This window comes from Pseudonaja textilis, chromosome Z, assembly GCF_049901715.1.
Source record: "Pseudonaja textilis isolate UNSWEBS1 chromosome Z, rPseTex1.2, whole genome shotgun sequence".
In the NCBI taxonomy this organism is placed as follows: domain Eukaryota; kingdom Metazoa; phylum Chordata; class Lepidosauria; order Squamata; family Elapidae; genus Pseudonaja; species Pseudonaja textilis.
The window spans coordinates 53,090,934-53,235,112 of NC_142008.1; the positions used below are offsets into that span (position 1 = coordinate 53,090,934).

The 144,179-nt window shown below is 38.8% G+C and overlaps 2 protein-coding genes and 1 long non-coding RNA gene across 15 annotated transcripts in view; 2 read left to right on the top strand and 1 right to left on the bottom strand.

Moving 5' to 3' along the window:
• Positions 1–772: 772 nt before the first annotated feature.
• Positions 773–74,154, bottom strand: PIK3R4 (phosphoinositide-3-kinase regulatory subunit 4). 2 transcript variants are annotated; one of them, XM_087916857.1, is made up of 21 exons: positions 74,018–74,154; positions 72,988–73,095; positions 66,338–67,100; positions 60,817–60,950; positions 60,121–60,703; positions 57,834–57,968; positions 55,638–55,859; positions 53,955–54,128; positions 50,306–50,451; positions 49,514–49,717; positions 48,436–48,637; positions 47,183–47,382; positions 46,126–46,336; positions 11,355–11,520; positions 8,516–8,680; positions 7,534–7,745; positions 6,662–6,793; positions 5,245–5,345; positions 4,684–4,772; positions 2,747–2,855; positions 773–1,397 (listed from the first exon to the last, which is right to left on the bottom strand). In XM_087916857.1, exons 3-21 carry the CDS (start codon positions 67,065–67,067, stop codon positions 1,227–1,229), a joined length of 4,086 nt encoding a protein of 1,361 aa, XP_087772983.1. In that variant the 5' UTR covers positions 67,068–67,100; positions 72,988–73,095; positions 74,018–74,154; the 3' UTR covers positions 773–1,226. The 2 variants fall into 2 exon arrangements, with proteins under 2 accessions (XP_087772983.1, XP_087772984.1); XM_087916858.1 differs by lacking the exons at positions 2,747–2,855; positions 72,988–73,095; positions 74,018–74,154 and having other exon boundaries at positions 66,338–67,067.
• LOC148124011 (uncharacterized) lies at positions 33,117–35,447 on the top strand. Its single transcript, XR_015740193.1, has 3 exons — positions 33,117–33,492; positions 33,897–33,961; positions 34,390–35,447. It is a non-coding gene; the product is annotated as an uncharacterized LOC148124011 (long non-coding RNA).
• A 44,713-nt stretch (positions 74,155–118,867) lies between the features above and the next one.
• Positions 118,868–144,179, top strand: part of ATP2C1 (ATPase secretory pathway Ca2+ transporting 1) — a 99,912-nt gene continuing 74,600 nt past the window's right edge. For 2 of the 12 annotated variants that reach the window (XM_087916684.1, XM_087916693.1), the window contains exons 1-4: positions 118,868–119,042; positions 119,188–119,272; positions 119,618–119,804; positions 141,862–141,972. In XM_087916684.1, coding sequence (XP_087772810.1) covers positions 119,799–119,804; positions 141,862–141,972 — 117 coding nt within the window. In that variant the 5' untranslated portion in view covers positions 118,868–119,042; positions 119,188–119,272; positions 119,618–119,798. Of the gene's footprint in view, positions 119,047–119,187; positions 119,273–119,617; positions 119,805–141,861; positions 141,973–144,179 lie in introns of all 12 variants that reach the window. The other 10 variants (XM_087916682.1, XM_087916692.1, XM_087916685.1 and 7 more) reach the window with 7 other exon arrangements.

Below are 144,179 nucleotides of genomic sequence, written 5' to 3' on the forward strand. Positions count from 1 at the left end.
TTGAACACATATGGTCTAAAACATACTGCATTTGAACTGCCAAATTACAGGCAACTGGCGGCCAGCAGAAGTAGTCTACAGTACTGAACTCTAACCACTGTGCCACCATGGCTCAAATACAAAATGCAGTGACCCACGTTTTTATGCTGGTGTAGATGCACGTGTGATTTATCTTGTGGGAGCTGCACTGGCTGCATCCAGCTCCAAAATTCATGATGCTGGTTATCTTTAAAGCCCTACATGGCATGGGACTAGGTTATTTGAAGGATTGTCTTTTCCCAGTCATATCTATCAAACCCACCAGAATGTGTAGATGGGGAATTCTATGTGTCCCATCTCTTAAAAAGTACATCTAGTGGAATCAAGGAGGAGGGCATTCTTCATTGTTGCTCCCTCCCTATGGAATATCATTGCTGCAGATATAAGACTGGCCTCCAATTTGAGACTCTTTCACAAGTCCCCGAACACCTGCTTTTGCAATAAGAATGCAGAGTGAGATGGTAAGCCTATCAAATAACTTATTTGATTGACTGTTCTTGTCTGGGTGGGTGAGGTGTTACTGCTGTTTGTATTTTATATTGTATTATCTGTAAGATGCCCAGAGTCACTGACTTGAAAGGCCATGTAAATTTTGTAATGTTTATATAAAAAAAATATGGTGCAATGTGCAAAAAAAAAAAACCTGAATAGAGTTTGGAACTGATACTTTCATTCAAATTCTCATCCTTGTCTATAGAACAGTATTCATATTAAACTTTATTTTGACACAGAAAAGTGATCCGAACACTTTATTTTCAACATTACACATACAGAGTTTGAATATACAGAAACAAAAGTGCAATAATTTTATGTTATCACTCTCTTACTTGGCTTTGTTGAAAAAAGTCAGCTTACATATTGTTGATGTAGCTTAATGCATTTTTTTCATGTGTATAAACAAATTTCTAAAGTCTTTCAAAGAATAGGATGGTTAAGAAGTTAAATAAAATTTCTTCAATTTCTTTTGTTTGGCAGTTTGATAAAATGCTATATTAATCATTCTATGTAAATATAATGGCAGGTTCCAAGAGGGCTACTAGTATTAGTGATCACTGTTGACAAGAGAGTCACTAGTTACTTTCATGAACACCATTGTCCCCTGTGCTATAGAAACAATTATTCAAAGAAAACTAATCCTATGCTAATTCCTTATTACAATTATTTACATACATAAATCAGTGTAAACGTTACTTCCACACTTTGACAATACCATCTCGTGATGCAGTAACTATAAATCCTTGAGTTGTCTGGAAAGTAGCAATGTCTGTGATGATGTCATGGTGACCAACTGGTAAAGATTCAGGACCCCTTCGAGGAGTTTCATCTGTAGGTCCCATCTTGTGCTTATTTTGAATTTCCTGAAGACAGAAAATAGAATCAGTTTGTTAATTCTCTATTTTAAAACTAGAAAATTTGTTTCATATCCTTTACCACTAAATGTGTTTATTTGTTACAGATTTGGTGAAGTCCTTGATGCTCTCTGAGTTTAGCTGTTGATAAAAGCAGCTAAAGTATGCAATGAAATGTCTGCAAGAAGACAAACAAGCTCAGAGAGAACAAAGGACAGCACAGTTCAACTCTGATCTACAAATATTCTATTCCATTATTACAGGATAATTAATTGTCTTCTTTAAAAAAAAAGCACATATGCTAATGCTTTAATGAGATGCTTTATCAAAACATTGCAACATTACTTTATTGTAAAGTAAAATTTACAATTATTAAATTCTTTTTAATTTAATTCAAGGAGTTGGTTGTCATCTTTAAAGTCCATCATGGCTTGGGATCAGATTATTTGAATGACCACCTTTTTCCAATTAGATGTGTTTGAAATAACAGAGTGGGGAGGCAGGGAATTCTTCAGTTCCCCTCTCTTAAGAACACCTATCTGGTAGAATCAAAAGAAGGGCCTTCTCCATTCTAGCTTCTTCCCTGTGGAATATCATTTTTACAAAGATGTTTTCCACTTTGACACTCTTTTGCAAGGCCCCGAAAATGTGGTTCTGCCAATCTGCCTGAGGATTCCAGAATGATATGTAGCCCATCAAGTGGCTTGTTTGGTTATTGTTGCTTGCGGCATGGCAGATTATTGATTTTATAATTGTTTTTTATTGAGATGTTATGCTTGTAAGCCACTCAGAATCACTGACTGTGAGTTGGGCAGTCATATACATTTTCTTAAATGTATATTTATAGCATTTTATAAATGCTATACCTTTATAGCATTTTATACCCAGCTTTCTCACCACCAATCTGGGATAATATGAATACCTCTCCCATCCCTCAATACAGTAGCCTTACTAAATAGTTATATTCAAGAAAAGTGGCTGATGCAAAAACACCATTAACTTTCATGAGAAGAGAGAGTTACAGCTAACAATGTAATATAGGACTTTTTTTGGCCGGCTGAAGTGGCAGCTATTTAATTTAAAATATCATGAGATGATATGGATATGATGAATGAATGGATATGATTTCTGGCCAAGGGATTTTCTGACTACAAAAGCATGCTGAAATTAAGACTTTGAAGGCTGAATAAAGCATGAAGTTGCTTGAGCATGGTGGTGAATGTGAGAATTGGGGATAGTGAGTACTCCATCTGGAAGCACCTTTTAAGTTCTATGCTAGAGAAATTAAATGAATCTTACAAATAAATCTAGCAATGTGTAGAAATTGGATGAGTTGGGTAAAAACCATAACTAATTACCTGAACAACTTCTGTGCCTTCAATTATCTTTCTATAATATGATACTGATGCAGAGCTAGAACTTCCAGCAACAATATATGATCTGTCAGGGTAAGCTAAGTCCCAGAATCTGCAGTAAACAAACAAAAGAAAAAAAAAGAAAAAACACCTCAAAAGCAATAATTTGAATAAGCGGCTAAGTTCTGCATCTAGTATCTACTTATTACTTCATGTTTAACTGTTACTAGTAATCAAATCCCAGTATTTAAAAGAATGTATATTGTGAATGATATTTAATTATGCATATATTTCCAAGACCAGCAGTTCGATCCTAACCATGTTTACTCAAAAGCAAAATATATGTTCAAAAAATTACATAATCAAATAAGGTTGGTGCATCACGCCCAATAATTATTTCTATCCCTCTCTGAGACTCTTATTATTACCCAGCTTTACACTTTTTTAAATTACCAAAATATGTAAATCTGTTTCAAAAGAAACATATTGTTTTTTTGTTTATTTTGCAAATATAATTTAAAAAACTGATTTTTAAAAATACTACAAAGAACTAGATAAAAACTGGCTAATTAGTGAAGGTATAGTCAACTGATAAAGATATGGTTTTTCATGAAAATATTATTTTAAGCAGATAGAGAAATACTGCATCCATATCTGTCATATGAATATATGTCTAATGCTTCCAAGAATAATGATTAAGATGAAATTGCCACCATTTTTGTTCTTTACTTCCACAATAATTAATGTTCAGTTTTCTCAATATATGAGAGCTTACAGATATAACACTGCTGTCCGATCTGTGTATCTGCCATTCTTCAATGGAAAAAAGTGGGGGGAGTTGGATTTGATACATTTAATTCTTTTCCTCTCTATGCATCCTAAATATCCTATTTTTAACATTGGCTTTGTATAACCTTTTACACAATTTATAACCGTTGCCTGGTGCCCCAGATGCCTGGAAAATTGCAGCACCAGAAGGTAACTCCTGGGAAGCTTTCCTTATCTGCTTTCTCAGAGACAGTGGGATAATAACATGTTCACACCTGCAGATTGGTGGAATCCACATCGAACTGCAGGGAGTGGTTCTAATTCCCTTTACCTTAGTTGCATGCCCTGAGGGACCCCAGACTTGTCTCTAAATTTTCACCTGCTTTACCCCTCTTTAATAAAAATATTCCTTTTGAAATACAAAGTTTTCAAGGGTTCATACTTATATTTTGAAGGGGGTGGGGGGGAAAAGGCTGGTCCTTACAATGGCATAACTTGAAAAGGAAAACGAAAGCTGGAAATGCTCCCAGCCTAGCTACAGAACAGCAATTTAAAGAAGGGCAAGAGTAAAATACAGACAACCAATATCAGTTGCTGTATAAAATGCATTTGTGTATCCTACAAACACATATGCCAATGAAAAACTATCAGAGTACAGAACTTGGAAAATGTTGAAAGAGTATTTGTCACTAGAAAGTAGTTACAAATTAATAGTATGTTTGTCAGTGCATTTGAGAAGCACACAATCCATGAAGAATGACAGAATTGTTCATTTAATTCAAATTTTAATCTATGCTTGCACCACTTTTCAGCAATGCGGCTGAGCAAGATAATGGTGGGACTGTATAATTATTCTTTAATTTGCCAGGCTACCAGAATTGTCAATTATCCATGCAATCTCTCTTTAAACCAGAATCCCCAGAAATAGTTAAATTGAATCCATTTAATGTTGAAGTGCATCTGCTAAAAGCTTCTTATCAGGTATTGTGTTACATATTAACAATTACCACATTGGATAAAAAATTTCACAACACGTGTGACAAAGATTCAGAGATGCGGAATGGATAAAAATGTTGCTTCATATTGGATGACATTTCTCTGTACTTTGTAAGATGGATTTTAAATTTCCCCTGCAATTTATGCATTTATCTTATCTTTAATGAATAATTTACCTTATCTTCATGTCTGAACCTGCAGTCAATAATATAGGATTTCCATCTGCTGGACTACAGTATATTCCATGAACACTATGAGATGAAGGCTAATAGACAGAAACATATATTAAACATGGCCTTGGGGTTAAAATATTGAAAGAAAGATTTTCAAAATAGTTTAAATAGTATTGCATGATTAACTCATTGCAAATACCCATTTGCAGCAGCATCTAATTATGTGTTAATTAAAAATCATATTTTAGATTTGATTATGTAACATTTTTAAAAATGCATTACCAATATTGAAAGAGTTTCTCCAGATGATTTCAAATCACCTTTTTACACTAGATGGTACTCTTTTTACTCACTTTATGGTACTTTTTCTCTCAAGCTAGTTGGGTTTTATAGGTAAACATGAGCATTTTGAATTACACCAGAAAATGCATAGGCACCCAATGAAAGAAATGGTGAATGTGTTTTATATGCTTCTTCATTATTAAAAGCATTAGTATCGGTCTAGCTCTTTTAAAACCAGTAATCTACACTATGAAATGTTTTACCCCAAGTTCAGAAGCAAACCTGTAATTCTGAAAGAGGAGGAGCACTGCTAGCCCACAATGTGAACCGTCGATCACCTGTTTCCATATCCCACATGGAGACTTCATTATTGCCTTGAACAGCTATATTAACAATAACAAATAGCAGTTATAACTTGACAGCATGGCCTGATTACCCACTGACATTTTTGGTTTCTTCCTACATTCCACTATTGCCACCTGTTCTGTTACCTTCCTACATTCTACTATTGCCATTTATAGATGTTTAGTGAGGCAGTATGCCTCCTATTAATCCTCTTTTCTTATTGTGATCCCAGATTCAAGGAGAATTTTTGCCGTTTACCTGAATTCTATTCTGAATACTATTGTTAAACTTGCAGATGATATAACAGTGGTGGGACTCATCTCCGGGGAAGTCGGGGGGTGAGTCTGCCTATCAGGATCAGGTGGACCAGTTGCTTTCATGGTGTGGAGACAATAACTTGGTCCTCAACACCAATAAGACCAAGGAGCTTATAGTGGACTATAGAAGGAACAGATCAGACATCCAGCTCTTGCTTATCAATTGAAACTGTGTGGATCAAGTGTCCAGTTTTAAGTTTCTGGGTGTTACCATAAAAGAGGACTTGACCTGGGATGCTCACCTTGCAGCACTGGTCAAAAGGGCCCAGCAGAGATTATACTACCTGGAGACTTCTCAGAAAACAACAACTGAATGAAAAACTTCTGCTGATCTTCTATCGCTACACCATAGAGAGTATTTTAACTTACTGAACATCTGTATGGTTTGCCAATTACACAGTGGCAGATAAGAAAGCACTCCAGAGGGTTAACGTCATTGCCCAGAAGATCATTGGTTGCCCTCTCTCCTCTTTGAAAGAGCTTTATAGTTTCTGCTGCCTTAAGAAAGTTCAAAACATTTTCAAAGAGCCATCTCATCCTGGGAACCCTTTTTTTGAACTATTACCATCTGGCAGACAGTACAGAATAATAAAAACAAGGAAAATAGGCTGAAAAACAACTTCTATCCCAGGGCAGTAGCTCTTTTGAATTCTGCTGTATAGTGCAGTATTGGTGTGGTGTCGGGGGTTTTCGGTTCAATGTGTGGAGGGTGAAGGATGTGTGTGTGTGTGTTTATTTTCATTGTCATGGTCATGATGTGCACTGAAGATGGTGTTTGACTTCGCTGTACGAGGCGCATTGACAATAAAGTAAGCTAACTAATTCCAGCCCGTCTCATCTAAAATAAATGCTCTCTGTAAACCCATGACCTATCATCCTCAGCAATTTGTCTATGTTGTTATGTTATATCGCAATGTACTATACTGTAATGCTGTATTATATTTTATGTTATGTTATGCTATGTTATGCTATTCCAGTAACTTAAAGTAATAATAAAATCTGAAAGCATTTGGATGTTTAAAAATGATTAACTGTACCTGCAATCACCCATGACTGGGAAAGAGGATGCATAAGTAGCCGCCTGATCCGTGCTCTAGAAGGATGGGAATGGCTGGAAATTGGTAATTGAAATCTCATATCCCAACATGCCATGGTCCCACTGCTTGTACCTTGAAAGAAAAATATAAACAGATCAGTAACATAATGCATTTTAAGCAATGGCTTCCAATTTCTAGCACTGATGTCCATATGATTTTTAAAGATACATTTTCTTTTTATTATTTATGTATAGCTATTTATGTCAGTTGCAAAGAAATTTAGATTACAAGTAGTCCTCGACTTACAATCACAATTTGGATAGAAATTTCAGCCATTAATCATGGTGGTTTTAAGTTGAGGCACCCATGTGATTAGACGTGATTTTATACTCATTTTTATGGCAGTTATTAAACAAATTATGTGGTCGTAATTCCAAATCATTGTTTTTCTTTATTGGAGAAAAGCAAAATAGTAAAGAATGTCAAAAATCACTGTCAACAATTATAAACAGTCATAAATGTAAGCTGACTGACAAGCACCCAAAAAGCAATCATGTGATTACAGGTGGTTGATGGTGGACATTTTATGACAGCTTTACTGGCTGTAAATCACTTTTTCCAAGGCTGTCATAACTCTGGACAGTTGTAAAATGACAAGTTGTAAGATGAGGATTGTTTATTTAATTTGCTCTTGTAATATTTCTTGCACTAGAAGTAGTGGGAGTTGAACCCAGATCAATTCAATTACCAGGAACCAATCTAAATTGGCCATTATATGTGGGTTATCATCTGTACTCAGCACATGTGGTAAAGAGCAATTTTATTTACACATTAATAATATAATTATTTCATTAAAAGAAAACAACACTTACCAATACAGAGCCAGCACTGATGTATATCAACAGCAAATGAGGTTATAAGTCCCAAGCGTAAATCATGTTTTAATGTCCAGGCATTATTACAGGATCTCAGATCCCACCCCACTAAGGAACCATTCACAGTGGCATATGCCAGCACTGACTGGGCTCCTGAATTGAAATGATGCATGTCTACCACACAGCCATCATCTTTTTGATCTAAAAACCTAGATAAAATAAAAAGAACTAGACATTATTCATTGAAATTTATCATGATTAACACCCTTGAAAAATATTTCCTACAGCTTTTATTAATATAGGTAGTCCTTGATCTATGATTGTAATGAAGCCTTTCCATTATAGTCACAAATGGTGATGATTGTTAAACAAGACAACATTGCTTGATGACTTCCATACCCTATTTTATCTAACGCAGTTGTTAAATGAATGTGTGCATCATTAAGTGGAGCACAGGGTACCTTGGGGATGAGGGAGACCTAGTGCTAGTCAAGCCTGTCTGTTTTGGGCTTCTCAAGGCCTCCCCACATGTCCTGAAATACCCTTACTAGTTTTGGAGTAGCAGACAGTTTGTAGCTCTAATTCTGGATTTATTATCTTTAGTAAATATTAGTTTAGCTCATTCTGAAAATAAGCAGAGAAAGCAACCTCAGTAAGTCGCTGGACAAAAGCAATATATTCTCTTAAAGCATAAAGTAACTAATTTTTTCCCCAGGCACAATAACATTAATACGTGTACCGGAATTTAGTTTTAACATTTGTATATATTTTAAATGAAATATCTCCCCAAAGTCCTATTACAGTTTCCCCCAATCTAGACATCCTCTCGAAAATGTTAGCTCCACAGCTCTTGCTGAAATATGCTGAGTAGTGAAATCCATAATAACCCATCTTGTATTCTTACTGCTAACTTTAGGAGTAAGCATAGCAGATAATCAATAGGAAATAAATAAAAACTGTACATAAACACTACACATACCTGTTTTGTATTGGATGAATCTTAGGTGATTTGGGGAGTTTTGAAGCTTCAATCCCAAAAAGTTGGATGGACCCATTATCTGAAGCTATAGCCAAATAGTGAGAACCCTGGCAAAAAGTAAGTGTTGTTACACGTCCCCCAATCCGAGAATATGTTAAAATTGATCTGTTATAAGTCATAGAAAAAAATCCAAAATTACAATGAAGTTCCTGATGCTCCATGCTACACAGATAAAGAACATGGTGAGCTACATACAATTCATTTATTATGAGGTCTGGCATAAAATTCTGGGAAGATGCCCTTCTGTGAGGATAATAAGGGTCCTCTGTTAAGAGATCATTATTTCTATCATAAAGCTATTACTCCCAGAATTTCCAGGCAAAAAAACCCAACAAATTGTAACATGTATTTAATTTATGTATGCACAGTAGTTCTTTGACAGAGATAAGGGCAACCTTGCCTGGAAAATGAGGGTTAATGGGTTTTAATTTTTAATTGATTGAAGAGATAGGCATGTAAAATAAAATTGCTTATATAATATCAGAGCAATAGGTACATCATTATTATTCACAACTGAACTCTACTTCCTGCTATAATGGTTGGTGCTGCTTTAAAAGAAAAGCTGACTTCAAAGATTTGAAACTAAAGTTACATACACCTACTGGTCACAACTCTGGAAAAAAATTAGCATATTTTACATACCTTTGCAGCACTTCTCAAAAGCATTGAGCTAAGTGTGAAAGCTTAGAAAAGAACATTCCCACTCAGGAGGAAGAACTTTTTGGACAGGTTGTTCAATACTGAGCCTTTCAATTGTTTTCGATACTTTCTTAAACAAAACTGAATGATAATTGAAATCAAATAGATTTCAATGAATTTATATTATATGCATGATTTAATCAAGGGTTTTATCCTAGGCAATTAATAGTGAGATTGATACCAAACAATCGAAGAAAATAACACTAGCTCTATTCAGGTATTACAAAACCTAAAATGCTCAATGTGTAAGCAATAGTAAGAAGTCCTGCTCCCTATAACATTATGCATGTGTTATTGTTTAAAGATAAGTATCTGCATGCACAGCCTAGATGTTTGCACTGAGGTCTCTATGAAACCATCTGTGAATTGATTGACCAATCAATTTGAAACCCATGTTGGTGCAACTGTAAGCATAAAGGTCTCCACAGTCCTATATAAGCATTCAAGATATAGGGAAAAGCCATTCCTTAAATGATATACAAGAATTTCTCAACATATTATTGTAATTGAGAATGGAATTATGATAGTTAAGTTATACTGGCTTTTAAAATGGACCGTTTTTGCCAGAAATTGGAAGCAGATGTTGGTTTCTGTCAAAAAACTCAAACTGTGATGATGAGAACAAAGGGTGCAGTATATGTATGCTGGTTGCCAAGTGTTTAAAATGCATTCACATGATCAGGCATCACAACTTGAAATCTGGGTCTTAAGAAACTTTTGGGAGATTCACTGTAATTTAGAATGGTTGCTAAGCAACTTGTCATTAAGTGAACACTACCTCTAATGATAAGATGATTTGGCCAGAGTTATGTGTGATATTAAGTATTATCAGGTTAGGGGAAAGAGTTAAAGGCGTCATACTCTAATTAGTGTACAGGAGAGGTTTTGTTTAAAGAGAAAAAATGAATGGATAGTTGAGAACAGACAATGTTAAGTATTATGACTTGAACTGAGATGAGTAGAATAAAATTAAGAGAGTTAAAAAAAGGAAGAAGCTATATAGAAAATGGAAAACGGTAATAAGATATGGAATGATATATAAAAGGAACATGATTTTTGAAGAGGTGTCTGTATGATGAGTTTTAACCCGGGATCAAGCAACTTTCAGAAAAGATGTTTATGTTTTTACGTTTTATGTCTTGTTTTTTTTTTTTATTGGAAGAGAATAATGAAAATGTATAAGACAGATGGATATAAAAAATGTATACAATCTAAAGTTAAAGAGATATAATTTGAATAAATAGAAGGAAAAGAAGTAATAAAGAGAAGTTTGGGATAAGATATGAAGATGAACAGATAAGGTAAATATATATATCAAATTGTGCTTGTTTGGAAATGTGATAATTTGGAATAATTCTGTCTTTAAATAAGTTGTTGTATTGGCTTTTTAAGGAAAAAAAAATTCCTATGTCATTATATTTTATGTTTTGTTTGTCTGTGTATTGTTTTGGAAAATCAATAAAATTTGTTTAAAAAAAAAAAAGATGATTTGGCCAGAGGTGAGCACTTTTTTTTGCAGAAACTCCATTTAAATGACATCTGTATTTTCACTATTAATATAAGCTTTAAACAATATTAATGTTCCAGAGTATCAGAACACTGAGGCAGCTATTATTGTAATTGGAACACACGGAGATACTAATATTAGTGTTTATTATATCATTAGGCTCACTATTCTTTCATACTTATTTATAATTATTGTATTTTTGCATTGTATTATTATATTTCCTTGTTTGTAAGCCCCTTAGAATTAAACTGAAGTGGCAAAAAGTCTTCATAAAAAAACCAATATTTGAATTTTTATCTCTAATTATCTATAAGGTAGAAAACTGCAGTACCTCAAACTGACCCAATGAAGTAGGACTATGTACTGTACACTATCCTAATATTAAAAAATTAAAATGTTTTAGTCCCATGTATGAAAAAAGACAAAGGATTCTCAAATATTGTAAGCACGCTTCTTTCTCCCTGCTGATCCCTAACCATATTTTCTAATCATTTTTCTATGCTTTTTAATTTCATAAACTATATGGTAGATACTCCTAGAATTAAATCTGCATCTCTAAATATTATAAATTACCTAGTGGTTGTTGTTTTGCCTTCCATTTTATGACTGTCCCAAATTTTCACTGTTCCATCATTTGAGCATGTAGCAAAAATTGAATGTTCATCAGAGACTCTAATACGATTCACTGCAGACTTGTGTTCATGCAGATGAGCAACCAGAAGCCCTTTGGGATGCCAACCTAAAGGCAAAGTAAAATGTATTTTTCATTTATTCAACAAAAGCATGAAGGATTCTTGCTTGCTTGCTTGCTTTTCCCCAATGTCATGCAGGTATTATAAAATACAAAACTAGGTAGATAACATAAAATGCAAATATTAGTAAGCACACACATAGCTAGCTGTGTATTTCTTAATCCTTTCTCTCTGACACTGAAACTTATTAGGCAGAGAATCACCAACCCATATAGTTCTTATAAGCAAATACTGAAATAATACAGTGGAATTATTGATAATGTCACAAGACAAACCAATTTCCTTCTCTTTTACCCTTTCCCCGTTCCATTTAATCTGAATATGGCAATACAGTAGTGGCCAAAATTGTAGAAACCTTTTGGAAAAATGTATTTTTGAGGTTTGATGGCTAATAACACCATTTTTTTTGGAGTAACATAAAATTATATATCAATGGAAAGATAATTTAATCAAGACTGTAATGCAATAATTTTTATGAAGGATTTGCTATTAGAATAGCAGTTATAAAGAAGTAAAACTCATAAAAAAAATGATATATATGACTGAGGCCAGAGCTGGCGTCGCAGTGGTTGGACGGGCGATCTTGATCCTCCAAGATCGCTGTCGATATCTCAGCTGCTGGTTGATCCCAACGGACCTAAATCATCCCATAGAGACGGTGATTGACAAGGGCACATTCTGTTGATTCCAGGGACATCACAAAGTCCCTGGTTGATCCAGGGAAAGCCCTTTTTGCCAGTGGTGGAGAGGCAGCCTTCCAAGCTGCTGAAGCTGCGACAGCTCCAGAACGGAAGAGATTGGAAGAAAGTGTGTCAGTTTGGTGAGATGAACTTTTACTTATTATTTCTTGGAGAGGACACCCTGAAAAAATTAAAGTGGACTAACAGTGAAAAGAGTTTAAGCGGCGTGATTAATTGTTAAAGTGAAAGCTTTTTTTCTTTTTTTCCCTTTTTATTGGAATTTTGAACTTGGCAAAGCTGTTTAACTTTAAGCTGGACTGGTACTTGCTAATCTTTTTATTTCTGTTTGAATTTATTTCTCCTTTTTTTTAACAATCCTTTTGAAAATTCTTTTTTGATTAACACTCTTCTGCTTGATTTAAGATTTATTTTTCTCCCTTTAAAAAAAGGGGGGAAATATTTTACTTTTTTTTCTTTTAGTTCCTGGCTGTAGATTGAGGGGGAAGTGAAAGTGAAGGAAAGTAAGTAGCGCTGCCGCCCAGAGGCTTGGATACATTGTTTCTTTTTTCTTTCACTAGTTTGTGTTACAATCAAGGACTCTGACCTGTGTATTGGAAAAGATAGAGATGAGTATGGCAGTTTGTTTATTCAAGTGCTCATTTGTGAACAGATAGCTGGAGTCTGGAGTTGAAGTTGAAAGAAAGAAGATTGAAGTGACCTTGAAAAACTCTGAGCTGATTTATCAAAGACCCTTGGATATTTGGTGGCAGAGGCTTGTTTTATATTAGAATTGCTTTTTACCCTTTGCCTCCCTTTCTACCCCTCCCCCTCGGTTGGGCTTTTTTTTTCTCTTTAATTGGATTTGGACTAAAACCAGGAACCAGAATGTAAATCTTTTATTTTTGTTTTCTTTTTGTTTATTAAGAGGAACATATAGAATATTTCTCTTTCTCTTTTTCCCTTTTTTTATCGTTGATTTTTTACTTTTTACATTTACCATTGTATCTAACTGGATTAAGAATACAAATGCCAGACAGAAGACTTTCTTTTTCCTTTTTTCCTTTGGAATGGCAACTGTTTGCCTTTGTCTTTTTTTTTCTTTTTCCCTCTTTTTTCTCTCTCTCTTTCTTTACAGATAAGCATTATAAGATGAGTAGAAAGACAACAGCTCCAGCTTCTTCGATACCAGTCCCCTCACCATCTGGAGGACAACGATCTATACAGACAATATTACAACAGGAAAAAGAGAAAGAGAAGGAAGTGACATTTCAGATGATTATGCAAGGAATCCAGAAGATTGAGCAAAAAATTGAAAAGACAGATGAGAAAGTGGAAAATATTCAACAGATGATGATGAAATATGACGACAGATTTTAAAAAATTGAAGATATACAAAGAGATAAGAAAATTGGAAAAATTGATATTCGACTGAGCCATGTCGAGAAGGGCAGATGTGAACCATTAGGATGGGAAATAGATAAATCAGAATTTTATCTAAGATTTCAAAATATAGAAGAAGGAAAAGCTGAAAACCTTACTGAAATAATGGCAGAAATATTGGCAGAAGCACTGGAAATAACCAAAGAAGAGATAATGGATGGGATGGATGAAGTATTTCGTGTCAATACAAGATATGCAACAAGGTATAGACTACCAAGAGAAGTTCACATTAGATTTACTAAGAAGATTATTAAGACACAGATACTCCAGGTGGTGAGAGAGAAAACACTAAAATATAAAGAAAGAAATTGTGGTGCTGAAACAGATACCAAGAAGAGTAAGAGAGATGAGAAGAGAATATTTATTCTTGACTAAAGAGTTACTTAAAAGAGGAGTAAACTACAGATGGTTGATGCCAGAAGGCCTCTTGTTCACTTGGCAAGAACAAAGACACAGAATTGACACAGTTGAAAAAGCTGAGCTATTCTACTTAGAATACTTTAGAGGAAAGGAGGAAGAAGAAAGAAAACAAGAGTCACTAATTGAATTTCAAGAGGAGTGTATAGCAGTAATTGAAAAAGAAGAAGATGCAGTAGGCGGTGAACCCGCCTACTGAATTGAGATCTACTAGAGCAATAAAACCCTCTTATAAAGCTTAACATGGATGAAAGAAAATTGATTTCGATTAACATAAATGGACTTAATTTGACTACTAAAAGAAGGAAAGTATTTCACAAATTAGAAAAATTAAAATTTAACATAATCTGCTTACAAGAAGTACATATTAAAAAAACAACATGAAACAAGGAAAACTAGGGAAATTATTTACGTCATTGGCACAAAAAAAAGAGGTGTGGTATTATATATTAAAGAAATAATTTTGGCAGAACTAATCTACACAGATGATGATGGAAGGATTCTGATGGTGGAAATAATGGATAACAGTGTTAAAACACTTTTAATTGCAATTTATGCCCCGAATGATAAACAAGAAGAATTCTACAGAAAATTACATACGAAAATAATTGAATTGGACTATGTTAATATCTGTATGATGGGAGATTTTAATGGAATAATTAATGACCAGTTGGATTATAAAACACAGAAAACAACAAAGAAAGTTAGAAAGATATTACCAAAATCCTTCCTTCGAATAATAGAAGAATTTAACTTAAAAGATGCATGGAGAGAGAGAAATGTGGAAAGTAAGCAATTTACTTTTTATTCAAACAGGCATACATCCTGGTCTAGAACAGATATGATATGGATGTCAGCAGAATTATTGACTAATGTACGACAGATTGAAATAGAAACAAGCACTTGGGCAGATCATAATCCAGTGTCAGTTATTTGGAAAGGATACAAGAGGAGATCTAGATGGACTTTAAATAATATGATATTAAAAGAAAAAGACTTTAAACAGAAAATAGAGAAAGAACTTGTTTTCTTCTTCAAAGAAAATAGAAAAGAGGATACGTCGTTACAGAATCTCTGGGACACGATGAAACAAAATGATTACACTAGGAGAAGAAACAGAAAACAGAAAAAGACATTTAAGACATCAGAGGATGACTATAAAAGATTGGAAAAAGATTTACAGAAGTCCCCACAAAAAAAAGATATTAAAAATAAAATGGATATAATTAAACATAAAATGGGACTAATGGAAAAAGAGGAATTAGCACAAAAAATTAAAAATGCCAAACAGAATTACTTTGAAGATGCAAACAAATGGCTAGTTTATAAACTGAGAAAGGAAAGAGAAGCAAGAAGGATTAGTCAATAAAGGACAGGTTTGCTATGGAAATGAGAAGAAAAAAATTATACAAGACTACTACAGAAAACTTCAAGAAGAATATTCAAGAAGAAAAAATTAAGCAATATCTACAGAAAGCGAACCTACCTCAGATACCTAAAAATATTGAAACAATGTTAGAAGGAAATATAACAATGATGGAATTAACAGAAGCCTTAAAAAACAGAATGTTGGGAAAGCACCAGGTCCAGAGGGTTTGCCAGAGGAATTTTACAAGGCATTTCAGGAAATATTGAATCTTCATCTGTTAGAAGTTATGAATGAAGCTATGTTGAAGAAAAGAATACCAAAAACATGGTCAGAAGCATACATTACACTTATACCGAAGGAAGGTACAGACCTGCAGCAAGTTAAAAATTATGCCTATATATTATTACCTATATCTCTACTGAACTCAAGACTATAAAATATTTGCTTCAATTTTGGCAGAAATACTAAAAAAATACTTAAATAATTTTATTCATACTGATCAAAATGGATTTCTGCCAAAGAGACAAATCAAAGACAATGTGAGAATTATTGTGGATACTCTGGAATATTATGAAGCACATCCTGAAAAGCAAATGGCCTTGGTGTTTCTAGATGCACAAAAAGCCTTTGACAATGTGAGTTGGCAATTTATTTTACTGCAATTGATACAAATGACTTTGGTAAAAAATTTATCCAAGCCATTAAAACAATATACCATGAACAAACTGCAAAGGTGATGGTGAATGGAGAATTAACAGAATCCATAGATATAAGAAAGGGACAAGGCAAGGCTGTCTATTGTCGCCTCTGCTGTTTGTGTTAACATTGGAGGTGTTGAACAGGAATATTAGAGAAGAAAGAGAAATAAAAGGAATGAAAATTAAAAAGGAGGAATATAAATTGCAAGCTTTTGCAGACAACCTGGTATTTATATTAGAAGACCCATTGGAAACAGCACCCAAATAGAAAAAATAGAAGAATATGGAAAAGTAGCAGGTTTGAGAATAAATAAAGACAAAACAAAGATATTAATAAAGAATATGTTAGCAAGACAAAAGAAAGAGTTGGAAGAAAATTTTAAAATACAGGTCACAAACAAGGTTAAATATTTAGGGGATACATATTACATCAAGATGTAGCACACTGAAGGAAGATAACTACAGTATGTTAAACTCAAACAGCAGATTGCGACAGATTTGATAAAATGGGAAAAACTGCAACTATCATTGATTGGGAGATTATCTACAATTAAGATGAATATATTAACTAGAGTTTTATAATTATTCCAGACAATTCCTATTCGACTAGGGAAATAATTTTTTGAAGATTTAAATAGAATTGTGTTGAAATATATTTGGCAGGGTAAAAAAGCAAGAATAAAATTAAAGCTGTTACAAGATGCAAGAATAAGAGGAGGGTTTTCCTTGCCCAAATGGAAGCTGCATTACCAGGTGACAAGTTTGATGTGGGTAAAGGAATGGATAACACTAAGGAACAGTAGATTATTGACTTTAGAACAGTGGCCCCCAACCTTTTTTGTGACCGGTACTGGCATCACAAAATGATCCGCGGCCCTGTACCGGCATCAACATGCATGACAAGGCAAGGCGAGCCGAGCGACCGGCCAGCCATCCATCCCCCGCTTCTCCACGCCACCTTCAACTCCTCCTTTGTACCTTTGTCAACGGGCTTCGCTTCAGGACGGCTTCGGGTCAGTCGCTCGGCTTGCCTTGCCTTGGGTGCTGAAAGAATCCTCGTGCCTTAGTTTCGTTCGAAGCCCCCCCTTTCGATGAAACTATGGTGCGAGGATTCCTTCAGGACCCAAACGCCGCTTTCCAACCAGAAAAGCTCACCCGGAAGCACTTTCTTGTTAAACAAGATGGCGGCGCCCAGCAAACCGGCGGCCCGGTAGGAAATGTTCCACGGACCAGTACCAGTCCGCGGCCTGGTGGTTGGGGACCCCTGCTTTAGAAGGCCATGACTTGCTGTTGGGATGGCATGCCTTTCTCTGGTATAAGAGAACTAAAACAAAGGGGTATTTTAGAAGACATATACAGAGGCATTGTTTTTGAACTGGGAGAACATAAAAAGACAATATTACTTAAAAATTCCAACATGGATATCAACTATTGAAACTTTTTCTTATCCAATAATATATAAAAAGGAACAAAGTTAGATATGGTGAGATATTGAATGAAAAGGGTGAACTTAAATCTATGCAAGCGTTGGAAGAACAAGGTGTAAAAATGAATTTGTTTTCATATTTGCAAATACAACCTAGGTTTGATAAAGACTCTAAAGCAGAAGGTATTTATAATGTTGCATGATTTAGATAAAATTTTGATGGGCACTGATGAAAAGGTAATTAAAAAACTGTTATGGACATCCATTAGAATTTAAATTGGAGGAGGAACAAGTTAAAGAAACGATAATGGTTGGGGGGGGAAATTTTGGATATGGGATTGATTTAGAAAAATGGCAAAAATTGTGGTCTCAAAATTATAAAATGACAATGTCAACTGCATATAAAGAACATTTGTATAAGATGTTTTACAGGTGGCACCTACCCCCGACGAGACTTGTGAAAATGTTTAAGAATAAATCAGATAAATGCTGGAAATGTCATCAGGTACCTGGTTCATATTACCATATGTAGTGGACACGTTTGGACACAAAGAAATATTGGACTAAAATCCACACACAGTTGGAAAAAATGATAAAACAACACATAGCCAGAGATCTTTTTATTGGGAGTCATACCGGACATATACAATAAACAATTGAAATATTTGATTGTAAATGTTTTAACAGCAGCTAGAATTTTATTTGTGAAGAACTGGAAAAATGACAAATACCTATGCAGGAGGAAGTTATTAAAAAAAATTATGGACTGTGCTGAAATGAGTAAACTGACATTTGAAATTAGAGAACAAGAAGACAAGCAACTTTATATAATATGGGATTTGTTTTATCAATGGTTGGATAAAAAGACATGGTAAGGTAACAGAATAGATAATTTTGTTATAGAAGTTTAATAGACTGATACAAAATATAATGTAGACATATATAACCATTGGATGATAGCATAATATAATATTGATGGAATAAATAGCAGGATAATTAGTAATTGATAAATAGATAAGCATATTTTACTTTGACAATGTGAGATTGATATAAATTGTGACCAATGATTATGAAAGGATCGCACAAAGGATTCTAAACCCACTGACACACTGTATGTACAAAATGGAAGATGGTTTTATGTTTTTTTTTATGTATTGTCTGTGTATGTTTGACGTAAAATAAAAAAAAATATTAAAAAAAGGAAAAATGAGACGTACAAAAATTTTCACCATGTCAGTTAATACTTAGCTAGGTAGCCTTTAGCATGAATTACGGCCTTACAACGTCTTCTCGTGGAGTGAACCAAGTCTTAGTTTTGCAACTGTTATAATGTGAAACCAAGACTGAATGATTGCTTCTATTAACTGGGTTTTATTGCTGGGTCACTTCTGACTAACAAGTTTCTTTAGTCAGCTTGCTTCTATTAACTGGGTTTTATTGCTGGGTCACTTCTGACTAGCAAGTTTCTTTAGTCAGCTCCACAGATTTACAATTGGGTTAAGGTCTGGGCTATTCCCAGGCCATTCCAGCAGTGGAATGTGATTATCTTGAAACCACTTTTTTCACACAGCAGCAACATAACATGGAGCTGTTGAAATATAAATGCTTCATTGTCTTGGAAAAGATCATGTGCAGAAAGCTTTAGTTTGGGCTCAAGTATTTCATTAATGGATTTTTGGCCATTTATATTCCCATTAATCACACAAATTCTGCCCACATCTTTTGATGTCATACAACCCCAGATCATAACACTGACTGGGTGTTTCATCGTACATGTAATGCAATCAGGATGCAAATTTTCTCCTATTTTTCTCCTTACGTATTTTATGTCATCACTTCCAAACAGGGACATCTTGGTCTCATCACTCCAAACAACACTGTCCCATTGTTCCTCTATCCAGGTAACATGGGTTTTAGCCCAGTTTAATCTTTTCAATCTTTGTTTGAGAGATAAATGTGGCTTTTTTTGTGGAATTCCAGATTTTAGGCCAAATTCCTGAAGTCTGCGCCGAACAGTCCTTGCACTCAACTTCACATTGCATTGCACCTTTTCATCTTGTATACACCCAGATGATTTTCTTCTGTCACGTAGGCACGTAGGCACAGTCTGTTAATTCTTCTATCATCACTTGCTGTTGCGCACCTTTTTCTGCCTTTCAGTGTGATTTTGTAATGACTGCATCTTCTTATACCTCTGCCACCTTTGGTTAAGTTTCCACTAATTTTTCTTCTTATAGCTGTAGCCTTGTTCACTTAATACTACTATTTTACATCATTTTCTGGGCAACCAGACAAGTCTTTGCATCATTACTTTAAATTTATTACGTTTTACAAGCTCACTAAATGAATGAACACAAAAAAACCCCCACCAACTTGATAACAATCACATTTACGCTGACAAATAGCCTCCTCTCGGCTTCAATACATGACATCAATAACTGAATCCTACTGTGATCTGATTGGTTAATTTATTTGTTTATTTTATTTATTTAGTTTAGTTTGTCAATCATGTATGAGAAAACAAGTATAAGTATGAACATAATATATAAACATATAAGTATAAACAGATATAAGTATATATACATAATAAATGAGTACAAATGGGAACAGTAGCACAGGGATGTTAAGCACACTGGTGCGCTTATGCACGCCCCCTTATAGACCTTTTAGGAGTGGAGTGAGGTCCACGGTAGACAGTTTAAGGTTAAAATTTTGGGGGTTTGAGGATGTAACAACTGTTTTGTTCTCGGAAACAAAACACACCACAAAATGAGGCAAGGCAGCTGGCTTGGTTGCTCAGGTTTTATTTAAGCTTCGTGCTCTAATAACACAGATTAAGCTCAGCCGTGAGGCAACAGCTGTTGGCCTGTTTGACGGCTCCTTTTATACTGAGCTGTCAAACTGGTAGCCAATCAGGTCTCAATCTTTTCTTTGACATCTTAGGCACCAATCTTTTGATAGTGCTCCAAGATACCAGAGATAGGGAAGATCCTGTGTCAACCTCCTTTTGACAGTTTTGCCCTTCTATTTTTACTGTTAGAAAAATTTTCCTTTTAACTGACAAATTTGTTTGCCCAATTCTAGGATTTATAGGGTAATTATCCCTTTGGATTCTGAAACTCCCCTAGCTTAGGAAATCTCCTGGGGGTTCTCTTGGTAGGTACTGGTCTTCTCTGGACCCTATCATCAGGCTGGATAGCTCTGCACAGGATGCCTCTTTTGCTACAGTGCTGACAGTTTGCGGTTTTAAATCTGCATGCTGCTCATGGATGGTTACCTCCACAGCCAAAGCATGTTTGTGACTGAAGGGTTTTGTTAATTGGCCATTTATTACTTGACGCCATCTTAAGCCGATGGATGTCATCATTGCCTGTCAGTTCAATGTCCTCGTCAATGGATTCTTGATGGACAGCTAAGGCTTTTCTTCCTGCAACAGGGTTGGTGGCACCGTATATTTCAACCGTAGATTCATTTGACAACTCAGTAGCGCATGCTTCATCTAGGGCTGATTGAATGTCAGGTCTGGTTTGGATAGTCATCTGCACTGGATGTGAAGATCCTTTTTTTATATATATAGTTTATTAATTTTTACAATTAAAACCAATCACAATACATACACAAATAAGCAAAAGAAAAAAAAGAAGAAAGGAGAGGAAGAGAGGGAAAGAATTTTGAGAAAAGAAAGAAAAAGAAAGGGGGAAGAAAGAAAGAGATTACAAAGTAAAAAGTATTCTTATTTTAACAGTTTGCAAGATCTTCTTTCATTTTCATAACCTTAATTTGTGTCATATAACCACACCTGTTTTTAACTTATATCGCTACCTTGTTATTATAGGTTGATACTTTTCTTTCATGCCTTATGATATATAATTTATCTTTGATCAATCCAATTATACCAACAATTCCAGCTATCGTAGTATACTGAAGTGTCTTTGTTTTTTAGCGCCAAAGTCAATTTATCCATTTCTGCACATTTTGAGATTTTTTCAATAATCATTTCTTCTGATGGAATTTGATGTTGTTTCCACTGTTGAGCGAAGGCTAATCTGGCTGCTGTTAAAATGTGTATTGTTATGTATTTGGCTTTTTTGGAGATTTGCTTATCAAAAATCCCTAGTAGGAAGGACTCTGGTTTGTATTCGATCTGCTCTTTAGTGATTTCTTCCAACCAAGTTTTAATTTTCTTCCAATACTTTTGGGTTTCTGCACAAGACCACCACATATGGAAAAAGGTTCCTTCTTTTTTCCTACATTTCCAGCAATGCGGACTCATGTTGGGGTGCATCTTCGCTAATCTTGAAGGGGGGAGATGCCATCTATAAAACATTTTATAAAGATTTTCCTTGTATGTTGCCGATTTGGTAATCTTATTGTTTCTACCCCAAACTTTCTCCCATTCCGCTAATGTGATGCTGTGCCCTACGTTCTTACTCCAAGCAATCATATTTCCTTTTACAATTTCTTCTTCTAGTTCTGTTTCTAATAAGTAGTTATAAAATTTTGTTGTTTTTTTTTATTGGCTCCTAATAAAATTTTATCTAATTGTTGCAGTTTGTTATTAATTCCGAATTCTTTTTTGTCTTGTTTGTATCTGCTTTGAATCTGGAGGTAAACCCATTGATCAATTTTGTGTCCTTGCTCCTGAAGATCCGGCCTCGGTTTCAAATTTCCTTGTGGGTCTAATAAGTCTTTGTATTTAATCATTTTGGTAAGCTCCAAATTGTTTGGGTGAATCATTGCCCCCATTGTTGAAATCCATACTGGTACTTTTGTATAATGTTTTTTCCTTATTTTCCTCCTAATTGTTAATAGTGCATCTCTAATTAAATGTCTATGGATATATTTTTGATTGGTTTTCCCTACGCCCCATAGAAAGGCGTGCCACCCCCTTTGTAAATCGTGGCCTTCTGGAAATAGTATTCTTTTATTGGTTAAATTCACCCAATCCTTCAACCAAACTAACGAGGTGGCCATATGGTATAACTCCCAGTTTGGAAATGCTAACCCACCCCTGGTCTTCATATCCTGCATTGCTTTTACATTTATTTTGGGTTCTTTCCCTTGCCAAATAAATTTCAGGGTTATTCTATTGAGTTCTTCAAAAAACTTTTTATGTAATTTAATTGGGATCGTTTGGAATAGGTACAAGAATTTGGGGAGAATATTCATTTTAATAGTAGCAATTCGGCCTAGTAGTGAGATTTGAAGTTTCCCCCACGATTCTAAATCTTTCTTTACCTGGTGTATCAGTTTATCATAACTGTTTTCTTTAAGTGTCTTATAGTGTGGTCTTAGCCAAATTCCTAAGTATTTCACTTTCTTGTCACTTGTATATGCATTATTTCTTCTAGTTCTATTTCCTGTTTTTTTGTTAGGTTTTTGGTCATTAATTTGGTTTTTTTTAAATTTATTTTAAGTCCAGCCACTGCTCCAAATTTCTCTAATTCACTCATCAATTTTGGTCCCCTAACTTTTGGTTCTTCAATGAAGAAAATCATGTCATCTGCAAATGCTTGCAATTTATATTCCTCTTTCTTCACTGTTAATCCCTTTATATCTGAGTTCCGCCTAATTCATGTTAATAATGTCTCTAATGCTAATATGAAGAGCAGGGGAGAGAGTGGACAACCCTGTCTCACTCCTTTTTCTATCTTTATTGGGCGAGTGCATTCTCCATTCACTATTATATTAGCTTGTTGTGTATCATATATAGTTGTTATAATATTTTCAAATTTGGTGCCCAAATTCAAATTATAAATTTTTTGAATTAAAAATTGCCAATTTAGATTGTCGAAAGCCTTCTCTGCGTCTAGGAACATAAGTGCTACTTGTTTCTCGGGGTGGGCTTCGTAAAATTCTAGTACGTCTAATACTATTCTTAAATTGTTCTTTATTTGCCTAGTTGGGAGAAATCCGTTTTGGTCTACATGTATATACAAGTTTAAGATCCTTTTTAATCTGTTTGCTATAATAAATGTGAATATTTTGTAATCAGTATTTAAAACTGAAATCGGCCTGTAATTATTTATATATCTGAGATCTGTACCTTCCTTCGGGATCAGCGAGATCAACGCCCCCTTCCATAAGTCCGGCATCCTGGCTGCCAGTAAAACGTCATTGAAGACTTCAACCATAAGTGGACCGATTTGATCTGCTATTGCCTTGTACAGCTTCCCTGAGATCCCGTCTGGGCCCGGGGTTTTGTTATTTTTCTGGCTCTCTATTGCTGATTTCAATTCCGATTCAGTAATGTCTTTATTTAATAGTTCAGCCATTTTTTCCCCAATTGCCTTCATCTAGATAATTCCTTATTCTATCTTCACTGACGTCCTCCCTTTTGTATAAATCTTCAAAGTATTTATGAACGATTTCTTTTTTCTGTTCTATTTCCTGGTATGTATCTCCTTTGCTATCTATTAACTGGTATATCAATCTCTTCTCTTTCTTTTCTTTTAATTTATAAGATAGCCATCTTCCTGGCTTGTTGGCATGTTCAAAATAGGTTTGTCTGGTTAAGTTCAAATTCATAGTCATTTTCTCTTGATCAATTAAATTCAGTTTGTGTTTGGCTATACTTATCTGATTTTGCAGTTTGGGTTCTTTTGGGTTATTTTGTAGAAGGGTTTATAGCTCCTTAATTCTTTGTTGTAATTTGTTTTGTTGGGAATATTTTTCCTTGTTTCTCTCGGCGTTATAAGAGATTGTTATGCCTCTTATAACTGCCTTCATCATATCCCAAACATTTTGTTTCGTGGTTTCTCCATTATCATTTTCTTTTATAAAAAAATTCAATTCCTCCTTTAATTTATTAATGTATTCTTTCTCTCTTATTAATTGAGTGTTTAGGGTCCATCTTTTCTTTGGTTTTGCCCTGCCCTTCCATATTACCTGTATTGGATTATGGTCTGCCCATTCATTAGGCAAAATTTCCACTTCTTTTGTCTCGTTTGCTATTTCCCCACTTATCTATGCCATATCAATCCGTATCCATGTTTGGTGGGGATTTGAATAAAATGTAAATTGTCTTTTTTCAGGATGTAATCTTCTCCATATATCTGTCAGATTTAGCTCTTTCATCATTTCCCTACAAATCTTGGGGAGCTCTCTCTTCCCCTTTTTATTTTTCCCGGCATTACTGTGATCATTTTGGAAATCAGCAATGGAGTTGAAGTCCCCTACTATGCAGATATTTCTTTTTTGCAATTCAACCAATTTTCTATATAGGTGTTTAAAGAACTCTTTTTGGTCTCCATTTGGGGCATATATTACTACTAAAAGAATTGGAATATCATTAATCCAAATCTGCAAACCCAGAGTCCTTCCTTCTAAGTCCAACCATATTAGTTCAGATTTCAAATCCTCTTTCACATATACTGCAATTCCCTTCTTTTTCTCCTCATCTGCTGGTGTGGTAAATAACTTTCCTAATTTTGGGCATTCTAAATATTTTTCATCCTTCTTCTTTATATGGGTTTCTTGCAGGCACGTTATATCTGCATTATGTTTGATTAATTTAGATAATATCCTTTTTCTCTTAATTGTCGAATTTATTGATAGTAATTTTTTTCTTCTCCCATCTATTTAGTTTTGTTTCGCTCTTTGTCGTGTAACAGTTCCTCTCTCTTCTTGCGCTTGTGTTAATGTGGTTCCTTCTGTCTTTTGTTGTGGATAGATGTTCTTTTGGTTTCCTACCGTTCCAGTTCTATTTTTATGTCCACCGTATTCTTCTTGAAAATTTGTGTCCAATTCCTCCCTACTACTTTGCTCCTGTGGACCCACCATCCGTTCGTAAAAATCCTGGGCTTTTTCCATAGTGTCTATTTTAATTTTCCTCTCTTTCCACGACACTAACTGTTGGGTATATGGATACACCAACTGGTTTGGGTGAATGAATATATAAAACCTAGGTTTATGTGTTTGCAACTTTAAGCTCCAAACTGCAATGTCATTGCATAATTATGGGTGCGGTTGCAGGCTGCAATATTAGGCAGTGAGAGAGACGTAACACTTCCTGGTTTCGAGCTCCTGGTCTGATTCCTGGTTCCTGGTGTTACTGGTCTCTGGTCTGTTTGCTGTCTGTCTGCCTACTACTGTTTACTCCTGTATGAGATGTCTACTGTGCAAGATACTTCTCTCTACTGAACACAAGGACTGTTTGCTTGGTGAGCTGTGGATTCAGCATTGTCTTTGAGAGAAAGGTATCAGAAGAAGAAAGATTTACAAGCAGATAAAGACATTGTATTTACTGTTTAAAAGACTAGGTAACTGGATAGATATACTGGATACTGACATATGGACTGAATGACTCTTCTTAATCTCTGTGTGAATTAAATACCTATTTAAAATCACAAACAGTGTTTTTGTCTCAAGTGTGTGTATACTCATAGGCCCAGCCTCACTCTCATTTGGCTGCCTGGCTTGACTGCTGCTGTGCATTCTGCTCGGGGGTTTGTCCCCAAACACTAACATTGGTTATGGGCCCAGCAGTGTGCACAGTTTAGCTAACCAGGATATACCAGTGAGAGTTTTGGTCAAGAGTTACACATTGCTGTAAAGACAAACTGTTTGTTGAATAGTTATTTTTCAGCAGAGCAATGGCACAAGTAAATTTGCCAAGTCTGTCCATGATATCCAGGTTAGATGGAACAAACTATGTTTCATGGTCAATGAAGTGTAGTTTACTGCTACGAAGAGAAGGTTTGTGGGACATAATTACAAACCCACCAGATGTATCCAACTTAGATCCTACTGTTGAAGAGGATGCCAGAAAGATACAGGACTATAAGCAAAAGAATGAACAAGCTTTGTGCATCATAGGACTGACTCTCTCAGACCAGCAACTGATACATATCCGTGGAGAGGAAAGTGCTGCCAATTGCTGGGATAATCTCAAGAGGGTTTATGTTCGAGACAGTGTAGGAGCTCATATAAATCTTACACGGAAGCTGTTTAGAACACATCTTGAGAGCAATGGAGACATGTTAACTCATTTAAACTGTATGAAAAGCATTTTTCAAGAATTACAAGAAAAAGAGCTTATATTTAATGAGTTGCAACAAGTAAACATTATACTGTCTTCTTTGGATCGAAGCTATGATGATTTTGTGACTGCTTTAGAGGTATTGCCTAAAGACAGTTTATCAGTAACTGAGATAACCGGCAGGCTATTAGAAGAAGCCACAAGGAGGAGTGAACGTGACCAGCTGAGAGCAGATAAGCCTAATGAAGAGAAATTATCTTCAAAGCCTGAAAGAAACCAGCTATGTAAGCTGAAGCACCCGGAGGAAGAGAAGTTATCTTCAACGGCATACACAATTAAAAAGTGTTTTAATTGTGGAGGCAGAGGACATTTGGCAAGATTCTGCAGAAAAGGAAAACGCCAGAATTTAAAGAAGCCAAAGAAATCCTTTGAACTGGCCACGTTTAGCAACTGTGAAGAGAAGAATGATATATGGGTGGTGGACAGTGGAGCATCCCACTGCATCACGAGAGATAAGACAAAGTTTATAAAAATGTCTACAAGCTCTCAGCATATATCACTCGCAAATGGTTGGCATCTCAAGGCCAAGGGTGAAGGTATTGCATATTGTCCATGTTTAAACCAGAATATAAAAATGTTATATGTACCACAGTTAAAGATGAATTTACTTTCTGTGAGAGAATTGGATAAACTAGGATATGTGGTTACATTTAAGAACAATAATTGCATACTGGAAAGAGATGGCAAAAAGGTAACTGCAGCTTTAAATGGAACATTGTATGTCTTACATGATAGTAAGAAAGGGGAGGCACAGACTGTATTTAACAATACCAAGCCTCATGATGAATGTATCCATTTATTGCATAGGCGTTTGGGGCATGTAAATTTTAAAATGCTAAAACGTACATAGAGTTATCTGAAGGAATAAGGTTAAAACCCTGTGATAAGTATTTGCGTTGTAATGTCTGTTGTGAAGATAAGAGTAAAATATTGCCTGCAAATAGGCTAAATGGTTTCAAAACTAAAGAACCTTTAGAAGTAGTATTTGCAGACATTATAGGTCCAAAGAAACCCAGCATGGGGGGTGCTCGATATATACTGAGCATTATGGACCATTACTCTAGATATGGGTTTTGCTACCTAATGAAAAGCAAAACTGAAACATATCAACATTTCTTCAACTGGTTAAAGTTTGCAGAAAGAAAGGCCAAACGGCAACTGATAACCTTGGTGACAGATAATGGTACGGAATTTGTTAACAGCAAATTCCAGAATAGATTAAAGGCAGCTGGAATAGAGCATAAGAAATCTGCACCATACAGACCACAACACAACGCATTTATAGAAAGAAGAGGCCAAACACTACAGGCAATGGTTAGAACAATGTTAACTGATTCTGGATTACCTGATACTTTGTGGGGGGAGGCTGCAATGTGTGCTAATAATTTATTGAACAACGTGGTTAACTCAACTACTGGTGAAATACCATTCACCATGTGGCATGGCAGGAAGCCTGATCTGAGTTACCTGCACACATTTGGTGCACCAGCATGGGTGCATATCCCTACACAACTCAGGCGTAAAGGGCAACACAGAGCTAAACAATTTTTCTTCGTTGGTTACCAAGCTAACCTTCTTCTTCTTCTTCTTCTTTTTCTTCAGCGTTTGTCTCGCGCTCGGGCGAGGTCCGCTAATGTCCTTGAGTACTGCTTCCACACCTCTCTGTCTGCCACGTGTGTCGGGTCTGCCTTCGCGATCTCTAGATCGGCCTTGATCGTGTCCATCCAGCGTTGTTTAGGTCTACCACGCGGTCTCGCTCCTCCGACAGTCACCTTCATTACAGATTTGATGATGGATTCTTCCTTGGCGCGGCTCACGTGGCCGAACCATCGTAGCCGGGACTGCCTCATGACCGTGGGGATGGGCACGACGTTGAACCGTCTACGCACTTCTTCGTTCCTGACGCGATCGAGTAGGGTGAGGCCTACCGACCATCGGAGCATTCGCATCTCCATTATCTGGAGTCTGCTTTCGACTTCTTTGGTCGTCGGCCAGCACTCTGCGCCGTATATGGCCACGGGCGCACCACAGAGTTATAGATTTTCGCCTTCAGGCGCATCGGCATCTTCTTGTCACAGAGGACGCCCGTGACGGACTTCCATTTGCCCCACGCTACATTGATCCTGGCTGCCACCTCAGTTTGTAGTAGGCCTTCTTCCCCAAGAGTAGTTCCCAGGTACTTGAAGGTGGAGCGCGCGGTAGCTCCTGCCCGTTCACGTGGATGGAGCCTGTCATTTCCTTGTCAGTGGTCAGGTATTCGGACTTCTTTAGGTTCAGCCGGAGCCCGAACTGCTCGAGGCGGTCGTGCCACTGTTGGACTCGGTGCTCTAGTTCAGCCTTGCACAGGTTGGCCAGGAACACATCATCGGCGTGAGAGCAGCGTCCATGGGGCGGGCGTGTACAGGTCGTGTGTAATTGTGTCCATCACCAGAATGAACAGCAGTGGTGAGAGAGCAGAGCCCTGGTGTACGCCGACGGTAATATTAAACTCCTCTGATATCCCAGCTGCCGCTTTTACACGGCTTTTGTGACATCTGTATAGGAGTTGGACCCATTGTACGAGCAGCTCAGGCACGCCGTGGTCTCGCAGTGCGTACCAGATGAGATCGTGCGGGACTCGGTCGAAGGCCTTTTCCAAGTCTAGGAAGGCGGTGTGGAGCGGGATTTTTCTTCTCTCTGTGAGCCTCCATCAGCATCCGCACACCGAAGATGGCGTCGGTGGTGCCGCAGTTCTTGATGAATCCAGCCTGGTTGGACGCTGATGTCGACGATGTCCCGAATGCGCTTATCAAGGACGCGTTCAAAGATCTTCATAGTGTGTGACAGTAACCTGACCGGTCTGTAGTTGGAGCAGTCCGCTGGGCTGCCCTTTCTCTTCCAGATCGGAACAGTGGTGCTGCGGTACCAGTCGTGTGGCACTTTTCCCGTGGAGACGATGTTGTTGAACAGCTCGCACAGCCACAATGCCGAGCCCGGTAGTGCCTTTTTCCAGAAGTCGGCAGGGATGTCGTCTGGTCCTGTTGCCTTACCGTTTTCATGGCCTTGATGGCGTCGGCGACCTCGCTGGCATAAATGCCTGAGACTGGGCCTTCAACTGGGTCACCTCGCGGGGTTCGTGGGTGTGGGAACTCCTCGGTGGAGATCTTCTCGAAGTATTGCCGCCACCTCTCCGCAGCGTCTCTGGGGTTGACGATCAAATTTCCCCTTTCGTCGTTGATCCCATGAAACTGGTCAATGTCCAGGGTCTTCCTGTGTCTGCTTTTGGCTAGGCGGTAGATCTCATTCTCGCCTTCTCGCGTGTTCAGCTTCTCGTAGATGTCATCGTAGTGGAAGCTTCTGGCTGTCGCTACTGCTTTCTTGGCTGCCTTTTTGGCCGCCTTGTATTCGCAGAGCTTCTCGCTGGTCTTGTCCTGAAGAAAGGCCTTGTAGAGCCGTTTCTTCAGGTGTACGGCATCTTGTACTTCCGGTGTCCAGAGCCATGTATCTCGTTCGATGCGTCTCCGTCCTGGCTTGGTGCAACCAAGCTGTTGGCAGCCGGCAGTGTGAACAGTGCTCTTCAGCATGGACCACGCTTCCTGTGGCCCGTCGACCATCTGCAGGAACTGCTCCGGTTTGATGAGGGGTCCCGCCATCTTCTTCTGGTTCCACCACTTGATTCGTGGCTGGTCTGCATTCCTTTTGTCAATCCTGGTCTTGGGCTTGCTGATCCTGATCTTCGCCATCAGCGGCCTGTGCTGACTGCTCGATTCGATGCGGGTACGCCTTGGCGTTGAGCACGTTTTAGCGGCTCTTCGTAAATGCGATGATGTAGTCGATCTGTGTGTGGTGGCTCCCGTTTCTGCTATGGTAGGTGAGGAGTTGAGATTCTCGCCTAATGAAGCAGGTATTCGTGATGGTCATATCATGGGAGTCGGCAAAGTCCAGGATCCTCTGGCCATTCCATTCCATACCAAGCTAACCATAGGGCATATAGATTTTGGGAGAAAGGCACATCTAAGATGTTATGTAGTGCTAATGCCCAATTTCTAGAGCACGTAGGATGGGATAAGTTAGAGCAGGATAACAATAAAGAGGTGGTTATTGAATCCTACAGAAATCCCATTAAGTATCCCTGTAACTTTAAAAATAAAGTAAAGAGTGAAGTACAGGAAGAGGTAGTGCCCATAGAAGAAGAAATAAAGGAAGAAATAGCTCAGCAAGATGAGGAAAAGGACCAAGTAGTAACTCAAGAAAGTCCTCATACAAGCCCTGTAATTCCCAGAAGGACTACACGTATATCTAGACCGCCTGATAGATACCAGGCTAACACAGTGTGCCAGGTAAATAGAGTTCCATCTACTGTGGATGAGATAAAAAGGTATCTTTTTAAAGAGAAAGAAAGTTGGAATGCAGCAATGAATAAGGAATTGAAATCCTTGAAGGATATGAAAGTATATGAAAATGTGAGATTACCTGCAGATATAAAACCCATTGGCTGCAAATGGATTTTTAAGATAAAAACTGATAAGGATGGAAATATAATCCATAAGGCAAGATTAGTAGCCCAAGGTTTTAGACAAAGTGCAAATGACTATGATGAAGTATTTGCACCTAGTCTTAAAGCAGCAACTTTAAGGGCAGCCTTAGTGTGGGCAGCAAGCAAGAAATATATAGTTAACCATTTAGATGTGGAAACTGCTTACTTGCATGCTCCACTAAGACATACTGTATATATGAAAAAGCCTAGTGGATTGAAAGGTGATAATAATAATGATTGTTGGTTATTAAAGAAGAGCCTATATGGTCTTAAACAATCGGGCTATGAATGGAACCAGTATATTGTAAAGGAACTGAACAATATAGGATTTAAAGCTGGTTTAGCCGACCCATGTCTATTTAAGAGAGAAAAGAATGGGAAGATATCATTATTATTGTTGTTTACTGATGATATTGCTCTGATAACTAAGACTAATGATGAAGCAAATGAAATAATATCATCATTAGCCAAGAAAATAAAAATCAAGCAATTAGGTGAAATAAAGAGATATCTAGGTTTGAATATACTGAGAACACAGAAAGGGTTTAAGATATCTCAGGAAGATAAGATATCTAAATTGCTAATAGATTATAAGATGGAACTTTGTAAGCCAGCAAAGACTCCAATGAGTCAGGATATTTGCAAAATGGATACACAAAGTCCCAAATGTGATAAGGAACTGTATCAATCTTTCATTGGTAGCTTATCATATATTAGCAATTGGTCAAGGCCAGATATTGCTTTTAGTATTAATCAGCTGGCACGGCACAATAATGACCCACTTCAATGTCACTGGAATGCATTGAAAAGAATCTTAAGATATCTTAAAGGAACATTACACCATGCACTGTATTTAGAACCAGAAGGTGATCTCATATTGAGTGCTTATGCAGATGCTAGTTTTGCAGCAGAAAGAGATACTAGAAAGTCGACTTCAGGAACAGCCATAATGCTGGGTAAGACATTAATTGGTTGGAAGTCAATTAGACAACAGCATATAAGTTTGTCTACTATGGAGGCAGAATTCTCCTGTTTATCTTTATTGTGTACTGAATTGATTATGTACAAACAAATGTTGAAGGATATGGGTATAACTGTAAATTACCCTATAATTGTACATGAAGATAATCAGGCAGCAATTCAAATGGCTACAAGTATTGCAGTAAAAACTAGGAGCAAGCATACAGATTTGAGATATCTGAATGTAAGGCAATCTGTAAATAGTAAAATAATACAGCTAGAGTACTGTATGTCGGAGGACAATATAGCTGATAATTTTACTAAAGCCCAAGGTGTTAACAAGCACCTAGAGAGTTGTGAAAAATATGGGTTCAGATTGTAAAGGCATTATATATTCATGTCACCCAAAAGGGGAGTATGTTGGGTATATGGATACACCAACTGGTTTGGGTGAATGAATATATAAAACCTAGGTTTATGTGTTTGCAACTTTAAGCTCCAAACTGCAATGTCATTGCATAATTATGGGTGCGGTTGCAGGCTGCAATATTAGGCAGTGAGAGAGACGTAACACTTCCTGGTTTCGAGCTCCTGGTCTGATTCCTGGTTCCTGGTGTTACTGGTCTCTGGTCTGTTTGCTGTCTGTCTGCCTACTACTGTTTACTCCTGTATGAGATGTCTACTGTGCAAGATACTTCTCTCTACTGAACACAAGGACTGTTTGCTTGGTGAGCTGTGGATTCAGCATTGTCTTTGAGAGAAAGGTATCAGAAGAAGAAAGATTTACAAGCAGATAAAGACATTGTATTTACTGTTTAAAAGACTAGGTAACTGGATAGATATACTGGATACTGACATATGGACTGAATGACTCTTCTTAATCTCTGTGTGAATTAAATACCTATTTAAAATCACAAACAGTGTTTTTGTCTCAAGTGTGTGTATACTCATAGGCCCAGCCTCACTCTCATTTGGCTGCCTGGCTTGACTGCTGCTGTGCATTCTGCTCGGGGGTTTGTCCCCAAACACTAACACTAACATTCCTTCTGGAATAAGCCATTTAAATGTAATTCTTTTTTTTATTTAAATATGCTGCCAGAAATTTATAGTCACGCCTTTGTTCCCTTATTCTCCTTGGTATCTGTTTAAGAATCACAATTTCTTTCTCTTTGTAGGTTATTGTTTTATCTCTTGAGGTTCTATATATCATGTCTCGAACACATCTTCTAGTGAATCGTATGTGTACTTCCCTGGAACATTTGTGGCGTCTTGCATAGTTTGTATTAACCGGTAGACTTCATCAAACTCTTTTTGAATTTCATCTTTATCCATCTTCAATAAACCGGCCAGTATTTCTGCCATCAAGTATTCCAGGTCTTCTTCTTTTGATTCTGCCACATTTTGGAATCTTAGGTAAGTTGCTGCCTTGTCCATTTCTAGGAGGACGAGGGAGTCCTCCATTTCTTTGCTCATGCTTTTGAGATCTTCATCCACCCTTTCTGATTCCCTTTCCGTTCGTTCGGTTCTTTTCTCTGCTTCTTTTATTATAACTTCGTTTTTCTCCAAGGCCTGCTGCAACACCCCCACTTTATCCTCTACTTTGGAAATGTCCGCTTTCATTTCTGTCTTTAGTTTCCCCATTTCTTCCTTCAATTCATTGATATCTGCCCTTGTTTCACTATGGTTTTTAATCATTGTTTCTTGCAATCTTGTCAATGAGTCCTGTAAGGTTAGGAACATTGCTTGAATATTCGCATTCGAGATGCTAGTTGACTTCTCTGTTGGTAGTGTTTCCTCTATTGTTTTTTGTGCCATAGGTGAAGATGTTGCCAAAGTGGTCGATATTGTGGGATTAACCTTCCTACCAGATTTCAGAGCAGTGGTAGTTGTAGTAGTCATTTCCTTTAAAATTTGTTTTTGTTGTTGTACAATGCTAAATATATTATTCCAAATTGGCATTCAATATTTTTAGTTCTGTAACTAAAATTGACCAGGATCTATCAATCTATTAAGTAGCTATATTCTTAACTAATTAGTAAAGTGTATATATATTTCTCTAGTTTAACTTCAATATAAAGTAACCTTAACTACACAATATATTACATTCACAGATACACCTACACAATGAAATGTAATATTGGTCTAGAGAGCTCTAAGATTGTTAAATAACTAATGCTTAATATTCTTAGGGTCTCCCCTATATTCCCCTTCAAATTATAACAATCTCTATTAATAATAACTTAACTAAATTAATTAATCCAATGTTTTAACACTCTAATAGTTCTTTACTAAATGTACATATTTATCAAGAGGAGATCAGAGAAAAAAAGCAAGCATATTTCCACATAGCATACCATCAACAAGTAGGAAAGAAGAGAGGCTATTTTAGTAAGTATGTACACACAGAAAGGGGTAGAGGAAAAGAAAATTCCAAAAACAAGAGTTTTTGTTTCCGCTTTTCACTTTGGAAGCTTCCACTTCGTGCACACCGGAAATGGCAAATGAAGATTTGCTGAGTAACAGCTGCCAGTAAGCAATGTTCCCACTCGCTTAGAGACTTCCTCTTTTACTTATATTTTAGTGTTCTTTAAATCAATTGATCTGATCTCCTTCAAATAGAGAAAGGAACTGTCTCCTCTGCTAGGACTGGTTCTCAATTTTCCCAGAGTTTATAGATTAGATTGTGTCCCTTCAAAAAGTTAGATCTGTTACTTTGTTGTAGCCACTTCAGCATTCTGGATGCCGCCTATGATGTCACTCTGTCTTTTCCCCCGATCGGCTTCGTTCTGCTTCTGGCTCCGATTTAATAGCTTCAATCCAAATGTTAGTGATAATAGAGTCTTTTTACTTGCCCCCCCGTGCTGGTCTTCAGACTTCCAAAATTCTCTTTACTTCTTTTTTATTCCCAACTCTCTCTTCTGCCTGCCAAGCTCCTTCACTTTCACTAGACCAATTCTTTTGTAGCCGCTTTCTCTTAGAGCTCACAGCAGGCATTCACACAGTATTTAACAGCCTGAAATCAGTCTATTGTCAGTCAAATATCTTCTCTGCCACTGTCTTTAACCACAACTCTCTTTCCCCTCGAGCTTGCAAACTTTCACTTACTCTTCCCTTCCCATCGGTGGCAGTCCGGACTTCGGAGCCTCCATTAACAGGAGGCTTTCCTTGATCGTTGGGCTCTGGAGGGCTTCCTCTTCGTTGCAGGGGGGTTGCTTTCCCCACACTGCAGCCCAAGGTTCCCCCACACCGGCACGGGTCTCTCCAAGACTCGAGCACCCCGAAAGATCGCACCAAACTCAAGAAAAGGATGGCTAGAATCACGAGCGGATTTCTGCCCCTCTGACTGTCCTTGCCTTGCCACCGGAAGTCCTGCGCTGGATGTGAAGATCTTTAAGCCCACATACCAACCGATCCAGTAGGACGTCATCCAGCTCCTTAAAGTCACAGTGCAGGGCAGCCATCCTGCTACATACTGATTAACTGACTCTCCTTCGGCTTGATCAAGACAGTGGAATGCATGTCTTCAGACAATTTGGGATGGTGTTGGGACATAGTGGTTCTTCAGCTTAGCCATCAGCTCGTCCCAGGAAACTATGGAAAAAGGCTGAGTAGATAAAAGAGCTCTGGCAGTGTCAAACATTTGTTTGCCACAGAAGTTTAAAAAGAGCACTCTCCGCTTGCTGCTTGTTAGCTCTACCAGATCATTTGCCTCAAGGAAACAGTTAAATCTCTCTATGTATGGTTCCCAGGTTTCTGTGGCAGCACCAAATGGCACAAACGAATTTAACACTGTCATTCTTAGTGATGGCTTCAGAGAACCTCTGATTCCTTGAGGCTGGGTGACAGGTAGAATTTAGCTCTCAAGCCCCTCAGAGTGATTCATTAATGTGCCTCAAACAGAGATCTTCTAACTCACTTGTCCACCCTTAGTGACTTGCTCTTTCAGCTCACCTTCTGCCTCAAGGATAGGAAAGGCATCCCACATTCATTGCCAGTGTTTTGTTCTTGGAAATAAACACACTACAAAATGAGGTGAGGCAGTTGGCTTGGTTGTTCAGGTTTTATTTAAGCTTTGCTCACTAACACCACAGATTAAGCTCAGCCATGAGGCAACAGCTGTTGGCGTGTTTGACAGCTCCTTTTATACAGCTTTTATACAGTCAATCAGGTTGCGGCTGGGCGCCCCCTGCTGGATCGGACCAGAGGGAGAACTTAAAAACACAGCAACAACAAAGTCAGGTAGTGCGTTCCAAGCATTGATCACTGTTGCTGAAGTCGTATTTTCTGCAACCAAGTTTGGAGCGGTTTATTTTGAGTTTGTATCTATTGTTTGCCTATGTGTTATTGTGATTGAAGCTGAAGTAGTCATTGACAGGTAGGACATTGTAGCAGACAATTTTGTGTACTAAACTTAGGTCAGACCATAGGTGGCGTAGTTCTAAGTTGTCTAGATTCAAAATTTCAAGCCTGGTGGCATAAGGTAATCTATTACAACCTGAGGAGTAGAGTACTCTTCTCTGAAATACCTCCAGACTAGTTCAATTGTATTTTTTCTTTCTTTCTATTGTATGATGATATTCTCCATTTTCATCTTGTAGTTGATAGATGATTCTTTTTTCTTTCTCTTTAAGCTTGTAAGAGAACCACCTTCCTGGTTTATTAGCTTGTTCAAAGGATGTTTGTCTAGCTATTTTTAGATTTTTCATCATTTCTTCTTGATCTACTAGATTAAGTTTATGTTTAGTTAAAGTCATTTTTTCTTTTAATTTAATGTTTTGTGGAGCATTTTATAATTTAGTCTCTAATTTCTTAATTGTTTCCTGCAACTTATTTAGTTGAGCAAATTTTTCTTTGAACCTTTTTGCTATATATATTGTGATCCCCCGAGTAACTGCTTTCATGGTATCCCATAAATTCTGTGTTGACATGTGTTGTCTATTATTTTCCTTAAAGAAATATGTTAATTCTTTTCTCAGTTTCTGAACCAATTTAGTATCTTTTAATATTTCAGTGTTTAGAGTCCACCCACGTCTTGTTTTCTTTCTACCTCTCCAGCTTATTTTAAGTGGGTTGTGGTCAGCACAACAATTTGGTAAAATTTCAATGTCTTCCACTTTCTCCTCCCATCCAGGCCATATCAATGCGTGACCATGATTGGTGTGGATTAGAATAAAAAGTAAAAAAAAATTTCTGGGTTTAGTTTTCTCCAAACATCCATCAAATTAAGTTCTGTAAACATTTCAAGACATGCTTTTAGTAGTTCTCTTTTCTTTCCTTTTTTCTTTTCACCTTTATAGTCTTTTTTATGGTCTACTATTGCATTATAGTCTCCTATGATACAGATATTTCTTTGTTCTAATTCAATAATTTTCTTATGTAATATTTTGTAAAAATTTTGTTGGTTTTCATTGGGTGCATAGATTACTACTAATAATACTGATTTTAGAGCTATCCACACTTTCATCATCAAAATTCTTCCATTGGGATCTGCAAAAATTAATTTCGCTTTTATCTCCTCTTTAATATATACAGCTATTCCCTTCGTTTTCCCTTATCTGCTGGCACAGTGTATAATTTCCCTAATTTGGCATTCTAGATATTTTTCATCCATTTTTTGAATATGTATCTCTTGTAAACATATTATATCTACTTTCTGTTTATTTCGTTTTGCTAATGTTTGTTTCCTCTTTATTGCCAAATTTAAACCATTTATATTAATTGATAGTAGATTCATTTCTTCTTCATTCTCTTAATTGTACCTAATTCCTTGTCTTCTGCTTGCCTGTATCTCTCTTTGTGTTCTAGTTCTTCTAGTCTTCTTGTTCCTGTTGATGATCTGTCTTTCCCACTCTTTGTTCTTCCTCTTTATTCTCTTATTGCTGATGTTCCTCTTGGGTATTTGATTCAAGTTCCTCCTTGCTGCTCTGATCTTCCGGACCGACTAGTTGGTCACAGAAATCCTGTGCCTTCTCTGGAGTGTCAATTTTAATTCTCTTCCCACGCAATAGTATCCCTTCAGGAATCAGCCACCAAAGAGAATGTCCTTTTGTTCAATTGCACAGCCAGAAATCTATAGCCCCGTCTGTTCCCTTACCCTTCTCGGGACCTGTTTCAATATCTGAATCTCCTTTCCCTTGAGGACAACAGGTTCATCTCTCATTATTCTATATATAATGTCTTGTACCTTTCTTCTTGTAAGCCTTATGCGTACTTCTTCTGGGAGTTTATGTCGCCTGGCATAACTCGTGCTTACCCTATACACATTGTCCAATTTGTTCAGTATTTCATTTTTGTCTCTTCCTAATGTATCTGCTAAGATTTCACCCATCACCTTTTCCAGATCTTCTTACTTGGTTTCCACAACATTTTGAAATCTAAGATACAATGATGTCCAATCCATCTCAAGGTGGATCAAGGAGTCTTCCATTTCTTTATTATTTTCATTTGTTGATCAATCCTTTCTAATCTTTTTTCATTTTGTTCTGTTCGTTTTTTGGCTTCTTTTATTGTGTGTTCATTCTTTTCTAGGGCTTGTTGAATTGAGCCAACTTTCCCATCAAGATTAGTTATGTCCGATTTCATTTCATTTTTTAGTTTTCCCATTTCTTCTTTGATTACATTTATATCCGCTCTCATTTCTGTATGATCATGGTTTCCTGAAGCTTTAGCATCATTTCCTGTAATGTAAATAATGTAGTTTGTATACTGAAGTTAGAAGCAATGTTCTGTTTTTCTGCCATTAGCATCTCATCAATTGTTTTTTGTGTTGAGGGTGAAGCTACTATCGTTGAAGTTGTTGCGACTGGTGTAGGTTTTTTCCCAGTCTTCAACATTGTAGTAGTAATGCTTGTCATTTCTTTTAATACTTCAGTCTGCTTTCCTAAAATACTATACACGTTATCCCAAATTGGCATTAACTAATATGGATTGTTAAAATTATTATTAAAGTTTATGAAGTTACCAATGTAATTCTCCCAATTCTCAGATGCTTATTCGAATAATTATAAATTTTCCAGTTCTTTCACAATCAACAACCCTCTATTAATATCTTAAATACACAATTTATCTTGCCCATATAAATATATATAACTATCTAAATATATCAGTGTATAGATATATAAAAAAATATACAGATAATATATCAACTGTAAGTATAATAAATATAATAGGTATACAACAATCCCCCCTTAAGTAAAAAGTTAATTTATCTGTTCAAATATGTATTTGTTCTGTTCAAATGTATATGTCTATAAGTATTAATTATAGCTCTACTAAATAGGAGTACAGTCGCTTAAGTGTTAATAAATTTGCTATATTGACTATAATTAAGTAAATATAATCTAAATTAATATAGGGATTTATATACAAGTCTAATCAAGTCTTACTAAATTTATCTATTCTTAATTTCTCTAGAATAACTTGTAAAAACTACTCTGCTAGCAGTTTGTGTAAATATGAACACTTATCTCCTAGTTTTTTGTAATCAAAAGAAGAAAAACAGAAAAAGAGAAATGACAGCCTCTTGCTGGGCTTGAAGGTTTCCTCTTTGTCACAAGGGTGCTCGCCCTCCGCAGCTTCACTCCTAGAGTATCCCCCCACTATCATGATTCTCTTCAGGATTCATGTTCCCCACAGGATCATTCCAGCACCAAAGAAAGGGGGTGAAGAAACCAGCCTGTTCTTCATCTCCTCTCTTTGTCCCGACGTCACCCCCAGAAGTTTCAATTGTATTAATGTCCATTATTCAGTGTGGATTCCAGGCAGATGAGCTATATTCAAGAATTGGTCTGGCGAAGTGTGACTTGGTTTGCAGTTCAATGTTACCAGAGATTAAATGTTACTAGAGATGCATACAGAAGAGTCATTGCAAAAACAAGATGACACCTTCTCTAAACACTCATGCTTTTGGGTTGCAATCAGATGAAGGAAAGCTACCTGATATCAACCTAAGCAAGTTGTGCTTCCTTTTTCTGGTTATTTGGCTATAATGTTTCATAGAATACAGATAATTGAACAAACTTTGTTGCATTACTGTACATTCTTGATTAAATTATCTTTCCATTGATATATAATTTTATGGTACTACTCCAAAAAAAGTGGTGTTATTAGCCATCAAAAAATACACTTTTACCAAAAGGTTTCCACAATTTTGGCCACTACTGTACATCAAAATAACATGAAAAACTGCAACAATGTTAAGTACATAAAGTAACTGGATAAGGAGAGAGGTATTCTGTGTTAAAATAAAATATTTCTATATTGCATATGGAGTACCTGATTTAGAATTAAACTAAAATTTTCTGCAGCTCTAATAGGACCATGTAATGCAGCAGGACTTTATTGATAAACTATTTATTCAGAATTCATTGTTTATGGCGTACAATGGTAGATTTTTACAGTGGTAGGAGAAAGTTGTGAACTCTTCAGAATATCTGTAACTCTATAATATAGGTAGTCCTCATTTAATAACTGCCCCAGAACCAACTATTCTCAGTTATGAGGATGAAATATAATTCTGCAATCAATGCCCACAAGTTGCCTTGTGCCTGACCCATTTTTTCCTCTCTCCTCCTCGCCAAGTGAAGAGATTGCTTAAATAAGCTATGCCTTCCTGAGCAGCTTTTCTCCATAGTGCAGCACATCCGTAAAAAGTGCTAAAAACAAAGTCTGTGACTTTATAATCATTCAGAACCCTCTAATGAGCTCACATTTGCTGTTTCAAGATAAACAAGACCCTAATCAATTTCATATTAAAGGCTTTTGTTTGTCTTCCAAACAGCTTACAACCCTGCTAGGCAAGCAGCTGGCACTAGCACATTCTTTTTAGTGTGTACTCTCCCATTGTGTACCTGCTAGATCACTTATTACAGTCTCTTCCTGTCCAATGAATGTAAATCAAATATCAATTCTCTTGTTAATTATCCCACCATCATTCCAAATGGTGAGGGAGTAGGCAAAAAGTTTGCCCTTTTATCTGGCTTCCTTGCAACAAAGTTTGCCTATTCCACAAACTTTCCCTATTGTTTAAATTTTGGGGCTATTGGGGGTCATTTCCTTTTGATACTGTAAAACAAAGAAAAGCTGCAGAAAATTATAAGCACAGCTGCACTCATATGATTTTCATTTAGCAACTGCTTTGTTTAACAACCACATTGCCAGTCCCAATTGTGGTCACTAAATGACGGCTAGCTGTTTTGTGCCATGTAATTTAATCTAAATTTCACCCAAGTCCTGTTCATATATAAACCAACAACACACATTATATATGAATTATAGTTCAATTAGAGCTATAATTGAGTCAAATTTCATTGTTCAATTATATTCATTGTTGGAGTAAATATATGTAGTAACACCTTTTTTTTAGCAACAATGATTTTTAGCCAAACATTTTCTGTAACTGTTGATCAATCTCTTACACTAGCTTGGAGATATTTTGGTTCATTCCTTTTTAAAACTGTTTCAACTCATTGACATTTTGGTGTTATCTTGCAGGAACTAATTTCTTTACATGTCTCAAGCTTCAGTTCAAAACTCAAAATCTGAATTCAGCCACTTCTTTTTGGCTATTTTATTGCACTCTTCTAAATTCTTATTGTACCCTTCTCTTTGGCTATTTTATTGTAGACATTTGTATTTTTAAGATTGTTCTTGTGTTGCACTAGCCACAGTTTTTAAAATTTCACCTCACGGACAGATATCCCAATATTATCCTGTAAAATTTCCTGGTGCAATCAAAACTCTTATCCCTCAAAGAATGTGAGCCAGCTGAGCCCTGAGACTACAAACTAACCCCAGTCCATTATATTTCTACCACAACTTCATAGTAGCAATGAAGTTCTTTTTGTGTAATTCAGTGTTTTTTCTCAAATAACATTTTTTAATGCCAGAATGTTCCACTTTCATCTATCTATAGGACATTGTTGCAGTGGCTTACCAAATCATGAGAAACCTGAAACAGCAGCATATAATTTCTCAAGAATGATGGTTTGCTTCTTGTATTCTCCCATGCCCAATAATCTTATGACAGTTTCACAGACACTGACATAAAACACCTGCAAGCACTTTTTCATAGACCTGACTTCTTTTGAAACCTTCTGAAGACTGCATATCTTGTCTTTGGAATAATTTTTGTTGGATAACCATTAGAAAGAATAATAACGATACTGCATTTTCTTTATTTGTACACTTTCTGTCCTTTGGTAAATTGGTGAAGGCCTAAGTCTGTGGCAAAAGTTTTACTGCCCTTCCTAGTTGTAGGAGCCTTGGAAATTGTTTTTCTGCATTGCCCTGTGTTATCACTTCAATTCACTTTTACAACCCTGTGCGCAGACTCTCATGGCCGCAATCAACATGTCTATTTTAGTAGGGCAGAATTTCTAAAAGTTATGGTTGTTATCTCATTAACTAAAACATCTGATTTAACTGACACTCTTGAAAGCTGAATAACTTAAGGCTTCATGTAATTTTTCTAACAAGGTAGTGAATGTGTTCATTAAAGATATGATGCAGTCTATTGTTCAGAATGTGATTCGCTTAACTAGAATAACTTTAATAAGACTCATTATGTCAGTGTATGTCAAATACTGCAGGGCATGGATAAAAATTCACAAACTTTCTCACCACCATAGGTTCATTATCTTCCTGTATTCTATAAGTTTCTTCTAGAGGCTTCAAACTTACAAAGGTATTCTCAAATTTCATGTTGACAATGTAGCACATATGGAGGGCAAACTATAGCAATTTTATCTTTTCAAAAATGATTCTATGCAGAACAGCTCCTGCATCAACAAAAGCAGCTTGTTAGGAATAACAAGATTACCTAACGTAGTTTGGGTAAAATAATATATATAAACTATGATTGTAAGTTTAAGTGTGTGTCACTTTAAACTGCAAAGCATGTAATTTTGGGTGCCGTGTGAAACCGCCATAAGAGAAGCTGACGATTTCTGACTGGATTGCATGGATTGATGGTTTGTTAACTGCGTGTTTCCCTACTGCTGAGTTGCTGATTGCTGAAGGAAGAAAGGAGGTTTGACTTCTTCATATCTCTACTGCGAGGAGATGACTGGACTGGACTGATATTTGTAAGTTTACTGACCTCTTTTTTTGACACTGGAATTTGCAACTGAATAATCCCTGGACGGACTGAATTAGTGAATGATATATGGACTGTTTGACTATGCTATAACTCTTACTGGAATAAACTATTTAACTAGCACAGTGTATCTGTTTTACTGAGTGTAAGCTACAAAAACGTTTATCTCACATATTTTGCCTGCCTGCCTGACTGCCGTGCAGATTCTGCTAGGCTAGCTTACACATTTTAAACTAGCATGAAATAAGAATTATACATTTCTGATACATGCCGCTTTTGAAAAACTGTTATAATAATATATGAAATAATTAAAAAATATTTTATAATTCAAAATAATTTAGTCAATAATTGTCACAATTTATGCTGGGTATCTTTAATTTTCTAAGACCATTTATGCACATGGTTTTCTTCTTGGAATATCAGAAGTTTCATATGGATTAATATGTGCTTAAGATACTATTTTTCAGTTGCAAAATATAAATATAAATATGTCTTTGGCTGTTTTTTATCACCAATGAAAATCAGTCCACATAGATATAGCAATAGCAATAGCACTTAGACTTATAAAATGCTTTATAGTGCTTTATAGCCCTAAGTGGTTTACAGAGTCAGCATATTGCCCCCAACAATTTGGGTCCTCATTTTACCCACCTCAGAAGGATGGAAGGCTGAGTCAACCTTGAGCCTGGTGGGATTTGAACTACCAAATTGTAGGCAGCTGGCTGCAGAAGCAGCTTGCAATACTGCACTCTAACCACTACGCCAGAGGCTCTTATGTTGAATGTTGAAATCATTACTGAGTGAAGAAAACTATTTCACTCAGTGAACTAAAGACTATTTCTATGAATACTTTTTAATACAAGGAACTCATTTAACTAGTCGCAAAATGGCAATTAAGAAAAAATTATATCACCTAGACTTTGGTTTTTTTTATAGCTGGCAATCATTTTCATAATTTTTTGAGATTTTATTGTAGATTATTTTAATCCTATAATATACTTTGAAGTTTTCTTATGATAAAATTTCAGACAATATTAAGCCAATGTTTTTATGTAGAAAATTTAATAAGTAATTCAAAAATATCCACATAAATGCCAATTGTAATTATCAGGAAGTCAGTACTCTGTCATACCTTTTAATACTTAAGATTACATAATATAGAGATAATATAAAATTAGATAATATAGAAAGGTACTGTTACTGTGTTTCCCTGAAAATGAGACCTAACCAGAAAATAAGCTCCAGGCTGATCGTTAGTGTGCTCCTAATATAAACCCTACCCCCAAAATAAGCTCCAGTTAAGGTTGTCATCAGCCAGGGGGTGTGTGGGCGACTGTGGCAGCATCGGAGTCAGCGAGGGCGATGATGTCCAGTAGCAGCTGCAGCCTGCACAATGCAGGTGAGCTGATTGCCTGTCCAAGCAGCAGGCAGAGACAGAGGCAGGGGAAGGCAGGTGATCCAAACACACTGTGCAGGCTGCAAGCAAGCTGAGAGATGGTGGGACAAAGTGGGTGGACAGCAGGAGGCTTTAGGCTTGCCTGTGACCTGTGCAATGCATCTGGATCGCCTGTCTCTGTGCCTCTGCCTCTGTCTGCTGCTTAGAGAGGTAATCAACTCACTAGTGCTGTGCACAGCCCCAGAGTGTGCCGATCAAGGGGCCGGGGGGCTGTGGCTGCTGCTAAACACCGTCAGACCCTGTGCACTTGTTGCCTTTTATGCACGCATTGGGGGTGGGACTAGGGCACCCAGCCAGGCTGATCACCCGGATTTTGTGTTTCCCCCAAAATAAGCCCTAACCCTTATTTTGGAGCCCCCCAAAATATAAGACCAGATCTTATTTTGGGGGAAACACAATCTATTACAAAACATATCCTTGTTCAAAAACTTCAGATCTTGATCTAAAAAGAAAGGAAAAGGTAACAGGACTTCAGAAATATGGACATCAGAAATATGAAAATATGGCTATTATTTTAGTTCAGAAGAAGCCACCTATTTTTGACCTAAAATAATAGTCATATTTTCATATTTCAAAAACATAACTAAATACAGCACAGTACTAACTTGATATATTAAAGCCTGATGGATAAGATTAGATAATCTGAGAATCTCATAACTTTTAGGCAAATGCTTATTACATTCACAAAACATAAGTTACAGCTAGAACAAGGAAGTGATATTTTATCACTTTAGACTTTATTGGAAAGAACATAAGAAGCAGAATTTCTCTTTTCCAAAATTTGCTGTTATCTCAGCAGAACTAAAATCAGTGGTGGGATTCAAAATTTTTTACTACCGGTTCTGTGGGCGTGGCTAGGTGGGCATGACCATGTGATTGCATAGGCATGGGGTTTTTTTGGCAGTCCCCCTCCCCCCATTTTGGAGGCCTTCCTTGCCTCAGGGGGCTCTGGGGGCTGGTTTTTGCTCCCAGAAGGCTCCCCAGGGGCTCAGGAAGAAAAAAAATGGAGCTTAGGAGGGGCACACAGCACCCTTCCATGCTCAGTTTTGAGGCCTTTTCTGGCAGCACCCCCCCCACCCCATTTTGGGGGCCTTCCTGCTGAGCTGCTCCCCCTCCCTCCATTTTTTGCCTTGGGCCTCAAGGAAGCCTCCTGGATGAAGCAGTGAGAAGCGAGGGGAATCCCGGCACAGCTGATTGTAGGAACAGCTGATTGTCAGGAGGTTAAAAAAAAAAAGAAATACCTTAAGGAGTTACTGGGCGGGTGAGCATCGGGCTGACGCATTGGATGGACGGGGCAAGCGAGTGAGTAGCGACCGCGCAACCGGGTTGGGGGCATGGCCAGCCAGAAGTTACTACCGGTTCAGCGACCCATGCCAAATCCTTGCTATCGATTCACTTGAACCGAGGCGAACCGGCTGAATACCACCACTGACTAAAATCCTATGTTGTGTTACCTTGATAGATTTTCTAATGTTTAAAAGTACACTGGAATTACCTGGGGGTGGTGGCTTTGTCTCCCATTCTGCATTCTCCATCATCTGTTTTGCAATTCTTTCTGCATTGCATTGTTCACGCTTCTGCTGTATTAGTTGTTGAAGTTCAGTTTTACAAGTAGTAATGCGCAGTTGATATGTAGAGGGTGAAACTACACTGCTTATAACTTGTATAGTTGGTTTTCTGACTTGGATAGCTTGTCCATTTGCTGTCTGAAAGCCATACATAAATCATGCTGGATGATATATAATAAAAAATGGAGCTAGCTTCTAAGCTTTTGCATTAGAAATTTGATTATTCCTGACTTCAATTTGGCTTCACCTGCTAGTGCATTATTTTTGTATAACAGGAAAACAAATGCATCAAGTATCTAGGTTCATTAATTACAATGACTGATATGAAGATCCAAACAAAAGCAATCAAGAATGAGCATCAAGGCCTTTCTTTGCATGAAGCAATTCAATGACATTTAGAAATGTATTTGTTAATATTCTATGAATACTGGCAAGTTTTCTGAAAAAAATATCTTTCATCACAGTAACTGAGAAAATGTGCTCTGATGTTCACCAAGTAGGCAAGAAAAAATATTTTATTGATGAAAGGCCTAAGTTATATGTTACATATGTAAAATACCTAGATTTGTTTGTATGTGTGTATATATGTATACGTACATACATACACACACACACACACTTATACATACACACACACACACTTATACATACACACACACACACACATATGCACATATATATTTATTATTAGCGAAAGGCCAAGGTTATATGTTATGTTATACAACTGCACTTTGTACTGTTTTGAAAGATCAATGGCTAAGTTCTTCTGTGAAACTCTAAACTACATCAATCAGGGACTCAGAATCTAGTTTATTGATCATAAGATGACATTGGAAAAGCATAATAGATCCTTCTAATGGCTCTTGATTCTTCAGTTCAATATCTGATTCATAATTAACCAGAATTTGGCATTTACCCTCTTTATACTTTATCAAAGATATTAAGGCTGAAACAAAAAAATAATTAAAATATTTCCTCAAATACCTGTGGAGAAGATGATAAAGGCATACAAATGCCAGCAGAGGATTCTGATCGGAGAGGTTTTCCAGTTTGGATAGCTTCCTGGTCAGAGGTTTGGACATAGCCTTTGGTAAGGGGATGCTGTATACTAGAGGGTTCCAAAGAGCCAAACATACTCTTCCATTCTTCATTTACATTTGAATCTTGTTTTACATGTTTTCTAGCTAAAATCAGCAAGTCCCAAAAGAAGGATTATCATGAGACTGAACATGACGTATAGCAAAAAATCCAGAATGGTTGGGATCATTGCAGAATAAACATATACGGATTTACCCACCCTGATTTAAATAAATCAGTGACCAAGTAAGAATTTGGACAAAGGTTTCAGCCTAACATTAAATAACTCTGAAACATTCAACTTAATTCCCAAAGGTGCTCCATGTTTATAAAGCAGTTAAACCATATAGACATCAGATTATTTAATTTGTATTCAAAATAGACTTAGCTTAACCATAATGGTATATTATTTCCTACAAAGCCACATATTGTTAGTTTGAAATTTGATTTCATTTCCAACAAGATATTAAAACACCAGCTATGTGCTCAATGTCCTGAACTGCAAGGGGTGGAGAATCATTCATTATTAATTATTGCTTTTCACTTCATGAGACACATCTAGAAGAAGAATATTACAGATAGTTCTCGACTTACAACAGTTCATTTAGTGACCATTCAAGGTTAAATAGCACTGAAAAAAGTGACTTATATCCATTTTTCACTTATAACCACCGAAGTAGCCCATGGTCATATGATCAGAATTCATACTGACTCATATTTATAACAGCTGCTGTGTCCCAGGGCTCATATGAACACCTTTTGCAATCTTCTTACAGGCAAAGTCAGATTCACTTAACAACCATGTTGCTATCTTAACAAGAAAAATCATAAAATGAGGGAAACCTTGCTTAACAAATGCTTCATTTAGCAACATAAATTTTGGGCTCAATTATGATCATAAGTCGAGGACTACCTATATATGCCAAGGTAGTATTACCTTGAAAAGACAAGGTAAGGCAAGCCATGGCAGAGATGCTCATTCAACACAATCCCCCTGTCCTTTGAGTAATATTTTCAGGAAATAATATAAATGATATAAATAATATAAATTGGTAGTCCAATTATGCATGACTAAATCTGAATCCTAGGTGCACTAATGATTAAGAAATATTCCCACATACAAATTAGTAAAAAGATGTGAATCATGAAACTATACTAACCACGTTTATCATCGGATTCCTGCTTAGTTTTAATTAGATCAACTTGTCTCCCAATAATTCCCAAAGCTGCCAAGTCGATTACGTCTTTTTGAATGCTGTCATGGAGGTGGCTCTGATCCACTACATTGGCCTTGGCTTTATTGGACTTTAACATGAAATCTCGTAAGGCAAGCAGCTTGTCTTCTTCTTCCTCAGTCATTCCCTATTGCCAAAACGCAGTATTTAAATTATCATAACTGGCGAAAAACAGGTGAGAATTCCAAGTTATACATAATGTGTAGCAAATAGAATCAAAGTGAATTAATCTTAATGTGTTTTAGAAATCAAGAACTAAATTATGTTTTTATTTATATGTTTTATATTTTATTATGTATTAATAAATCATTTGCTAAATACAAAAGCAAAGTGAAAAATAAAAATAAGTTGCCTTTTAGTAATCAAAATAATTTAGGACACGGATTGCCCTGCTCAGCCACATAGCCAATTATTATTTTGGTAATCTAACATATCCAACAGATCTGTCAAAAAGATTATAATTTTTAAAGTATGATAGGTTTAATAAAATATTTTTTATTCATTAATGGAAACTAATAGTATTATATTTTATTTATACAGGTCAGTTATTTAAAGTATTTAATATTTCCACACAATTGACACAAGGATTTTCTACACATATCACTTTTAAGAAAATTATCAACCACACAAGTTTAATCACTGATTGAACCTTAAGCTTATAAGAATTCCAATTAATAAAGAGCAATACTTAAATATAAAAACACATTTCAGGGCAGTCTGGATGTGTTCTTCCTCTATAAGTAAAGTTTCTAACCTAGATTTCTTTTTTCCTGAGAGCAATTTCTATTATTTAATACAGGTATGCTATTTTAGAGGTCATTACTGAAGTACTGGAAAAATGACTAGTGGTATGTCACAACATAAATTCAAGGGAGCTTTTGTGAAAAGAGTGACAAGTGCCACCCATCTATCTGAATGTTGCATAGCTACTGCCATGATTCATATCCTTGTGTGACCACAGATTCTGCCTTGCTTTACTATTATTATACTCGAAAATATTTACTTGAGAAAGTAGCTTCTTTAAGAGTTGTGCAATTGCAGGATCTTCAGGAGGTGGACAGTCAGAAAGAATCTCACTTCTTTTTTTCTGACGAAGCTGTAGAGTTCTGAAAAGGCTTCCTATATCCTTAGACCTTAGAGCATAATCAAATATAGATCGGCTTACAGGTTCCTTCAGAACACTCAGGAGAACAATTTCTTTATCTATCTGCAGTTGAGAGAAAACAAGGAAGACATCCAGTTCCATTGGAAACAAAACATAAGGATTTCAGTTTTTAAAGAAAGTTTTCTTCTTCCAGAGATCTAGTACAATGGCAGACTTTTGAAAGAGGAAGTGTAAAAATTAACTTTGAGTGAAATGGTTTCAAATGTTTTAGATTAGTTGTTGGCTTCCATTTGTTACTTTTACAATACTCTTTCTATTTAAAATGCCATAGAATTGTTGCTTCCTTTGAAAAGTCTTGTGAATCATAATCAACTGTTGGTTTCATTTTAAAAAGAGAAAGTGAAAAAATTGGCTGCATGTGGTCACAATTTTTATTATCAGATTCTAATACTTCTATCTCCCCCCAAAAAATATTAGTAATACAGAAATGGAGAAATTTAATAAGTTGCAACAACAGCTGGTACTACTGTCATTGAAGAAAAGTTATGCAAGATTCATTGCAGCTATACGAGCTGTGACCACTCATTCTTGTCTAAACAGATTTCACAAAATGAAATGTAAAGCAAATTTTAAGATCTCTTATATAATGCACTGCTGTGAATGATAATAATATGCCACTTGGTTTATTACCTGTATTATTGGCTGGGTGATGAAGGAGTGCAAGTAAGGCATTAGTTTGCAATAAACATCAGCAATATTCAAATACTGTGCTACAACAGTGATAAATCCTACTGCTCCATAACAAATCCAGAGATTAGGATGGCACAAAAAAGGAGCTAAAAAGAAATGTTAATTTTAATTAATTAATAAGATAGGATGAAAAACATAATTCAAATTCTAGAGGAAAAACTTATACTATTTCTTACACACATGCACGTAATAATTCTTACTCAAACTTCAAATAAATGAATCCAGAGGAAGAATGTTCCTATTTATTCATCTATCATCCCTTTGTAATTATAATTTTAGCATGTGGCAGAATATTCCATTAAGAATTTAATTCTTTTCTGCTTTGTAATATTTCTGATTTTATTCCAAACTGTTCATAATACCCACAAACCTATAATTCAGGGGTCCTCAAACTTTTTAAACAGGGCCAATTCACAGTCCCACAGACTGTTGGGGGGTCCAGACTAGTTTGATTTGCCTTATGAGGTCATGTGACTGGGTGGGCATGGCCAATTTAGCAGTCCATTTTGTCAATTTAAAAATTCATTAACAATACAACGCAGCACCCTTTTCTTTTTAATATTGCATTAAATTTTTGCTCTAGGTTGTTTTTTAACCAGTGTGTAGAGGTTGGCAATGCTTGGGGAAGGAAATACATTCTTTCCACGGGTCTCATGGCTATATTTAAAGGCCAGCTAATGTCATTGGTATTGGGAGATTCATTGGTGAGGTGATAGTGACTGGATGTGCAATGTTCACTAGAGCAGTAATTTGAGTTGGTATATTGACAGGTGTGGTGAGTGTTAATGGACAAGTCATGGACAAAGGGCTGGTTATAGTAACAGGGTGGCCTAAGCGCATTGGTTGGAGTTGTTAACCACACTCAAAACATTGTTTGGGTTTCTCATATTCATTGCAGTAGCCACAGTGCAAGGCACTGATCCTTTGGTACTCTCCCCCCTCCAATTGTCAGCCATTGCACCACTTCTTCTGGGAAGCAGCTGTGTCCTGAGCACATCCTTTTGCAGCAGGGGGGACAGGGCACCACTTCACAGGTCCCTTGCTTGTTCTGCATCACAGGCTGCCCCCTGCTCTGCCTCACCCACCTCCAGGACTTGCGCCAGAGTGGCCAGGCCTATCATGCTGGTGGCACCGAAGATGGCGATTTTCTTGCAGTCCTCCGGTCCTGCAGCTTCCCTTCATGCCGTTCCCTCCTCGCCACTCCAGCCCAGTGCCAAAGCAAGCCTTTCCTCCTGGAGCTCCGCCCGGGGAAGCAAGGTCAGCAGAAGGCAGCGCCTCGCCACTTCAATTCCCCTGGCGGACAGAGCACCCGTGTGCCATAGTTGAGGCCAGTCTCTTGGGGTTGCAGCAGAACAAGCAGCCAAAGCCCATCTCCTCTGCCAGTGTGCCTGCCTCCCCTCCCCTGGCTCTCAGAAAAGCTGCTCGCCAGCCCTGGGTGCCCAAGGGAAGCACCAAGTCGCTCCTGCCTGCTGTTGCAGAACTGCCCGAGCATCTCTCTAGATGGGCTTGGACTGCCAGATCGTGTACTACAGGGCTGCTGAGCAGGAGAAAGGAAGGCCACTGCTCCTGGAAAGTACTCTTTGCAGTGGGCACGGTGGCTGTGAGAGGGGAGCATTCTGGCTTTCGGGGAGGGGCTGAGCGATGCTCCTGAATTGGCTTCTCAGCTTACAGCTCCAAGTTCAAGGTGGTGGGAGGTGCCTTGGCAGCACCAGCTGGCACCAATGTATTGCAATGAAGGCAGAATGCTATTGCTGCGCAAAGGCTCCCACACACTAAGGCTCCGGGCATCGCCACCACTGCTTCAGCCTGCATGTGTTACCCTTTCCTTGCCTCAACAGCACCATTACCTCACTCTAGCCAGTGAAGACTGCACTAGTCGTTGCAGGTTACACCATTTTTTGTACCACTCTATGGTAAAGATCTCCAGCCCCGCCACCAGCTGCCCGTCCGGTCCCATATTCCAGAGCTCTAGTCACAGGACTGGCCCATTGGAGTAGCTCCTCCACCTGGGTGCACTGACACTTGTGCACCCTCCAGCCAGACTGGCCTGGAGGCGGTGCATTCCCTGGATGAGGGTGGGCGAGTGAACGACAGGCTCTTGGAGGTCCCGCAGAGGCCAAGAGGCAGGCCCAAAAGGTGGCTAAGCCTCACTGTTACCCCCTCAAGGCAGCTCTTTGGCTGAGCATGGCAGACCAGGGCGGATTTCCCTCCCCTGCTGTTGGCCTTACCTTCCAGTTCCAGCCAACAGGGCTTGTGCCACTCTGCTCACTGCAGCTGCCTACGAAGGTAAGGCCTGTGCTCGACCAAAGGGCGTGGGCTAGCAGGTGGGCAGGACAGTGTGGGTGGCACTGCCTCATGGCCTGGATTAATTGCTTCTGTGGGCTGGATACATCCTCGGGACCATAGTTTGAGGACCCCTGCTATCATTCATTGCAAAAGTCATAACTTAATATTCTACCGGATACTTCAATTACTTTCAATCAGGGAAATAGAAAGGATTTTCTGGCTACATCTACTGATGATGGATTTGGGGATGATTCCAAATGGATGGTTCTTAGCACTACCATGAAAAAACATGATGCAGTTTTTTGCCTTTTTCTATACTATTGGTAAGTAAAGAGGTGGAAACAATAGGATTGTGCAGGAACGTTTTAATTTTATGAATGTAAAATGCTATCAATGACTAATCAAAGTTATTTTGAAAGAATTCCATTACATTTGAATGAGTAGGATAATTTAATAAATTATGTCAACTGATAATTAGATAAAGCCATTTTAATCTAGTACGGTGATGGTTAACCTTTTTAGTGCCAAGTACCCAAAGTGAGCAAACAAATGTACACATGCATGCCCCAATCCCCAAAATGCAACGCAAGCACCTCGGTGCATGTGACCCCTCACACATGCGCCCTGACCCCAGCTCCCATTTTGGCTTCCAGGTTGGTGCACAAGGCTTTTCAGGCCCAAATGGGGCAGAAAATAATGGTTCCTCCTTCACCTCAACGCCCAGGCTTTCTCCTCTGTTCCTGCCTTCCGCAATCGCTGCAGTTTCTCCCTGCCTGCCCAGGCTTTCTCCTCCGTTCCTGCCACAGAGAGGCACCTGCGGAGGGTGGAACCAATGGAGATCAGGGAAGGAATGGGTGGCAGAAATTCAGGAGAAAGCAATGGCACGCTGGGAGGAGAAAGGTACAGGGCACTGACGGGGAAACTGCTGAGATCGGTTACTGCGCCATCCTCGCACATGCGTGGCAGAGACCCAAAGAACAGCTGGCCAGTGGGAGGCGCGCGCATGCACGGTGGAATTGGGCTGGGCAATGGCTGGCGTGCCCGCAGAGAAGGCTCTGTGTGCTACGTGTGGCACGCATGCCATAGGTTCGCCATCACTGATCTAGTAGAATCTTTCCTAACTTGATACTATCTAGATGTGTTCAGACAACAATTGTAAGAATTCTAGCCAAAAACCATGAAGATTGCATTTTCTGGGAACCACATGGGTAATATTAAATTAGGGAAAATGACTATATACTAGTGATTAAACATGCCATACAAAGATTTTTGAAACTGGAGGGGGGAGAGGGAGCTGACTTACCAATATCACACACAAACTCATATATATGAGGTTTCTGAAGAAGCCCTAATTGGCACATACAGGTAAGGGCATTGAGAGCTTTATATATTACAAATTCTTCAATATCACTGAGTCCTTGCTGAAGCAAAGGTTTTAGAATGGAAGAGCTTTGCCAGCCAACATAAGCAGCCACACCTAAAATCCAGGTAGATTTAAAAAAATACAAATTATAACTCCTAAAAACTAAATAATTTTATAAACTAAATTCAACATGTATTGCAAAACAACTTACCCGATTTTGAAAAAGAATGAAACTGAATGCCATTTTAAGAACAGGAGCTGTTTTCTGTAGATTTCTCATCATCTTTTTCAGAATTGGTTAACGCTGTTTTAGTGCTTAATGGAAAACATCAGGAATGGGAAGCCCATGACCATTCACATCTAACTGAGTTTCAATTCTCAGCATCCTTCATTACTGGCTAGGACTATGAATGTAATTTAGCAACATCTGAAGGAATATGGCTTCCCTAACAATGGCATTAACTTTAAGGATAAGATGAAGGACTAATCATTAATACTAAATATGCAACAATAATATATTTCTGATTATCATATGCTGAAGGCAAACAACATGGAATAAATCATAGCTATATGTTTACATCATTCCTGATTTCTCAACTTAAGATTGTTTGTTCAATGACCAAAATTATAAATGACACTTTGATGTTAGGTTTAACTGCTAACTCTCTTTGCAGTAAATAAGATGATAGGTCAAATTACTTGAGTAAATAGAGCTGTCCAATTTTATAAATTGTAAATATATTTTGCAAGGGGAGGAAACTATTATTGTTGAAATATTCATCAGTATTCAACTGGGGGGACAATTTATGTTTTTTTTCTTTTATGCACATTTTTTTGTTTTTGTCTTTAGTTATTTTGCTTTGTTTTTATTTCCTTCTTTAAGTCTGTATTTTAACTTTGGAATAAAATAAAAAAATATTTTAAAAAATTACAATGGCACCAAATAATTTGCAACTATAAAATTATAGCTATCAAAGTATCCCTGATGTTGTACGATCATGTTCCAAGTGTTTGGCTCATGATTTTGACACCGTGGTAAGCCATAGTCATATGATCACCATTTGAGACCTTCCCAACTAAATTCCCATAAGATGGGAAAGGGAAGGTTGAAAATCACTTTTATAGGTTGCCCCTGTTCTTTTTCTTCCTAGGTGCTTTGGTACAGAGTACCAAGATCTTGCAGTACTCCCCTCTATAGCATATTGTCATGCCTCTCTGACTGACTCATGGCACCCCCATATTCCTTTTCAGGATAGTCACCTCTTGCTGCTTAATGATTTAATGACTCAAGGGGTTGTGATGTTTTGACAGTCATTGCTAAGTGATATGGTCACACTATGTTCTGCTTCATGACTGCATTGCTTAGTGGAGCAATCCCAGTTCCAACTAACATTGTAACCTGAGTACTACCTGTACAATATTCAGGGTGCATCTGATTGGTCATCTTGTGAGAGAGCTTATTGACTATTGATACGTAAATACAAGTTGATTCACCTGACTTAAGTCTGTATCTGTTCACATTAAAGGGATTTATTTATATATAAAATTGTTTAATTAGTCAGTTAATAAAACCATTCCTCCTATAATATAGTGGAAGTATTATTTTTGTTACTAAGTACTTACCCACAATGCTGTCAAAAAATGCTCCCCGTAAATGCCAGTCATTCTTATCATTAAGAAAAGTGATCATATGAGAGAGAAGTACATCATTGGCTTTTTGTCGTCCAAAAAAAACACAAAGACGAGTGATCCCATTCTCCATTAAAGTCTGTTTAACAATATTTTCTGGATCACTTAATAAAGTGACCACTTTTTGCTGAACCATTTCATGCAAGGCCTGAAGCTCTGTAAGAGTAACACAGAAACAGATAAAATGAATATAAGTTTGTCATCATTCAATGAAATATATTTTTATTCAGTAATTTCTTTTTTTATCTTTGCTGAATTGTTAATATTTATGAAAACATAATTATGTATTTCAGTAAATTATGGCACGACACTATGAATGATAAATGCAACATACTAGATTTTAAGAGAAAAAATGTAGTAGAGTCAAATCTACAACCCATCTCTCTTAAAACTGTATCATATGATAAATCGAACAGGGAACGGAACTTCAAAGCTAAGGGGAAATTTGAATATGAAATGGGTTCAAAAACACATTTTGAACTTGAGCTATAGTAATACTTCATAACATTTGGCTATCAGGACATTAAAAACCCAAGATCAAGTCACTTGATTATTTTGCTCTCAGCACAGTCTGAGCTGCAACATACACAGTTCCTACACTGCTGTCACCTTAAAATAATTTGATTACAGAAGAGATAGGAAACTTCTAAAAGGTTGGACGTTACGGTTCAGCTTTTCAACCTTTGAAGAGTCTCAGAAAAACATGTTATTAGTTGGGACATAGTTAAAACTTATCAGCTCATTTGGGGGCATTCTAAGAATATCTGGAAAGCAACTATTTACATCTTCTGGAAATCATGAAAAAGTGCCCAAAATCATACCCTGGAATTCAAGGAGTCAGTCTCCAAAGAATCTATAGCCGTGTTGGCGAACCTATGCCCTGTGTGCCAGAAGTGGCATGAAGAGCCATTCCCCCCGGCACGCAAGAAGTCACCTGGAAGAACCCCACTGTGCATGCATGCGTGCCGCTGCCTGACAGTTGAATGAATATCAGGTATCTGGTGCACATGCGCAGGGGGCGGAGGGGGTGTGCAGGAGACGTGCACTCCTGCACATGGATATGCTATGCATGAGGGGATCGCACACGTATGTGCAGATGTGCTGCATGTGAGGGAGAAAAGTACGCACATATGCAGATGGGAGGGAGTCATGCACACATGCAGACATGCAGCACACATGGGGAATCCTACACGCATGCGCAGATGCATGGTGCATGAAGGGGAATCACATTCACATGCGCAGATGCACAGTGCACGAGGGGGTGGTCATGCAGAAGGGGCGTGGGGGGGCAGCACATATTGCCTTCTGGGTGCTGGGACACGTGTGCGCAAGTGAGCGTGCGTGCAATTATTGGCACGGGAGCCGAAAAAGGTTAGCCACCACTGATCTATAGGGTATCAGGTGAGGAAAGGTGAATAATGGAAAGTAGTTTAAAAAGAACTTTAAGAGAGAAACTTGAGAGAGCAATTACCCTCCAACCAGTGAAGTAACTTCCATTCAATTCAGAAACCCTTCCAAGTTAGCAGTCATGTTTTATCTTGCATTAGATAATAATATCAATTATGTAGGCTTACAGTTTAAAAGGCTGTAAGCTTGTTCAAAATTGTCAGTAGCGTACTTCATTATTAAAATAACTGCATATTAATTTCTTTTGCATATAATATGACATGCAGAAAGTCTTGCTTGTGTATATAAATCCATATACTGTACATGAGATTCATGTAGAATTTGAAAATTTATAAGCAGAAGGTTGACGAATTTAAGATAGGGGTATTTATTTTCTGAGATAAACTGTGATTTCACAAAGGAACATTAAAATGCAATCCTACTGAATGGATTATTAATAACACTACCTCATTATTACTCTGTTACTTAAATGCTGTAGATTATGAAAAAATAGCATAATTTCCAAAAAATGGGAAGTCTTAGTATCTTTTTGGAATCAGAAATATTCTGCCAGATATAGGGAACTCCAATTTCCATAGTTCCAAGCCAGCGTATCTTGAAAGTTTTAGGATGGGAAAAGTTATGTTCAAAGAACATGAAAAACAGAAATCCTTTTCTATAGATGTTTATCTGGAAATGTCATCAGGTTCATTGTATACATCACACTCTTAAGAAATAAATTACCAGTATCATAATTTTCACTAGTATGTGGTGTATCATCTGTTTCTTCACTGTTTGGTTCATTTTCCATGTTCAGAGTTTTCAACTGGACTAGCTCCAAAAATCTCAGAGCAGTTTCAGCCAACAATGCTATGTTTTCTAAAAAGATTAAAAGAAAAAGCAAAGTGTCACAGAATAAATATAACTGAAACTATATTAATCTTACTCATAGAAGTCTCACCAAAGCTTTCCAAACATTCTACAGCTGTATGAAAAAGTCCTGCATGCTTTACAGTTGACAGTTTATGACATTTATTTTATAATACGCAAATATTGTTATATTTAAATAAATACTGGTGGTTTTTAAGTGAAAAGCATAAGTTTTTTTGCAATTTGGTGCTGTTTGGATGGGAGTTGTGAATTTTCTTGCATACTTACAATGCATGCTTACAATGACTATGAAAACAGATTAACTAATGCATACCCAGTGGCATACGTGTTGCAATTACTAAGGCCAATCCTATTTTTAGCTTCAGCATAGACTGTAAAAGCCTTTGCATGTGATCTTTGGTGACAATGTGATGCCAGGCTGCAATAATGGATTCAATCAGCTTCTGCCTAGTCTTTGGATACTTCTTGCTTATTTCATAACCAATCTTGGCCCACAAGTTCTCAATTGGGTTCAAATCCCGGCTTTGAGGTGGCCAATCCAGGAGTCGAACACCATGCTTCTTCATCCATTGCTGGATGGACTTGGCTCAATGACAAGGAGCGTTGTCATCCTGGAAGTAAAAGTCCTTCCCTACAAGTTGCTAAGCTGAAAGAAGCATGGTCTTTTCCAGGACTTCAACATACCGCTTGGAATTCATGATTCCCTGCATGATTTGTATCCGACCAATAGCAGAAGCAGCGATACAGTGATCATCACGTGCAATGGATGCTTCACAGATAGATTCAGGCAGTACGGCCTAAATTCTTCAGCTGGAAATCTTCTTATTGCACTCCCAGTCAAGTAGAAATTGCTCTTGTCACTGAAGATGACCTTGGCCCACTGTTTGTTGGTCCACTTGGTATACTGTACAGTCTATGTCAAAGCGATGCCGCTTGGTAATAAGCAATAAGGGCTGGCCAATTTCATATTAGTAACCATGTTTGGTTACCTAAACGGTCCTTTTCAGGGCCACAAACAATAAAAACACTAGCATCGGCCTTAGTAATTGCAGTACATATGCCACTGGGTATGCATCAGTTAATCTGTTTTCATAGCCATTATAAGCATGCAAGAAAATTCACAATCCCCATCCAAACAGCACCAAATTACAAAAAGCTTATGCTTTTCACTTAAAAACTACCAGTATTTATTTAAATATAACAATATTTGCATAGCAGTTAGCATAAAATATCATAAAATCAATGGCCTATCCAAAAAATGTCATAAACCATAAAGTGTGCAGGACTTTTTCACATAACTGTAAAATAACTTTCATTCAAAATGTATATTTTTAAGGTAACTTGCAAAAATGCTTCTCTTTAAATGTATATAATTCGGCTTATTCACCTAAAAACTGAATGATTATTGGTTGACCACCCAGAGAAAACTGAAGAATGAACTAAACATTTTTGTCAATCATGCAAACATGACAATCTATACTTCAGGAAAAAGTTAGTAGTGCACTGAATATGGACACCAATATTTCCACAGGTAATTTTAATTATCCAGACTCCCTCTCCAGGCTACAAGAAAAAGGCTAATTTGTAGTATCATATTTATTATTAAGAGTGTCCCTTGTCCCAGATAAGCATTCTTAAGGAATATAAATAGCTTATTTGTTTTGTCTAAAAAATTAGCTGCTAATGGAAATATACTACTGGGCAATATAGGTAGCAGAGAGCCTTCTTATACAAACCCTATTGTAAATAGGGTTTGAGACTAACCACAACTAGGGAGGAATTGTATGACTCCATACATATCCTTGAGAGACATTCTGAATGAGAGCATGGAACTTTATCGTAATGTTTTAGTGCATCCACCAACTTGATTATATAGATACCTATATAAATGGTATTGAATATTACATAAAATCAAGAAACATTCTTGCTATGAAAGTTGTGTCCAATTATCAATATTAATTTTTAATAACAATATCTGATATAAAGAAATAAAATTCAGTATCTAAGTTACACTTACATATAATTAGCTGCCATCTTATTATGGCAGCCGCCATTATTTTACAGGAAAAACAAATAACAGATGAATAAATGAGTCATCCTAATTTTTCATCTTATCTCCCAGCCCGCACTCACTTCTTACCAGCATAAGCTAGTCTGACAATAGTTGCTTCATCTTGGGCCAGGTGAGCAATACCTGGCAAGATGTACTCTGGATAGATATTGGTATCATTCCGTGGAACTTCTTTAACCAAAGTCAGAACTTTAGTGAGAGTCCTAACAGCTTCTGCCCTCACTCTGGGCACAGTGTCATTGCTGAAATGCAAGAGATAAGGGGTGATACGATCCAGTAGGATTTCTACACTTAACTTAGGTGTCAACTGAAGAACCAACTCCAAGGCAGCCAATTTTGAATCACAGTATTTCAAGGTTTGCAGGCATGAAGTTATTACTGAAACCAAGATGACTAATCCATTTTCCTTTATCTCTCTCTCAGCCTTTACTGTTTGATCATGCCCACAGAGATTGTGGATTATATTGTCCAGGTCTTTACGGATAACAAGGATGCGCTCATCAGCAGATACAAAAGTTTCCTTGGCAAATTGTGCCATATATGGCTGAAGGAAAGTGTAGAATATTTCAGGAAATGCATTGTTACGTTGTTGCTTCAAGTAATCTTCAGCTGCTAAACGCTTTTCAGGCTCACACTGGATCATTTGAATAACCTTCAGAAAAAAAGGCAAGATTGCAGAATGAAGGGGGAGGATTCAGAAAGAATGCTGTTAAATAAGTAGAAAAAACTGCAGTAAGCTACCATAAAGGGAGTAGAATTATTTACCAATTCTCTAATACTTTGATCTTCAATTTTACTCAAGACCTGTTCAGGGGAAAAGAGACCATTTCTATATGCCAAAAGCTGTGACAAATCAAAGAGAGGTACACCTTCTGTAAACAGCTCAGCTATTACACAACCTGGGGGGGGGAAAAGAAAATAAGGACCAGACAATTATGAATTATTTATTTATTTATACTTAACATTAATAAAGTGCATGTATTGGCTTCCAGGATCATAACTAAATCAGTTATGTTTTCTAACTACTAGATCTTGTATATCTACAATATACTATATTAGCACTCTTTAACCCTATAAATATGCAAATTTTTTATTTTTTATTTTTTATTCCAGGCTTATCTAAAATCATCTGCTTTGGAAATATCTACTCTAGATTGCTAATAAAAATATCACATACTTGGCTATTGTTTAACATAAAAAAACATTCCATATTTGCATGTCAAGATCCTGATTGGATGAAACCCATATGCTCTATTAATTTGTGTTCATTTGTTAAAAATATGAGAGAACTCTCAAAGCATGCTTACTCCTTCACATACATAACATAGCTGCAATGAGATCACACTGATCTACCCATCAAAAGGATGAGGAGGCAGTGAGGTTTATGGAAAATTAAACTTGAATTCAGTTTCTACTAATCCTAAAGCAACATAGCCAATAGCAAGATAGATAGTGGAGTTTTGTCCAAAACACCTAGAAACTATCAAGGTGACTTGATTGTAATTGTAATTTAAAAATTGTAATTTTTAAAAGAAACAGACCTTATCTTGTTGAAGTGAGAAAAAAAGTATTAGTCATATTGGGGTTTTTTTTTCTGGCATCCTAAGAAATCCAGACAAAAATCACCAGAACAAACAAAAATTGTTTTGCTTCTCTTTCTATGGCTATTAAAAGTGGTGGCTCAAAACAAATTACAAGATTTGGCTTTTCAACTTGATAGACAAGTACATGCAGCCTCTGATAATAGATTTCTCAATAGCTGGTTGCAGCAAGATAATTTAAAAATATTTGGAATCTCACTTTAAAGCTAGATTGGACCTTGAATATATGGGCAAGGTATGTAACATTCAGAAGTGTTGTTGCTAAGCATCAGAAGTACAATGATCAAATACTTGCCATGATTATTTTACAATTAAAAACAGGTACACTACACTTCCAATCCTGTCTCAATTATTCTTGGAGCATCATTTTGATAAACTATATACATGAAAACATCATATTCCTGCATTAAAATAATTTCCAATCCCTGCTTTACATTTAGTCAACTGATGATATCAGGAGCATAGATGAACCCATCTCCTTCACTGGAAATATTTTTCACCAACTGAAAAAAGAGTAATCAAATATAATAACAGAAAATGATTAATTATACAATTTGGCTTGTTCAAAACCTAAAGATATTGCTTTTACATCTTTTTATTTGACATAGGATTTTGCAACTACATACAACAATTATTTTAAGTACAAGTAAGCAAAGATTTACTTTGCACAAAGTACAAAGCAAAGACTTACTTACAAGTAATGTAAAAAGCTCCTTAGCCTTTTGTGATGCCACACTGAATCTTGAAAGTTGCAAACTAATTCATACAGATAAACAAACTGAACAAGCTATCTAATATAAAATCTGATGAAAATATAATAGAAAAATATCCTTTAAATGTTCTGTTTTATTATTATAGTATTCTATTTCATCAAAATGATTTTTAAATTTATTTCTCATCTACTTAGGGTTAGTTAGAATATCAATCTTCCACATAAGATTGAAATCCACACAAAGACAAGTAGTCTTCATATATATAGTAAGCAGAGCAATATTGTGCAATATTGAAGGTTCAATTTGAAACACCATCTACAACTTTTTAAAACAGTCATTGTTTCTCTTGGAACCATGGAGCAATTGCAAAGGGAAGCTGTATGATCTCAGGAAATGAATTAAGTGAATTTATTACTTTTTAAAAAAATATTATATTTACTGCTTTCTGGGGTTATCCATGCCTTGATCATCTCCCATCTGTATTACTGCCACATGCTATACATGGTGCTGCTCTTAAAGACCATCTGGAAACTTCATCAAGTCTGGAATGCAGTGATGCACATAATAATGGGGGTCCTAGGTTTGCCCATATAACACTCCTGTTGTGCCAGCTGCACTGACTTCCATTTTCTTTCTGAGTGTAATTCAAGATGCTGGTTATCACCTTTAAAGCCCTACATGGCACAAGGCCAGGCTACCTGAGGACCACTTTTCCTTAAGGAGAGCTATCTGTCCTACCAGGTCAGACAAGTAGGCACACTCTTGGTTCTTTTCCCCAAATATTATCATCCAATAAAAGTTAGGAAGTGTGCTTTTTTCCATAGCAGCCCCTACCCTATGGAACACTGTGCCCTTAAAGTTTGACAGCTTTTCATCCTTTTAGCTTTAAGGCCTTGAAGATTTGAATTTTCTCTTAAGTGTTGGGAGATTAGATGATGCTACATTAACAAGGGTTAATTCCAGGTTTCTCTTCTTTTAAATGTTTTATATTTTAACTGGTTGTATTTCAGTTTTTAAAATGATTTTATATGTTTTTAAATCTCTTAAATCTTTCAGAGTTGGCTAAAAGGTGGGCAGCTATATAAATGTTTTAAATAATAGAAATACTTCAGTCATTTACAATAAAAATAAAATATAAAATAAGCAATGTTTAAACAAAAATCAAACTAAAAAATGGGGACCATGAATTACAAGTGCCCCAAATGTGTTATAATAGGGGACTTCCAAATTTTGAGAAAAAGCTTTCTACAGCCAAGGAACTTCACCACAAAGATGACAAGCAACTACTCTGATAAGCAATTACTAAATGGCACTAAGCAAGTTTCAATATATAGCAGAACCTCCTATCATGTTGTTACATATTTATCTCTATAATGATAAAGGCATGTTGACACATATTTTGCCCTATTTATTTAGAGGTTGATATGTTAGAATACTAACTCAGAACTTGGCCTCAATTGACAGTCAATGCTGTCATCAAAAGTCTAATACATGAACCACCAGTTACCTTTCTCTGTAACCAGGCTGCTGAAGTCTGAATGTCCTGCAAATTCAGGACCAACTATAAAGCAAGCCCCACTTGTATTTGTCAAAAAATATTATGTTTGAATTGCCATTCATCTGAAGCATCTTTTTCTATTTTCTTAGCATGCAATTATACAGACACTAGTTTTATTCAGCATATTTTACAACTCTACAGGAATAAGCTTCCCTGAGACAGTATGATTTCAAAACACAGATGGCCACAAATCCACAACTATTTGCCACCCCTCTGTGTTAAAACTGACTGCTTGCCGAATATTAGAATTATGGAGAAAGCAAGGCTTGTTATTTCATATTTAACTGCTTTCTATGTGTAGCACTTTTTAAAACACAGCTAAGAACTTCCAGGTATTCTTCTGTGTATATTTTGAAGTATTCACCCCAAAAAACCAAACCTAGCTTTATTATTCCTAAGGAAGCTTTAAGAAAATGAACTAAATACATTTTTGCAGGATCCAATCTGGGTACGTAGCCACGATCAGCGGTTTAGTCTTTCAAGCTTTCAGACTCGTGCTGGAGCCTATCCTCACGGAACTCTCTTCCAAAATGTGTGTTTTTGGCTATTCTATGCACAGTATTTACGTGGTGTCTTGTTGTTGTGTGGCTTTTTATTTGTTGATCGGGTTGTTAACAGCCAGCTATTAAGTTATTGGCTATTGTTCTGTTGTGCAGCAAAGTCAGCTCCTAAGTATCTAATAAGCTGGTGGTAAATCCTGTTGACTGACAAGGGGCACTTTTTCCAGGCTTCAATCTTTTCCCTGATTATCTTTGTACCTACTCAGCCAACAATTTTAGTAACTGAAATTGAATGTATATCCTTGTTCACTGCAATGTGAGGCTACCAATGAGTTCAGGGCTTAACTGACCACTCACTTGTGTTCTTGCAATCTGATGGTTATCCTACGTAGTCATAGGACAATCCATGCTCGGGATTCAGTAGTTACATTAGAAGTTTCTCCACCTCCAAGCGGTCTTTGCAATGCATGATTTATCCTCATATAGTAGTCTCTGGGCAATGTGCAATGTCTACTTGCAGATTTCAGAACCTACATTCTATTACTTCCGAAATGTTTTTGATGTATGACAGGATGTGTTATATAGTTAGTCTTGTATCTTCTTTCTTCTTTTTTCTCCCTTGCATGCTGTACAGGCATCTTCTAATAAATATATTAATTATTTCGGAAGCAGTAGAGTGAAGCTTCTGAGATCTGCAAGTCAATCAACAAGAGTGCTGATTTATCACCAGCTTATCAAGTCCTTAGGAGACAAGGACTTGGCAGCACAAAGAAACAATAGCCAACAACTTAATAGTCAGCTACCAACAACCAAAATCAACAAATAAAAATTCACCCACAACCAGGCACTACATAAATACTACACCTAGAATAGCCCAAAGCACACATTCTGCTAGAGTCCCAAAGGTGCTCTTTTTTAAAAAGAGGCAACTGGACATTCCAGTTTTTCTTTGAAGACGTTTTGCTTCTCATCCAAGAAACTTTTTCAGCTCTGACTGGATGGTGGGGAAAGGAAGGATGACTTGAGAATCTATATAGAAAACTCTTCTAGAGAGAAGTTGCCTGAGGATGGGCTCCAGCACAAGAATGAAAGCTAAAAGACTAAACCTCTAGTCTTGTTAATTGACCCAGACTGGATCCTACAACATTATTCTGGGACATGCATATTTGACATTATTTGTGAAATAAATTGTATTAATCACAGGATGGACAGGAGTGTTTCTCAAGCTTCACAACTTTAAGATACATGGACTTCAGTTCTCACAATTCCACCGCCAGCATGGGTTCAAGCTGCCAGGATTGAGAAACATTGCTTTAGTGCAGGGGTGTCAAACTCAATTTCATTGAGGGCTGAATCAAGGTTTTTTGACCTTGCGGGGGGCAGGGGAGTATAGTCAGGGTGGACGTGACCAGCTCAACATCACTTATTGAGGCTCCATTTTCGGCTGCAACAGCCAGCTGTGGCGGCCTCCTGCAGCCCTCTGCCAGTGAAAATGGAGCTCAGGGAGGCCACATGCAGTCTGTCTGAGTTTCATTTTCCCTGGCAGATGGTTACAGAAAGCTGTTGTGTCCAAAAATGGAACCCGGGAGGGCCGTGCTGACAGAGACACCATAGGCAGTTCTTCGCTGTTTCCAGGTTTGGCACCCCTGCTTTAGAGAACAGATCCCCCAAATTCTGGTATTGTGTGCTGGGTCTTCTGGGAGTTGAAGTCCATACATCTTAAAGTTACCAAGTTTGAGAAACACTGATTTAGGGTAACAGTTGAATCCAAATTTGCACAGAAGCTTACCAGGCTTCTTCCAGAAATCAGAGCATACTTTTCAATACTAATTTTCAAAATTGAAGTGTTTACTAGTCATTGCCTATGAAAGCAAAGCACAGATTATCTTTAACTATTTGATCAGTTTGAAATACCTGCGGAAAATATATCCATTGCACGTCTCAATTCCCCTCTGCTGTGTTGATTACTGTTGACCAAATCAACCAAGGGAGTGGAAGGATCTCGTATATTCTCCAATTCTGTGGCAAACATACTGCCATCAACAAAACGCTCTGGAGCAATGTAACATGTTCTTCTTCTTGAAGTATCAAAGAAATAATTGAAATCAGCAGGATTGTCTTCAGGGAGGTAGGTTGGTTTAAAGCTTGCAAAATCTGTTAAAAGGACCCAGTTCCAGCTAGTCACCATCACATTTTCAGTTTTGATGTCTCCATGCCGGACTCCAGACCTGTGTGCTTGATCTACTGCAGTCAAGATCTGGAAAGCAATCCATCTCTTTTCAATGTTGTTTAGGAATGGTCTGGTACTAATTCGATCGTAAAGATTATCTCTCACATACTGCCTGAACAACATGGCTGCTTTTTCGGATAATGTCGCTTTCTGAAAAGGGAGACAATTTTGGGCAGAATGCAACCGTATTTTCAGTTCCTCCAACTCCTGCTTGTAACTAGTTAATGGTAAAGTTGGATCCTGAATGGCAAACACCTTGACAACCACTAAGCCTTCTCGATGCTTAGCTCGGGCAACTTTAAAAAAACGAGTGCTGCCCAATCTTTTGTCATATTCAAAATCATGGATGTCTGAGAAATAGCTGTCAACAGAAAGTATCTGAGAGGGGGCAATGCCAGCCAGCTGATTCCCCATTGCAACTTCTTCACTTTAATATTACTGTGCCACCTAAAAAAGACAGTTACATTTATCACTTTGACTGATATTGTCAAATATCAGATCTAGGATATTTATGCACTGCTTCCATCCAAATTACTGACATAAATAGATGCTTGTATTGTTTATAATAAAAATAAATTTAGTATTTTTTTCATTTATGTGATTAATTTAACACTTATAATTCTTTAAAACTATCGATTAAAATGTTTGGATACAAAGTGTTTTTTTACCCCTCAAAATTCAAAACAGTTGCTTAGTAGCCATTTTTTTCACAAAAAGAATTCATTTTATTTATATTTTTTGTGGTCCATTATACTAATTTCTGTCATTGCAGTTTTTCTTTCTTGATATCTTATAGACTATAAATCAATGGTAACAAGAAAAGCCCAATTTATTTAATACACATAACATTTTTGAATAATGGTAATTATTAAAAATATTCCAAGAAGCAAACAAAACCATACTATAATTTATTAAAAATAATTTCAGCATTAGTAGTAAAACAATGGATGGATTTTTTATGGGCCAGATTATATTATTGTCTGGTAAGATATAATATACATACAGCAATTAAAGTTATCAAATTTAAAAGATGTATTATTGTAATAAAGCTTGAGGACTGGTCATAAGGTAACTTTTTCAGTGCTGTCATAACATTGAATGGTCACCAATCAGGCCAGTCATTAATAGAGAACTAACTGTATATTTATTCTCCTTCTTCTGATGTAGTGAAAATATTTCCTAATCTTAGAATAGTCAACCTCAGAAACTATCATACAGGTGAAACTCGAAAAATTAGAATATCGTGCAAAAGTTAATTTATTTCAGTAATGCAACTTAAAAGGTGAAACTAATATGTGAGATAGACTCATTACATGCAAGCAAGATAGTTCAAGCCATGATGTGTCATAATTGAGATGATTATGGCTTACAGCTCATGAAAACCCCAAATCCACAATCTCAGAAAATTAGAATATTGTGAAAAGGTTCAATATTCTAGGCTCAAAGTGACCCACTCTAATCAGCTAATTAAGCCATAACACCTGCAAAGGGTCCCTGAGCCTTTAAATGGTCTCTCAGTCAGGTTCAGTAGGAATCACCATCATGAGAAAGACTGCTGACCTGACAGTTGTACAGAAAACCATCATTGACACCCTCCATAAGGAGAGAAAGCCTCAAAAGGTAATTGCAAAAGAAGTTGGGTGTTCCCAAAATGCTGTATCAAAGTACATTACTAGAAACTTATGTAGAAGGGAAAAGTGTGGAAGAAAAAGATGCACAAGCAGCAGGGATGACCACAGCCTGGAGAGGATTGTCAGGAAAAGGCCATTCAAAAATGTTGGGGACTTTCACAAGGAGTGGACTGAGACTGGAGTCAGTGCATCCAGAGCCACCACATACAGATGGATCCTGGACATGTCGTATTCCTCTTGTCAAGCTGCTCCTGAACAACAAACAACGTCAGAAGCGTCTTACCTAGGCTAAAGAAAAACAGAACTGGTCTGTTGCTCAGTGGTCCAAAGTCCTCTTTTCTGATGAGAGCAACTTTTGCATCTCATTTGGAAACCAAGGACCCAGAGTCTGGAGGAAGAATGGAGAGGCACACACTGCAAGATGCTTGAAGTCCAGTCTGTGTTAATTTGGGGAGCCATGTCATCTGCTGGTGTTGGTCCACTGTGCTTCATTAAGTCCACGGTCAACGCAGCCGTCTACCAGGAGATTTTGGAGCACTTCATGCTTCCTTCCGCAGACGAGCTTTATGGGGATGCTGACTTCATTTTCCAGCAGGACTTGGCACCTACGCACGCTGCCAAAAGCACCAAAACCTGGTTCAATGACCGTGGGATTACTGTGCTTGTTTGGTCAGCAAACTCGCCTGACCTGAACCCCATAGAAAATCTATGGGGCATTGCCAAGAGAAAGATGAGAGACATGAGACCAAACACTGCAGAAGAGCTGAAGGCCACTATTGAAGCATCCTGGTCTTCCATAACACCTCAGCAGTGCCACAGGCTGATAGCTTCCATGCCATGCCGCACTGAGGCAGTAACTGCTGCAAAAGGGGCCTAAACCAAGTACTGAATACATATGCATGCTTATACTTTTCAGAGGTCCGATATTGTTCTATGTACAATCCTTGTTTTATTGATTGCATATAATATTCTAATTTTCTGAGATTGTGGATTTGGGGTTTTCATGAGCTGTAAGCCATAATCATCACAATTATGACAAATCATGGCTTGAAATATCTTGCTTTGCATGTAATGAGGGTGTCTCATATATTAGTTTCACCTTTTAAGTTGCATTGCTGAAATGAACTTTTGAACGATATTCTAATTTTTCGGGTTTCACCTGTAGTAGAGATGGAGCAAGTATGACCTTATATCAGTTGAATCCAGAGCATCTTATCTGCCAGTGGCCCTGAGAATAGTTGTGCCTTTATATTAAACTGGTGTTACTACTTCTTTTTTGCTGAACCAAAAAGGAAAGAGAAAACAAAGCATAACAAACAGAAAATAAAATGTTTCCCATTTCTCCAAGTCCAATTTTACTTGGTGTAGTAGCCTTCTACAGTTATATTTTTTTATCGTTGCACATCTTGCTTTTAAGTGTATTCCCAAGTATTTAACTTTCTTGACTATCTGAAGGTCCGTCTTTTTTGTCAGTTCATTTTTTTTTTGTAGCTTTTTTAACTCTTATTTTGGTTTTTTCTTTGTTTACTTTCAATCCTACTACTTCCCCATACTATTCTTGTCATTAATTTGGGGCGGTTTCCAATGGTTCTTCTAGGATAAATATCAAATCATCCACAAATGCTTGTAATTTATATTTTTCTTTCTTTTTTTTATTTCCATACCTTGTCTAATATTCCTGTTTAACACTTCCAATGTTAATATAAATGGGGATAATGGTCATCCTTCTCTTGTGCCTTTTTTATACTAAAATTCTCTATAAAGTCCCCATTGATTAAGGCTGTTTGCTATTGCTACTCTTGCTGTTTATCTATAGCCATGATGGCAAACCTATGGCATGTGTGCAGAAGTGGCATGCAAATCTCTCTGGGCACACCAGCCATCGTCTGTTGCTCTTCCGGGTTCCAGCACATGCATGCACACCGGCCAACTGGGTCCACGCGTGCATGTGCACCAGCCAACTGATCTTCGCATGCGTGTGGGAGTGCCAGAAACTAGAAGAGCAGCTCCCTGCCATGCATGTGCGCATGGACCAGATGGTCTTTGTGCACACATGCGTGTTAGAAACTGGAAGATCAGGTGGTCAGTGCACATGCATGCACCGGGAAGCTGCTTTTCCAGTTTCTGGTGCAAGCGCATGCACGCATTCTCATTTCGGCACTCAGTGCCAAAAAGGTTCACCACCACTGGTCTACAGTATATTGTCTTGATCATGTTTATAAATTTCTCTCTAAAGTCCATAAAATCTAGTTGTTGCATCATAAATTGCCAATTGGAGAAATGGAAAAATCTGCAATTATCAATGGCAGGAAGAATAGATTATAAAAATGAATATTCTACTGAAATTACTTTTTCTGTTTCAAACAATTCCTATGAATTTAGAGAAAAAATATTTTTGAGCTAAATACAACAATTTTGAAAGAAACTGGAAAGGAAAGAAAATTAGAATAAGACTGAAAATGTTGCAAGAATAAAAAATGGAGGATTTAGGCTACCAGATTGGGAGTTATATTACTAATCATGGGTGAAAGAATGGATAACTCTTAGACATAGAAAATTACTGTATTTAGAAGGTCATGATCCCCAGCTAGGAGGGCACGCTTTTTTATGGTATGGTAAAAACAAAATTCATAGCTACTTCCAAAGACATCACATAAGGAATGCTCTGTTTTTAATATGGGAAAAGGTGAAAGCAAAAAATCTATATGAAAATACCAGGATGGCTTTCAAAAATGGAACCATTTGTTCACCCAAATCTAGTAAGCTTGGAGAAAATATTAAAAATATATTAAATGTGGAAGGGAAACTATAAACTAAAGAAGACTTGCAAAAACAGGCTGTTATGGTGACCACAAATGCAAATGCAAGTGAGATAGACTTATGGTTTTTATACAAAACAAACAACATTTGATCAAATATTGTTAATGGTGGATAAGTTAATTAAGACATTATATAATTTTCTATTAAGCCTAAAAATGGAAGATGAACACGTAAAAGAAACACAGATTTAAGACTTGTGGACTTCAGCTCCAGTCATGTTGGCTCAGGAATTCTGGGAGTCCACAAGTCTTAAACTTGCCAAGTTTGAAGACCCTTGATATAGATTATAAATCAGAATTATTGTTGTTAGGCATATTACCAGAGAAATACAACAGAGGAAATGTATATTTAATATTACATATTTTGACTGCAGCAAGAATTATATTTGCACAACACTGGAAAAATGAGGAAACACAGAATATTTTTGAACTTGGGATCTATTTTATCAATGGTTGGACAATAGAGATAGAAATTAGGAGTTTAATAATATCATGTAAACAAATAGACTCAGACAGTACGCTATTTACTAAGCACTTATTGTATACGAAGAGAAAATATATAAGTAAAATTTAAAAAATAAAAATAAAATTTTAAATCTTGCTTCTCAGAAACCTATTCTCCTATCAAAAGGCTTTGCAAAAAGTAAATTGAAATGAACTGACAAAATAATCATACAATAAATTTCAATTTAATTCAATTAACTTTTTACAGATCTAACCCAATGTTTTCTAAACTGCTCTTCCTGTTATATTTAATGTACAATATTTGTGTATATGTTGGTTACTATTCAGAAATACACAATTATATTGCATACATACATACAATTTTTTAAAAATAAAATTATGCAACTGGTTATTATATTTAACTATTATTTTTATGTACTAAATATCCTTTCTGCAATTAAAAAAGAGCAGTCATGTTGACTTTAAATAACAATTCGTGATATAGTTTTATTTATTTACATATAATCTTCAACTTATAACCATTCATTTAGTAATCATTCAAAGTTACGGCACTAAAAAAAGTTACTTATGCCCGTTTTTCACAGTTTAAGAGCATTGTAGGATCTCCAATGGTTACGAGCTTGGCAGCTAGCTTATATTTATGATGGGTTGCAAATCATAACCCGGGGTGATGTAATCATCTTTTGTGACCTTCTGACAAGCAAAGTCTATGGGAAAGCCAGATTCACTTACAACCATATTACCAACATAACAAATGTAGAGATTCCCTCAACTAATTTGACAAGCAGTTATAAAATGGAGCAAAACTCACTTAACTACTGTCTTGGTGAACAACATATATTTTGGGCTCAATTGTGGACATAAGTCGAGGACTTTTTGTATTATATTTATATCTTGCCTTTATTTTTATATCTCAATGTAGCATACATATTGTTCCTATCTATTTCTCAAATAATGTTATATCAACAATAAATATTATTGTTAATATAAACCATAGCCAATGACCTTAACAATTGCCACAAAATAGTTTATGCTTACTATAGCTAAGAAGCTATGTTCTATGTCTTATTTTCTATGTATTGTTTTAGTTTTTTTGACTTTCAGTAATTCAAGTTGCAAGTCCATTCAGAGTCATTGGTAGTCAGGCAGCCTATAAAAGATATAAATAAGGCTGAGAAACTATCTTTCTTCCAAATTTATATTTCTGCTAATTTTTTTTAAAAAAGTTACTTTATGCTTTGGTTCTTGGTTATATTCTTTTCAGTCATTGTCCCTAATAATATTTATATGCACATATTTTTGCACAATCTGTATACTTGCTTAGTATTATAATGAATTATTTTTATTTTCCACTGATTTTAGAAAACATTTATGAAATTGCAGAAAATGCTAGTCAATGATCATAATAGTATACTTAACTGAGAAAGAAGATTTTCTGAAGCGGTAACACCAAAATAACTGCTTCTCTCTCCTCCAGTATTATCTTTTGGGCCAGGATGGTAATGTACAATTCTATCCAGCTTCTTTCTGAAATTTATTGTCAAACAGAAACTTAACATCTTACTGCCCATATTAGGTTTCCCATATTAGGTCTTTTCATATACCGAATTACATTCTTCAGGAAGAATGAACAGAGAAATATTCTGTACTTTTAAGCTCCTATTCCCATAATAGCACTACACCACTAAAGTATGGAAAGGGTTGATATGAAGTGTCTTATCTGGGTCTGAATAACTGTCAACCCAGCTGTTTTTGAGGATGATGATTAAACAAATCATGATTATACATGTGACAAGTTGAAACTACTTGGCTTGTCAAAGTCAATGTGTTCGCTTTTCTGTTCATTTCTACAAAAATTCACTGCCTATCACCGTCACCCCCACCCCGAAATCAGATGATTCAGATTGCTGACTTTCTTTCCTTCAGGACACAGATCCCTGGCCTTTAACAGTTCCTTATTGCCCTCAAAAAACAACTCCCCGAGGAAGCTTGACTGAGATCTATCGCTTTTACTGGCTCCTCGATAGGCTTCAGTAGATAAGGGCAGACTTGAGCTTGGACTTTCCAGGTATAGGCCCAAGCCTTTTACTCGCCACATCCTACTCGCTTGTAGTGGGAGTTCAAACAACAAGTGGGGAGGGGGGACGCAAGAATCTTCCAAAATCTTCCGAATTAAAGGCATTCGTCCGGAGAAAGCATGTGGAAAGCCCCAAGAAGAGGATTTCTTTTTCTCCAGACGGCCGCCTGATGCCATAGGACTGCTAGCCCGCATGGCCAGGGGCGCCCGGTTTGCTTTGCTGGCTGTCGAAGGCGCGCGACAGTAATCCGAATCACCTTTTGCCAAACTAACCCCACAAGCGGGTATCCATAGATGAACCAAGCCCGCAGCAAGGGAGCAAGCGAACTCTCTTGCCCGTATTTTTCAGCCGCCCCTCCTCTCATGACTCACCCTCTTTCTCGCCAAAACTAGAGGGGGGCCCACCTGGACAACACAGGCCAGAGGGCCCAGAGCGATTTTCAGTTTCTTTGCTTATAGGGAACCGGTAAGCATTACACAAAAGGAAGGAGGAGGTGGCGTCGTGAGCTCACATCCTGAGGAGGGGAGGAGACGTAACCCGGGAGGTTGGCCGGTTCTTTGAAGGCCGGCCTCGGCTCCGGGGACTGGGTTAAGAAAGCCAGCGAAGAAGCCGTGCGGAGAAGGGAGGATAACTTAGGGAACTAAGATAGGGAGAAGTTGGAAGAAGAGTTACTAGAGCACAGAAATGCCCGCGTTTTACTCTTACAACAACCCTGGGTGGGAGGAACGCCTGCGAGGCTGTGACTGGTTCGCTGTCCTCGGAAGGAACTTCCTATCAATTTGGGGTTCAATCCTTGCTCTGAGAGATAGATTAACTCATGGATTCGTCGTGTTTATTCACCTATCTTTATACTCAGTGCTGTGAACCTATTTAGTCCGCTTTTGCCAACTGCTTTTCCCACAACCTACATTTTGGGGTCTTCGTTGCTCAAAAGAGGACGAACTTCCACTACTAACAGCAACTGTGCGGGACTCCAGGTTTCGTACTTGTTTATTTATTTATTTTTAAACGAACTTTATTTGCAAAAGATTAAAAAGATACAATGTACTTAAGTTTATTAATAAGGTCAATAGTCGATAACAAAATCACTAATGAACCATATTAACTATATTATCCGAATACAATTAGGGTAGAATTTAAAATTTAAGGCAAAGGAGTTTTGAATCACAAATACTTTATGAAAAAGCTAGATGTAATGATTTTCCAAAATGTTAAAAAGTGGTGGTGAGAATTGAAAGGGTTCATACTGAAAAAGCTTGCTTTGAGGAGGCGAGGATCAAAGTATTAATTCTTAAACCAATTCCGTAAAGTGGACATTCTTTTCAGAACAGACAATAAAATGCTAATAATAAGACCATTCCACTCAGGAATGGGAGAGTTGAAGGTCCACACATATTGAAAGCCCTTTGGGCCTGGAAATTTGCATTATATAATTTGCAGCTATTAAATATCATATACCGTAATTATACAAGCATACATTATTTTCATTTGCAATATTCATACTTAATTAACCACATATAAGTGAAGCAAAATCTGTTGTTAGAAGAAATATGCAGATCCAGTTCCAAGCTGGGAGAAAGGCACTGGAGAAAAACAGGCTGGAGGCTGATTGGAAAGAGAGTCCATTATTGATGAAGCACCAAGCATGTGTGATTCTGGGCATTTAACCACATGGAGTTGAGAGTGGAGGGTATTCAGACCCTCTTTAAAGTGAGCTGTCTCCTCTTAGGGAAGGAGGAGATAGAGGTCCACCTGAAGGGGCGCGCTGAGGAATTTGCAGATTTTCTGGAAGACAAAATCTCTTGACTTTGTTCCGAGTTAGATGCCGGCGTGGTTGCTGATCCAGTGGAAACTTCTGTGGCAAGTTCTTGCCCTGTTACCTGGGAACGGTTTGACCCTGTTGCTCCTGAGGAAGTGGACAAGATCCTAGGGAGTATGTGCACGAGCACCTATATTTTAGACCCATGTCCCTCCTGGCTTGTGAAAGCTTCCCAGGAGGTGACAGGCGGGTGGGGTGTACTCTGGCAGTGATTAATGCTTCTCTACAGGAGGGGGCGGTGCCCCAGGAATTTAAGGAGGCTGTGGTCCACCCTCTTCTTAAGAAGCCATCACTGGACTCCACCCGGTTGGATAATTTCCAACCTATCTCCAATCTTCCTTTTTGGGGGAAGGTTGTTGAGAAGGTGGCCGTGCAGCAGCTCCAGAGGTTTCTGGATGAAACTGATTATCTCAACCCCTACCAGCCAGGATCCAGGCCTGGATTTGGGACAGAAACAGCATTGGTTGCACTCTGGTGGGAGCAGGATGGAGTAGTGCATCCATCCTTGCTCTACTTGACCTCTCAGCAGCTTTTGATACCATTGATCAAGGGATTCTCCTGAGACGGCTTCAGGGGATGGGAGTGGGAGGCCTTGTGCTGTCTTGGTTCACTTCCTTCCTCTGCGGCTGCTCTCAGTCAGTGTTGATAGGAGGGGAGAGATCCAACCCTCTCCCACTGCTTTACGGGGTTCTGCAGGGTTCGGTACTCTGTCCGCTCCTGTTCAACATTTATATGAAGCCACTGGGTGAGATCATCCGTCACCATGGACTGAGGTATCACCAATATGCTGATGATACTCAGCTGTATGTCTTGTCCCACGGTGAGTTAAGTGTTGCTGTGTCCTCCCTCTTGCAATGCCTGGAGGCTGTTAGGGGCTAGATGGGGAGCAACAGGTTGAAACTAAACCCATGTAAGACCGAGTGGCTCTGGGTCTGGGGTTCGTTGGTTCAGGGAGAATTACCACTTTTAGTCTTGTATGGGGTGGCACTACCCCAAACAGACCCTGTGCATAATCTGGGGGTTCTCCTGGACTCAAGATTCCTGTTCGAAGAGCAGGTGGCAGTCGTGGCCGGGAGGGCCTTTGCGCAACTGCGGGTTGTGCACCAGTTACACCCTTTTCTGGATCAGCAGTCACTCATGCCCTGGTCACTTCCTGTCTTGATTATTGCAACACGCTCTACATGGGGCTGCCCTTGAAGAGCGTCCAGAAGCTCCAGTTGCTGCAAAATGCAGCAGTGTGTGCACATGTATCACCTCTCCTGCAGGAGCTGCATTGTCTGCCAATTTGCTTCCGTGTGCAATTCAAGGTACTGGTTGTCACCTTTAAAGCCCTTCATGGCTTGGGTCTGGGCTATCTGAGGAAACATCTCTTGCCAATGACATCTACCCGATCTATTAGAACGAGGAGGCAGGGAATGCTGCAGGTTCCACCCCTGAGGAAAATACACCTGGTGGGACCTAGAAGAAGGGCCTTCTCTGTGGTGGCTGCATCTCTCTGGAACATCATTCCCCCAGAGATTAGAATGGCCCCATCATTAATACTATTCCGAAAGGCACTGAAGAACTGGTTTTGCCAGCGGGCCTGGGGAACCCAGAGAGGGATGGAACCCATCAAATGGCTAGTGTGACCCGCTGTCATTGGGGTGGGGGTGGGAGTTGGGTTTTGTTTTTTGTTTTGTTTTTGTTTGTTTTTTTCTCAAATTTTGTTCTATTGTACTTTACTAATTTATTTGATTCTTTTTGTTAGTTCTTATTGTTTTTATTTTTTGTTTTAAATATGATTTTACATTGTGCAAGCCGCCTTGAGTCACCATGGGTGAATAGGTGGCAATAAAAATCAAATAAATAAATAAATAAATAATTTATATCACCTCTTGGATTTTGCACTTGAACTTCCTACGTATATTGTTTTTACAGAATTGTAAGAAGACATACTAACCTGTAAAGAAAATGCATTGTATATGTTTCTAATCTCATGAGCTAGGCTGAAGCTTGAGAATTGTATGTTGGAGCTAGGATCAGAGGTGTCTACTATGTTAGAAACCGACCTTAATCAGAATTTACTGATCTGATAGTTATTCTAGAGACAACCCCTAGAAACTAGAACCATAAAAGGTAATTTGGAAATAAGAGCAAGGAGAGATAGAATTAAAGTAGTGGGACATGTAATGGGACAGAGATAATGTATTAATTTCAGACACTTCAGATATGTAGTGACATTATTATCAAGCCAATGAAAAAAAGGTAGGAGATAAATTTGTAATGGCAATAGAGAATATAAGGCTAATGTATTGATGATTTATGGTGTCTCCACAGTACCTACATGTGAGTGGTCCACACTTTCTGCAAAGTGAATAATAATATTACCATTATTTTCTCTTGGAAGTTTTGGCTGGTGATTGTTTATTTCAAAACCAGACAATGAGCCCTACTTTGTGAATGGTTGGTGAGTCCTGTGTGCTTGTGAAATCTGATACAGAGGTTAAGAGAAAACAATTATAAACAATCATAATCCTGGGGATTATAACAGTGGGCACTGAAGCACTGCAACCAGGCACAGACCAAGTGTGCACAGACCAAGGTAAGAAAAGTGGACTTAAGTATTGCCTTGGCTTAGTTAGGCACTGTGTTGTTTTGAGATCAGGTTGACGGGACGTGTGGGACATACTTTGAGTACAAAGTAGGTGCAGAGCCAAAAGGGCAAAGCAGGTGGTTTGGTTAAATGGAGGAAAGATGGTGATCTCTAGTATGGGAAACAGGGCAGTTAACATGCCATAGCAAGAAAATGGGACCTTCTGGTGGGAAGGGAAGGAGAAATTCTCTTGGAGAGGAGATGGGATCCTCTGAACATTCACAGACCAGCGGTCACCAACCGGTGGGCGCGGCCCACCGGGTGGGCCATGAGAAAATTTTGGTGGGCCGCAGAGATATCTTACCCCCAGAGCACCCCCACAAAGCAATTAATCCAGGCTACACAGAAACACAAGGCGCTGCCACCCACATGGCCCGCAGGAACCCTCCCCACCCACCCACTTCTTACCAGACAAACTTGCCTGCTAAATTGCTATTTTTCCTTTTTCCGACCATCATCTGTTCTGCTATGCGGGGAGATTTAGATTAGCTAGAAAGCAGGAAATGGTTGAATTTCTTGCTTTCTAGCTAATCTTCAGACTTCGGCTCTGCTTTTAAGCATAGCTGAACCTCCCTTAGGACTGAAGTTTCTATTATTCAGTGCAGACTCACAGCAAGCAAATTTTATGTGAAAGACTCAAGTAGCCGATGGCAAATAGATAGATCACTGAATGATTCTGTGAGCAACTCAATCTGCCTTCCTGCTTTGTCTGATTTTGGGTAAAAGTTGCTCTTTTTTAATAAAAATTTCAATATTTACATACATGGTGTGTTGTGAATTAATTTTGTGAGTTTGCTTGCTAGCAAATTTTATGTGGCAGAGTGAGCTTGCAGATGGCAGATAAATCTCTGAATGAATCTGTGATTCTGTGAGCAACTCAATCTGCCTGCCTGCTTTGCCTGATCATGGGTAAAAGTTGCTCTTTTTTAATAAAAAATTCAATATTTACATACATGGTGTGTTGTGAATTAATTTTGTGAGTTTGCTTGGTAGCAAATTTTATGAGTGTGCTTGCAAGCAAATTTTATGTGACAGACTGAGCTAGCCAATGGCAGATAGATCTCTGAATGAATCTGTGATTCTGTGAGCAACTCAATCTGCCTGCCTGTTTTGCCTGATTTTGGATAAAAATTGCTCTTTTTTATAAAAAAAATCAATATTTATATAAATATTTATAATATTTACATACAAGCCATGCCCAGCCAGTCACATGACCACCAAGCCATTAGCCATGCCCAGCCAGTCACATGACCACCACAAATTAGGCCACACCCACAGAACTGGTTAGTGGTCCCTGGGATTTAAAATTGTGAGTTTGGTGGTCCCTGAGGTCCAAAAAGGTTGGTGACCCCCGTACCAGACAGTCCATGGGGTGCAATGTTGAAGTATTAGAAGTATGCCAGTAAAACCAAGGTTAACAGTAATGAAGAAACGGTTTATCGTTCTTCCCACTCAGGGTTTAGCAGGTAATAAGTAAAGGGTAAAGCCTGTCTAAATGGGAAGATTCAGATAATTTGATTTGACCAATTTGATTTCTGTTGAAAATTCTTTGATATGCCTCTATAATAATTGCATGCAGAATTGAATGGAATTGAATTTTTTTGGGTCGGGGGTTCTTTACCTGTATATAGCCGTAATTGGGCAGCTGCACTCAGCTCAAAACAAAACAAAATTGTGACATGTTTGGCTAGCCAGAGAATTAAGTGGGCTTCTCAGCTTGAGCTTAGAGCTGTGGGAAACTGATAAACAGTGGTTAGCGCCTATAATCACATTTTTGATTGAAACCACTCCTTGAGTTTTCCACTATTTGGAAAACAAACCACAGATTGCCCAGGGAAAGAAAAAGTGGAGATTTAAACGGACAAAATCTCCACAGGCCTGGAAATGTTGTTTAATGATATATGTGTATATGTGTCTGTGTGCAGTCTGTGGTGGGATTCAAATAATGTAACTACCAGTTCTCTGCCCTACTGACACATTGGGTAGGTGTAGCTGTATGGTCATTTGATTTGGAAGGCGTGGCCAATTCAATATTACTCATGTCAAGGGGCACTTCCCCTCATCCGGCCTCTCGTGATCATGGGGATGCTGCAACAGTCGTAAGTGAAAAACAATCATGTCATTTTTTTTCAGTGCCATTGTAACTTTGAATGGTCACTAAATGAACTGTTGTAAGTCAAGGATTACCTGTACAAAAATACAAAAAGCTTTGTTTGCAAAAAGCTGCCCTAAATACCAATCATTAGATTAGATAGCGGGAATATCAATGACAGTCACAGCCATCATGGAAACCTAAATAATTCTGTCCAAATACCTTCCTTTTCATCAGCAATACCTGCAACCCAGAGTTACAATTCAGGCAAGGTGCCAGAGCACCTTGAGGAATTGAAATAGTTAAAATACAATCAACTCTTGTTCAAAAAGTGAAACCCTTTAGAAGAGAGGTCATTTAAATTCTCCAGAAAGTGGGTGGACATACTTGGGTTACAAAATGCCAAGCTAAAGAGACAAATTAACGAAGTATATAGGGAACCCAGGTTCAAGTCTCTGCCCTCCCAAGCTTGTCAAGATCACAATACAATTAATACATGCCACAGATATCTAAATAAACTTAAAGCCTGTGTTGGAAGAAATATCCATCTGGTTCAATTCCAAGCTGGAGAAAGACACTGGAAACATGGGGGCTGATTGGAAAGCTGGTTTGATGATGAACCACATGGATGGTTCTGCTGCAGCTGACCAAATGGAGTTGAGAGTGAAATACCTTCTCTTGGGCTTTGAACTTAAACTTCCTGTTCGTGTGCAAGAACATATATTCTATTGGCTGTTGTCAGACTCCCAAGGGGCCATGTAACTGGCTCTGTAGGTTGTCTGAGAAGTTTGATTGAAGTTTGGAATCTCTGAGATGACGTAATTAAGAGGCTTGTGTCCTGAAAGGGCATTGAGCAATTCCTATTGTGTCTTAATGTCTTTCCTCCTGTTTAGGATCTTAAGTGAGTGCTAATTCCATTCTGCCATTCAGACCTTGCTGCATGGATTTTTTGCCTATGAATAGAGCTATCTATCTCTTTATCTATTAAGTGCTAACATCTGCTATGGGCTATTAAAGAAGATGGTGCTGCTTTCTGCCTCTGAGAAAATATGTTTCTCCATTTCTCATCCAGGGAAATGTATTCTTCCTTTTTAATATTTCTCAAAAAAATTCATTCATGGGTGGGTGCTAACTTTCTACAGATAGTGCCTTGTTACTAAGCCTTATTATCATGAGAGAAAAATAAAACAAATTGGAAAGAGGCTCCATCAGTGAGCAATCAGGTGCCTTGGCCACTCCAAAGCAATGCAAGGTCATGGTTGTCCCAAAGGTGCTTTTTCAAGAGGCAAGTGGACTTTCTGGAAACCAAGAGAGCCCATTTGCCCCTTGAAAAAAAGCATTTTTGGGACAACCATGACCTGGATGACTGAAGAATCCCCATAGACAAGAGACTCCTGTGCTCAGTGAACTGACAAAAGCACCCTTTCCCACCCAGGATAAGCAATTCTTAGATCCATTTGCACTTAAAGATAAGAGCTGGCCTCACTCACCTCACCAGATATCCTAAGGAAATCATCCAGATTTAAGGAAAGATCACATGCCCCCAGAAAGGCAGTAAAAAAAAATCAAACAGTCCAAGCTTGCATCCTGCCTCTCAGCTATTTCTTCTATGGCTATGCCAACCCTTATGTAAATAGCTCTTAATCCAACCAGTCCCTCCTTCCAAGCCCCAGAATAAAACTATGAGCAAAGGGGGAGAAAAAACCTTCAGAGAAGCCACTCAAGGTATAGAAAGTCTAGGTTTACTGCCAAGAATTATTAATCATTACAATGTAACAAGGCTTAACCCAGAGGCAGTTTCAGAAAACACTTAAGCAGGGTAATAATAAAGATAAGGATTAGGCTAGAAACAACACACACCAGCACACCAGAACACCCCCTTCCTGCCTTTATGACAGAATTAACCCCATAAGGAGGGAAAAACAAAAGGCTGCTCAGAAAGATAGCTGCTACCAGTTTGCCCAAACTAGTATGAACCGGCTGAATGCATTGTATGCAGTCATTTCCAACACCTGGAGAGAGGATGAGACCCTCTAATAACAGTACAAGTTATTTTAAAGGTTTGGAAAATGGAGCCCATTGGCTTGTGAAAAGCTCCATGAAATAATTATAATGATGAGTTTGCCTGGAGAAAGCATGAAATGAAATTTGTGTATATGAAATTGTTTAGGCAAGCGGTCTGATTGCAGTACAAATGTGTATGTTGATGGTAAAAAAAGTTGTGTTAATGCTGTGTGTTAACCCCACTGCTGACTGAAAGAGGCTAGTATTTTGATTCCCTTTCTTACAAAGAAACAGTACGTTTTGTTTAACGCAGGTTTTGTTACTGTTGTGAAGTGGAAAAGCAATAGCAAGTGTTTGCAAGGAAAAGAAATAATAAAGGTCCCATGGAGGATGTGGGAGAGAAATTCATGAAAAAATGTGTGTGGTTTACTGAAAGGAGAGAGAGAGAGAAGCAGGAAAGGGGGCTGCAATTTTTCTGTTCACGTTAACCATTTTTCCTCCTCTGCTTGAAATAGCTCAATGAAACATTGAGCTATTGCAAAATGTTCGGTGTTGGGTGGTCTCAGGCCCAGGAATGGTTTGTGGTCTGTCACTAATTCAAACCGTCTGCCATAGAGGTATTTGTGGAATGGCTTTACGCCAGCAACTGCAGCCAGTACCTCTTTGTTCAGCAGCCGACAATGTTCTCAAATAAAAAGAAATTGGTGCCTTGACTCCATTTGACATTTGGTGGATGAGAAAGCTCCAGCACCAAATGGGGATGCATTGCTTGTGAGGATTACTGGGTGAGTTTCACTGAATTGTATTAAAACACTTTCAGATGACAGCAGGTCCTTTATGATATAAATGCAGCAGCTTCCTCCTGACCCTAAGTCCATGATGCCTTTTTATCCAGAAGCTGGTACAGTGGTTTGGCCACTGTTGCCTTCTGTGGTAGAAAAATGCTATAAAACTTTAATAGCCCCCAAAATGCCTGTAGCTCCATTTTATTTCTGGGAGTAGGAGCTTCTTGTATGGCTCTGACTTTTTCCTTAGTGAGGTGCAACCCTGAGGTGTCAATAAGGTAACCCAAGAATTCAATTCATGGTACCACTATTTGGCATTTTTCTTTTTTAACTTTTATTTTTTTAATAAACTTTATTCAATTTTCAAAAATTTTAAAATAATTAAAAAAATATTTTATAATTTTATAAAATAAAATTATATACACAGTTATATCAATGTCAAGACATCATTTACATTTCCTAATCTTATTTCTATACATAATATCTTATTACATTACCATTACATTACCATTACATATTCTTTTCCTTATTCTTATATTCCATATTTACATCATATATTTTCATCATATATTCCATTTATTCTACATTCAATATATATAGTTTCCTATTCTTTACTTAATTACAACATTATTTTTCTTCTGTCCTATTCTTAAGCCATGCATACCAGACGTCCCAGACTGTATAGTATATCGATTAGTTTTAGTGTCAGCCTGTCCATTTCTGCACACTCTAGTATTTTCTTTATGACTGCTGCCTCTGATGGTACATTTCCCTGCTTCCAAGATTGTGCATATGAGATCCTAGCAGCAATTATTATGTGCAGCATTATATATATCTAATTTATACTATATTTCCCTTTTATTATACCTAATAAAAATAATTCTGATTGAAATTCAATCTTTTGTTTTATTATTTCTTCTAGCCATAATTGAATTTTATTCCAATATTTTTTAACTTCTGGGCAGGTCCACCAGATATGAAAGTATGTGCCTCTTTCTTTCTTATGCTTCCAGTATTCTGGGTTTTGATTTGTGAACATTTTTGCTAACCTTGCAGGGGGTAGGTGCCATCTGTAAAATATCTTGTACATGTTTTCTCTATACGCTGTAGACCAGGGGACGCCAACCTTTAGGACCTCAGGGACCACCAAACTCATGATTTTAAATCCCAGGGACCACTAACTGGTTCTGTGGGCATGGCCTAATTTGTGGGTGTGGCTGGCTGGGCATAGCTTGTATGTAAATATTATAAATATTTATATAAATATTGAATTTTTTATAAAAAAGAGCAACTTTTACCCAAAATCAGGCAAAGTAGGCAGGCAGATTGAATTGCTCACATAATCACAGATTCATTCAGAGATCTATCTATCTGCCATCGGCTAGCTCAGTCTGTCACATAAAATTTGCTTGCAAGCAAACTCATAAAATTTGCAAGCAAGCAAGCTCACAAAATTAATTCACAACATACCATGTATGTAAATATTGATTATTTTTTATTAAAAAAGAACAACTTTTACCCAAAATCAGACAAAGCAGGAAGGCAGATTGAGTTGCTCACAGAACCATTCAGTGATCTATCTATCTGCCACTGGCTACCTGAGTCTGTCACATAAAATTTACTTGCCGTGAGTCTGCACTGAATAATAGAAACTTCAGTCCTAAGGGAGGTTCAGCTATGCTTAAAAGCAGAGCCGAAGTCTGAAGATTAGCTAGAAAGCAAGAAATTCAACCATTTCCTGCTTTCTAGCTAACCTAAATCTCCCCGCATAGCAGAACAGATGATGGTCGGAAAAAGGAAAAATAGCAATTTAGCAGGCAAGTTTGTCTGGTAAGAAGTGAGTGGGTGGGGAGAGTTCCTGCGGGCCATGTGGGTTGGCAGCGCCTTGTGTTTCTGCGCAGCCTGGATTAATTGCTTTGTGGAGGTGCTCTGGGGGTAAGATTTCTCTGCGGCCCACCAAAATTTTCTCATGGCCCACCAGTGGCCCACTGCTTGGGGACCGCTGCTGTAGACAATGTTAATTTATAATTTATCCCCCACATTCTCTCCCAGTTTTCAAATTCTATATTATGCCCCACATTTTTTGCCCATGCTACCAATGTTTCCTTAACTACGTCTTCTTCCATTTTAAGATTTAAAAGAAAGTTGTATAATATAGATATCATCTTTTTTTCTGTTCCTTGTAGGATTTTGTCCAATTGTTGCTTATCCAAATAAAATCCATATTCATCTTTATCTTGTTTATACCTTGCCTGTACTTGCATATATGGCAACCAGTCTATAACTATATTTTGTTGTTGTAACTCCTGTATAGTTTTTAATCTTCCTTGTTCATCTAGTAGATCTTTTTAGTTCCTCATTTTTGCCAATTCCATTGCTTTCGGATAAATTAATCCCTCCATTGTTGACAGCCAGCATGGTATTTTAACATAGTGATTTTTCTTGATTTTATTCCATATTTGAATTAATGCGTCTCTAATTTGGTGCCTCTGTAAGCATGTTGTTTATTTTTTCCATTCCATAGAAAACTATGCCACCTTCTTTGCAAATCATGTCCTTCTATTAATAAGATTCTTTTATTTTCTAAGTTAATCCAATTTTTTATCTATACCATGGCTGCTGCCTGGTAGTACATTTCCCAATCTGGGAGTCCAAAGCTACCCCTTTCTCTCCTGACCTGCAACAGTTTCATTTTAATTCTAGCTTTTTTTCTCAGCCCAGACAAATTTAGTTATTGTTTTATCCAATTCCCCCAAAAATTTTTATCTAATTTTACGGGTATGGTTTGGAATAGATATAGCATTTTTGGTAATACAGACATTTTGACTGCCACAATTCTTCCCATTAATGACATTTGAAGTTTCCTCCATATTTCCAATTCTTCCTTTATTTGTGTTATTAATTTATTGTAATTATTTTCTTTAATTGATGAACACCTTGAACACCAGGTATTTTACTTTTTTAACAATTTGCATTCCCAATTTCCTTCTGATTCCTTTTTTTTTTTGCTTATCCATCATATTCTTAATTAATACCTTCATTTTATTTTTATTTATTTTAAATCCCACAACATTACTGAGTTCTTCAATTTCTCTTATTAGGGTCATTCCCATTTCCTCCGGTTCCTCTAAAAAAATACTATATCATCAGTGAATGCTTGTACTTTACATTCTTCTTTTCTAATTGTAACCCCTTTAATTTCTTTATTTATTCTAATGTTCATCAATAAATTTTCTAATGTGAGAATAAAGAGCAGGGGTGGCAATGGACATTCTTGTTTAACTTCTTTATTTATCTTAAATATTTCTGTTTTACCTCGATTTAAAAACACACTGGCGTTCTGAGTCAAATAGATTGCTGAAATCATCCTAGTAAATTTATCACCAAAATCCAGGTCTTTTAGTTGTTTTATAATAAACTGCCAATTAACATTATTGAACGCTTTTTGCGCGTCCAGGAACACCAGTACCTCTTGCTTTCCAAGGTGTGTCTCGTAATATTCTAATACATTTATTACCATTTTAGTATTGTTTTTTATTTGTCTATTCAGCAGAAATCCATTCTGATCAGTATGTATAATTTTGTTCAATATTCCTTTAAGCCTTTCTGCCATTATTGTCATAAGTAGTCAACATTCAGTAATGATATGGGCCTATAATTTTGAATTTGCTGGTGGTCTGAATCTTCTTTTAGGATTTATGTTATATATGTTTCTTCCCACGATTTGGGTAGTTTTACTGTCACTAAGGCTTCATTGTATAGTTCTAACATGTGTTTCTGACATTTCTTGAAGTGTTTTATATAACTCTTCCGGGAGACCGTTTGGTCCTGGTGTCTTATTATTTTTCTGTTTCTGGATTGCCTCCTGCAGTTCCCTTAACGTTATTTCCTTATTCATCATTTCCTTACTTTTTTCTGGGCTTGTAGCTAGCCCTTTCCCTTTTACATACTGTTGGATGTTCTCTTCTATTATATCCTCCCACCTATATAGTTCCTCAAAGAAAGTTTTGACAATATGTTTTTTCTTTTCCATCTGATGTAGTAATATACCAGCAGCATCTTTCAATTGCTGGATTTATCTTCTCTTTTTTTCTTTCTTTAATTTGTAGGCTAACCACCTTCCCAGCTTGTTCACATGCTCAAAGTGATTTTGTTTCATCTTTCTCATATTTTGTATCCATTCTTCCTGCATCAGTATATTCAATTTATGTCTAGTCATAACTCTTTCTTCATTTGCTACTTTTTGTGTGGTTCTTTTTGTAGTACTTTTTTCTAGTTCCATGAGTGTATTTTGGAGTCCAGTTTTTTTTCTTTTCTTTATATCTTCGTGCTGTGTATGAAATTGTCCAACCTCTTATGTATGCCTTTGTAGTGTCCCATAGGTTCTGAATGGACGTTTGCTGTTCTTTATTTTCTCTTTAAAAAATCTAATTCCCTTTCCATCATCTTAACATATTCTTTTTCTTTTAGGATTTCCTGATTCAATATCCATCTTTTTTTCTTTTTTAATCCTTTCCAACTTACTTTAATGGGATTGTCGTCTGCCCATGTATTTATTTTTATTTCTACTTCCTTTATATTTTGCTCTATTTCCACATCCGTCCATATCATATTGGTATTTAATAATCTTAGTAGTTGGTCTTTGTACTTATTCCAAAGTCTCAACATTTATCATGCCCCTGTTGGAGTCTGAATCGAGGACGAAGATGAACAGTTGATAGGGAGTGTGAGTGTGGCTCCATTGGCTGTGGAAGAAACTGGGGAAAGGCAAAGTATGGCTAGGCAGAGCAGGGGAGACATAGAACACAAGAGAGGGAGTTCAGAGGAAGACCCAGGCCCACCCCCTCTTCAACCTAGAGAATTCAGGGAGGAACTGGGAAGAGAGCAACATGGGTTGCATGGCTTATGGGGGAGGAAAGGGCCCTGATTCCCTTCATTAGCCACACCTAGGAATGAGAGTTTAAAAGAGATACAAACTAGGTGCCGTGTCTGCTGGGAACAAACATGAGCTGACTTTGTGCTGACTTTAGTTATCTGTGTTTCTGGCATCCTCCCAACCATGTTGAATTACTGCCATTCCTTCATGTCTGGAATTCCTTCTCTTGCCCTGCCAGACTAATGACTCATTTTCCCTTGATTAGACTTATAGTTAGAGTTTTTATTGACCATGTTTTGGACTTGATTCTCTGCAGCCAAAGGCGGTTTCTGGGAGAGTTTTTCTCCAGCCTAGAAGGTAATCAGGACACTGGGGGCAAAGTTGGAGCTAATAAAGGGACTCCTACTGATTTTCTTTTTTTTTATAAATTTTTATTAGTTTTTAAAAACAAACATAAAGAAACAAAACATAAAAATATCAAGCCATACATATGTGTACATACAGTGTGCCGGTTGGTTTACAAATTGTTTTGTGCTTCCATTTCTTAGTCTTCAATTACAATTACATTGCATATAATCTCGTATTTTCAATCAAAAATTAAATACCTTAGTGTTGTGACTGGAAGGGTTGAGCCTGCTGTGAGTTTTGAATCTGATGCATCTGAAGATGGAAGGTTTGAGCCTGCTGTGAGTTTGGAGCCTGATGTATCAGAGGACACAGATGTGAGCCAGGAGGATGAGAGAGTGTCGGAGACAGGATCATCTCCAGAACCTTCCACTTCCTTCATACCTCAGGTGTCAGCAGCTGATTCAAAGAACGTGCCAGAGGCTTCGAGTGATGATGAGACTGACGGATGCTGGCTTGATGCTAGGACTAGAAGAAGATTGAAACGTCAATCACAATCTGAAAGGAGACGTCAAGCCAGAGATTAATTAGAGAGACTGACACGCCCCTCCAGGGAATATAAGGAGGCGTGCTGGCTCTCAATCCTTGCTCGAAGCAAAGTGTCTTTTGGTTTGAAGTATGCATCTGACTCTTTTGGCTGCAGCGTCTTGATTTATAGTTAGCTCAGACGTGCCAGACAGATTCCAGGAAGACTGCCAAGGACTGTGTAAACAGAAGCAGTTAACTCTGCCCTGTCTGTGTTCGCCTTTTTGAGCATTTGAACTTTGGAACTTTGGATTCTCACCTGTGGATGCAGGTGAGACATAACATTTTTGCTTCGAGCCACTTACTCCATCTTATAACCAAGATGGACCAAACACAACTAAAGCAACTGGTAGAGCAGCAGCAGCAACAAATTGACCAACTTTTACGGGAATAATAAATAATTTTACAGGTCCTACAACATCAGGTAACTCAGCTGGTTAATCATGTTACGCAGTTGCAGGTTCCTGTTGCTCCCCCAGCTCCTCCCCTTAGGAAAAGCCCGGTATCTGTGCCGGATAAATTTTCGGGACAGAGCGATATGTTCCTGGCGTTTATGGGACAGTGCCAACTATTCATGTCCTTACGGCCTGAAGATTTTCCTGATGACCGGGCTAAGGTGGGGTTTATTATTAGCCTCTTGTCAGGACCGGCTGCTAGATGGGCTACTCCTCTGCTGGCACAAGATAGCCCTTTATTAAATGACTACCAGGGTTTCCAGCAACAATTACGTGCCATGTATGAGAACCCCATCAAGAGTCAAACTGTGGCCAGACGTTTGAAGGACATTCGTCAGGGGAAACACCCTTTGCAAGAGTTTATTGCAGAGTTTCGTCTGCTCTGCATGGACTCTGCTTGGAATGAGGCAGCTCATATGGACGCATTTCAAGACGGATTGGCAGACAAAATCCAAGATGAGCTGGTGCACGTGGAGCCAACTCTAACCTGGATGCGCTGGTAATACAATGTTTGCACATTGACGCCCGGCTTCAAAGGTGGAAGACCAGACGCTCAGTTCCGGAACCATACTCCCACTCACGGCCGAAATCTCCAGTACCACCCGCATCCTTGGTAGCCCATAATACTGTGGCTAGGACCGAAGAGCCGGTGGAGTTGGGTGCACTCCACCCTCAGTTGACGGCGCAAGAACGCTCGTGAAGGTTCCAGGGAGGCTTGTGCCTTTATTGTGGGGGGCCGGGACATTTTGCCAGTTCTTGTAAATGGAGGGGGACACGAAGACCAGTGCCAGAATCTAATCCTGGGCGGTCGGAAAAACAGGGTGGGCCTGACCTTGGGGAAACCCTAGGTCGGGCACGTATCACACCACCACCCCAAGTAGCTGAGGTGAACTCTGGTCCTCCTGGCATTTACTTTTGGACACGCAGGTTTTCCTTCAGTCCAGGAAGGAGGGGATTCCTGCGGTTGCGTTGGTGGACTCGGGGGCTACTACTAGTTTTATGGACCGGGCCTTTGCAACCCACTTTGATGTCTCATTGGTTGCCGTGGAACCACCCATCAGGGTGGAAACAGTTGATGGGCATGAGCTTCGGTCTGGCCCATTCGTTTTGCCACCCAGCTGTTGCATCTGGTTATAGGGGACCATGAGGAGCCGATTAGCTTTTATATCACCTCGGACCTCTATTTCCCCTTGGTTCTTGCCATGGCCTGGCTATGGTTGCACAATCCTCTGGTGGCTTGGGTGCAGAACGCCATTTCGTTCCCAAGTCTCCAGTGCATGGATCATGTGAAACATACCTGCGCTGACCAGGACATCACTGCTCCCGATGTTTCCATACCACCAGAGCTATCGGACTTCTCCAATGTTTTCAGCGAGAAGGAGGCAGATCAGTTACCACCGCATCGCACCTATGACTGTCCCGTGGACCTTCTATCTGATGCCCCACTGCCCAAGGGTTGCCTATATTCCATGTCTGAGCCCGAATTGGCTGCTCTTCGAGATTTTCTGGATAAGAACTTGGCCTAGGGATTTATCAGACCATCGTCGTCTCCTCTTTCTGCTCCCGTCCTTTTGTGAAAAAGAAGACGGGGGGAGTTGCACTTATGCTGCGACTACCGCAGGTTAAACAACATCACGGTGAGAAATAGTTATCCCTTGCCGCTCATTCCAGACTTGATGGAGCGGTTGTGGGAGGCCACTATTTTCACCAAGCTCGATCTTCGAGGGGCCTACAACCTGGTGCCGATGCGCAAGGGGGACGAGTGAAAGATGGCGTTTGCCACCTGATACGGACATTTTACGTAATGCCGTTTGGGTTGACCAATGCCCCCGCGTTTTAATGAATGACATTTTACAGGACATGCTTGATCAGTTCACGGTGGTGTACCTGAACGACATTTTGATTTACTCTCAGTCCAGGGATAGTCACCTTCGCCAAGTCCGTCAGGTATTACAACGTCTTCGGGAGCATAAACTCTATGTGAAGCTGGAGAAATGCCTCTTTTTCCAGACTTCCATAGAGTTCTTGGGGCATATCATCTCTCCCGAGGACATTGCCATGGACCCGAGGGAAGTTGAGGCCTAGTTGGGAACCCCCTCGTCGAGTAAAGGACGTGCAGCGTCTCTTGGGGTTTGCTAATTACTACAGGACCTTCATCCCGGACTTTGCCAAGCTGACAGATCCCATCACCCAGCTCCTTCGCAAGATGGTCCCATTCCAGTGGGGCCCCCTGCAGCAACAGGCTTTTGAGGCTCTAAAGAAAGCCTTCGTTCCTGAACCTATATTGAGGCATCCTGATCTGAATCGTCCATTTGTGGTCGAGACAGATGTCTCTAACGTAGCTATTGGGGCGGTGTTGTTACAAGCCCCAATGGATGGCACACCTCTTTTTCCATGCGCATATTATTCAAGAAAGCTCACAACTTCTGAGTGCAATTATACCATTTGGGAGAAGGAGTTTCTGGCCATCAAGGCTGCGTTTGAGACCTGGCGACATCATCTAGAGGGGGCTCAGCACAAGGTAGAGGTTTGGATGGATCACCATAACCTGGAACATTTGTCCACTGCCAAGAAGTTGAACCAATGACAGATCCGGTGGTCGTTGTTCTTCATTAGGTTCAACTTTTCAGTCACATACGTTCCCAATGGACAAAATCGGAGAGCAGACACCCTATCTCGTAAACCCGAGTACATTGGTCCTGAGGACCCTCTTCCTCCATGTACGGTGCTGCCACCGGAATCTTTGGCCATTATTCAGGACCCAGTGGATTTGAGGGCTCGAGTAAGAGAGGCGCAATACTTAGACGCTTGGTCACAGCAAAGAATGGGGGAAATCGATCCTGACTCCCCATGGACTCTAGAGGAAGGCTTGCCATGGCATCGAGGACTATTGTACATACCCACCAGGACACTTAGAGCCCTCATCATGACTCAATGTCATGACAATCCTGCTGCTGGCCACTTTGGCTTCTTTAAAACTCTTCACCTGGTCACACGGACTTTTTGGTGGCCTCGAGTCCGACATGACATCTTTTCTTACGTTGCCTCTTGTATTATGTGTCGATAAGTGAAGGCTGTGTCAGGTGCGCCTCCTGGACTTCTTCAACCACTTCCAACTCCGAACCGACCCTGGGGGGCGATCTCTATGGACTTATTAATGCACTTGCCCTCGTCGTCGGGTTATATGACGGTAGTTGTGGTGGTTGACATGCTCACCAAGATGGCCCATTTCATCCCATGTAGAAGGTTACCATCAGCTCGTGTTACTGCCTGGTTTTTCATACAACACGTATTCCGTTTACATAGCTTACCGGACAGAATTGTTTCAGATTGTGGTGTTCAGCTCACCGCTCAATTCTGGAAAAGCCTAATGAATGCACTATGGGTACAAGTATGTTTAGCGTCAGCGCACCATCTGGAAACCAATGGCAGGACTGAGAAAGTGATTGGCATCCTCGCCCAATACCTGAGATGTTTTGTTAATCAACGGCAAAACGACTGGGTGACCTATCTTCTATTGGCAGAGTTTGCTTTTAACAATTCTCAGCACACCTCCACCCACATGATGCCTTTTTACACAAATGTGGGTTACCATCTGAGGCCAAATCATCCTCAAAGGCTTACAATTTAAATTTTTCCTTTTTAATTTTAATTCCTTTTATATTCTTTTCATCTCTAATATTTCTGTTTAGCACTTCCAAAGTTAACACAAACAACAAGGTGATAGTGGGCACCCTTGTCTTGTTCCTTTTCTTATATCAATAGATTCTGTCAGTTCTCCCTCTATCATTACCTTTGCCATCTGCTTATGATATATAGTTTCTATTGCCTGAATAAATTTTCTAGCAAAGCTCATCTGTTCGAGCAGTAATAACATGAATCGCCAATTCACATTATCAAATGCCTTCTTTGCATCTAGAAATATCAAAGCCATTTGTTTTTCGGGATGTGCCTCATAGTATTCCAAAGTGTCCAAGATTATTCTCATATTGTCTTTGATTTGTCTCTTTGGCAGAAATCCATTTTGGTCAGGATGGATAAAATCATTTAAATATTTTTTAAGTCTTTCTGCCAATATTGAAGAAAAGATTTTATAATCTGCGTTTAGTAGGGAGATAGGTCTGTAGTTCTTGATTTGTAATGGATTGGTCTCCTCTTTTGGAACAAGTGTGATATAAGCTTCTGACCATGACTTAGGTATCCTCTTCTAACATAACTTCATAACTTCTAGCAATGGAAGATTCAACGATTCTTGTAATGTTTTGTAAAATTCTGCCGGAAATCCATCTGGGCCTGGTGCCTTTCCATTATTTTGCTTCTTGAGTGCTTCAGTTAATTCCATCATCGTTATATTGCTTTCTAACATTGTTTCAATCTCTTTAGGTATCTGAGGTAAATTAGCATTCTCTAAGTACTGTTTAACTCTTTCCTCATCAATATTCTCTTGCATGTATAGTTTCCCATAGAAGTCTCAAATGATTTCCTTCTTCTCTTTACTACCATAGCAAACTTGGCCTTGGTCATCTGTTAATTGCAATATTTTCCTTGATTCTTTCTCCTTTCTCAGTTTGTATGCTAACCATCTGCCTGGTTTATTTGCATCTTCAAAGTAGTTCTGTTTAGCACCTTTAATTTTCTGTGCTAATTCTTCTTTTTCTGTTAGACCCATTTTATGTTTAATTATATCCATTTTTAGCTTGATGTCCTTTTTCTGTGGCATTTTCTGTAGCTCTTTTCCAAGTCTTTTATACTCATCCTCTAAAGCCTTAGAGGCTAATCTTTTCATAGTATTCCTTTTCCTTGTATAGTCTATTATCAAGCCTCCAACATATGCCTTCATTGTATCCCATACATTCTGAATTGATGTATCTTCTTTTTAGTTTTCTCTAAAGAAAAAAGCCAATTCTTTCTCCATCCACTGTGTGAAATCTTCCTTTAAAATAGTATTATTTAACGTCCATCTAGATCTTCTTTTTTGTCCTTTCCATTTAATTGTCATTGGATTGTGATCTGCCCAAGTACTTGTTTCAATATTTATTTCTTGAATATTAGTTATTAATTCTGTTGACATCCATATCATATCTATTCTGGACCATGATAAGTGTCTATTTGAATAGAAGGTGTATTGTTTAGTTTTAGCATTTCTTTCTCTCCATGTATCTTTTAAGTTTATTTCATCTACCATTTTAAAAATAGATTTAGGGAGAGTCTTTCTGTTTTGCTTTATTGTTTTCTGTGCTGTATAGTCCAATTTATTGTCTACAATTCCATTAAAATCTCCCATCATAACTATATTAGCATAGTCCAGTGAATTATTTTCATATGTTTTTTTTTAATAGAATTCTTCTTGTTTTTCATTCGGGGCATGGATTGCAATCAGGAGTGTTTTCGTATTATTGTCCATTATTTCTACCATTAGTATTCTTCCATCATCATCGGTATAAATCAATTTTGCTGGGATGGTCTCTTTAATATATAAAACCACTCCTCTTTTCTTACATTGTGTCAAGGAAGTAAATATTTTCCCTAGTTTTGGCTGTATCAACAATTGTTCATATTGTTTTTTAATATGTACTTCTTGTAGACAAATTATATCAAATTTTAATTTCTCTAATTTTAATGAAAGGTTTTCCTTCTTTTAACGGCTGAGTTAAGTCCATTTATATTAATTGTAATCAGTTTTTTCTCTTCCATGGTTATATTTTGTAGTTAGGTTTAGCAGCTCTTGTAGATCTTAGTTCACGTTGTTCTTTGGCTTCCACCTTTCCACCTACTGCACCTTCTTCTTTTTCAATCGCCATTTGGCAGCCCTCTTGGAATTCAATTAGTGAGATCTCTTTTTCTGCCTCTTTCTCTTTCCCTCCAAAAAATTCCGCTTTCTCAATTGAGTCAATTCTATGTCTCTGTTCTTGCCATGTGAACATTAAACCTGGAACCAGCCATTTATAATTCACCTCTTTTTAAAGTAGCATTTTAGTCAGGAATCGGTATTCTCTTCTCATCTCTTTCACTCTTCTGGGTATTTGTTTCAAGACCACAATCTCCTTGTCTTTGTATTTCAATGTTTTCTCTTTTGCCACTTGCAATATTTATGTTTTAATGGCTTTCTTTGTAAATCTAATGTGAACTTCTCTTGGTAAGCTATTTCTCATCACATATCTTGTGAAAACTCGATAAACGTCATCTATTCCATCCATCATCTTCTCTTGAGTTATTTCCAAAGCTTCAGCCAATATTTCTATCATTATCTCAGCTAAGTTTTGTCCTTTTTCTTCCTCTACATTTTGGAATCTAAGATAAAATTCTGATCTATCCATCTCCCATCTCAACATACCACTTTTATCTTGTTCAACCACCGTTAATCTATTATCAATATCTCCAATCTTCTTATCTTTTTGTTTATCTTCTTCTTCAATTTTTGGGAATCTCTCATCATACTTCAACATCATTTGTTGGATGTTCTCCACTTTTTCATCTGTTTTTCCTGTTCTTTGTTCAATGTTCTCTATTCTTTGTTCAATGTTCTCTGTTCTTTGTTCAATGTTCTCTATTCTCTTTTCAATATTCTCTGATCTTGCTTGAATATTTTGAATTCCTTGCATAATCATCTGCAGAGTCACTTTTTCTTGTTCTTTTTCTTGCTTTAACATTGTCTGTATTGAATGTTGTCCTCCAGATGGTGAAGAGGAAGAAGTAGAAGTTGAAGAACCAGGAGCTGTAAATTTCCTACTCATTTTAAGCAATTCAAAATCTTCAGGTTCTTCTAAACCTTAATCCAATTGTGAAATGACCAATTATAGTTTGAAATAAAAATAGTAGAAAAAAGAAACCAAATAATAATGATTTTAAAAAAGGAAAGAAAAAAAAGGGAGGACAAAATTTCTTCAAGTTCTTGTATACCTTACTCCAATCAGTAGTTAGATGAAGAAAAAGGCTTGAAAAAAAAAAAGAAAGAAAAAAAATGGAAAAGGAAAAATTCTTCAGGTTCTTCAATACCTTAATCCAATTGAGAGGTCTCAAATAGAAAAGAGTGCATAAAAATAAACCAGAAAGGTAGATAAAAAAACAAAAATACCAGGAAAGGAGAAAAAAAGGCTATTCCCTTTAAAGAAAAGGAAACATTAATACTAAGGCTTTCCCTTTAAAATAAAAAGCAAGCGTAGAGATTGGACTTCCAAAGAAAAAAAGAAAAACAAAGACAAGCTCCAACAAAGCCAAAAATCCAAATAGTTATTACAAGAAAAAATAAAAAGATAAAATGAAATACAATAAAGTTGGTGAGGTGGGATAGCACAACTTAGAAAAAGTAAAAAGAGCACACTGCACTTTGTTTAATTATCCAAGGCTCTTATTATAACTCTCTTCTCCAAAAACTTATCACCTTTTTTCCCCTTAGGTTTCAACACCAGAGTCCAGCTGTTGATAGAAACCCAGAAGAGCACCTGCAATAATACTCTCCCATGCTCTTCCCTCTATCTTATCAAACAGCAATGTCCTTGAAAAAAAGTCTCAGTTCTTTCTTTCTCAGCTTTGTCTGGTCACAGGGGAAATAGAATATTTTCAAGCCTCTAATTGGCAGTGTTACAAAGTTTCTTTGCTCTCACTTTCCCCCTCCCTTTCCAAGCAAGATATAATAAGAATTAATAAAAAGAAAGAAAAAGATATTTAAAAAAAGAAATAACTAAAAGGGAGCCTCTAGCCTAAAATATTACAAAATCAAAAAGGAGAAAAAAAAAAAATAGAGGTAAAAAGAAAAACCAGTCCAATTTCAATATATAAGATGGTGTATAGAAAATCCAGCAATGAGGAAAAAAAAATTACTTTGACATTCCTGTTTAAAATGTGCAAGCAATCACTTCTGTCAAAAACTTTTACAGATTCTTTCTTTCCTTAGGGTGTCCTTTCAGATCTTAGAATAAAGAAAAAGTTCTCACCAAACTGGCACACTACTCTCTTTCTGTTCTCTTCCGTTTCGGAGCTGTCCCAACTTCAGCAGCTTTAATGGTTGCCTCTTTGCCACTGGCAAGGAGAGCTTCTCCTGGATCTACCAGGGACTTTGTGGTGTCCCTGGGATTGACAGGATGTGCTCTTCACTCTCACTATCTCTTCAGGACAGTTTAGATCCGATAGGAGCATCCAGAAGCAAAGATATTGGCAGCGATCTCAGACCACGAAGATTGCATGCCGTATCGTCGCGACGCCAGCTCCGCCCTCCCCTACTGATTTTCTGACTGTGTTGCCTTTGTGCCAGTCCTCACAAAATCTTTTTTGTAACGTAGTGACCAAAATCAGATGCAGTATTAGTGCAGTAAGGTGTGGCTTTATTAAGACTTAATAAAGCAATACTAATACTTCACGTGATTGTGATTCTATGCTTCTTTTATACAACCAAGTAGTATATTAGTTTTTTTGGCTGCTGCTGCACATGGGTGGTTCACATTTAAGTGATTGCTGATCATGAGACTGGCTGGTGTGGCTTGCTGGCTGGGCGTGGCTTGCTGGTCACATAACCTGGTAAGCGTGGTTTAGTGATCATGTGACTGGGTGGCCATGGCCAGTTGACTGGCAAACCAAATACAAGTGGTCCTCACTTAATGGCCAGTTGTTTAGCAAGTGTTCTAATTTATGATTGGCCTCCCCAGAACTACTTTTTGGAGTTTTGACAGCCATGCACACATACACACACACACACACACACACACTCCCTTCCAACCCTGCTGGAGCAGCTCATTGGACTAGAATCGGCAAAGCATCTTTGATTAGATTCAAGTAATGAATAGAATCTAATCAGAGATGCTTTGCCAATTCTTGTTGATTTTTATTTGTATTTTTTTGTTTTATGTTGCTAAATTGCATTGACATGTGTGACCCTTCTTGTGCACAATCCAGAAGCTTTTGTGATTCTTTGCAGCAAAAATTATCAACCTCTGGCTTTGCTCTACTTTTCAAACTGCCACTGCCGCATTCTAGGTGCTGGCCCAGCAGGTCCACCCATTGAGCCCACTGCATTGGAGGAACCTGCCCAAGCAAGTCCAAGTGGAGCGGTGCACCAAGTCAATGGGTTGAACTTGAGAGGGAAAGAGAGAGAGAGAAAAGAGAGAGAGAAAGAGAGAAAGAAGAAAAGAAAGAGAAAAGGGAAAGAAAAAAAAGGGACAGACAAAGAAAGGGGAGGATGGAAGGAAGGGACAGAAAGAAAAAAAAATAAAGAAGGAGGGAGGAGAAAGATAATGAGATATCTATTCTAGTCCAATCACCTGCTCCAGCAGGGTTAGAAGGGAGTGTGTGTGTGTTCTCTTTGTAATTTACCAGTACATTTTGGTTTTGCCTTCTTCAAAATTGGCACTGTGATACATTGGGGAAAAGTACTTTTTTAGGGTGGAGGTCTGGTCCAATGGATCCTGTTTAAAGCCTCAACAAAATGTGAGAGCTTCCTGATAGTCTTGACCATGTTTCATCCACAAAACCTTTAATAGAAGCCAAAGATATTGCAATGTGCTGGCAAAGATGTTGGCAAAGAGTTTTCAATGTGGAAAAGGGCCTCAAATCTAAACTAGGCCTCATTTCAATCTGCTACATCAGGTCATTCTCTCTCTCTCTCTCTCTCTCCCTCCCTCCTTCCCTCCCCCCTCTTTCTTTGTCTGTCCTTTCTTTCTTTCCCTTTTTTCTTTCTTTTCTTCTCTTTCTCTCTCTCTTTCTTTTCTCTCTCTCTCTTTCCCTCTCTTAGACTCACCCCATTGACTTGGTGCAGTGCTCCTCACGGATTTGGTTGGGCAGGTCCCTCCAGTGCAGTGGGCTCAATGGGTTGGACCTGCGGGACCAGCACCTAGAACGCAGCAGTGGCGGCGTGTTTGAAAAGTAGAGCAAAGCCAGAGGTTGATAATTTTTGCTGCAAAGAATCATAAAAGCTTCCACACAAGTAAAGTACCAGCACAGGAGGGGAAAAAAACTCCAGAGACATATCCAAGACAGGATGTCTAGTCCTGCCAAGAATGTAATAAGGGTTAATGGAGAGGCAGTTTCTGTAAGCAACACCAGAATGTTTCCTTCCTGCCTTCCTTACAACTGGTTCTCTGAACTGCTTAGAACAGTGGTTCCCAAAATGGGCAGTACCGCCCCCTGGGGGGGCAGTGGGATGACTTGGGGGGGGCGGTAAGAGGCAAGGGGGCCAGCAGGGGGATGCTAAGACATGGCATGGGGGTTTTCGAGGTGCCAGCCCCACAGGCTCAGTGACTGCCGGCCACGCAGCCTATTGACTGTTTCATCGCTTCGTAGCTGGTGCCTCGAATGCGGAACCCGCACACGGTGAGCCTTGCCAAGCCGGGGTGGGGGGAGATGGGAGGTGGTGGAAAGAGAGCGCCTTAAGCTTTCAGGCTGCCCTCTCTGGTGGAAGTGGCGGAGGCGCACCAGAAGGCCCGAAAACAAAACCCTCCCAAGGCACGCAGTGAAAGGGGTGGGTGGTCCAGTGTTAGGGCCCCCTTTCCTGGAGAACAAGGGAGTGCACAACGCCTGCCCGACCTCCGCCGCTCCAGCCAGCCAGGCTTGCACGCAGGATGCGGGTGGGTGCAGCTGTGGCTCTCCAAGGTACGTGGCTTGGTTCAGTTTGGCTCTACATGGCTGTCCCGGACCTAGAACCTAGACTCCCTCTGCAGCCTGGTTCTTCCGACTGAGACCTGCGCTTGCTTACTTGCTTGCTTAGTTTCCAAGCGATCGTTCCCTCCGCCTCCACTGGTCTGGGCTGCTTCCGCACGCCTTCCTCCTCCCGAACGGACAATAAACATACATACATACATACATCCAAAAGGTCTGCCTGCCTGTCTGCCTGCCTTTCTGTCTACCTACCTACCAACCTATCTATCTACCAATATAGATCGATCGATCTATCTATCCATCCATCCATCCATCCATCCATCCAAAATGTCTGTCTGTCTGCTTGCCTTCCTGCCTACCTACCTGCCTGCCTGCCTACCTGTCTTTCTGTCCACCTACCTACCTACCAATATAGATCTACCTACCTACCTACCTACTTATCTACCAATCTACTTACCTATCTACCTATCCATACATTCATCCAAAAGGTCTGCCTGCCTGCCTGCCTATCTACCTATCTATCTACCAACCTACCTACCTGTCTCTCTCTGTCTGTCTGTCTCTCTCTCTATCCATCCATCTATCCATGTTTGAAGCACCAGCCCCCCAGGCACATTAGGAAAGTAGAGCAAAGCCAGTCTGGGAGGGAGGGGGGGAGTGAGGAGAGAGAGAGAGAGAGAGAGAGAGAGAGCTGATGCATCTGATTGAAATGAGGCCTAGTTTAGACTGAGACCGTTTTCCACACTGAAACATCTTTGCCAGCACATTGAAACATCTTTGGCTTCTATTAAAGGTTTTGTGGATGAAACATGGTCAAGACTATCAGGAAACTCTCACACTTTGTTGAGGCTTTAAACAGGATCCATTGGACCAGATCTCCACCCTAAAAATTACTTTTCCCCAATGTATTACAGTGCCAATTCTGAAGAAGGCTAAACCAAAATGTACTGGTAAATTACAAGGAGAACACACAAACACACACACTCTCCCTTCTAACCCTGCTGGAGTAGGTGATTGGACTAGAATAGATATCTCATTATCTTTCTCCTCCCTCCCTCCCTCCTTCTTTATTTCTTTTTCTTTCTGTCCCTTCCTTCCATCCCCCCTCTTTCTTTGTCCCTTTTTCTTTCTTTCCCTTTTCTCCTTCTTTTCTTCCTTCTCTCTCTCTCTCTTTCTCTCTCTTTCCCTCTCTCAGGCTCACCCCATTGACTTGACTCGCTTGGGCAGGTCCCTCCAATGCAGTGGGCTCAATGGGGTGGACCTGTGGGGCCGGCACCTAGAACGTGGCAGTGTCGGCATGTTTGAAAAGTAGAGCAAAGCCAGAGGTCAGTAATTTTTGCTGCAAAGAATCACAAAAGCTTCTGGGTTGTGCACAAGAAGAGTCACACATGTCAATGTAATTCAGCAACATAAAATAAAGAGATAAAATAAAACAAATCAACAAGAATTGGCAAAGCATCTCTGATTAGATTTTATTCACTGCTAGAATCTAATCAGAGATGCTTTGCTGATTCTAGTGTGCAATGACCTGCTCCAGCAGGGTTAGAAGGGAGTATGCCACATGTATGTGTGTACATGGCTGTCAAAACTCCAAAAACGGGTTGAGTATCTCTGGGGAGGCCAGTCATAAATTAGAACACTTGCTAAACAACCAGCCATTAAGTGAGGACCACTTGTATTTGGTTTGCCAGTCACCTAGCCACATGTACCCAGTCACATGACCACCAAATCACAGCTACCTGGTCATGTGACCAGCAAGCCATGCCCAGCAGCAAGCCATGCCAGCCAGTCACGTGACCAGCAAGCCAGACCCTCAAATTAGGCCACACCCACAGAAATTTGAATCCCACCCCTGGGTAGGGGGCACCGAGGATGAGTTTGTAGCACCAAGGGAGCGGTGGACTGAAAAAGTTTGGGAACCACTGGCTTAGAATGTTAACAACTGGTTCTAGCAAATAGGTGCAAACTGGTAGAATCCCACCCCTGCTTGTACCTTTGTTTTTTCCTGCTTAACTGTAAGATATTCTTTCATAATGTGCATATGTACTCATCACTTGATTCTGCCAGTAGATTTTGGAGATCTAGTTAAAACCAGGTTGTGCCAGATTAGATATGTTTCTTATACTTTTGATAAATGCTGTTTTAAATTTATAGAATTCAATTGTTCCAATAGCTATACTTCTATGTGTGGGACGTTTATGTGTATTTGGAAAACATCTTGTTTATGGACTACTCAGGATAAATTAAAAGATTTGATACAGATTCTGGAATAATGAAAGACTATCAGACTGAAAAAGAAAAAAAAACCCATGATCAATAAGTGAACGCCACAGTTGTTATGCAAACCTATTGTTGGAAATAACTCAAAGCCAAAAAAAACCCCAACAACAACCCCTTGGATCATTGAAAATGAAGAGGATTTATTAAAAAGAAATAACAAGATGGTTTGCAAAGAATCAGTGGTCCTTAGAACCTTAACAAGCAGGTTCAAAATTAAAAGCCACACCTTTAGAACCTCAAAACATAGTTTATATAAAGTTTAATTTCGTCACCCAAGTTCCCTTCTTCTTGAGACTCATTACCTCCCAAATTCAAGCACATTGGATTTGCCCTCAGGTGTTGCAGCTAATCCCAGAATGTCTCCAGGGAGAATTGTCTCCCAGTTATGTTCTCATCTGTACCCCTCTTACTTTGGCTGCCCACATTGCATCATTAAGGAATGTAGCATCCCCTCATCAGGGCCTCTTTCTAAGCTCATCATATACTGCAATTTTTTCAAAGAGATACCCCCCCAAACATAATAATAATATAAAAGGCATATACATAAGATAAGCATGTGGAAAGTATAAAAGCAAAGCATGTGTATACAGGGAGATATATTTCATTTGATAACAGATTAACAGAATTGGAAGGGATCCTGCAAGGTCATCCAGTCCAACCCCCATTTGTGAAACCTTATATACCATTTCATTTTTGAATTTACTTATTTCTAACACCTATTGCTCCTTATGGGACGTTTTTTTGGCAAAAATGCTGTAAATCATGTGACTGTCAGGCACTGCAAATAGATTTAAATGAGGGCTGGCTGCCAGGGTTGATGGGGTGGGGCAGAGTCTGGGTGTCAGAACTTTTAATGTAGGTCATACATTCCATTTTTGGAATCTGTCATCACTTCAGTTGCTAAATGGGCTGTGAAGCTGATTATAGCATTGGCTATGTAACACTGCATGCACCTATTGCTCCAATGGGACAGAGATTTCTAAGGAAAGGATCATTTTTTCCTTTAGAGTGAAGCAAGCCATTCTGTGTGAAATGTTGTTGTACAAGCACAAAAAGTATGAGGTTAGTAGCCATTTTACTAAGCTACAGTGTTTGTGTCAGTGAAAGGGAACATTAATTCATTCAAGTAGATTTGAATCATTTTACTTTTAATAGTAAAAGTTATGTAAATTTCAGATGATGAGATCTAGGATAAGTTTAAGTTGATGACTTCTGAGGAAGTGGACAAAATTCTCTGCACTGTTAATTCTGCCACCCATTTAATGGACCCAGGTTCTGGATTGTTAAGAGGCTGGGGGATGTGTGACCTGAAGTTGGGTCCATGCAACATTCTCAGCCTCTTTGAAGCAGGTTAGGTGCACCTCTTCCTCAAGATATCATCCTTGGACCCAAATATTTTAGACAATTACTATCCAATCTTCAATCTTCCCGTTTTTACGGAAACTTCTTGAGAAGTGATTGGGCTGCAAGTCCCTGGAGAAAACAGATTATGCAGACTCTTTTCAGAGGATTCAAGTCAGAATATGGTAGCCTGATGACCTATGGTGGATGATCTTTGAGGGGCTTTATATACTGTTAATTATTTTGGCATTTTTGGTCTAGCTTTTGGCATTTTTGGTCTAGCTTTCGATCTGGAAATTATTGTAATATATTTCTTGGTTCCTTCAAGGCCAATTCCAGTCTGTGCCCCAGGGTTCAATGCCTTTTCCATAATATTCAATGACTATATGAAATCACTATGTTATCTGTTGATTTGAACTCAAGTATCATTAATATGCTGATACCCAAGGATATATTTAAATCCAAGATCTACTGTACTTAACAAACTGAAGTCCTGGAGGTTGCATGACTCAATCCTACAAAGAGGGAATGATTATGATTCTTGGGACTACTTAGGTCTGGGATTTTTCCACTCTTATTGCTGGGTGGGATTGCACTTGTCCATTCAGGAGTTACTCATAATATAAGGATCCTCTTGGAATTACAGCTGTAGAAAGCTTTACTTCTTCAAGGAGAAAACAGTCCAGTTGCCTTTTGAAAAAGCACCTTTGAGACAACTATGATTGAGACAGCTGTACAGCTTCATGTAGTGTGCCACTTGCATCTTTTCCTTGATTGGCTGTCCTTCATTCATCCAGATGATGGTAAATATATGCCCAAGGCATGCTTAGGTGATTCTGGGTAGCTTACAATATTTAAAAAGCCATCACATAATAAAAAATACATAAAATTCCCCACCCTAGCCCCCCATGGCAGCAACAAGGCAACTTGACTGGCTCCATTTCAATTCATGGTCTTCAGCTCAAGCATGCTGACAAAACCTTGTTTCTAAGACAATTTAGAAAAACAACCAGGTGAAGCTCAGCTGTGCCTCACGGAGAATGATGTTCCATAGAGAAGGGATCACCACTGGGAAGGCCCTTTTTGTGATGTATATACCTAATCAATGTAACCTGTAACAAATACTGTCTTCCCTTCCTGGTGGGTTGGGTATATATAGTAAGAGAGGTGTGGTTGTTCAAATAGCCTTGCCCTAATCCATATAGAGGTTTAAAGTTGACACCCATCTTGAATTATATCCTACATACACCTGCCCTTTGCAAGCTGCACATTGCCAATGTTTACAAATGTGATTCAAGGTGCTACCGGTAGTAATTGCTTATACAGCCATATGGATAGGGTTGGGTTACTTGAGATATTTTCTGTCTCCTATTCTATCTCCCTGACTAATCTGATTTGGAAAAGTTGACATACTTCCAGATAACCTTTCAAAAAACAAATAGACCAAAAACAATAACAACTCCCATACTCAGTGGTTGGATTCTTCCGGTTTGGAACAGTTTGGGCGAACCCCTTGTTCCAACAATCAGCTGGCTCTGAACTGGTTCACTCTGATGAGCATGTGGGCCCACCTATCCTCCTGTACTTAAAGCACAGTTGATTTGCGCGACAGAGCAGTTTGTCGTGCCTCAGCTGTTTTCTTCAGCTGTAGTTGAAGGTATTAGCTTTTTTAAATGCAGAGCATTTAAATGCAGAGCAAAGCACGTGCTCACTGAACCAGTTGTTTTACCAGTTGAATTGCACCCCTGCCCGTACTGTTTTATTTTGTCTTTTTGGGATGGTTTTTTTTTGAAACAAAACATATTTGAAGTTTTGTATTTTTATTTTTTTGACTAAAATAAAAGTAGAAAATCCAAAATGTGCTTTCTCTATAGCAACACCTGTAATGTTGGATTACTGTTCTCCTCCCCAGTATTATAACTGCCTCCACCCTACAGCTGTTTCACAGGCCTTTGGCAAGGATGACTGAAGCTGCCTTTAGATTTGGATCGCTAACCCCAGGGCCACGGCCTACTACCAGTCCATGGTCTGTTTGGAACCAGGCCTCATGAGCAGTGGGCACATGCAGCTCAACTTGTGTGCAGCACAGCTTGCACAAATCAAACTGTATGTGCATGCATGTGTGCTAGACTGGTCCATTGCTCATGCAGCGTGGTTCCTCTCTCCCCTCAAAGCTAGGCTACCAAGCAATAAAGGCTGGGGACTGTTGCTGTGGATTGCATGGAATTTTTTTTATTCCTGTCCTGTTTTATAATTTTCTTTCAGTCTTTGTTCTTTTAATATTGTAAACAAAGTGTAAATCACTCAAAATTTTATAAATATTTTAAATAATCAAGTTATACAAATTAAAATTTATTAACACCAAGAAATATAAACTATTGTGGTACCTGCAATTAATTACAATTGTAAAATGAATGGTGATAACCACAATAGTCCTATCATGTTGTTTCATGAGTACAGTACTTTTAAATTTATGTCTATTAAATTCTTTCTAAGAATGAGCTGAGGCAGGCATTGATGAATGAAACAATGTTTATTGTAACAAAGAAACGGGTTACCTGAGTCTGCCGATATGCTGCCAAATTGGCCAGCTGACGGGTAACAGCTGATGCCATCTGACAGCTCCCTTTTATAGTTTGCTGTCAGGCTGCTCAGCCAAACAGAACAAAACTCCGCTCAAAATGCGGACCAACAAATAGAACTTCTGTAGAACACAATACTCCTTTCCCCCAGCTAGGACCATGCGTAATCGTTTAAATAGGTGGGGCGTCATCTCTCTCGCCCCAACCTGTGCAGTTCAGTCTTTGCAGCTGGTTGGAATGGATCGGCTGTCACCAAATGCTCCGGATGTGGCGGTGCTGGACTCTCGCTGGAGTCGGACTCTCTCAGGAACTTATCATCAGGTAACTTTGTGTCAGCACGCACATCACTCATCGGTATCTCGTACTCTGGTGAGTCATACCCACAAAACATTCCCTCTGTTTGTTTGGTCCCCTCTGAGTTACTCTGGGATGAGCCCCAACAACCTCTCCATTGATCGATATGGCATCGCTATATTCTGCCATCCTGTAACCCAATTTAATAAGACCTGGGGCCTGTGACAGGCACCACTTGGCTGGGCACTCAGAGGGGATTACCCCCCAAATTCCTAGCATACACAGGGTCATTTACTTGGAATGACCTCACCTGGCTAAAAGAATCTAATGGAATTGAAGGAGAGTAGCTTGGATGGAGCCTATCTAAATTATTCCTAAGCCGCCATCCCATCAGCAGCTCTGCTGGAAAATGATTTGTCACTAAGGGGTGATATGCTGTGATAGTAAATAAGTGGCTAATTTTGAGTGCCAGTCTTCTCCCTTGAGTCTGCCTAAAACCTCCTTGGCTGCCCTTACGGCCCTTTCAGCTTCCCAATTCGCTGCCGGGTGATGAGGGGCTGTGAGACTGTGCCAGACCCCTTTCTTAGCTAGAAACAATTCGAAACTAGCTGATGCAAATTGTGGACCATAGTCCGAAACAAGAACATCTGGAAAACCATGAGTTGCAAACAAACAGTCTAACACTTTTATGACAGCTGTTGAAGTAGTAGAATGCATGAGGGACAACTCAACCCATTTAGAATAAGAGTCCACTACAATTAAGAATTAAGAATATGTGGCCGTGGAAAGGGCCTGCCAAATCTATGTAGACTCATGACCATGGGGATTTAGCTGATTCCCATTCCCCTGGATTGGCAGCTGGTGTGGCAGGCCTCGATAGTTGACATGCCTGGCATGTCCTGACCTTAGTAGTTATGTCTGCGTCTATGCCTGGCCACCAGACATAACTCCTTGCCAGTGCCTTCATTCTGGCAATACCTGGATGTCCTTCATGTAAACTATCAATTATCCCAGGACTCAACCTGCTAGGGTCAATGACCTGGCAACCCCATAATAAGCACCCCAACTGGTGGACATCTCATGCTGCCTGGCTCTAAAAGGTAAGAATTTGGTGTCTAATTTTCCTTCGGGCCAACCCCTTCTCACCCAGTCCAAAACTTGTAATATTACTTGGTCTCTCAATGAACAATGAGCAATATCTGCTGCAGTCAGAGGTAATTGTTGATCATCCAAAGAGAACACAGTTAATGATGGTGTGGGGTCAATTACAGGGGTTGGTAAAGGACAATGGCTTAAAGCGTCCGCATGACTAAGGTGTTTCCCAGCTCTGTGTATTGATGTATATGAGTAGGCAGCAAGGAATATTGTCAACCTAGTCATTCTTGGAGACAACACTGTAGGACTTGGATGATCTCCAGACAAAATGCCTAAGAAAGGTTTGTGATCAGGCACAAGCTGAAAATGGTGACATAGAGAAACTCATGAAATTTTTTGACAGGAGCGACTGCTGCTAAGGCTTCTTTATCGATCTGTGTATAATTCCTCTCAGTACTTAATAAGGTCCTGGAGAAATATGTTATCGGCGCTTCCAGGCCATTTGGCAATTTGTGTGCCAACACAGTGCCTACCCCAAAAGGGGATGCATCGCAGCAAAGTATCAAAGGTAAATCCCTGTCAAATTGTATTAACACAGTCAGATGACAACAGAGCTTTGACAGCATTGAAAGAGAATTCTTCTTTGGGCCCCCCGTGACCAGGAAGCCTTCACATCCAATAATCTATGTAATGGTTCCGCCACAGAAGCCCTATGCAGAAGAAAAGAGCTATAGAAATTCAGGAGCCCCCCAAATGCTTAAGTTCAGTCTTATTGGATGGTGTAGGAGCATCCTTAATAGCTCTTACCTTTGACTCAATGGGATGAATACCTTTGACATCTATGTGGTATCCCAGAAAATCTACTTAGCTGACTGCAAATTTGCATTTGTTTTCCTTCAATTTAAGTCCTGCTGTTTTGAAACAGGCTAGGACCCTTCTGAGATGTTTGAAAAGTACTTTGTGCAAGCAGAAATGAGAACGTCATTGAAGTAGGGCACTACTCCTGGAATGCCCTGAAGTAGTCTCTCATCAGGCATTGAAATAACACTGATGCTACTGAAACTCCAGATTGTAATCTAGTACATTCAAAAGCACCATGATGGGTGACAATTATCTGTGCCTCTGCTGTAAGGTTGTAAACAGCTAGCTGTTGATAGGCCTGAGCCATATCAAATTTTGCAAAAATAGACCCCTTTCCCAGTGGATGCAACAGATGCTGGATTATTGGCACTTGGTAAGCATTGGTTTGCAAAGCCTTAATTATAGTACTTTTATAGTCTGCACAAATCCTGATAGAATCATCATGCTTCAAAGGTGTCACAATAGGGGTCTCCCATTTTGCAAAATCTGTGGATTCTAGAACCCCTTGGGCTATTAATTTATCCAATTCAGCATCTACTTTAGGTCATAATGCAAAAGGAACTCTTCTAGGTTTTAACCTGATGGGTGCTATATTGGGGTCCAAGGTAAATGAGATTGGAGTTCCTACATACTGACCTAATTTGTCACTAAATACTTCCTTAAAATAATTTAATAATTTAATGTATCCAGATATTGTAAGTCCCAAAAATGTGAACCAGTCTAACACTAATAGGATTGGTAGGGTGCCTTCTACTATTATGAAAGGAAGTAGTCCCTCCTATGCCAATTACTGGAATGGAACGCCCTTGGTAGCCTTTTAGGGACAGTTTGCATGGCTGGAGATGTTTCTTTGTGATATCAGGAACTAACCTTTTTAACATGCTCCAGGATACAATGGATAGTTCCATTGGACTTCCATTGGACACTGCTTTCCTTCTAAGGAGACAGTCACATTAATTTTGTTAGTATAGATCTGGTTAAAATTGTTAGATGACTTAGAATTGTAAGAAGCCCTAGTAATAGTAAAACATTCTTCTTTTTGTTTCTGTAATCTAACTTGAGGCTGACATTGTGAATTAAAGTTTTTCCTGATTTGCAAACTCTAGCTACGTGTCCATTTCTTTGGCATTTTAAACAAATTACATTTCTAAATATGCATGTGGATCTAAAATAATTACCACCGCAACTCAGGCAGGTTGTTTGCGGTTCCATAGGTTTGTTATCAGGAATCCAATTCTTTCACTGTGGTGGAGGCTGTCCTCTGAGGCGATTTACATCTTCATCGGCTTCAGAAATTTCATCAGGAAAACTGTCATCATAATGCACAGTAGCATTCAGTTTGGATGTAGCAGTGCTTTTAGAGCCTTGTATCTCAGCAGCAGAGATAATTGACATTTCTGCCGCTTGAGACTCCTCAACAGCCATCTTAAGGGTTAAATCGTCCTTGGCAAGCAAGCGTCTTTGAAGCCTGAGGTCTCGTACACCGCATATTAATTGATCCAGCAATTGATCGAGATCCCGGAAACCACAATGTAGTGCCGCTTTTCGTAGGGCAGCCATGTATGTACTGATAGTCTCTCCCTCAGCCTGTACTCATCTCCTGAATATGTGCGCCTTGCAATTCTAAAAAATTTAGGCAAGTAATGATTACTTAAAAGTTCTTCTAAAACTTTCCAGGATACCCCTTTAACAGTCTGAGGTGCCAAAAGCGCTATGGCGTTATCAAAAACCACGGCCCCTCAAAAGCTTAGGAAGTACGCTTTTTTTCTTTTTCTTTTTTTAATAAATTTTTTATTAATTTTCAATAAACAAACATACACAAAAAAATCACAAAACATGAAAACATAAAACTTCTTTTTGGAAAGCGGCTTAGTCCCGGATTACATCTTTTTGTACAGACATAAATCAAATTCATGCTCACTTTATATACCATTTCATATCTTATTTACCATTCTACATTTTCTATATAGCTTCTCCCCTCTTTTCACTCTCTTAATTCTATTTTATTTCTTTCATCTCGATTTAAATCATTATGCTTGTATCTTTTGTCTGTTCTATTTCAATTATCTATTATCTTTTCTCATTAACACAAAATTTCTCCTGTAATCACTGATTGAAATATGACGCCTTTATATCTTTCCCCTAAATTTAACACTTAAAATAATATATAATTTTCATTCTGATTCTGCTTAGTACATTCTAAAGCTACATACTATATTTTAAAATAGGAAAATAGTAAGTTTATAATATAATTAAAACAATAATCCATAGCAAATTAAACTCTATCATTGATTAAGTCTTAAGCATTTTACACATTCCTTTTAATATTTTATCCCATTTTATAATCATATAATGTTCCAGTTTTCTAACATTATTTCAAATACAAACACAACAATACAGTCTTACGTACTTTTGCAGAATCTCTTTTTTAATTATATTTTTACCCATTATCTCTGAATAAATCCTGTTTCTTTACATCTTGTTTCAAACCTTTGTAACTTCTCTTCCCTTTTTCCCTTCCTTTCTTCTCCAATCTAGCCTTTTTACCCCCCCGTCTCTTGATCTCCACCCTCTTAATCTCCACTCTCTTCTGTATTCCTCTTTTCTGTTGCTTTCTGACATTGTATCGATTTTTCACCTTATTTTTCCCGTTTATGGTTATTTTTTTAAGTCTTAAATTCCCCATTCTCTTTCCCCTCTTTCCCTTTTCTTTCCCAGCTAAAGTTGTTTGTTCGTTAAAGATGGCGTCTTCTTCTTCATCCCAACCTTCTTGTTCTTTGTAATTTCTGATAGGTAGAAATCGCCATTTCTATGAAATAAAAAACAGATCCAGAAGAGCCCTTCCCTTCTTGTTCCTCTTCTTTTAGCTTTTTAAATTCCACTGAAAAGTTCATCAACAAGTAATGCCATTATGAAAAAGTTTTTTAAACAACCCAAATGTTTTTAGTCTTTCAAATAATAATTTCCAAAGGTCCCAAAGTCACCAAGCAATCCAATACACAAACTGTTTCATTTAGCACTTTCTTCTTTTTATACGTTCTCTTCCTGGGGTACAGTTCGATTGCAAAGTTCCAAAATATATCTTTTAGAAGTCTTGTTACAATTTAACTCTAGTCTTATAAGTTCCAAGCAGCCTCTTCCAGCAAAATCTTAATATCAATTCTTTTCCACTCCCTTGCCACTTGCAGCAAAAAAATTTTTTTCTTTTTTCTGCTATCACCGTAAGGAAGGAGAGTGAGAAAAAAAAAACTTTCCCTTTTAACTTTCATCCCCCGCTTTTTCCGATCTTCTTTGGGAATGATGTATCCTTAATAAATTAAAATTCCAGGGTATTTAAATGTTACTTATTATCCCGGTCAGCCAAAATCTTTCACTTTCACAGCTTCCTCCTGCACATTCTTATCCAGATGAAAGCTTCTTTGTGGCGGCCATTGCTGACCGCCGCTCCACTGCTTTCGGAAAAGGGAGTTAAGCCAGCTGAAGAGGGGGTTGCGATTCTCCTGGACCCCTGCTGGATCTCCCCTATCTTCAGTTACCTCTACGAGGTAACTATTAGCCCCCAAATCCGGCTGGATCAGGGGCACTCCAGCAGCTAGCGCAGCAGAAACCACGCATGATCACGGATTCCTGCCGCTGCTGAAGACTTGCAAACCGGAAGTCAGAAATACGCTTTTTTTCTATGGCTTGAAATCTCAGACAAATCAGCAGCATCTAGGAAACAGTCAAAATGATTAATGTAAGATTCCCAAGTTTCTGATGATGGGTGAAAACACGGAAATGTTGGAGCAGTTGACATCTTGTCTGTCCTGAGGTAAAAACAAACAAACACAGAATACCTCCAGCTCTGTTCTTCCTCAGCTTTCAGGCAGGAATCCCATCATCATTGCCAATATTAAATTCTTTCTAAGAATGAGCTGAGGCAGGCATTGATGAATGAAACAATGTTTATTGTAACAAAGAAACAGGTTACCCGAGTCTGCCGATATGCTGCCAAATTGGCCAGCTGATGGGTAACAGCTGATGCCATCTGACAGCTCCCTTTTATAGTTTGCTGTCAGGCTGCTCAGACAATCGGAAAAAACAAAACTTCCACTCAAAATGCGGACCAACAAATAGAACTTCTGTAGAACACAATATGATCCTAAACACACACAAAATTATTGCTGAGTTGTTTGCTTGACAAGTACCATATTTTTCACACTATAAGATGCACCCCCCACAAAATGGGTGGAAATGACTTTGCATCTTAAAGAGTGAATATTGCAATGGGGGAAGGGAGGGGGGATCACCACCACTTATCACCGCTGCCACTGTTTGCCGTTTCTGGAGAATGCTGGAGCTTTCGTTGCTGAGCAGCTAATTGGCAGTTGGATCAGCCTCCCAGAATACTGCTGATCAGCTGTTTTAGGTGGCAGGAATTGATGCTGTTCACAGTGGCGATTGACGCTGGCAATAGGTGGTGGCATTCTCTGCTGCCTAGAACAGCTGATCAGTGGTATTCTGAGAAGCTGATCCAACTGTCAAGCAGCTGCTTGGCAGCGAAGGCTTCAGTGTTCTTCGGTGGCGGCAGCAGCTCAGCTGACTACTGGTGGGTGCAATGGAGTGGAATCCTGATGAGCCACTTGCTGGGGCTACGATAAGTTGACCAGACAGTTTGCTGCGAGGATGCTAGCCAGATGAATACTGGATGGGAGACAGAGGCAGATTTTTTTTCATGCTTTCCTCCCCAAAAGCTAGGTGTGTCTTATGTTCAGGCGTCTTATAGTGCAAAAAATACGGGTAGTCTTTTGAAGCAAGTTAACTAAGCAAACACATACATGCTCAGAATTGGTAGTTATATAACTAGTGGCAGCATTGCAGTATAGTAAAATTAGTTCTTCTAATCTTCAAAGTGATACTATAATTTGATGGCTTTCTGCATGATGCTGATGCTTAATTAGGGAGCTGTTAGGGATGTATACTGTATATCCAATATACTTAAAATACCTTGTATTCTTGATAAATCCGACAAAATGGAAGATGTTGTGAGATTTAAGATAATTGGAAGGGATCTGGTAGGTCATTTAGTCCAACCCCCCACCTGTAATGACCCAGAGTATATCAGAAATACAACAAAACCCAAAACATAACTAAAAATCCTTTGATGCCTTCAACTTGGCTTCACTGTTTAATTGTTCACAGTGGAGGAGTAAACTATTTTCAAAATAACATTTCAAAGGAAAGAAACACAGTTCAAATTCAAAGAGCTGATAATGAAGCAAAAACCAAAAACAAACCACATTGAATAAAGTTCTATGACAGACCAGGTTAATTGCCAACTTCAGGACAATAACGTGGGACAATCCATTGGAAGAACACCAACCAAGATAAACCTTCTTTAGGAATAAAACACTAATTTGTCTCCAGCGTCTGTTAGCATGCAGGTCCAAACTCTTATGCAAATCTCCCACCTGCAACCCATGAAGAGGATCATGGCCCTCTCCTCCTGAGTAGACCACATTTTACACTGATCCTCTCCTCCCTGCGTGCCCTAGGATGGATAGGGATGGGCCTCCCAGAATACTGCTGATCAGCTGTTTTAGGTGGCAGGAATTGATGCTGTTTACAGTGGCGATTGACGCTGGCAATAGGTGGTGGCATTCTCTGCTGCCTAGAACAGCTGATCAGTGGTATTCTGAGAAGCCGATCCAACCGTCAAGCAGCTGCTTGGCAGCGAAGGCTTCAGTGTTCTTCGGCGGCGGCGGCAGCTCAGCTGACTACTGGTGGGTGCAATGGAGTGGAGTCCTGATGAGCCACTTGCTGGGGCTACGATAAGTTGACCAGACAGTTTGCTGCGAGGACGGGAGCCAGATGAATACTGGATGGGAGACAGAGGCAGATTTTTTTTCGTGCTTTCCTCCCCAAAAGCTAGGTGTGTCTTATGTTCAGGCGTCTATAGTCTTATAGTCTTCATCTGACTGCTCAACTGGCCTCTGCCCTTCCCCAGCCTCCTCCACCACCTCTGGAGCCACTTTCACTCCCTGTTGGCTGTTCCTCCTCTTCCTCAGAATCAGTCTCCACTAGGGGCATGATACCACCCAAGCAGGAGACCCAACACCATTTCTGACAAATGTTAGTCCAATCTTTTCTTGAAAGTCTCAAATGATGACGCTCCCACAACTTCTGAGGGCAAGCTGTTCCATTGGTTGATTGTTTTCACTGCCAGAAAGTTTCTCCTTGTTAAATCTCTCCTTGTTCAGTTTTCATCCATTATTCCTTCTATGGCCTAGAGGCGCTTTAGAAAATAGCTTGACCCCTTCCTCTCTGTGGCAGCCCCTTAAATATTGGAAGACTGCTATCATGTCTCCCCTGGTCCTTCTCTTCACTAGACTAGCCATGTCCAGGTCTGTAACCGTTCTTCATATGTTTTAGTCTCCAGTCCCCTAATCATCTTGATTGCTCTTCTCTGTATTTTTTCTAGAGTCTCAACATCTTTTTTATAGTATGGTGACGAAAACTGGATGCAGTACTCTAGGTGTGGTCTTACTAAGGCTTTATAGAGTGGTATTAGTATCTCACTTGATCTTGATTGTATCCCTCTGTTAATGCAACTTAGGATAGCATTAGCTTTTTTGGCTGCTGCTGCACACTGCTGGCTTATATTTAGCTGGTTGTCCATGAAGACTCCAAAATCCCTCTCTCAGTTAGAGCTATTAAGCCTGGTTTCACCCAGTCTATATGTGTACTTTTGGTTTCTCTTGCCTAAGTGTAGGATTTTACTTTTCTCTACATTGAATTTCATTTTGTTAGATATGGCCTAGTGTTCTAGTCTGTCAAGATCCATCTTGATAAGGCACAGCTCATAGAGATAAGGAAGAGTTAATAGAGTTTGGAAATAAGAAAGAAATGTTTTGAATAATTGGCTCACCTTAGAAAATATTCATGATGGAAAATACCTCTTGACGGAGATTACTCCGACTAGAAACTAAATTTTTAATCTTTTTAAATATATTCCACTAGTTCACACATTAATCAGCTTAATGGAATTTAAACAAAATTTGACAGAAGGATGGCTGCAGGCATGCACAGAATTGTTAGCTTGCTAGATAATAATTGGAAAATATGTTCAATGCTGGGAGAAGACTGCTACATGAAGAGAATGTAATTCTTGAGAAAGCATATGCAAGATATTCTCTCATCACCCCACTGACCTGCTTTTTAGCTCAGTTCTCCTGTGTGGGGCAACAAAAGAAGAACCAGCCAATCAGTTGGGACTTGGGAGCAGAGAATAAACAGAGGCGGGGTCAGTCAGAAGTGGTATTTGCCAGTTCTTCAAAAGACTCAAAATTTCCCATTTAGAGGTGGTGAAGAGGGGGGAGATCGCCAGCAGGGTCGAGGAAAGCTGTATCTTTCCTCCTCAGCTGGCCAAACTCCCTTTCCCGAAGGCGGTAAGAGCGGTGGTCAGAAATGGCCACCTTAAAGAAGCACTCAACCGGAAAAGAAAGTGCAGGAGGAAGATAAGAAGTGAAAGTTTTGGCTGATCGGAATAAAAAGCAACAACTAAGGTATCCTGGAATTTAAATTTTAAAAAAAGATACATCGCTCCCAAGGAAGATTCGGAAGCAGCGAATGAAAGTGAAAAGGGAAAGTTTTTTTTTCCATTCTCCTTCCTAACATTGACAGCGAACAGAGATGAATGAGAAATCGGAAAAACCCACTTTGGCATTAATAAGTAAACAAACTGGATAATTAAATGTCAAGGAGATAATAAGGATTTCTGAACATTAAAAACAACAACTTTTTTTTTGCTGTAAGTGGGAAGGGAGAGGAAAAGAATAAGAGCAGGATTCGGAAGGAGGAGACTGCCTGGAATTTAAAAGAATCTGATTAAATCCTAACAAGACTTCTAAAAGATACATTTTAACTGGAACTTTGTAACTAAACAGTAGCCCCAGGAAGAGAAAGTGAAAAAAGAAGAAAGTGTCAAAAGAAACAGCTTGTGTGTATTTGGATTGCTTGGTGACTTTGGGACTTTTGGAAATTATATTTGAATGACTAAAAACACTTGGATGGTTGTTTGAATTTTTTTTTTACAACGGCATCACTTGTGGATGAACTGAAAATGGAATTTAAAAAATACAAAGAAGAGGAACAAGAAGGGAAGGGCTCTCTTGGTTCTGTTTTTCAATTCTTAGAAATGGCGATTTGTACCTACGAGAAACTACTAGAAAAGACTACGCAACAAGAAGATTGGGACAAAGAAGAAGCCATCTTTAACGAACAAGTAACTTTACTTGGGGAAGAAAGGGGAAAGGAGGGAAAGAAAATGGAGACTTTAAGACCTAAAAAAACAACCAAAAAGGGAAAAATAAGGTGAAAAGTGGATATAATGTTAGAAAGCAACAGAAAAGGGGCACACAGAAGAGGGAAATGGAGGTGGAGAGACAAGGGGGTAAAAGGGCAGAGAGAAGAAGCAAGGGAGGAAGGAAGGGAAGAGAAGCTACAAAGGTGTGGAGCAAGATGTAAAGAAACAGGACTTATTTAGAGATAATGGGTAAAAACTTAACTGAAAAAGTGATTCTGCAAAGGTACATAAGATTGTATTGTTATATTTGTATTAGAAATAATGTTAGAAAATTGGAAACATATGATTAAAAAGTGGGATAAAATACTCAGTATAATTCAGTGAAACTTTTGTAAACAAAATAAATGAAATGAAACAAATGAGAGAATTGAATTAGGAAGGAATGGGAACATTTTAATGACACAGTGTTTTAAAATATAAGTGAAATGGGGGGGAAATAACTGGAAAGTTTATAAGTGTTCCCATAGAAGTATGATACTTGTTTGAAAAGTAATGTGTAAAATGTTTAAGATTTAAATGAATATTAACGATAGATTTGAATTGGTATGGATTGTTGTTTTAATTATATTATATATTTATAATTTTTTCTCTTTTTAAAATAAAGTGTGAACTTTAGAATGTACTAAGCAGAATCCGAATGGAAGTTATGTATTATACTAAATGTTATAAACTTAGGGAAAAGAGATAAAGGCGTCATACTCCAATCAGTGATTACAGGAGAAATTTTGTTTAATGAGAAAAGATAATAGACAGCTGGAAACAGGATAGACAAAGAATATAAGTATAATGATTTGAACTGAGTTGAAATAAATAAAATTAAGAAAGTTAAAAGAGGGGAGAAGCTATATAGAAAATGTAGAATGGTAATAAGATATGGAATGGTATATAAAATGAGCATGAATTTGAATTTGGGTCTGTACGAAGAGATGTAATGTGGGATCAAGCTGCTTTCAAAAAAGATGTTTTATGTTTTATGTTGATTGTTTGTTTTTAAAAATCAATAAAATAAAGAAAGAAATACTCAAAATTTTCACTATCGGTTCTCCAGAACTGGTCAAAACCTGCTGAATACCACCTCTGGGCATAATGGATTACAGCATGTGCCAGAGAAACAATAGCTGTTTCATTCTATTACAGATTGGCATTGCTAACCCAAAACTTTTTTTAAAGTCCTTCGTACGGCGTTACTGGTCACATTCTCAGTAAAACGTGCATATTTCCCCTCTTTTCCTCTACTTTATTATTCAAAATTCGTTTTACTCAAAGATAGCAAGTGTTAATTTTGCTTTCCGTGCGGCAAGCACACAAGAGGTGTGTGTGTATAAGGGCCGGGATGCAGGCGTGTGTCACTTTTTCAGTCCAATTCTTTTTTCACCTTAAGTGAGGGAAAACTGTGCAGGGCTGAGGGGATCTCCCCAGGGGCGAGATTCTACAGGTTCGCAACTATTTGCTAGAACCGGTTGTTAACATTCTATGCAGTTCAGAGAACTGGTTGTTAGAAGAAATTATTGGCCTAATCCTGTAAGGAAGGCAGGAAGGAAACATTCTGGTGTCGCTTACAGAAACTGCCTCTCTGTTAACCCTTATTACATTCTTGGCAGGACTAGACTTCCTGTCTCAGGAACATCTCTGGAAATTTTCCCCTCCTTTCTGGTACTTTGCTTGTGTAAGAGTGACCATTCAAAGTTACAATGGCACTGAAAAAAAGTGACTTATGACCGTTTTTCACACTTATGACTGTTGCAGTATCCCCACAGTAATGAGAGGCCAGGCGAGGAGATGCATGAGTGATGTTGAGTCGGCCACGCAAAGCCAGTCACATGACCACCAAGCCACGCCCACAGAACCGGTTGTTAAATAATTTGAATTCCACCCCTGGATCTCCCTGTCTTGTGAAGGAGCAGTAGTAGCTTTTGTTGCGTTTAAAGGCCAATGCACCATGAACGGATGCTTCTCCGGATACCACGTCCGTCCTAGTCAAACCAGGAACCTCTCCGAGCCCTCCTTCACCCCCCCTCCACCTTCTTCTTTCGCGAGGGGCATGGAGAAGTGGACGAAAGAAAAAGAGCGCTGGCCGACAACCACAGCGGCGACGAAACGCCACACCTCCGGAGTCTGTCTGGCAGCTGCTTAGTTCTTATCTGGCGCATGCGCATCCCTGCTCCAAGTCCGGCGTCCTCCGGGGCCTGTGCCTCGCGCTCATTCTTCTTTCTGCCCTTCCGCTCAGTGTCCGCGGCTGGTAGCGGAAGTGAACCGGGCTCGGAGAGGAAGGCCGAAAGAATCCGGCTCGGGAGGAAGAACGGGAGTGCGTTTGGGTTGGCGGTGCTGCCGCTGCTGCGGAGGCGAGGAGACCGAGCTGAGACAGTGAAAAGGAATCCCTGAGCAGAGCGGCCGACGACTTGCAAGAGAGAAGCACAAGGTGCGTTCTGAGGCATAGTAGGGATGGGGCAATTGAAGAATTTCAAGAGGAGGGGCAGGTGCCAGTGGTTCCTACTTTCTTCTGGTGAGGCTTGCGAGACATCTTGATGCGTGCCCGCAGCCATCCCTTCTGTTTTTCTCTTTAGGAAATTTCCCTTCTCAGCAGATTTCTTGCGTCCGCTTTCCAGGTGGGTGTCCGGACTGAACCCCTAACAACGAGCAGGAAGCCGAGTAGGTGGCGGTCGCTGAGAGTGGTTGGAGAGAGGAGCGGGTGACAGGTGTCAAGAAAGGGGAGCGATCCCTTGAGGAGCCCTCGGGAGAAGGGAGGATCTTGGCGGCTATGTCCGTGCTCCCGAGAAGGCCTGGGGTTTAGCCTGCAGAGGTCTCTCGTGGGTGGTTCTCCGAAGAGCCTTTCTGTTTGTGAAGCTACTGGGTTGCAGAGCGTTTTCCTTTAAAACCTTTGGGGGGAGGGTAGCTTTTTGCCAGTTGGAGCCTTCCTGAGGATGAGAAAGAATGGCCAGGATAAGCAGCAGCGTTTTTGTTTCCTATGTCTTTATCTCCCCTTTCTTTTGCTAGCGTTTCATCACTTACCCTGTTCTCACCAATGTTCCTGTGTTTGAGGTCAGTGGGAACAAAGCACCTTCCTGGAATATAGGGTCTCTCTGCACTTTTCCCGCTCAATCACAACCATTGGGCTGCTTGTTGCTGTCAATAAAGTCTTTGTAGCCATCAACCCAAGTGCGGTTTCAATGGGAAAATGAAGGTAAATATTTTGGAGACAGTTTATTTGGGGATTGTTGGGGAAAACAGTATATCTGCCTTAAAGCAATTACATTTTGTTTCATCTTTTTTCAGGTATGATTCTTGAGACATAAGCTTATTATATAGACTCTATGTAATGTTGAACAAAAGTTGTGTAAACTATTGATTGCATCTCTGTTTTGCAATGGTTCTGCCTTAAATTATAAAACTTAGTGTTTTGTCTGGTTTTATAGCTTCTTGTGGTTTATTTAAAATAATCAAGTGCGATCAGTTATAGATCACAATGGTTATTGGTTAGGAAAATATTAAAGATTTCTGTTACATATTTGTTGTTTAAGTAAAGTTTGAATATGATTAAAATTATATTTAAATTAATTAAAATCTTCATCATGTATTTTGAATTCTAGTCTCAAAATTTTGGAGTTTTGAAAGAAATTGAGTTTTTCTTTTCTGTACCAAACCTAGGTCATTAGAAATTCTTTGCCAAAGTGTCTTATTCTCAACTTGTATATCTGTTCCTTTCTTTAGCTGGAAATTCTTGAGGAACTACAAAATCAAGATGTTAAAATAAACAGCATTTCCAATAAAATTGAATGTAATTATATGGGAATAACATCTAACAGTTTGAAATTGCTGTCTTATTGATCTCATGGCTGATTTTACACTAATTGGTTTCTGGAGCTAAGCTCCAGAAATGCCAGTTGGCTTCATTTATCATTATTAGTCTAATAGTAATAAGAAAATAACTCATTTGTATTACAATAATACCACCAAATTAATGTGAAAGTTTATATTAAAGGAAGAATTAACCCTGTCCCCTCCAAATCCACTATACTAATTAAATTGGCTGTCCAAGTGTTCTAGCTACATTTCATTTAGGAATATGTAAGGGGTTTATTATGTAGTTTAACTCTGGCTGCAATCTAATGCATAGTTATTTGGTAGAAATGCTTATTGTAGAAAAGTTTTCTATCTTTATAATTTGTTGATTAAAATAAAGTTGAACAAAGTTGAGATGTAGTTTGCTTCAAAAGGAAAGGTCATAATAAACTCTACCAGTGTTATGAAATACATAATAATCACAGAATAATGCAATGTTTTTCAACCTGACTCTCTAGTTATTTTTCACCATATTTTTACTCTGATCCATTCAACATGACCAATTATTAGAAATGAGTTTTATTAAACATTCTGAAAAACTGACATAACAGATGTGTTGTGTATTTATACTTAAAGCACCTGATAAAATTAACACAATTACATTGGGATTTTTTTTAAATCTGTGAATAGCTCTAGCTTTCTTAATCAGATTTAACTTTCCATTCAGCGGGTGATGGTTGGGCAGCAGCAGAGTATGGCATATGGCCTCTGGGAAGATGAACTCTTATTCTTGATTTAAAAAATGAAATTCCCCACCTCCTAAAAGCACAGAAGCATCCACACAACAGACCAAATAATACTGTCCAACAGCTCACTGATGGTGGTCCTTAAGTTCATTGTTAAGTGCAATTATAGCTCTGGGATAAAAACTATTCAGAAAACGTGTGGTCCGAGTTTTAATTGTTCTGTATCTTCTGCCAGAAGGCAACAGTTCATAAAGATTGTAAGCAGGATGGGACAAATCTCTGAGAATGTTGTGCAACTTCCTCAAACAGCGAAGATGTTGTCCAGGGCTGGTAGCTGGAGCCCAATGATATTCTGGGCAGTTTTAATGATTCTCTGTAGAGCTTTTTTGTCCGCTACAGAGCTGCTCCCATACCATACAAGAATGCTGTATGTCAGGACACTCTCAGTGTTACTGTGGTAGTAGGACAGAAGTAGTAGTAGATCAGACTGCTGGAATAGATGGGCCAGGGTCCAAACTAGCAGGATTTATATATGTTTTTAAATTATTAAATAATCACAGGCTGTACTTCCTTATCGGGAAAAAACAAATGGGAGTCAAGAAAATTCTGTCTCAATCTGGAAATTAGTAGAAATAATGATAACTCTCATCATCTTGTTACCAGTATAATAAAATTCCTTTATTCAGTATTAATTCTCTCAACTCATTAGCGCAGACAGTACTGGTATGGAGGTAATGATAATTTTTTAAAAATAATGTTCTTAAGATCAACATCCATTGTTTCTGCCACAGGATAAATTTAAATAAATAAATAAATAATTTTCTGCAGTAATTTTAAGTTTGTAAATAGATGATTTTCTTTTTCAATATTTTGGAATTCCCCAAATGTTATAATGCAGGTATCTGTAAGCAGGACACAGTGCTCAAAAAGACAATTTTTGAAAGAATTTCATTTGCATATTGAGCAATTTTATAAGCTATCTCATATTCTCTTCCGCTGATATTGGCTGCAAACTTTTGCTCCTTTGATCAAATAACCTATGAGTTCTGAATATTTCACTGAACTATGAATGCATCTGTCTTTATCAAATCTCTTATCAATTATGTGAGTAGAATGTGTTTCAGTATTGATAGTTGCTTCAGTATGAGTTTAAGAGGTTAAACTTTTCAGATTATCTCACAATTGACATATTTTTTCAAATAATTATATGCAATTCAGTATTTTCACAACCTCTATAAATTGAAAAAATAAATGCAATAAGCATAAACTGACACAAGGTGCTATAGATTAAGTCATTTTTAAACACAATAATTTAATTAATGAATATCAGCTCTCTCTAAGCTAAATTAAGACTTGTGGTGATGGTGTAGTATAAAGGCATTATTTTCTCCACATCTGTGTGATGCTTCCTGGTTACTGCTTGTTTTCTATCCAAATTGTCACTGTTATTGCTATACTATTCCTGATGTTTTGGGATACCTGTCTAGCCTAATTGGATAGATTTTTTTTTGTTAGTTGCGAAGTTGTGTCTGACCCATCGTGATTCAATGGACAACGTTCCTCCAGGCCTTCCTGTCCTTTACTATCCTCTGGAGTCCATTTAAGCTCATGCCTACTCCTTCAGTGATTCCATCCAGCCACCTCATTCTGTTTTCTTCCTTCTTCTTTTGCCCTCAATCTTTCACAGCATTAGGCTCTTCTCCAGTGAGTCCTTCCTTCTCATTATGTGGCCAAAGTATTTGAGTTTCATCTTCAGGATCTGGCCTTCTAAAGAGCAGTCAGGGTTGATCTCCTCTAGGACTGACTGTATTAATCACCTTGTAGTCCAAGGGACTCACAGGAGTCTTCTCCAACACCATAGTTTAAAGGCCTCAATTCTTTGACACTCAGCCTTTCTTATGATCCAACTTTCATAGCCATACATTACAACTGGGAAAACTATAGCCTTGACTATATACACTTTTGTTGGCAAGGTGATGTCTCTGCTTTTTAATATGCTGTCTAGATTTGCCATAGCTTTCCTCCTCAGGAAATCTATCTATCTATCTATCTAATCTTGGTGGGAGGATAATGATAATTTTCCCAGCAATGAGCAATGATAAGAACGGAATTTTGACTGCTTTTATGCACTTAGGCATTAGTTTAATTAAAATAAAAAAATCAAATATTTTGGAAGTTTAACACTTATGTGATGACTTATTTGGTTAAAAGATAACTCAGCAATCTTTACTGGAAAAGGGGCTGAACACCAAATTAGTAATATCATTTTTTCAAGCTTGTTTGGGAGTGACAAGAATTTGAAAGCATGTGTGATTGTAAGCAATATGTCTGATGAATTTTAAGTATACTGAACTTGTTGTCTTACAGGAATATAAACAAAATTGGAATGAACAGGAAGTTTGCATGAATTTTTTTTTATAAAGTATGTTTGAATTCATGTCTATACAATCTTGGCAACAATACAGGAATGGTTTGCTGCAGGTTTTTTCTGGGTTTATTTTGAAATTCCTTCTCTTAGGTATGACTTGTGTTTCTTCCTGAATTGTCTGTGGTCCTTCTAGAGAACTTATGTTGTTGAAGAGCTACTATAGAAACTAAACGTAAGATTTTGGTAGCTGAACAACAAAATATTGCAGAAAACAAGATATATCTTTATTAATAACCTGGAATTGGTTATTAAGACTATATGGAATGCATTAAAAATAAGTCAGATATTTGATATTTGAAGAAACGTGTACTTTGGCCATTTATACAGGCTGATTATGTAGTCAGCCAGACTATGAATCAGCAAAAGAGATTCCTAGATTAAATGAGGAAACAGTTGGATGAGATCAAGCATATTACAGGGTTTTTCTTAAAAGCTCAGAAAAGCTATGAGATGAAAATTGAAATGGTGAGCATTTGTCTAAGTGATACTAGAAGTCAGATCCATTGCAATAGCACTTAACAAATGATATGTAATGGATACATGTCAACCTGACTATTCTTTGGAAAGACAGATACTGAAGTTGAAACAAAATACTTGTTTGCCCAAATTCATATTCATTGTGTCAATGACACTGTTTAACTATCCCCTTCTCCTGCTTGAGCAGGGGGCTGAACTAGAAGACCTCCAAGGTCCCTTCCAGCTCTATTCTAATTCTCCTTTTGCTTTCAATCTTTCCCAACATCAGAGTCTTTTCCAGTGAACTTTCTTTCTTCGTTAAGCGGCCAGAGTATTTTGTTACAGCTTCAGCATCTGTCCTTCCAAAGAATAGTCAAGTTGGGTTCCTTTAGGATTGACTGATTTAATCCTTGCAGTCCAAGGGACTCTTAAGAGACTTCTCAAACATCACAATTCAAAAGCATCAATTCTCAGTTGTGGAAGTTGAGGCACTCACTATTGGGGAAACCATGACTTTTGACTATAGGGACATAGGGATTTTTGTCAGTTCAGTAATGCCTCTGCTTTTTAATATGCTGTGTAGGTTAGCCATAGCTTTCCTCCCAAGGAGCAAGCATCTTTTAATTATATTTATTTATTGAATTTATATTGCCGCCTTTATAATTTATAATTTATACTGCTCATGGCAGCTTGAGGTGGCTTACAGAATGTAAAACCATATCTAAAACCCACCAGGTGTATCTCCCTCAGGAATGGGACCTGCAGCATTCCCTGCCTCCCCGCTCTGATGGGGCGTGTAGATGTGACCGACAAGAGATGGTCACTCAGATAACCTGGTTCCAAGCCATGAGTATCCATCCTGTTTTTCATCAATCCCTGTTAGTCCCCGTATCGACTGACAGCCCGCATAGACCTGCTCCACCGCTGCCGGCCCCGGTAGCCCCTCAAGGAGAGGCGGAGTATGAAGTGGACAGCATCTGAGATTCACGTCAATTGTGGGACTGATTTCAGTGGCATGGAAAGGTTATGGATGCCACTGATGATCACGCTCCTTGTTTGGTCCAAGACTTTCATGCGCCCAGTTTCCTCAATGTCCCTATCCACCTGGTCCTGGGGGAGGGGGCCCTGTGGGGGGGATAGTGTCATGCCCTTGTTAGAGTCAGGCTCTGAGGGAGCAGAGGAACAGTCGACAGGGAGTGGAGGTGTGGCTCTGGAGGTTGTAAAGGAGGCTGGGGAAGGGCAGAGGCGGCTGGGTAGTCAGAGGAAGAACCAGGCCCATCCCCTCTTCATCCTAGGATACGCAGGAAAGAATGGAGAAGGAAACAAGTTGGCTTACGAGAGAGGAAGCGGCCATGATCCCCCTCATTGGTTGCAGCTGGGGAGAATAGTATATAAGAGAGATGGTTAAAACACAGAGTTACCAGAAGCAAAGCGTATTTTATTTTGGACTGAAGTTATTTTGGTTGGCGTCCTTCCAACACACTGTGCCTTGTTATCTTCTTGAAGTTGGTAATTACATATCCTGGTCCGTTGTGGAAATTCCTTCATTGTAGTTTGTTTTGGTTTTTTATTTCACCTCTATCTCATTAAGTTCATTAGGTTCATAGTGTATTGCTTTCTTTTGAAGACTATTTTTGTATAAGTTTTATCTCCAACTGAGAATTATTGAACAGTGGGGCCATGTTGGAGGCATTAAAGGACATTTATTTACGTTTTGGATTTTGTTACGTTTGTGTTACACTCTGGGTCATCACAGACTGTGAGTAGGAACCATTGGTCCAGGAAAGGGCATAACTGGTGCACAGCCTGCAGTTGTGCAAAGTCCCTCATGTCCATGACTGTCACCTCCTCTTCAAACAGGAGTTGTAAGTCCAGGAAAAACCCTAGATTAGGCATAGGGTCTGTTTGGGATAGTGCCACCCCATCCAAGGCCAAAGGTGGCAATTCTCCCTGAGACAACGAATCCCAAACCCAGAGCCACTCAGTTTTGCAAGGGTTTAGTTTCAACCCATTGCTCCCTATCCATATATGGCTGCAGTGACCATCTCCAGTGAACTCGCAGCCCAAGAAATAATAATCAATAAAGAGACATCATTCTAGTGGTTCATGCTCACAACCTAGAGCTGTGAACAATCCATCGGTGTTAGTACAGAAATGAGGTTGTCAGTCTGTGCAAAGAAATTGGTTAAATCATCCTGGTAGCTTTGAAAGACAGAAATGTTGTTAGCAGTCTTGCAGTAGTTAGGCTTTTGATTTTTACAAACCTGTGTACCTTACCAGGTTGTTTAATTTTGACTATGTTATGATATGAGGCTCACCAAACATACATAGTTCAAATCCAGATCGTTGTCATTCTTTGTAGTTGGCTGTCACACTGAAATATCTTTGTTTTATTTAAGTTCCAATTCTCTGGTGGTTTCAATATTGGCAGATTGTGGCATTAGTCTCATGGCTGAAGGCATGTTGGGGTATTTAACTGATTCCTTGTTTTTAGCAGACAAATCAGTGACATTAGTAATAGTCACATGATCATTCTCTTTTCACTATCTCATCAGGATAGCAAAATGGCATTGATTTCTGAATTCTTCTGAGCCAAACTCTAAGATAAATAGCACATCTTGTACAACAAATGTGAGGAGCCCAAGCCTTGTCTTCATCACCAATCTTACAGCCAAAGTACAATTGTATGCTTTCTTAATAAATCTATTCATGGTGATTCTTTGAGGAGCACACATGTACTCACCACAAATATAGCAGAATATATCATGGCTATTTTGGCCTTGGTGAGATATTTATGCTGCCTTGAAACAATCACATCAAAATGCATGGGAACTGACACCAAGAAAATGAGTAGTCTTTGTCCATGCAAAGCTGTTTTAATAGTCTTTCCAGATTATTAAATCCATCCATCCAGCTTATGTAATGTAATATGCTAGGAGTGCATGCCTGGACATGTATGAGCTACACAAAGCATCTTATAACACAAGAGAAAATTAGTAAAAAAAAACCTCCAACTATATATACATGTACATATACTCTCCCACACATTACCAACACCATTACATCAAACTGTCTCTCAGTACAGGTTTTATAGCTAACACTGCTGTGCTGGCTAGGAGAAGGGCTTAAAAAGCAGGCCAACAGCTGCCCTCTCACATTCTTTTATTTATATTTATATAAATGTATATATATTTATATACCAGTAGATAGATAGATATAGATATTGAATGTGAGTGTAAGAGAAAGTGTATTTGTGTGTGGAAATAAAGCAGTTAAAACGCAATTCTTTTCTCTAGTAGTGTGACTCACAAGGAGTGGCAGGAGTTCTTGGGTATAGTTAGAAACCTGTGACAAGAAATTGAAAAAAATACAAGATTTCTATAAAACTGTACTTGATAGATTAAATTACAAGTTGTTTTTGTGATTAGGAGTCAAAATCCACAAGATCTACTCAAAAGTGTTCAGGAAGAAAAATATGTGTTGTCCAGTGTAATGGAAGTTAAGTTTGTTGCAACAGCCAGGTACGATAATGTAATGGGTGGCTTGAATTCCAAAAGAAAATGCTATATGGCAATAGATATTTTTCCTTTGTCATGTTTGTATTTCTGTTCCTTGGCTGTTAACTTCTGATCTATACTATAATCTCTCTCTCTCTAACCATCTACCATCCTACCTAATATCTGCCTACCTTCCTACTATCTACTTACTATCTGCCACCTATTTTCTATCGATTATTTATCTACTATCTACTTTCTATTATTTTCAAAACAGTATTTATTTACTACTATCTCTTATCTATTTAAAAGGATGCAGTGGCTAAGATGCTGAGCTTGTTGATCAGAAGGTTGGCAGTTCAGTGATTTGAATCCCTATGCCTATGTAATGGAGTGAGCTCCTGTTACTTCCTCCAGCTTCTGCCAATCTAGCAAGTAGAAAAATAGGGACCTGTCAGATGGTGCTCCATTCAAAATTCAAGAAAGAAATACTTAGACTCCATAGATTAGAGAAAAGATATCTTTTACTGAAAATGAAATGGTAGCAACCATAGAATTCTGAATCTGAGAAATTAGGTGCGCAAATCCCATATACAAAGTGATGGAAACGTTCCCACCCCCAATAGTTCAAATGATTCTTCCAATTAAAAGTTGTGAATATGATCATGTGAGCATCTTCAGGTGGTGATGAGGCCTCTGTCCGTTGACCTTGGCATATTTTGATAAAGGTTTGCAGCTGCGCAGAGAAAAGAAACCTAAGCAAGAAATAGAAATCTAAACAGGAATTTATACTCCCCCCTCCTCATTTTTACAATACTAGAACACCTCCAGCTCGCTTCCCAGACTCTACCATCTCCTCCCCCGTTACTTATGGCAGCCAAAAGATGCAAAGCAATAGTAGAAGATCTTGAAGGCTGACATTTGGCCCTCCTAGAAAAAAGGCGTTAGTCCTAGAAAAGAAAAAGAAACATAAAAGATACTAATTAACAATCAGGTAAATAAAATGGATACATTTCTAGGATTTATCAGATACTTTGTACGAAAGGCTTTGATCAGCTTAGGGGCTCTAACATCTTTTTCATTGACCCATTCAGCTTGGGAAGAAGGGAAGTGTTTCCAAGCCACGAGATATTGGAGCCGACCTCTCCATTTGTGAGAGTCCAGAATTTCTTTAACTTCAAAATGTTGTTCACCTTCGATCAATAATGGTATAGGAGGATCAGGTTGGGTTGGACTTAAACCAGAGGTATGTTCAGGTTTTAACAAACTAACATGGAAAACCGGATGGATTCGTTGAAGAGTTTTTGGTAATTTCAGTTGGACTGTCACAGGATTTACAATATGTTCAATTGTGAAAGGACCCGCATATTTAGGACCAAGTTTCTTCGACTTTTGAGTGGTTTGTAGATATCTGGTGGACAAGAAAACTTTGTCGCCCACTTAATACGGTTTCTGAGGATCTCTCTTTTTGTCTGCAAACTTCTTGTGAGACTGGTGTACATCATCTAGCGCTTTACGAGTGACTGGCCAATTAAGTTGGAGTTGAGATATCCATTCGTCTAATGACTGGATGTTAGGCCTTTCACGAGGAAGTTCAGGTATGGGTACAAAATCTTGTCCTGATGCCACTTTAAATGGGGTAAACCCAGTACTACTGTGTACAGAATTGTTATATGCCACTTTGGCGAAAGGCAATAGGTTGGCCCAATTATCCTGTTGATAGTTTATGTAACATCTAAGGTATTGCTCTAACACTGCATTAGTTCTCTCACAGGCCCCATTGGTTTGGGAATGGTGGGCGGAGCTTAATCCTTGGGCGGAGCCTATTAACTTCAGGCTTCCTCCTTCCTTTTGGCACCCCCTTTGAATCCAACTTGGCCCTGCAGTCCACAGCCCGATGACCTTCCTTCCCACATCGGAAGCAGGCAGTGGGTTTGGGTCTTGCTGCCACCCCTCCCTTCTGGGGCTTGGGGACTTCTTGAGGACATGGAGGGGAAGGCTTGCACCAACCAGAGCCACCCCGGCATCTGCTTCAGGTTAGATCAATTTCCACCTCTTCTGCCAGCAAGTACCACATCTGCAAATCATTTGGGTCCCTTCTGGCAATGCATCTCTGGTATACGTCTTCATTTAATCCATCTTTAAATGCTTCTATCAGGGCTCCCTGGGACCAGCCTCTGATATGACACGCCAGCTGTCTAAACTCTTGGGTGTAATCGGCCACTGACCTCCGCCCCTGATTTATAGTCTTCATCCTGATCCTGGCCTTTCGCTCCACCAGTGGGTCCTCAAATCTTGCCCGCAGTGCAGTCATAAAAAGCTGGGGGGCGTTATCATTATGCAAAGTCACCATCCACTCTGCAGCTATTCCCTCCAGAGCCCTGGTAACACATCTCACTTTGGCTGCTTCTGAGGAGAAGTCCTCCCCGTATTCTCCCATATAGCTCCAAACTTGTGCTAGGAAAAACCCCAAGTCTTTGGGATTTCCCCCAAATTTTACTTCTAGAGGAGGCAGCTTGGGAGCTCTACGTCTTCTAGGGATTACACCTCCTACTGGGGGCCCCGGGGTGTTGCTGGCTGTTGCTCTGGCTCAGGTTGATTTATGGGGGTGGGGGCTGCTTCGGCTTCTCCTGGCTGGGGCTGCTTCCCCTTCATACCTTTGTGCAGCATGAGGTTGCCCAAACGTCTCATTGAGGAGTTGCCTGGCTTGGTCCAGTAAAAGATCTCTCTTTTCCCTCTCTTGCCATGGCTCCTCTCTTCCACGCCATTGGGTGATGGTGATCCCAGGGGGGGAACCTCCTCCAGATCCTTCCAGCCAACACCCAACGACCATCTGGGCTTCACAGCTGGGATCTCTTCCAGACTGAGCTCCGCTAACAATTCAGCTCCCCGTGCCTCCTCCAGCAACAAAGACTCTTGGCCTCCAATGGCGCCCAGGTCCTCCTGGTCACTGGTTGGAGATGACATGATGTTCAGATCCCCTCGGAAGAAACTGGATATTTTCTGCAGGTGGTGACCACAGACCACTTCTCAGTTCCTATGCATTCTGGCTGATGGTTTGGTCACTTTTGAATGTTGGCGGTGCTTTCACTCTAGTGGTAGCATGAGACGGAGTCTACAACAAACACAAGTGGCTCAGGTAGTGCAGCTCATCCAGGATGGCAGATCAATGTGAGCTGTGGCAAGAAGGTTTGCTGTGTCTGTCAGCGTAGTGCCCAGAGCATGGAGGCGCTACCAGGAGACAGGCCAGTACATCAGGAGATGTGGAGGAGGCCGTAGGAGGGCAATAACCCAGCAGCAGGACCGCTACCTCCGCCTTTGTGCAAGGAAGGACAGGAGGAGTACTGCCAGAGCCTTGCAAAATGACCGACCTCCAGCAGGCCACAAATGTGCATGTGGCTGCTCAAACGGTCAGAAACAGACTCCATGTGGGTGGTATGAAGGCCTGACGTCCACAAGTGGGGGTTGTACTTACAGCCCAACACCGTGCAGGACGTTTGCCAGAGAACACCAAGATTGGCAAATTCGCCACTGGCACCCTGTGCTCTTCACAGATGAAAGCAGGTTCACACTGAGCACATGTGACAGACATGACAGGGTCTGGAGACGCCGTGGAGAAAGTTCTGCTGCCTGCAACATCCTCCAGCATGACCAGTTTGGCAGTGGGTCAGTAATGGTGTGGGGTGGCATTTTTTAGCCCTCCGTGTGCTCGCCAGAGGTAGCCTGACTACCATTAGATACTGAGATCAGATCCTCAGAGCCTTTGTGAGACCATATGCTGGTGCGGTTGGCCCTGGGTTCCTCCTAATGCATGACAATGCTAGACCTCATGTGGCTGGAGTGTGTCAGCAGTTCCTGCAAGATGAAGGCATTGATGCTATGGAATGGCCCACCCGTTCCTCAGACCTGAATCCAGTTGAGCACATCTGGGACATCATGTCTCGCTCCATCCACCAACGCCACGTTGCACCACAGACTGTCCAGGAGTTGGGAGATGCTTTAGTCCAGGTGTGGGAGGAGATCCTTCAGAAGACCATCCTCCACCTCATCAGGAGTATGCCCAGGCATTGTAGGGAGGTCATACAGGCACATGGAGGCCACACACACTACTCACTCAGTCTGTCACATAAAATTTGCTTGCAAGCAAACTCACAAAATTAACTCACAACACACCATGTATGTAAACATTGAACTTTTTATAAAAAAGAGAGCAACTTTCATCCAAAATCAGACAAAGCAGGCAGGCAGATTGAGTTGCTCACAGAATCATTCAGTGATCTATCTATCTGCTATTGGCTACCTGAGTATGTCACATAAAATTTGCTTGCTGTGAATCTGCACTGAATAATAGAACCTTCAGTCTAAGGGAGGTTCAGCTGTGCTTAAAAGCAGAGCCGAAGATCTAAAGACTAGCTAGAAAGCAAAAAATCCAACCATTTCCTGCTTCCTAGCTAATCTAAATCTCCCGGCACAGCAGAACAGCTGATGGTTGTAAAAATAGCAATTTAGCAGGCAAGTTTGCTGGGTAAGGAGTAACTGGGTGGGGAGGGTTCCCATGGGTCATGTGGGCAGCGCAGTCTTGTGTTTCTGTGCAGCCTGGATTAATTGCTTTGGGGGGGCACTCTGGGGGTGAGATTTCTCTGCAGCCCACCAACATTTTCTCGAGGCCCACCAGTGGGCTGTGGTCCACCAGTTTGCAACTGCTGATCTATAATAAAAGACTGACCTATACAATTAAAATAATGTGCTAATTATTAGTAGCACAGAAATGTACTCCTGAAATATATTTTCATGTTATTTTGCATTTTGGAATAGAAAAACACTGCATGTTCAAGTTCCATATTTCCTTTAGAGCAGGGTTCTCCAACCTTTTAGACTTTAGGGACCACCACATTCATGATTTTAAATCCCGTGGACCACTAATATGAAATTTTAAAAAAAGATACATACATTTGTAAAATAATGATCAGAGAACTTCCATTTTATTAATATGAAATGCACCTATTTAATATAACAAAATTATAAATGCTTAATTATAACAAAATTTTAAATGCTTTAATCAATAAAATGTCTAATTGTAACAAAATTATTAAAGTTAGTGTAATTATTACAAAATATTGAAGTATTTAAATATTACACATTTTAGTGTGATTTTTTTTCCTGCTTGTTTGAAATAAATTTATGAATTTTTGGCTCCAATAATGTTACAGCAAGATGGAGAGTCATTTTTATTTCAAGCCAAGACTGGTATCGAGTTTTAATTGCTGTGACAGATGAAAATGTTTTTTCGCACAAATATGTTGTTGAAAATTGAATCAAATTTTCATTGCTTTTTCACTCAGCAATGGGTATTCACTTTTTACGGAGAGCCAGAAATGAGGTCTTGAGATGGATGACTGGAATTTAGCTGTGAGGTGGTTGTTGTATGATAGATCGATGAGGCTTTCTTTTTCATACATACTTAAATTGTTATCTTCAATGTTTGCTGCAAAGGAATCTATTATCCACATATTACCATGTCTGGGATCTTCTTTCTTTGGGTAATAACGACCAAAAGATTTTGTGAGTGTAAGTGCTGTTGAACAATGGTTACCATCTGCCAGTTGACATTTTTCTCATATACTCATCAAAATTTGAAAACCTTTGCAGATCTTCTTCAACCAACCATGTTTGCCATAGTAATATTTTATTTTGAAAAACATCCATTTTACCTCATAGTGTGAACACGTTCTGAAGTTGTCCTTACAAGGACATGTTTAATTCATTTAACAATGAAAAAATATCTTCCAGGTATGCAAGCTTGGCTACCCACTCATCGTTGGACAAGAGTTCTTGAAATTTTGGATTATTTTGCTGGTAGAAAGATATTTTGACTTCTTTGTGCAGGGCGAACAGTCAGGTTACTGTTTTGCCCCTTGACAGTCATCTCACCTCAGTGTGAAGAAGAAGAGTATACTCGAAACCCATTTCTTCACAGACATTCAAGAATTGAGTGCTTTGTTGAATTTCATTTACAATTTTAATAACATCTGATAATACTTTGTGTAGTTCTGGGACATTTTTTTCACTGCAAGTTGCTCACAATGTATTGTGTGTTGACAAAATGTCTGGGTGATCAAATTTTTTCACCTTTTCAACAATTCCTGAAAGATGTCCAGTTGTATTTGCAGCACCATCTGTACATATCCCAATACATTTTTCCATTCAATTCTGTGTTCGAGGAAATAACTATTCAGTGCTGCAAAAATCTCAGAGCTAGTTGTTCTACCTGGCAAGTTGAACAAGCAAAGTAGTTCTTCCTGTAACTCTCCTTCACACTCAATCCTCACAAAACAAAGGAGAAGCACATGCCTATTGATTCATCAAGTTTTTATAACTTGATTTTCAATATCTTCTGCCATGTCTTCAATTCTGTGCCTGACAGTGTTAGCGGACATAGAAATTGCATTCAGTTTCTGGACAGCCTGCTTTCCCAAAACCTCTTCACAGGCTTGTAACATGCAAGGTTTAATTAAATCTCCAATCATACATGGCTTTTTATTTTTTGCAATCTGAAGTGCTATCAGAAAAGAAGCCTTTAATAAGGACTTATCTTCAACAGTCATTTTTGTTAAAGCAGTTGCTTGCTTTTGCATATTTTCACACATTTTTTGTAAATATTCTGGGTGTTTTGATTGAAAGTGTCTTCTGAGTTTCAAAGGTTTCATGCCATCATTGGATAAACTTGCAGAACACACAACACACAAAGCAGCTGTGGATCCAGCTCGCTACCAGGTTCTTGCATAAATCCAATTTTCAAGACGTTCGAATCATATTTTCTTGATAGTTTTGAGTTTTTCCTTCTTTCTGCCTCCAGTTTGAATCTTCTTCCTAATAGTGTCTGACAAGGACTGTGGGGGCTCTGTTTCATTGATCAGCTCACGGTTAAGTGAAGTACACATGTTGTTGTTACTATTATCATTAGTAACACTATCTTTTGTATTGCTAAAGAAATGCAAAATATGCCTTTGCTTTTTTTTTTTCATTCATCATGGAAACCATTCAAATCTAAAACCAAACAAGAAATGATAGTTGTCAAAATCAAATTATTTGATGCCATTAAATATTACAGTAAAAAAAATACAGTTAAGGTCAAACTTACCTAAAAAGAGCATCGGAGAAACAAATAAAACAATGGGATGAGAATTGGTATTCTTGGAGCAGGGTGATCATTGTAATGGTCAAAACAATACTGAACTGTTGTGACTGGGAGGTTTGAGCCTGCTGTGCGCTTTGAGTCTGATGTGTCAGAAGACACAGGTTCGAGTGATGAGGGTTTGGCATTGGGATTTGAGCCTGCTTTAATGGGAGATGCAGACGTGAGCCAGGAGGATGAGGAAGTGTTGGAATCACCTTCCTCTCCAGAACCTTCCTCATCAATTATGCCTCAGGTGTCAGCAGATGATCGACAGAACGTGCCAGAGTCCTTGGGGGATGATCAAGCCGATGAATGTTGGGTTGATGTAAGGACTAGACGTAGGCTGAGACGTCAAGCACAAATTGAAAGGAAACGTCAAATCAGGGACTGAGTAGAGAGACTGACACGCCCCTTTAAGGAATATAAGGAGGCGTGTTAGCTTGGAATTCCCGTTCGGGTCAAACTTTAATTACGTTCGCAGTTCGGAAAAAGTTTTCTGTTTGCTGCTCGGCTCTGATTTATAGCGCTGCTCGTTATCTGGATTTACAGACAGCTTCTGGGAAAGCTGCCAATGACGACTTCAGCCAGAGGAAAGTTAACTCTGTTGTTTCTGATATTGTCTGTTCGTGTTTTTTCCTTTGGACATTTGGACTCTCACCTTGTAGCCACAGGTGAGACAGAACACTGAGCAATATTCGACAATGGTTGCCTCATCTTAAGACTACCCTGATGTCATGCTGTACCTCTTGCTCCCCCCTTGCTAGTGCAGTTTGTGAATTTAGTGCAGGGGTCCTCAAACTTTTTAAATAGGGGGTTAATTCACAGTCCCCAGACTGTTGGGGGTTGGACTATAGTTTGATCTGCCTAATGACTGGCTGGATAAACATGGCCAACTCGATGTCACTCACATCGAGAGGTGCCTCGCCAGCCTCTCCTCTCCTCCCTGCCCATGCTCCTTAGGACTTCAACAGGAAGCAGTTATTGAAGCTAAGCAGCCACCATGAGAAAGAGTTGACAAAACAGCTGGCTCAATTAAAATTGGATCTAATCGAGAAGAAGGCTCAGCAGAAGCACCTCACTGTGGACTATGAACATAGGTTTTCCAATCAGGGGGAAGACCTGTGGGAGTGCAAGGCCTGGAGGCTCAGCGGGCTGAAATGGTCAACCAGTTCCAGGCCATGATGCAGTCCCACTGGAACAAGGCTCTCTGACTCTATGCCACCACCAGCAGTTCCCTCCAGCCTTCACTCAAAGCAAACCAGGAGACTGAAGCAGACCTCTAGTCGGAATTTCTGCCCCTCCGACCCACACAAAAAAGGGGGAAACTGAAGGGGGAAACTCTGCAGCAACACAAGTGTTCATTGCACGTATCTGGCCCAGGGACAGTAGTTTGAGGACCCCTGATGTAGTGCAATATAAAACATGCAAATAATTTTTCTGCGGACCACCAAAATCCTATTTTGCAGATAGCTTGGTCAACTATTAGCGGAGGGAAGCAGCTGGAGTCACTGTCATCTTTTGAGTCGAAGTTTGCTGCGCTGCTTTAGCTAGCACTCCTCGAGAGATGATAGTTAGCAGGGGGGCAATTTAGCATCCGTAATGGACAGCAGAGTTAGGGTTAACTCTGGCTGCTTCTCTCTGCACTATGGACACGGTTTACTGCGGCCCAAGCGGCAGGAGACGAGGGCTGCCTTGGCGCCACCAGCTGTTGCAGGTACACCATGGCGAAGGCAGAATGCTGATGCCGCACAAATGTGAGTAGCGCTTCACTCTCACATCTTCCAGCTACCGCTGCTTCAGCCTGCTTACGCCATGCCCCTCCTGCTGCAACAGCACCATTACCTTGTTCTGACCAGTAAGGGCTGCGCACATGCCACTCCCTATGGTGGAGATTTCCAGCCCCACCATGGGCCAGTTCCATATTCCAGAGCTATAGTAGTCACAGGACTGGCCCTTTGATCATCCTGGAGCAGCTCCTCCATGGCAGGTAGGTGCACTCAGGTGGAGGAGCTGCTCCTGGATGACCAAAGGCCCAGTCCTGTGACTACTATACTCTGGAATATGAGACCAACTTTCCCACCAATGTCAGCAAGCCACCCAAGGGTGGATTTCCCTCCCCCGCTGTTGGTCTTACCTTCCAGTTCCAGCTCATGTGATTCTACTCAAGGTAAGGTTTGCACTCTGCCAAAGGGTGGGGGCCAGTGGGTGGGCGGGCCATGTGGGTGGAGAAGCCTTGTGTTCCTGCACAGCCAGGATTAATTGCTTTTGGGGACCATTTCTTTGTGGACCAGCAAATTTTTTTCACAGACCACCACCAGTTGGCAACCACTGCTTTAGAGAAATTATAATTTTTCTGACTTATCTCCATACAGAATGGGCTGAGAATATTTTTAAATACTTTTACATACTTTTAAATACTGAAGTTGTGGCTTCATTTTAACATTGATTGAACTGTGGCTGTGAACACAAATCCTTCACTTTGAAGAAGGAGATTTCAGTGAGGATTGAAGCCACAACTTCAGTAATTTTATGTCACAGTCATAAAATTGTGATGGCCTAATCTTATATGCACATCTAAGCAAGCTCTTTAGATTGTGGTTGTCTTCTTATAATTGCAATTTTATGATTGTTCTGATTATTGTTATTTCTTAAAAGCTACATGCCATAGTAAGCGTAACAAAACCACTAAAAAAATAAAGCAGATTTATCTAGTGAACCAATTCAAAAAGGCTTAGATTTACCTCCAAGAAGATCCAGTAATTATCTTCTGGTAAACAAATTTCCCCATGTTGTCATAGATCATAGAATAGGGTTGGAAAAGACCTCAGAGATCTTCTACAACATCCAAGTTAAATGGTTGTCCAATCTATTTTTGAAAACATAATAGTACATGATAAAATTTTGGTGGCTGAATTGTATGATGAATGATTAAGGGAGCTAGGTATGCCTTGTCTATCGAAGAGAAGGATTGAAGTGACATGATAGTTGTCTTCCAATACTGCAGAGCTGTCACAAAGAAGAGGAGATTGACTTATTCCCAGGGCATCTGAGGCAGGACAAGAAGTAATGGGTGATAGCTTGTTAAAGAGAGATCCAATCTAGAATAACGATAAATTTTCTGACAGTGTGAGTAATTAATCAGTGGAATAGCTTGCTCCTGGTGGTCAAGACACTGTATTTCTGGACTGGAAGGTTGGAAGTTTGAGACCTAAGTACACCTGACAAGATGAGCTCTCTTTATGCCCCAGCTCTTGCTAACCTACTAATTCAAAAGCATGCAAATGAAGTAGATAAATAAGTAACACTTTGATGGGAAACATTCTGTGTGCTTCAATATATAATCATATCAGTCACATAATCACAGAAGTGTCTTCGTACAATGTGGCTTGATAGGCTAGGAAACAGAAATAAGCACCCCCCACCAGAGTTGGACAAGACGGGACAGGGAAAAACTTTTTGTATCATGCATTAAATTGCTCAGTTTTTAAAAATATATACTAATTGCTTATTAGAATGCATGTTTAATTTATGTTGTGTGAGTGTGTGTGTACACACACATACAAATTAAACCAAATTGTATGTATGTATGTATGTATGGTATTCAGCTTTGTTTGGGTATTTTCCCATGTCATTATAGTTGTGCTTTTAAAGTTGTAGCAACATTTTGGCAGAATCTCATCTGCCATTATTAGGCTTCTGCATAGTGTTCGTCTGTGAGTCAGACTTTCACAGCTGTTTCTGTTTTAAATTTGGTGCTAGCCTACTGCTGTGCCAGAATGGTTTTTTCTTCATCCTGATTGGTTGGGAGTCTTGGTCTGTGTTTTATTGGTCTTGGAGTTTTCTGTGTTCTGCTTGATTGGTGTTTCTAATATCTTCTGTCTGTTTTGTAGCTTTTTTTGTCTTGCTTGGCTGGCAACGTTGTGTTCCTGCATTGGAGGCTTTTAGTGTGGCTTGGCTCTGAGTAAATGGATGACTTTCATTTATTAGGAAGCTAGGTTTCATCTGGGTGCCTGGTTGGGGTGTGTTTGAGCTGGAGGTATCGGGTCTGTTTGTGCCCAGGTGTTTGGCTGGCTTGTGGTGTGGAGATTTTTTTTGTTTGTGAGTGCAGGCTTCCAGATAATTGACAGTCTGGTGGAGTCATCTATTCATGCTTTCAGGTCTTTTTTCAATCTCTATGGCTTCTTCTGATAAGACAACAATGCAACACCAACATACTTCAAATTAACATTTCATCACAGCACAGCAGCTACTAAACGTATCCTGAAAAGAATTGAAATGGCTCTACTCAGGAACGAGCTCCACAGAAAGAGATTCCAATTCAATCAGTTAAACAAAGACCTCCTAACCCTACACCTGGAATTGAGCAACAAAATCCACCCTCTACTTTGGGACAAGATAAAACAACTTACAACTTGGAGAGCTGAAACTGAAACCATTTACAAAAATGACAAACTCCTGAAGAAACTAAAGAAATTAGGACATGACAAGAAAGCCCCCAACAATTCACAACAACACCTGAAACAATTAGTATACATTTCCAACAGAGAACTCACCAAAACAGAAACAGATGTCCTAACCAAAGGATTCAATTATGCTATAGTACCCAGAAAAATCCCCACAGAATCCATCATATGTGGAGTGGAATCCAGCCTAACTAAATTAAATACAGATGAAGCTGATAGAATAAGACACCAAGACATTAACATCCCATGCACAAGCAAACCACCCAAAAGCAACTTGCACAAAGAGGAACTAAAAGCCCTGCAAGCCCTAAGGAACGACAGCAGCATAATCATACTTCCAGCAGATGCCACAGTAGTAATGGATAGAAAAGACTACGAAACAAAATTGACAGACCTACTCCAAGACTCCACATACAAACCCATAAACACGGACCCAACCACATATCTGGAAAAAATAACCAAGAAGAAAACTATAACCAGCCACATGAGCAAAGAGATCCAACAGACGATCATCCCAAGAGAAAAATCTTCCAGATGCCCCAAACTATATGGCGTCCCAAAAATACACAAAGAAGACATACCTCTCAGACCCATAGTCAGCTCCAGAGGAGCACCACTACAAAACTTAGCCAAATACCTAGCAAAGCAGCTACAGTCCCATGCTGAAGCAGCAGCTTCACATGTACAAAACTCATACCACTTCTTGGAAATGATCAAAGATCTACACGTGGAACAAGAAGATCTGCTTGTAAGTTTTGATGTGGTTTCACTATTTACTCAAGTCCCGATAAAAGAAACCCTACAGATCATCAAAAATAAATACCAACTGGCTAAACACCTCATGGAACTAACAGAACACTGCTTAACCAACACATATTTCATATACAAAGGACAAAGATGCAAGCAAATTGAAGGAGCCTGTATGGGATCACCACTGTCACCCGTCATTGCAAACCTGTTCATGGAAGAATTTGAATCCAGAGCCCTAGCCAATGCCACTCACTAACCCAAACTATGGTTAAGATATATCGACGACACATTTGTTATTTGGCCCCTTGGAAAAGAAAACCTAAACAATTTCCTAACACACCTAAACAGCATGCACCCCAAAATCAAATTCACCATGGAAACGGAAACAAACAACTACCATTCCTAGATGTACTAATCTACAAAAAAACAGACGGCACACTAGGACACACCATATACCAGAAGAAAACACACACCAACCGCTACCTCAACGCCCAATCCCACCACCACCCAGCACAGATAAACTCCGTGGCCAAAACACTAATCGCCAGAATCAAATACCTGGCAGACAAGACAAACATAAAGATTGAACTATGCACCCTGACTAAAGTACTGACAGCCAACGTCTTCCACAGAAGCAAAATCACTGGCCTGATCGACAAAAACACACTGAGACATAATGGAGACCTAGAAGATGAACAGACCTATAGAACAGCTGTCCTGCCCTACATAAGAGGTACTACAGACAAAATCAGTAAGATACTACACAGGCATCACATCAAGACTGCCTTCAAAACAGACAGAAAAATAGCAGCCATCATAAGAAACCCCAAAGATAAAATTGACCTGGAAAACCAAGGCATCTATGAAGTCCCCTGTGCATCATGTCCTGCCACATACATTGGACAGACTAATAGAAGAATAAGTACCTGCCTGGATAAACACAAAAATGCAGTAAAAAAGCTGGAACACACTTCCTCACTAGTCCAACACATGAAAGCCACAGGTCATAGTATCGACTTAAATGGCACCAAAACCCTAGCCACTATAGAAAACCCCAGCTACAGAATTATCAGAAGAAGCCATAGAGATTGAAAAAAGACCTGAAAGCTTGAATAGAAGAGATGATTCCACCAGACTGTCAATTATCTGGAAGCCTGCACTCTCAAACAAAAAAATCTCCACACCACAAGCCAGCCAAACACCTAGACACAAACAGACCCCACCCCCCCATACCTCCAGCTCAAACACACCCCAACCAGGCACCCAGATGAAACCTAGCTTCCTAATAAATGATAGCCGTCCATTTACTCGGAGCCAAGCCACACTAAAAGCCTCCAATACAGGAAACACAATGTTGCCAGCCAAACAAGACAAAAAAAAGCTACAAAACAGACAGAAGATATTAGAAACACCAATCAAGCAGAACACAGAAAACTCCAAGACCAATAAAACACAGACCAAGACTCCCAACCAGTCAGGATGAAGAAAAACCCATTCTGGCACAGCAGTAGGCTAGCCCCAAATTTAAAACTGAAACGCCTGTGAAAGTCTGACTCACAGATGGACACAATACAGAAGCCTGATGATGGCAGATGAGATTCTGCCAAAACGTTGCTACAACTTTAAAAGCACAACTATAATGACGTGGGAAAATACCCAAACAAAGCTGAACACCATACATATAAATACCCGTGAAAACTTAAGAAAACAAATACACAAACACACACACACAATTTGGATATGATTTAATTTTTTTTAAAGATACTGAAAATTTACTCAGTATAGAATAATGTATTTTTAATGCTCTAAAGTGTTGTTCAAATCAAAAGGAGCACATAGTTCCAAATGACAGTAACTTTGGTTTTGCTGGATATTCTTTCTTGTAACTTACTGGAAGAGCTGAACTATGATATTCGGTAATATGGATAGCTTCTTGTTTTTTAGGTTACACATTTTCAACAGCTGCCTAAAGATGAAAATGAAATAATGATTCCTGTTCTAACTTCCAAAAAAGCAAGTGAATTACCAGTCAATGAAGTGGCAAGCATTCTTCAGGTAAATAACAACCTGAATATTTCTTAATATTCTTGAGTATTTGTTAACTTCATTTGTCTGATCAGTTAATAATTTGCTAGTTGATCTATTTCTTTATGATGCTCAAATAGTGCTTTGGTTTGCTAAAAATAGTTAAATACCTCTTTATAGTTGATTGGTAAGTACTGATTTGTGCATTTAGATTAAACTCTAAACATAAAGCAGATCCATTTTAAATTTTTATGAGAAGTGATTTTAATCTTGCTAGAATAATTTTGCTTTTAAACAATCATGCTTATTGTGATATAGAGATTTGATACCTATAACTTCTATAACACCAGTCAGTTTGGACTGTTGATTGCATCTTGGAATGAGAAGGACTGCTTTAAGAAATGGGATGATTTGCTGACACTGACTTGCCACAAACGTAGCAATAAACTTAACCATGCATTAAAAAGACAAACCAATTTCTAGCTGCTATGATCACAATACATTGTAGGAAATTAGACTGAATTGCTTTAGATTAGATTGAACCTATGTCCTTGATATTGGCACATATGTGTTCCATAAAATAATTGAAATATCTCTTGTCTCAGATATCTATAGGAAATTCAGGACATAATGATGGCCATTATGTGTCTAGAAATTGAGTGATACCAACCATACTTCTTTAGATACATAAAACCAAATGTTTAACATGACTTGTATATGAATGAACTTATATAGAGATGAGATAGAAATGCTAAAACACTCCCTTGTTTAACCCTTTCTTTTGGGATTTTCTGTCAGTAATTGCCCCATGTTATGTTGCTTCTTAATTTCCAATAAATATTATCTGATAGATGTTTTCACACAACTCATGAGTAAGTATCAACAACCATCCTAACAATGCTAAGTTGTTCAGGAGGGAAGGGAGTGAAGAAATTATAAACAGAACAATTCCCTGCATAGTTCCACAAGCAAAGTCAATGAGAAAGCTATCAGTAGGTTGCAAGTCATTGCTCCTTTTACTCCCAAGGAGCCCTCAAGTGGCCTGTAGATGTCATACTCTGTAGAGTCTGCCTTCCCATATTTTAGTCCAGGTTGCTGTTATAACCTAAGGATTACCTGTACAAGAAGTGGAGGCCATCAAAATTGCATGAAATAGGTTTGAACATTTGGTGTAGAACAGGGGTCTCCAACCTTGGCAATTTTAAGCCTGGAGGACTTCAACTCACAGAATTCCCCAGCCAGCTTTGCACCATTACCTCGTTACCCTGTAGCTTTGCTGGCTGGGGAATTCTGGGAGTTGAAGTCCTCCAGGCTTAAAGTTGCCAAGGTTGAAGACCCTGGTGTAGAACATCTGCTTTTTTCGCTTTTGATTTTCAAACTACTAAAATTTGTATTCGATATAGTGTCATATAATCCTAAAAGTCTGTTACAATATCTAGTTTCTATTCCCTTGAGTGTAGGAGTGTCTCTTCATTTAATAGTAAACCTTCATTTAATAATAATTGATTATTAAATCATCATCATCATCATCATCATCATCATCATCATCATCATCATCATCATCTTCCAGAGCTTACTGGGGGATAAAAAGATAGATAATCAGAAGGCTGTTAACAAATTTGATTAACAGCTTAAAGCCCAGGTGACTACTTATATAATCAGTTAGTACATGCTATAGGTTTGATAGATTTTTTTTGCCTCCTTAAAAAATTCTCTTTTTTAAAAATATGGAGACTTGTTTACTGAGTGAATTAGAAAAAACATTAAATTAAAAATAATCTGATCATTCAGTTCTTCAAACATAATGCTAATACTAATGCTGTATTAAATTCTGTGATGCAATTTAACATGAATAATTAACTTTTAATGTATCAGTCATGTTTAAGATAAAGTTATTTTCTGGCTATAGGTGCCTATTTACCTTGATTCTCTCCAAATGCTCTTTCCTGACTTCTGATGAATTCATACTAACAATATAGATGGCAAATTGAATACATTAATTACAGAAGCAAGAAAGATTTCTAAAAACCCACAGAAAATCTATTTTCCTACCCATAAGGGAGTATCATACCTGATGTCAAGAGAGTCTATCTCTCTAGGAACAATACTCCCAATAGCTTATTTGCTGTGAGAACTAACTTCCAAGGTGGAAGATTTCTCATGGAATGGCTGAATAACCCATTTAACATTGAGAAAAGCCCAAAAGTCACATCAGTAAATGATAATGCAAGTGGATG

What these genes read in the sequence shown, in the direction of transcription:
- PIK3R4 (XM_087916857.1), bottom strand. Translation starts at nt 67,067, where the DNA reads ATGGGGAATCAGCTGGCTGGCATTGCCCCCTCTCAGATACTTTCTGTT. An exon ending in ATTTTTTGACAGCATTGTGG is followed by an intron (nt 54,129 to 55,637) that starts GTAAGTACTTAG and finishes CCTGGATTTTAG; the next exon opens with GTGTGGCTGCTTATGTTGGC. An exon ending in TCACCCAGCCAATAATACAG is followed by an intron (nt 49,718 to 50,305) that starts GTAATAAACCAA and finishes TCTCAACTGCAG; the next exon opens with ATAGATAAAGAAATTGTTCT.